The sequence below is a fragment of the Aquarana catesbeiana genome, linkage group LG01 (assembly GCF_042186555.1).
Source record: "Aquarana catesbeiana isolate 2022-GZ linkage group LG01, ASM4218655v1, whole genome shotgun sequence".
NCBI lineage: Eukaryota > Metazoa > Chordata > Amphibia > Anura > Ranidae > Aquarana > Aquarana catesbeiana.
Genome location: NC_133324.1, coordinates 168,444,606 through 168,588,784, shown reverse-complemented (window position 1 = coordinate 168,588,784; position 144,179 = coordinate 168,444,606). Strand labels below are relative to the sequence as shown.

At 43.6% G+C, this 144,179-nt stretch overlaps 2 protein-coding genes across 3 annotated transcripts; one reads left to right on the top strand and one right to left on the bottom strand.

Annotated features, from left to right (window-relative positions):
• The first annotated feature begins 32,931 nt into the window (after window positions 1-32,931).
• On the top strand, window positions 32,932-63,437 carry GLRX (glutaredoxin). Of its 2 annotated transcripts, none has more exons than XM_073624533.1 (3): window positions 32,932-33,282; window positions 54,330-54,449; window positions 62,238-62,256. In XM_073624533.1, exons 1-2 carry the CDS (start codon window positions 33,076-33,078, stop codon window positions 54,441-54,443), a joined length of 321 nt encoding a protein of 106 aa, XP_073480634.1. In that variant the 5' UTR covers window positions 32,932-33,075; the 3' UTR covers window positions 54,444-54,449; window positions 62,238-62,256. The 2 variants fall into 2 exon arrangements, with proteins under 2 accessions (XP_073480634.1, XP_073480633.1); XM_073624532.1 differs by lacking the exon at window positions 62,238-62,256 and adding an exon at window positions 63,319-63,437 and having other exon boundaries at window positions 32,936-33,282.
• Window positions 63,438-63,742: 305 nt separating this feature from the next.
• On the bottom strand, window positions 63,743-143,793 carry RHOBTB3 (Rho related BTB domain containing 3). The gene is made up of 12 exons (XM_073624531.1): window positions 143,410-143,793; window positions 136,196-136,373; window positions 133,452-133,644; window positions 128,652-128,806; window positions 112,168-112,264; window positions 110,267-110,614; window positions 97,089-97,201; window positions 89,989-90,106; window positions 84,409-84,582; window positions 80,391-80,557; window positions 75,215-75,311; window positions 63,743-69,281 (listed from the first exon to the last, which is right to left on the bottom strand). The coding sequence occupies exons 1-12, from the start codon at window positions 143,436-143,438 to the stop codon at window positions 69,166-69,168; spliced, it is 1,785 nt and encodes a 594-aa protein (XP_073480632.1). The 5' UTR covers window positions 143,439-143,793; the 3' UTR covers window positions 63,743-69,165.
• Between the last annotated feature and the right edge of the window lie 386 nt (window positions 143,794-144,179).

The following is a 144,179-nucleotide window of genomic DNA, read 5'->3' as shown; positions in this document are numbered from 1 at the left end:
GGAAAGAATGACGGAAGATCGCAAGAGCTGTGGAGAGCAAGGCCTTTGATGTATTACAAGCCTGGACTTGTTTCTAAAGAACTTTAGAATGGACTTTCTAATGAACTTTTTAGTTAAAGACTGAAACACCTTCTCAATGACAGAAATGGGAGGTGTTGCATTCAAGGAAAATTAATGTTTAATGAAGTGATTTTTTTGTATGTAGTCTGAAAGGGAAAAAAAAATCTAGGGCGGAATGTGTTGCGTTTGTTACAATATGATTTTTTGTTATTAATCAGATATAAGATACACGGGACATAACATTACAATAGTGGTTGGTCATAGAGATATTGTCAGTTTTTTGGCTTGAGTAGATTTCTCAAACAAATGCGGGTTCATACAATGGGGTTAGATACCATTGTTGTATTGTTGTATTGTTACAGTTTTCAACAGGCTATTGTCTCTATTGCTACAGTACACAAGAAAGAGATTTAGTTGTTTGAGGTTTTCAAACTGAAAGAATGACTGTTAGATTACTGTCAGGTGTTGACTTGATTAGACAATGGGTACGTAGATACAGTTTTCAACAGTCCATTGTTTCTACAGTTACAGTAAACAGGCATGTTTTCTGTTGTTTGGTAACTATGGCAAACAGCCTGACACATAAAAGGGGTGAGTAGGGAGACACACACACACACACACACACACCATCATGCTTTGAAGATCAGAAGCCGCCACTCATGATACAAGAACACTGCCTGGTGTCCAAGAAAAATCGTTGCCAATGGAGATCACGAACATACAGTAACAGAAGATAAGTAACCTTTAAGTGTATTTGTACTATTATAGACCATAGGCTGTTCAGTTTGCTAGGCATTTTGCTTGTTATAGATATCTGTCAGTCTTGTATTGTATTCCTAATATTGTAATAGTTTTTGTATGTACAGCATCTTAGTATAGTAAAGCACATTTACACACTGCAGAAATCTCAGCTTCCTTGTTTATACCACAGAGTATCCTTGCTAGATAGACGCAAGCAAAACAAAAGTTTAAAGAGTATCTCCTCTTTTGTGGGAAAAAAATAGCAAATAAAAAAAAATAATATAGCATAAACAATTGCGGCACAAACCATATTGAAATAAAAAAGTAAATCGGGGAAGGAGGGAAAGAATTAATATGGGCTATCTTGGTACCCTGAACAGATTACACATAGAGTAAAAATATAAAGTTTTATTGGTACAAATGGGATAAAAACGGGATATCCAAAATACATGTTAAGACATTAATTGCAAAAACATACAGGAAATAAAATATATCTTTCCTGACCGACTCCATGGCAGCATATGTATGGGTTAACCCCACCTCCACTCCTCCCCTATAGGAACCCACTCCTATAAACCTTTGCTCTGAGCCAGAGGCCGCGTTCCTTTTTTGTCCTACTCCTAAGGACCGGTTTTGTTATTCGACTACCTACATTTTTTCCTCTCTGTGATCAAGACCTTCCAACGGCGACCACTGGGAAGACAGGTTGTGATACACCAATAAGCCTTAGCTATTAGCAGGGTATGGAGTGTGCAAACGGAAGAGGCGCTGGAAGAGCTGAAGCCTGGCCATTGGCAGGCAAGCGACGCAATGGCTAGATAGCCCAGCTATTAGCAGGTGGCCCTATCTGCCCCAAGTACAGCGTGATCAGCCTACCTGGTCCGGTTTGATCGTGGAAGCGGGATTGAATTGCAGATCGGTGGTGTATACTTTTATATTACATATTCCATGGCAGCAGTTTGTGTTTGTCTGTTTCTTCTCTGGCTCTAGTGTCTTCCAGCCTATGGCAGCTGGAGCGCATTGGCGTTCCAAGTCGCTGCTTTCTCTTCCGAGTTACTTCGGCCCAGGGGCTCAGCTCATGCACGCTGTGGGCGGCGTGGGAGCATCATTTCAGTGGAGAAATTTAATCAGCGGTCAGTACTGTTGATATTGGGATTTCTCTGTGGGCAGCTTGCAGCAGTTTCTCTAAGGGCCATTTCACACCTGAGCGTTTTCAGCTCATAAAACGCTAATCTCAAAAGTTCCAAAACGCCCAACAAGCAAAATCCCATTCATTTAAATGGCAGCAAAAATTGCGGCAAAAATCGCATGACTTTCCGCCGGAAAACAATACACTCAGGTGTGAATGCAGCCCAAATGCTGTGTGCAGTCATCACAGGTATATGCTCTGCACTAACACCCTTGTATGCTGCCAGTGTGATTTTGCTGTGACTTAATCACCTGTGCAGGTTGTCTGTCTGTGCAGTTTTTCACTGTGGATGTTTCACTGCCCCCCCTCGTCGCTAATCCCTGTGTTGCAGGTATGAGAGGGTGGGTTTAACCTTCTCCTTTCCTTGCTGACCTGGGTACTCCTTTTGTTATTTTTTTTTAACCATTTCCTTTCTATCCTATTTTGGTTTTTAGCCCTTCTAGGTCAGATTGACAATACACGGCATGAGATTATAAAGACCTCGTTAGGTCACAACATTCCTCTTCCAGATGTATTTGGCATAGGTCACCGTCAAAGTCCAGCCTTCATAGTAGAAGCTATGAATCCTCCTTTACGCATCCACCACTATGTCAGCCTCTCCAGGGAGGGAGCCTCCTGGGGATGCGGGACCCAGAGGGCTAGTCTCTGTGTGAGCTATGCTAAGCCCAGGCGGTTGGGAAAATGGGTGGTGATTTCCAGCAAATGGAATCTGTGGTGAGGCATGTGGCGCAAGAATCCCGCAAGTGAGGAATACAAGCCACGCGCAAAGTTCAACAGCCATTGCGGCGTGTTCTCCCACTAGGATGACCAGAAAGAACTAGAACCAGGCCATCCATCTATGAAGACCTCAGACAATGAGGCAGAGGGAGATGAGTCTCTTTACCCTGGTAATCAGGGCCGTAGATATTTTTTTTTCCTGGGGGGGTTCAGGTCTTTCAAACTTAAAGGCATCATTTACACTTTTATGTTGGGGGACAGCAGAGTGGGGCCATGAGACATTGCAATGCAGCGCAGCAAAAGCTATTCCCATTTAACTGAATAGAACGCAATGCATGCAGTTGTGGTGCGGTAGTGTACTCATTAATACAGCAAGCTCCTCCTAAGCTCCCTACTTTTTTTTTTCCTTCAGCCCGCTGGGTTGAACTAAAAAAAACCTACTTTGTGAACCAGGCTTTAGATCTCATTCATATGTTCTAAATGGCCATGGAATGGCAAATATACCATGAATACCTACAACAAGGATCCCAGATGTTCCAATTTTTGTCAGCTGCTCAGCCTGTTCACCTGAGTGATGGGCTGAAAAGAGCCACTGCTGTTAACATGTATCTGCACATCCAGTGGTCCCCATGCTTAAGCTCCAGGGGACAAAGCAAAACACATTGGGGTGTGGCCTGGCGGGAACCCAGGCTGAGGTTCCATAGGACTCCGTGGATGTGTGGCACCAGAGATTTTTTTTCTATCTTTCCTTCAGGGACTACAGGAGCTGGGATGAGTTCCATCCCTCACTGGCACTCCTGCAGCACATCCGGTATCATCTACATTACTCCACACATTGATTAAGCCTGAGCGACACACTAACAACCCGTGGGTCACAGTGGTGACCTGCTGTTAGGGACAAATTTCTGACCCTGAATGCAGAGAGATTTTATCTAAGGGCAAAAATGTATCCCTACCTGCAGGTTACCACTGGATGTGCAGATACAGGTGGATACATGTTTACAGCAGCAGGCAGCCTTGGCTCTTTTCAGCCCATCACTCAGGTGTACAGGTTGAGCAGATATTGGAACATCTGAGATCCCGGGTGCAGGTATTTGCAGTATACTTGCTGCACCATGGTCATGTAGGATATATGAATAAAACCCAAGACTGGATTTTAGCTAACCTTACTCTGCAAGTTGAGCAGGTGCAAGGGGCAACATATTGTGGTGGCCAGTAAATTCAGTGATTTATTTAAACCTTAAAAAAATATGTCCTAAGAAATGTTATGAAATGTTTTAAGAGATGGAAAAAATAAAAAATATAGTGCACTGCCTACCACAGGATGGTGCCTTTTGCACCTGGTCAATATGGTTGGCTTTTGTTCAGTCTTAAATTGTAGCAAACACAGCTTTTGAACTTGTACCTACAAGTAAGCCTATAATTACGCTTATATGTAGGTATAGTGAATATCTCCTAAACTTGTGGTGTTTAGGAGATATTCACATGGAAAGCAGCCGGTGATGTCACTGGTGCATGCACTCTGAAGGGACGGCATACTGCTTGGTTGTACCTCTCCTGGGGAGGAGCGCAGTTAGTTCTGCACTTCTGTGACCCATTTTTAGCCGACAGCCAGCTATAGCCCGCTGTCAGCTGACATCACTCAGCAGGTCCAGGCTGTGGAAAGATCTTAACTGTAAAGTCAGGATTCACCCAGGTGCCTGGACCAGCAGCTCGCTCAGCCTCTCAGTGAGCCGCAGAGACCCTAAGCAAGCCGCTCCTGCCCCCTCCACAGCCTGGCATTACAGTGAGCTTGGGGGAGGGGGGGGCAGAGCCAGGGACTGACAGTCGCCACTCTTTGCTCACTGAAGGCTGAGAACTGAGTAATCAGCGGTCTTTGATCGCTCTGTTGTTGGGCTTAGAAGCAACTGGGGACAGATGCAACATTGCATCGATGCTCCATCAAACTAGGTAAGTATAATTTAAAAAAAAAAACATCTCTTTTAAAGGAAAACAAAATCCCCCTCTCCCTCCTAAGAACCCTCTCTCCCCAAGCAAAGACTCTCACTGTAAAATATCTCCCTCCTTCAAATATCCCCCCAAAAACCCCCCTGTCTCTAAACCGACCCACCAAAGCAAAAATATCTACTTCAGTCAATACCCTCTCCCCCAGCAAAGATTTCTAATTATAAAGAAAATCTCCCTTCATCCAATCAAACTCCCTCTCAGAAGCAAATCCCTGCCATTAATCACCCCCTGTAAACTTCTCTACAATAACCCCCCCCCTTCTCCAAAAGCAAACCCACCCCCCCTTTCCTTAACCCCCCACCAAAAGAAACTCCCCCAGACTGGAATTTTTACTTCCACCTTCCTAAAACAGAAAATTGATGCCTCCCCACTTACCAGACCTCAGATTTCAGCATGGCACAGAAGTAGGAAAACTTCTTCATCCCCAGTATCTCCCTTCGGCTGTGTCATATGATACCTCGAGGAGGAGTCTAGGAGTTCCCTCAACTGTGCACTGTCCATTGCCGGCATATGAGACCTTGCAGTAATTTCATACTTTTCAGGGGGACCCCTTATTAAACTGAGGGGATGGGGCACAATAGAAGGAGAGCTGGCTGCTGCACTCCGAAACTCTGATTGCTTCACTGTGCTGAGGCTAAATAGCAGGGACACTGTCTGGGCGTTTTGCCTGGATACTCTGGGGGGTTTTGAACACCCCTGACCCTCCATTATCTACGCCCCTGAAAACATTTCATCACTCTCTCTTCCCACCCATCGCTCTAAAAATCAACACACAAACATTGGGATTGTGAGCACAGATGGGCTCCTGTGCTGGCACCTGGAATGTCTGCAATGGAGGAGAGACTTTAATCTGGAGCAGTGCTAATCGCTTTGGATTATCTAACAGTCCAGTGGGAGCTTTAGGTTCCATTAAGCCCTGTGGGAAGAGTTGAGTTGGTCAATGAAGACTAAGAGCACCAACATCGTTGAACAATCTTTCTCCATAAAAGGCTATCTTAAAAATGGGGTTATAAATAGAAAAATGAGGAGAAAATGTCACTGTTTTGTTCAGCGGCATGAGCAAACTGCAGCAAACAGATTGGATTCCTGTGCTCCAGTTTTCTCTGTTTCTCCATGTGCCCAACCACTTGTCAGCAACCACCTTTTTTCAAAGTATTCTTGCTGCTTCTACTCCTACCATGGAATACTGTCCACAACCCCACATGGGATTTAACACCTCTAATGTCAACAAACCACAAATCAAGGGTTTTATCAGTTCACAGTACTGATTTTTCTTTGCTAAAACACAGCTTTTCTTAATGCACTGCATCCATGGATATTCTTGTTCTTCAGAGCCCCGTGCAATAGCATAAATAGCATAAATCCATTCTTGGCTGTGTTAACTCCTTGCAGATTATTAGGGAGATTATATTATACAGGTCAAACCATTTCTTGCCCTTGATGCCGTAGGCAGATGAGGAGGTTAAGAAATGCCATTAGGATTTAGATATTTAAAACTGTAACTGTGACCAGCATTTGCCCACACAATCCGTAATTCCATTCTTAATTCTTGGGTTTATTTGTTCCTGTTCCTATATGTTTCGGACATAATGTATAATCAGAAGAAACCCTCATTTAGACGAGGGCTTTACAAACCACATGCTTTTTCTCAGAAAGAAACACTATATACTAAATTAAAAGTCACATGTGAGTGTTTACAAAATGATTGCAGAAGTATAATTATAAAGCATTATATAATGCTATACTGTATTGTAATTACTGTTCACTGAGAGTTTAGTGCCTTATCTATCTCACTCACAACAGCACTATGTGATTTATGGAAGAACTTCCTGGTCATTGTCCTATAGAGGTCATTACAAATGCCACCATCCTTTGTTACACAAAGGCCTTTAATTACCAAATAATATAGTGTGGTGACATTGACTTTCAGGTTACTTCATACAGTCACATGTAAAAGTAGACCTGTCAAGGCCAGCAAGAATCTACCCTGACCAAGGCTGGATTCACCAAGGGGCGAGTCCAAGAAACGGGCAGTTTTCTTCAGAGCTCCTGATGGTGGTGATGTGTTGATTGTTTCCCGCTCCTAGGCAGCTACCCTAATTACCACTAGTCAAATCTACATTCTGGATGAGGAATTAAAGCAGGCACCTTTGGACAGCAGCATCGTCAGTCTAGGGGAAGAGGAGTGTTAGATGTACTAGCAGATTTAGATGGACTTGGCTAATAATTTGAACTCCAGCTAAAACATTACAGCAAACATTTTTTCACTTTTGGGATAAACTTTTTCCATAATTGAATAAAAGCTGACCATTGTAAGCACCCCTGTCAGTGTAGTCTCAACCCTCTAACTGCTACTTTGTCTGGACAGCTTGGTCTGCTAAGATAAGTTGAAAATAACATACTTACTTGCAAGATCATCAGGTGAACCCCCCACCCCCCACCCCGAAAAAAAAAATGCAGCTACCATGTTTAAGAATTGGTGAGCTGCCATTTAAAAAAAATAAATAAATGGATTTATTACCACTTGATAATAATCAGGGCACTGATCATCAGTATCATCAGAGCTCCAACAGTGCCCACAAGTGCTGCCAATCTGTGCCCATCAGTGCTTATCAGTGATGCCTGTCAGTGCCCATCAGTGATGCCTCTCAGTTGCCATCAGTGATGCCTGTCAATGCCCATCAGTAATGCCTATCAGTGCCCATCAGTGCAGCCTATCAGTGCTTATCAGTGTCCTCTCATTATTGCCCATCAGTCCCACCTCATCATTGCCCATCAGTCCCACCTCATCAGTGCCCATCAGTGCAGCCTCATCAGCGCACATCAGTGAAGGAAAAAAATTACTTATTTAGAAAATTTTATAACAGAAACTAAAAACTTTTTTTTTTTAATTTCTGTATTTTTTTGTTTGTTTAGCAAAAAATAAAAAACATATCTGTTGCAAAAAAATGATAACATTTTTGTTTTGGGTACAGCATTGCATGACCACACAATTGTCATTCAAGTGAAATCTAAAAATTGTCCTGGGCAGGAAGGGGTGAAAGTGCCCTGTAGGCAAGTGATAAAACTTTGAATGAAAAATGGAAGCTGCTTGATTGCCATGCACAGCTGCTCCAGATTCCGGCTGCTCCAGTCTAAAGCTGGCTATACATGGTTTGTTTTTATTTCATTGAGCCAACGGTATATGATTTCATATAGCACAGGTTCATTTCACCTCACTTTATACTTCATCACAAATGAATGAATAAACTTGCATAACATTGCCACGTATTGATGTTCCATGTCCTGTATGAAGAATTTTATTTAACTGATTTGCCAAAAATAAGTGAATGACCAAAAGCAGATAAGCACATCTAAAATGCAACATATAAGACTGTGTTATAACACACTATAACAGGGTTAGGCAACCCCCGGCACGAGTGCCGAAAGCGGCACTCGAAGCCTCTTTTGCCAGCACTCGACTCCCTCCCCATCAGCAGAGCAGTGCAGGGAAGTGTCAGTGAGACACTAATGCATTCCAGTTTCAGAGTTCCCCCACATCGCACCTGCACTGATGGGGAAGCACTGTCCCCTCACACATTGTAAAAGATGGGAAACATTGTTTGGTTCTCTAGATTTGCTGTAGCTGTGATCATCAGCTTTTGTGATGAGAAGAGATTGGGTGCAGTTCTGCTAGGGGGGACAGTTCCTGCTTCCAGGAGGACGAGGACTGTCATTGACCACTGCTAAACCCAAACGCAGTCCTGCTAGCCCCGTTCACCATCTGGAGGAAGTTGACTCGCTTGGTTGCCACTACCAATTTCAGAAAGAATCTGAGAAAAACACAATCAGGTGACAGTTTGTGGAATTACTGTTGAGCTTCTGGGAACTTTGTTGAAATTATTCCTGAACCTCTGCCTCACTTACTATTGAACCCCTGCACTCTGTGTCCCTTTAAGCCACAGCCAATATTCAGCGCAATGAAAATCACACCCAACTTTTGCTGTGGCGCAAAGCGCTGCACTTTTTCTCAGCTGCGGGGGCCCAACTTATGATCCACCACACAGGCCCACTGCTTTCAGAAAATACCCCTGACCTGAGCTCATCATTGTGCATCCATTCTAGATGCTTGTATGTGACATCACATACATCACATACATCACATACAAGTATGTGGGCTAGATGTGAGAGGTGGATCAGCAGAATGAGTGTGTCAGGACAGGTAGATATGTCTCCTCTCTGCTTCTTTCACCACTCTATATATCATAGATGAGAAGAGGGTACAATGGTGGAGCAGATGAGCAGAAGAGTACAGCGGTAGGGAAAATTAGTAGAAGGGGTTCAGAGGTGGGACAGATGTGCAGGGAGGTACAGTGGTGGAAGAGACGAGAAGGTGCTTCAGCAGTGGGACAGAAGAGCAGGGGGTCCAGCGGTGGGACAGAAGAGCAGGGGGGTGCAGCAGTGGGGCAGATGTGAAAGGAGATTAATTGGTGGGACAGATGTGCAGGGAGGTACAGTGGTGGAAGAGATGAGAAGGGGCTTCAGCAGTGTGACAGAAGAGCAGGGGGGGTACAGTGATGGGGCAGATGAGCAGGGGGGTTCAGTGTTGGACCAACTGAGAAGGGGGTTCAGTGGTGGAACAGAAAAGCAGGGAGGGTAGAGCAGTAGGGAAGGTGTGAAAGGAGGCGTATTGGTGGGACAGATGAGCAGGGGAAACAGAGGTGGGGCAGATGAGAAAGCGGGTTACAGTGGTGGGGCAGATGGGTTCAATGTTAGGACGGATAGATGAGAAGGTGATTCAGTAGTGAGACAGAAGAGCATGGGGATACGTAGGTGGAGCAGATGTGCAGGAAGGTACAGTGGTGGGGCAGATGAGAAAAGGGGGTACATTGATGGGGCAGATGAGCAGCAAGGTTACAGTGGTGGGACAGAAGAGCAAGGGGGTACAGTGGTGGGGCAGATGTTCAGGAGGTACAATAGTGGGAGGGATCAGAAGGGGGTTCAGCAAAGGGACAGAAAAGCAGGGGGGTACAGTGATGGGGAAGATGAGCAGGGGGTTACAGTGGTGGGACAGATGAGCTGGGGTGGGTTCAGTATTGGGTTAGATGAGAAGGGGGTTCAGTGGTGGGACAGATGAGCGGGGGGTTCAGTGTTGGGCCAGATGAGAAGGGGGTTCAGCGGTGGGACAGAAGAGCAGGGGGGTACAGCAGTGGGGCAGATGTGAAAGGAGATGCATTGGTGGGACAGATGAGCAGGGAGTTAGTGGTTGGGCAGAAGAGCAGGGGGTACAGAGGAGGGGCAGATGTATAGGGGGGGTACAGTGGCAGGGCAGAGGAGAAAGGAGGTACATTGGTGGTACAGATGTGCAGGAGGTACAGTGGTGGGGCAGATGTGCAGGAGGTACATTGGAGAGGCAGATGAGAAAGGGGGTTACAGTGTTGGGGCAGATGAGCAGATAAGTTCAGTGTTAGGACAGATGAGAAGATGGTTCAGTGGTGAGACAGAGCATGGGGGTATGGCGGTGGAGCAGATGTGCAGGGAAGTACAGTGGTGGGGCAGACATGAGAAAGGGGGAACATTGGTGGGGCAGACAAGCAGGGGGTTGCAGTGGTGGGAAAGAAGGACAGGGTGGTACAGAGGTGGGGAGGATGAGCAGGTGGGTTACAGTGGTGGCACCAGAGCTGTCTCTTGGCCTAGGCCAACAAGGCCCAGGCCTAGGGCGGCACACTGCGGGGGGGCGGCAAAAAGCCGCCCCCCCTGCAAAAAAAGTCCCCTCCCTGACCCATCCTCCAGAGTCCCGACTCCCGCATGGAATAAAAGTGACACTGGGAGCAGTCCTGAATGCATGGGACAGGGGCGGACTGAGCCGCGGTAGTGCTGGCTCAGCTCCGCCTCCACCTGACTCCTGGCCACTGGTGACATCACGGCAGCGACTCCCTCCCTGCCCAGCAATCAAAGCAGAGGAGGACTTAACTTTCCCCTTCTCCAGCGCGGAGGGGCTCAAAGCAGCTGCCTGGCCCCTTGAGCTGAGCCCTGCCCTTTTGCATGGTCCTGGAGAGTCTGCCGTTGGTCCGGTGGCGGTGGGGTGCAGGGCAACAGCATTTTCAAAAAGCAAGAGGGAGGCCCCAGCAGCTGGGAAGAGGCTGACAGCTTGCCACAACCAAGAGCCCGGGAGGGAGTGAGAGAAGACTACGCTTCACCGCCACCCTGACTTGATCAGCATCCCCGACTCCTTCTCCAACTCCTCTCCCAGCTGTGACTGTCCTGGAACAGGAAGACAGGCTGACCATGAGGTAGGTGCATCACACTGGACTACCAACACAGACAGGCTGCCTGGGATAGTCACAGGGAGGGGGCGGTAGTAGGGACTGCAGGCATGGCTAGGGGGTCGCTCTCTCTCCCACCACCCTCACCTTCTCCCCCCTCTCTTACACCCACCCCTCTCTCTTTCTCCCTCCCACCCCCACACACCTGCCCCTCTCTCTCCCACCCCCACACACCTGCCCCCCTCTCTCTCCCACCCCCACACACCCACCCCCACCCCCCTCTCTCACACCCCACACACCCGCCCCCTCTCTCTCCCACCCCACTCTCACACCCCCTCTCTTTCTCACACCCCACACACCCGCCTCCTCTCTCGCACCCCCCTCTCTCTCTCACACCCCCCTCTCTCTCCCGCCCCCACACCCCCCCTCTCTCCCACCCCCTCTCTCTCCCACCCCCTCTCACACCCTCCTCCTCTCTCTCTCCCACCCCCACCCCCCTCTCTCACACCCCCCTCTCTCACACCCCTCTCTCTCTCTCCCACCCCCTCTCTCTCTCTCTCTCTCTCTCACACACCCCCCCTCTCTCCTGCCCCCACACCCCCCCTCTCTCCTGCCCCCACACCCCCCCTCTCTCTCCTGACCCCACACCCCCCCTCTCTCCCACCCCCTCTCACACCCTCCTCCTCTCTCTCCCCCACACACTCATTCATTCATTCACCCGCCCCCACCCCCCTCTCTCACACCCCGTCTTTCACACCCCCTCTCTCTCCCCCTCCCCCTCCCTCTCTCTCCCCCCCTCTCTCCCCCCCTCTCTCTCCCCCCCCCACCCCCACCCCCCTCTCCCCTCTCTCTCTCCCACCCCCTCTCCCCCCACCCCCTTTCCCCCCACCCCCTATCACACCCTCCTCCTCTCTCTCCCACCCCCACCCCCCTCTCTCACACCCCTACACCCTCTCTCTCTCTCACCCCCTCTCACACCCTCCTCTCTTTCCCCCACCCCACACACCCACCCCCACACACCCCCTCTCTCTCTCTCACCTTCCTTAACCCTCTCTCTCCTCCCCTCTCTTGCATGCAGGCAGGGGGAATCAATTGGACACTGACTGACAGGTAACAGCAAGTGAGAGTTACTGAACCCACCCCCCCCCCCCAAGCACTGACATTTCACCCACCCCCCAAGCAAAGATACGGAACCCAACCCCCCCCAAGCACTGCCACTGATTCCATCCTCCTAATGAAGGACTACAGGTTCCAGCATGAACCGGTGAGATCTAAAGGGTTACATCTCTAGATCTTAGAGGTTCATGCCGGGACTTGTAGTCCTTCAATTTTGGAGGGAGACACATCCTTAGATCTAAGGAGCTCATGTTGGAACTTGTAGTTCTTCACTTTTGGGGGATGTGACCCCCCCAGCATGTGCCCCTCAGAGCTGAGGATGCGACACTCCCCCCCAAACTAGTGAAGGACTACAGGTTCCAGCATGAACCTGTAAGATCTAGGGATGTGGCCCCCAAAAGTGAAGGACTGCAGGTCCCAGCATGAACCCCTCAGAGTTGAGGATATCACCCCCCCTAAAAATTAGTGAAGGACTACAGGTCTGAACATGAACCCATGATAGCTCAGGGGTTCATACTGGAACTTGCAGTCCTTCAATTTTGGAAGGAGTCACATGCATTAAACAGGAAGGGGTGGGGTAAATTTACATGGGGGGGGGGCGTCTGATTTTAGTCTTGCCTAGGGCAGCACAAAACCAAAATACACCACTGGGTGGCACAGATGAGCGGGGGGTACAGAGGTGGCGCAGATGTGCAGAGGGTTACAGAGGTGGGACAGATAAGCAGGGGGTACAGTGGTGGGAGAGATTTGAGGGGGGGACAATGATTTAAGCTGTGAAGTTGCATGAATTGGGGCTGATTTGAAGTGTGGAGTTGCAGGAGTGCAGGAAATGGGTCTTAACTGATGATAGTATTCATTATGTGAATTCCCTTTTTAATGTGATGTGGCTTTATTTATAATTTTTCCACATTTACATGCAGACCAAGCTGTCTGTTGCAGGGACAGTTTGTTTTTTTATTGGGAATAAAGGGGCTTCAAATACTCAATACTAGATTTATAAGATCCCATATAATTATTAAAATACAGTATTTTATATAGTGGTCCCAGTGCATTTGAAAATGAATTAAATGCATATTGGGGTGGGGGCGTGGCCTGGAGCGGCATGAAGTAGGACGCAGATAGACAGAGCTCCGCCGGCCATTGATCCTTATACAAACTCCTGAGACCGCTAAGCAGTTTTCTTCAGCCCACAACATACCACCACCGAACCGGCAACCTACCAGGGTCATGTCGCCTACAAAGAAGGCATCCACAGCGACCGCGAAGCTGGAACAATACCGCTGGCAAGGCACGGACCCCTCCAGCCAAGATGGCGCCGCCGCGCTGGAAGAAGAGCCTCCCGCCGAAACAGACACAGCGAGGGTGCTGGATGCGATTTCATCATGCCAGGAAGCAGTCACAGCATTCCAGACATCCCTCACAGCGCGGATTGAAGAAGTTAAAGTAGACATTTCACTGGTAAGACAGGATTTCCAGAAACTAAAGGGCAGAGTCACTGAGGCTGAGACCAGGCTGAGCAATGTGGAGGATTCCCTCCCCCCCTGCAAAACACAACATCTGAGCTGCAGCACCAAGTGAACCAATTGATTCAGAAGCAAGATGACATTGAGAATCGCCTCAGAAGATGCAACCTTAGATTTATGGGTCTCCCTGAGGGGGCAGAGGGGAAAGACCCCCCTGACGTTCCTTGAAAACCTACTCTGCGATGCATATGGGAGGGAATAATTTTCCCCAACATTTGTGGTAGAGCGCGCACACCGCCTGTCGGGCAGACTGCCACCACCTGGAGCCCCCCCGCGCACGTTCATCGCAAAATTTCTGAACTACAGAGACAGAGATGCCATACTCCGTCTCAGCAGAGTGAAGGGTAACATCCCCTTAGGAAACAAAATGATAGCTGTTTATCCGGATTTCTCCGCAGAGGTACAGCGGAGGCGACGCACATTCATGGAGGTCAAAAGGCGCCTTCGTAGAAAGAACATCAAATACGCCATGCTCTTCCCGGCCCGCCTCCGTGTAGAGGGAGAAGACAGAGCACATTTCTTTGAGGATCCAGAAGCCGCTATCACCTAGTTGGAGCAGAGAGAAGCCCACAGATAAGTTTTTGTTTTTCTAATACTCTTTTCCGCCCCTAAGTCAATATGGGACCCCCCCCGGGTCTTCCACCTTACTACACTCTGACTCTCCACACGGAATGACTTCAAATCCGAAACCCCATATATACTTACAGGATGAACAGTTCGTCTTCCCCCTTTCCCCTTCTCCTGCTTAGTATCCTGTGGTGATGGAAGACTACACACCAGCTTCACTTAGATCGGACCTGTCCCTAAATATATGTATTGCACGGACGGGCTCCAACGAGCATTATAGTTACACATTTCTCCCGGAGTACCCGACAGGCTGCAAACTGTGAGACTTTCACCCTGTTACAACCGGCACAATCTCACCAACGGGTCTCCTATAGTCCCCTGTCACAGAGACACGTCTCAGTTATCTACTCTTAACCCGCAAAGTAGGGTCCACATATGCAACCGACGGAGCTAACCTATGTCTAAAGGTGCTCACCAAGGACGGTGAGTCGAGTCCAGAAACGTGCAACGGTACGCAGCGTATTCTCGCCCCACGTACCACAGTTCACCACCTGAAACGGAGTGCACAGCTTTTGGCCGCGCTGTACATGTTGCTTAGGATTCCTGAGTTTACTAATATCCCTAACACAGTGACTGCCACCCAAACACTGTCAAGATCTTACCTTTTCTCCGCAGGTTGGACAATGTTTATGCCCAGTTGGCAGTTCGGGATCGAAGCTCGCACCAGGTTTGGAAGGTGCAGAGGGGGGTGGGGGGATGGGGATATCAGAATCGTACAAGTTTTATTGTTTTACCCAATGTCTATAATAAGTAATTGCTACCATAACAACCCTATAGTGTCTTTGGTAATGGTCATGCTATATGATATATGTGCTGGGACGCTTGGAGGGAGGGGAGACCTGAATTCTGGAGCTCAATACCTCATATTCACACTTAAATGTCTAGTCTGAAATTTATCACGTGGAATATCCGCGGTCTTAGAGAACCCATAAAGAGGTCAGCGGTGTTTTCACTCCTCAAGAAACAAAGAACAGATGTGGTGGCTCTGGTAGAAACACACGCTGAAGGTCTTGCACATAGAGTACTTAAGAGACCATGGATTGGATGGGCGTTCCATTCGACGCACACCACACTCTCAAGGGGAGTCTCACTCCTAATTGCTAGAAACACCCATTTCGAGCTCCAGGACTCGACCAATCGGGTAGATTTGTTCTTTTAAAAGCTAAAATTTATGGAGACCCGATTCTCCTCATGGCATTCTTTGTTCCACCACCATTCAGCACGGCTGTTATAGCCGCTGGGTTTGATTTCATGACCCTTCACCCTAGCACCCCGGCTGTATGGCTGGGCGATTTCAACAATGTACTAGATCCAGCCCTAGACAGACTTAACATGTCAACCATTGAATCAGTGGCATCTCACCCCACAAGATTCGCCAGACTCCTATCAGACTTCAACCTAGTAGATACTGTACATGGAGAATTAGGAATCCTACAGACAGGCAGTTCTCCTGCTTCTCCACGTCACACCGTGCTATGTCCCGCATAGACCTTATATTGGTATCCACGGTGCTCCTCCCTAGGCTGTCAGATGCAGGCTTCTCCCCTAGGTCCCTATCAGACCACTGCCCCTACTGGGCCATACTTACAGTCCCCCACAACCGCCCTCCGGCGATGTGGAGGCTGAACCCTTTTTGGCTGACCATACTGCCGGAGGAGGATGACCTCTTAACAGAATGGGGAAACTATTTCCTAATCAATAAAGGCTCTGCTTCGGTCCAGTTGGTGTGGGAAGCCTTCAAGAAACACGCCCGCATGATCCTAACTAATAGAATCAACAAACTAAAAAGAGTGTCAGAGTCGGCAATAGTTAAGGCGGAGGTTAGCTTCCGAGACTCAGAAAAAATATTTCTTGAGGCCCCCACCGCAGATAGAGCTGACAACCTTAAACTTTGTTCAAGGGTGCTGACCCAGCTACACTACGAAAAATCCAAACGAAAACTGTTCTTCCATAGACAGCGGTCATTCGAGCACGGGGACCGGGCGGGGAAACTCCTAGCTTATCTAATACACAGCGAAGACAGGCCTCCTGTGGTAATCTCGCTGCGCTCACCTAACGGAGTCATAGAAACAGAACCGCACAGAGTAACAGACATCTTTAGAGAATTTTTTAGCAAGCTCTACACTGCAACAGCCCCGACAGATACTTCCCCAATGGAAACATTTCTGGGAGAGCTGACAATTCCCCAGCTCTCCATAGAACAGGTCGAGGAATTAGAGGCCCCACTAACAATAGACGAGATATCAGGGGCCCTGGCGGAACTTCCCGCTTCAAAGTCCCCGGGCTCGGACGGCCTACCAGTGGAATTTTATTCCACTTACTCAGAAATACTGATACCTAGACTACTACAGTTATACGAGGCCATATTTAAAGATTCCATACTGCCAGCGTCCATGAGAGAAGCCACCATAGTATTGATCCCCAAGCCAGGGAAGGATCCATTCATTCCAGAGTCATACCGCATATCTCTACTCCAAGTAGCCATCAAAATACTCGCAAAAATATTAGCCATCCGTCTCAACAAAGTAGTCCTTTCCTTAATACACTGCGAACAGGCAGGATTTATGCCAGGTAGAAACACATCCTTCAACCTTAGGAGACTGTTCATAAACCTAGGCCACACATGACAACGTAGGGTCAAGAATAATCGTCGCTTTGGACACAGCCAAAGCGTTCGATTCGGTGGAGTGGGGATACCTGTGGAGTTGTCTGGGCAGGTTTGGCTTCGGCCCAAAATTTATAAAATGGGTGCAACTTTTATACCAATTTCCATCGGCGAGGGTACTAGCGAACGGATGGCCATCCGACCAATTCTCGTTGTCCAGGGGTACGAGACAGGGGTGCCCTCTGTCGCCTTTACTATATGCATTGGCGGCAGAACCCCTGGCCATAGCCATCCGGGCACACCCGGAAATAAAGGGACTCCGCAGGGGGGACGTGACTGAAAAAATCAGTACATACGCAGACGACACCCTACTATACCTTGATGACTCAGAGAATTCCCTGCCTCTTACATTGGACCTAATAGAACGGTTCGGCATGTTTTCCGGCCTCAGGATAAACTGGGACAAATCCCAGATACTACCCCTTGACAGCTTCCCACAGTCCAAAGACAGAGCAATACTGCCCCTACAGAGAGTGAATACCATCAAATACTTGGGTATAAGAACCACAAGAGACCCAGCTGACTACGAGACACTCAACATAGCTCCATTGTTTGCAATGCTTAAGCACAAAACACAGGTGTGGGCTCGCCTCCCACTGGGAGTAATGGGACGAATAAATCTGGTCAAAATGGTCCTCCTACCTAAAATACTTTACATGATCTGGCATTCGCCAATATACTTAGTGCTTAGACATTTCAAATTAATAGAAGCCATCATGAAGCCATTCGTATGGGGTAACAACAGACATAAAATCGCCTGGCAAAAACTTAAGAACCCCCTCAGATTTAGCAGGAATGGCTTTACCTGACGTCAATTCTTATTATACTGCAGCGCAGTTATCCCAAATTTTCCATGTAGATAAGACAGATAGAGAAAGATTCTTGCACCTGCTGTGCCCTAAGTGGTCTCAGTCGTCACAAGACCCATTGATTGTGATAACGGGGAGAACCACTGGGGAAGACAGGAACGCTAACCATAAATCACTACTTTACCACTATACTAAGATCTGGAACCTAGCCATGAATAGACTTCAACTGCCAGTAATAAATGAATTCACTCCCCTGTGGCACAACACAAATCTTCCAGAATTTGATTTGATGCCTGACAGTGAGGTGTGGAGTTCTAGAGGGATCATTTATATACTACACATCATCCATAATGGCAGGTTAAAAACCTTTGATAGATTGAAAACGGAGTATACACTACCAAACCAAATGTTTTTCAGGTACCTGCAACTGCGCCACGCCTTTCACTCACAGTTCCCACCGGGCGAACTTAACCTGGTAAATAACCCACTAATGGAAGCACTGAAATGCCCTGACCCGAAAAAAAATAATTTCCCAATTCTATCTAATGTTAACCCTACCGCAGGCTACTACATCGGCCTATGCCCTGAAATCAAGGTGGGAGGGAGAAGTAGGCACACTGGCAGATGACGAATGGAGCGACGCTCTAGACGCATGCAAATTAGTGTCCCCTAAACTGTCTGACCGATTAACTCAATTATTTCTGATTCATAGAGCATATCTCACGCCACTCAGGTTGTCAAAATATAAGAGTAACCAATCAACAATGTGCCCAATGTGCAATCAGGCTACCGGCACCTTTTTCCACCTATTGTGGCAGTGCTCCCGGATCCAGGCGTTCTGGACACAAGTGGTGCGCTTCCTCCACGACACAATGGGCTCCCCTGTAACACTGCAGCCCAAGCTCTGCCTTCTAGGAATTTTACCAGACCCTGAGATAAATAAATTACAAAAGGTATTTGTACATGAAACACTTTTTTCTGCACGAAAAGTCATTGCTAGAGTATGGATGAGGCCTAATCCCCCACAGTTTTCGCACTGGATCGCGGAAGTCAACACATTACCCTATAAAAAACTAGTTTACCTACATAGAGGATGCCCTCTAAAATATGATCAAATATGGGATAAATGGACTCAGTCATCCGATACTGGCACTTGAGAATAAATCGGGTAGCGGGGTGCTTCAGGGATCAGCCCTCCTCTACACCACGCATGCTGAACTATTGCAGCGAGACCCAGCCAAGCTAGTAAGACATGACCAATTAACTTTACATATATACCATGGGAAAAAAAGAGATAAGACATGGGTTATAATACTGTACACGAATTTATTTGTACATCTTGGAAAATGTATTGTTATCCTTTTTGGTGTTTATTATGTACACTGAACTCCTTTTTACTCACTGTTCAATAAAATTACGTTTAATTAAAAAAAAAATGCATATTGGGGTTTCACTTACTTTGGGTGTGAATAAGTTAAAGGCCAAATCAAGCTTTTTGATAAAATTAAAAAAATCATTTCCCAGGTAGCTAGGTGCTTGGCTAAGAATGGAGAGTGAGAGAAAACATAGCTGCAGTTGCTGTCTTGCAGTGCTGAACTGGTTATCAGCCATAGCAACAAGATGAGGAAGCTGGAGCAGGAAGAGTTTAATAGAATGAGTCAGCCAGCGCTGCACTGTAGGAACTGTAGTCCAGAGGAGAGAAATTCTACTGTAAGCAAGAGCTTTTGAACTGCATTTCCCAGAAGGAGCTTGCCAGGAGAAGAGGAAAAAAGTGAATTTTCTCAGGCTGCACAGGGCACAGCTTTTTTTTTTGGTGTGGGGGAGCCCAGAGAGTGTACATTGCTATCCAGTGTGCACCATCACTGCAACATATCGGCGGCCTGAGTTCAGATGTGCTCACAGCCAGAGTCACATGGATGCAGAGCAGAGAGTGGACCAATTGCTGTGTGTGACTGGATGGTGAGCTGCAATATTGCTGGGACTGGTGAGCTGCTAATATGGGGATTTACTATCTGCTGCTAGAGAGACTGAGCCCTTTAGGAACTGACCATATAGCCATCTAGTAGCCTCTTTGCTTTGCCTGCAAGCTCGACTAGAACTGTTCTCATGTGCACCAATGGTACAGCTGGCCCCAACGCTAGCTGGCTGAAGAGATAGGACTAAAGACTGTCCCTTTACAGCTGCTAAACAGAAACCTTCACCTACTGCTTATGCAGGGCATTGCACCATATCCTAGCCATTTTCATAGCATGCACTCTAGACTAGCTATAGTATTATTATTCAGATTACAGTTAATGCTTATATGCACTGTTTATTGCTGACTCTGTCAATTCATGAGTTAATCCCAGTCTAGTTGTACAGAACTCTATTCTAAGTTACTTTGGCATAGTGAGTATACTGTCTAGCGGGCCGCTTCTGAACCTACCTTCTGTGTGTTAATTTACGCTAAAACCACCATTTATTCAAACCCATACAAGCACATTGAGTTAATTTACAACTAAACGGTCTTCTGTCGGACTTTCTGCGACTGAATGTCTCCCCCCTGCTAACTAAGGTTTAGAGACAAGGTTAAAACTTGGAAATCACTCTCTCTATCAGTTGCGGGTAGGGTAAATCTAATTAAGATGATACTTATGCCCCAACTATTATATTTTCTCCATAACACCCCCATGGTTATCCCACTGAAGACGTTTCATACTGTTAATCTTTCGTAGCCTCATATGGAAAGATAAAAACCCTAGGATTAAAATGGAACATTTGCAGAGACCTAAAGACAGCGGGGGCTTGGCATTACCAAACCCATGGTTGTATTACCTGGCAGCTCAGCTACAGCACCTCACTGGCATGTTTCCACTAACGGGGGCAGAGGCTTGGTCGCAGAGTTCTTCACAAAAATTACTACTACATACTGTGCATAGGGGACCAGTTCCTATGGCATTGGAGGCATTAGCATTTGCCAAACCTCATAAAAAATACCCAACCTTCAGCTTAATAAAGAAGATATGGAACAAGTCTAAATACATTCAGAATGCAGAGGGTTATACAGAGTACAGTCCCATATGGTAGAATGATACGTACACTGAACTGGCCAAGCTGCAGTCTGGAGCTAGGTGGAAGCAGTACAGAGTTACACATCTCAAACACATATTCCGCAATGGAGTGCTGCGCCCCTTTGAGGATCTGAAGGAAGCATATGGTCTTCCATCCTCAATGTATTTTCAATATATACAGTTTGGTCATGCAGTGGCAGCACAGAGCTGTTCTTCGGATTGGCACCTGTGCCAAACCCATGTGTTTAGCCTTCTGGAGGGTGCTGCCTCATCCAAAGGATTTATCTCCCAATGCTACGCTATCCTGTTACAATCCGTGATGAGGCGACATCCTCTGAAGGTAAGGGAGAAGTGGGAAATGGATGCCGGACAATTAGACGGGGAGCAGTGGGAGGAAATTTTTCAGGCAGTGGGTAAGTGCTCACTGAATGTATCCCAAAGACTGACCCAACTATATATCCTGTTGCGAATATATTATACACCCCACAGGCTCCACTTGATGAACCCACAGCTTGACCCCACATGCACTAGGTGCAAAAGAGAACACGGGAGTCTTATTCATATGCTGTGGCACTGCCCCAAACTATATATCTATTGGGCAAGTGTGGTGACCACGGTCAACTCAGGATTTAAAATCTCCCTTCCACAGGACCCGAGAGCTTGCCTCTTGGGTGCTCTGAAGGAATATGAGTGGGAAGAACATTGCAGAGAGGCCGTGCACAGAGTTTTGTTCCAGGCAAGAAAACTAATTATGCTACACTGGAGGTCTGAGGCTCCTCCCATTACAAAGGAATAGATTGAGAATAGAATATAGGTGTAGTATAAAGAATGGAAAAATTGGTATACCAACATAGAGGTAGTACACACAAGTTTGAGAAACTGTGGGCAATGTGGTTAGATGTACCGGGACTAGCCCCGGTGGACCTGGTAGCAGACAGATTACTGGGAATAAATGTTGGGTGAGGATTGAGATGTGCGAAAAATTAAAGGGGAATGTGTGACATTTGTCCTGTAGCTTTATAAGTAGTTGTTTTTCTGGTTGGACAAACTGCACTGATTCCATTACTGCATTAAAGAATATATTTGCAATGCAATTCACCACAAAAGGCAATGAGAAATATGCATGTAATGTACCTTTGCAAACTAAATAAAAATTTTGTTGGATATAAAAAATAAACGGTCTTCTGTCTATTTCCTGGTACTAATTCACAGGTAAGTTAAAGGTTTCTTAGATTGTATATTTAGGCAGGAGCCAATTAACCTACCAAAATGTCTCTGGCATCTGGGAGTAAACCGGTAGTATCCGGAGGAAATACACATATGCACATGGAAAACATGCAAACTCCAGGCAGGCAGTACTGTGGTTGGGATTCGAACCGACGACCCTAGTGCTGCCAGGAGGAAGTGTTAACCTCTATGCTGTATCTAGAAAAATTCTGCTTTGGCTTAGGGGCGTAACTACAAATCAAGGAGCCCATTTGCTATAGGTCCCCATAGAAAAATTTGAATAGAGTCCCCAACAACCTCTCTTTAAGGTGGCCTGTAGTATAAACTGTGACAATAGAGCTGTCAACATAGTACACTAATAAGGAGCAGTGATCTGGATAGAAGCTGTCAGAGAATGGGGAGGGGGCAATAATTTAGGAAATTGATTGAACTGTGGGCAAAAATATTTTCATTTAAATAAATTCCTCAACAGCCGCAAAGGATGTAAATCCACTCTAAGTGCACCAAAACCCAGTTTTTACTCTGTAAAAGTAGTAGTGCCATCATATTTGTTCTGCACATGGTGTGTGCAGTGAGCAAAGCTGTGAGAGGGACACAGCAGACTCCATCTACTATAGGCTGTCTGCAGAAAACTACAGGAGGGGCGGATACAAGACCAGTCACCTTGCAAAGGGTTAGAGAGCATTAGTGACTAGTCTTTACTACAGGAAGCACCTGCATAGAGGAAATGTTTCACATTGAATTACTGCATTAATCTGGAAGAAATACACTAAGATTTAAGTTAGAATACAACCACTCCTATATTTAGACAATATCTGCTTAGCTGAGAGTTCAGCTCTCAACTTCATTCTCCAGCTAACCATCTGACATTAGTAGTTCACCATGTGTTTCCTGCTATTCAGATCTCAGGGCCTTGGTTTTTAGGCCACAATTATTCTATATCCCCGATACAAAGTTCTTTCAAGTCTGGCATTTTTACAGAACTACAATCCTCAGTCTTATCAGGTTATAGCTGAAGAGACACTTTAGGATTTCTACTACATTAGACTTCAATTTTCCACCTGGTTGGCTTTAGCAGAAGTTTTCAGGTCTACACTGCTTAGACTGATTAACTGTTGCTCCTTACTGCTCAACAACGTTAGTTCTGATAATTAGAGATTTCACAGTTTGCCTCATCTGTGGTTTAGTGCTAGTCTTCTTCCAGGTTTATTAACACCCAACATCATTCAACCCACTAACCATGAGACCAGGCCACCACAGACACAGCACCTGGGAATACAATAGCCCAGCAGGAGGGAACTTGCCCATCCATGCTGTTTGGTGTGAATGTGGAGAAATGTGTTCGATTTTTTTTTTGCTCAGCCCACTGGCTGAGTGAAAAATCTATCAGTGTGTGGCCAGTGATACAAGAGTGAGGTGCCTAGTGATTGGCCCAGTGCTGCCACATGGGATAGGGAGCCGCTAGTCCTGTATAAGCCTCAACTTTAGCGACCCAAAGCCCAAACAGGTCTACCTTTCCTTACTACCTGTAACTTAATTTTGCAACAGGGGAGTGAAGGAAAGTATGCACTGCTGGGGTGGGGGACATTAAATAATCCTTCACATCTATGTGGTCCCATGCAGTGTGCATGTTAATGTGCACATGTTGCATGTTAATGTGCGTTGCATTAAGGCAACCCCTTCTTTATAACTCCTATTACACTTGCATTGATGGTCAGTGGGAAGAATGTACCTTGCATTGGTGGTCAGTAGGATAAAGGCAATTTAAATTGGTGGTCAGTGGGAAGAAAACTGTTTACATTGATGGTTAGTGGGAAGAAAGCATCCCTTATATTGGTGGCCAGTGGGAAGAATGCCTCTTATATTGGTGTTCAGTGAGAAGCCCACCTTACATTGGTGTTCAGTGGGAAGAAACCGCCCCCCCTCCCCCTTATATTGGTGGTCAGAGGGAAAAATACCCCTTCTAATGATGGCCAGTGGGAAGAATGCCCCTTGCTCCGCCTCTCCCTCCCTGCTAGATTCCAGTTGCTGTAGGGTGAGCAAAACGAGGATTGGTATAAAAAAATGATGCCACCCACCCCCCTTCCAGCACCGTGATCTCCCTGCTTCACTTTCCAACCACCCCTTGCAGCTCTGATCCCCCTGTGTGCCCCAACATCCCCCCCCCATCCCCCGCATCACTGGCAGATTTCCTGCTCCTCTCCTCTCCTGTCGGCTGCTGCTGGGCACAGGAGGATCCATCCAGTTCAGAATGGAGAGAGGGGGGTTGGGGGCCTTAAATATGACATTTCGCTCCCACTGAACTGAAAAAGGATTGGATGTCGGTGGATTGGATGTCGGGTGTTAGCAAACAGCAGTGTGGGCTTTATCCTTGTCTGCTCTGCATAAACTGAGCGGACACGGATCAACACGCTTTGCTCTGATCAGCAGGGGATCTGTCCGTGGATCCCTCTGAATTGCAGGGAGCAGCAACTAGAGTTGCTGTTCGCCTGTTCAGTGAACACAGGAATTGTCGGGCGTTTGTTCGGCCCACCGAGCACCCCACAATGCACTGCGTCGCATGGTGCATTGAAAGCCCTGATTGGCTGAAGCAATGAAGTATTTGCCCAATCAGGGCACAGAACACTGTCAGAACCATGATTGGAGAAAGTAATGATGACGGTGCCCAATCATGACTCATTGCTCATAGACCCACCCCACACTATAAAAGGTTCCTTCCCAGAGCAGCCATTTGCAGTGTGATATTGGAGTGAAGATAGATAGAACAGGGCTCAGGTCATTGCTACTAGTGAGTTAGTGTGCTATTGTGATTCTATTTCGAGTGCAAAGTATCAATGTAGTGTGAATATAGTAATAGTGCAGCATGAGTGTAGTGCGACTGTTCCTTTTTATTTTAGTGTCAGTTAAGTGCGAATATAGTGATAGTGCAGAGTGAGTGTAGTGCGACAGTTCATTTTTACTGTAGTGTCAGTTTAGTGTTTCAGGGCAGGTTACCTGCAGTATATTGAAGTGTCAGTGTAGAATGTCAGGGCAGTTTTGTTGCAATATAGTAGTGCGTCAGGGCACTTTTACTGTTGTATATTGAAGTGCGTTAACAAAAAAACATGGGGAGACGCCTCTAAGTGCAATATTTATAAGAACTTTAATGGAGCAGCCACTCACGTGTTCCATAAGAAGGTGCATATCTAGTAGTATAAACAGAGGGGTCCCCCAGGTTCCAGGTCGGTAGCTAGCCGCCACTGGTGGTGACTGACGATGAGCGCTCATCCAATGTGAAGGAGGACGGTTTGATAAAGGAGCTGATCGGTGCTCCTAAACGCGTTACCAGGGCAACAGGACCAGCCTCCAGGCGTGACGTCACTTCCCCGTTACACAGTGGTTACGGAAGTCCTCCTCCACATCCGATGACCCAGCTCGTACTGTCAGACGCCACCAGTGGCAGCTGGCACATTCTTATGGAACACATTTGAGTGTTTATTTGGCTGCTCCATTAAAGTTCTTATAAATATTGTTAAATGGTAATGACAACCGCACTAAAGCCCCATACACACGATAGGACTTTGTACAAACTTTCCCTTGGATTTTTGTACAAAGGGCGTTGGCCAGAAGTTTGTCTTGCATACAGACGGCAGGACTTTTCCAGCCAACTTTCACCAAATCACGTGGTTTTTCAGCTCTTTACCACCACCCTTTGGTCAACTTCTGTATTGTCTGATATTGTGTCAATCTCGACACTTTTATTGGCGAGATTGACACCTTGCGAGCCGGGTTCACACTGGTGCGGGGATCCGAGTTGGATCCCCGCCAATGCCAGGCACTGTGTTTGGAATGAATCTTGAGGGGGAACTTCACGCCAAATTTTAAATAAAAAACCGGCATGGGTTCCCCTCCAGGGGCATACCAGGCCCTTAGATCTGGTCTGGATTTTAAGGGGAACCCCCTACGCCGAAAAAGCAGCATGGGGGTCCCCCAAAATCCATACCAGACCCTTATCCGAGCACGCAGCCCGGCTGGTCAGGAAAGGGGGTGGGGACGAGCGAGCGCCCCCCCCTCCTGAGCCGTACCAGGCCACATGCCCTCAACATGGGGGGTGGGTGCTTTGGGGGAGGGGCGCCCTGCGGCACCCCCCACCCCAAAGCACCTTGTCCCCATGTTGATGAGGACAAGGGCCTCCTCCCGACAACCCTGGCCTTTGGTTGTCGGGGTCTGCGGGCAAGGGGCTTATCAGAATCTGGGAGCCCCCTTTAATAAGGTGGCCCCCAGATTCCGGCCCCCCACCCTTTGTGAATGAGTATGGGGTACATCGTACCCCTACCCATTCACCTAGGGAAAAAAGTGTCAAGAAAAAAACACAGTACACAGGTTTTTAAAGTAATTTATTAGGCCGCTCCGGAGGTCTTCTTCCGCCTCAGGGGGTCTTCTTCCAACTTCAGGGGTCTTCTTCCGACTCCGGGGGTCTCTCCGGCGTCTTGATCTTCTGCCGGCTCCTCCGCTATCTTCTGCCGCTCTTTTGCTAGCAGTGGCCCAGACATCTGGATCGTCTTCTTCCCTCTTCTCTTCCAGAGATGTTGACACAACGCTCTCTCCGGCTGTAATGCTGTCTGTGCGCTCTGCTATGATTTATATAGGCAGTGACCCCGCCCCCTATGATATCACAGTCCCGGGGCATGCTGGGACTGTGAGGTCATAAGGGGGCGTGGTCATAGGATGACATGACTACGCCCCCTTATGACCTCACAGTCCCAGCATGCCCCGGGACTGTGATGTCATGGGGCGGGGTCACCGCCTATATAAGTCATAGCAGAGCGCACAGACAGCATTACAGCCGGAGAGAGCTTTGTGTCAACATCTCTGGAAGAGAAGAGGGAAGAAGACGTCTGAAAAGACCGGGCTCCTCCGCTAGCAAAAGAGTGGCAAAAGAGCAGAAGATAGCGGAGGAGCCTGGCAGAAGGAAGAAAGCACCGGAGAAGAACCAGAGAGCGCAGAGACGACACCAGAGAGAGGGAGAAGAGGCCTGAGAGATCCCCGAAGTTGGCAGAAGACCCCCGAAGTCGGCAGAAGACCCCCGGAGCTGCCCAATAAATTACTTTTAAAACCTTTGTAGTGTGTTTTTTTATTGACACTTTTTTTCCCTAGGTGAATGGGTAGGGGTACCATGTACCCCATACTCATTCACATTCGGTGGGGGGCCGGGATCTGGGGGCCCCCTTATTAAAGGGGGCTCCCGGATTCCGATAAGCCCCCCCACCCGCAGACCCCCAGCAATCAACGGCCAGGGTTGTCGGGAAGAGGCCTTTGTCTTTATCAACATGGGGACAAGGTGCTTTGGGGCAGGGGGCCGCAGGGCGCACCCTCCCCCAAAACACCCACCCCCCCATGTTGAGGGCATGCAGCCTGGTACGGCTCAGGAGGGGGGCCACTCGCTCTTCCCCATCCCCTTTCCTGACCGGCCGGGCTGCGTGCTCGGATAAGGGTCTGGTATAGATTTTGGGGGACCCCCACGCCGTTTTTTCGGCGTAGGGGGTTCCCCTTAAAATCCATACCAGACCTAAGGGCCTAGTATGCCCCCAGAGGGGAATTCCCCCTCGCGCTCGCCGCAATAGGAAAATGTGTTTTTCCTATTGCAGCCAGCGAGAGATGTACAGTACCCTGTCGCCGAGAACCAGTGCGATGGGTTCGCGCTGGAAACATTCTCGCGGCCACGTACTGTAGTTTGTACAAAAGTTCCATGCTTTTGTGTACACACGATCAGACTTTGCTCCATCGGACTTTTGTTGCCTGAAAGTTTGTCCGTTCGCACAGCCAACAAAAGTCCGATGGAAACAGAAAAAGTTTGTCCGATGGAGCGTACACACGGTCGGATGTTGCTCCAAAACAGCTAATTTGCATGTTTGTTGTCAAAAAGTCCGATCGTGTGTAGGAGAAGACAAGAAAGTGATCACCTATCACCTGGATAGTGATAAGAAATAAAGTCCACAATAGTTCCAGTGATCAGATATCAATCTGTGATTGATGAAAAAAAATCAGAAGTGTAATAGCAGCTTCCAAAGGAAACTCATGTGTTGCGTCCAGACCCCCACCCAGTGATCAAAACAGAAGGCTTACTAGATAAAATTGACCATCCACTACAGATAGGTCAACTTGGGCATGTAGTGTAGTGATATCCTATGATCCTCAATGGTGATGGGCCATCATGGGCAATACCACATGCTCCGCAATATACTTGTTTAAAAATAGACAGAGAGACCTTGCATAGCTTAACTCCATATATAAAAGATTTATTGAATAGAGAAATAGTAATACTCACATATCCTCCAAGTAAAAAGCGCTTTTTGGTATAAAATCCACGGGTACACACAGGATAGCTTCCCAGTCGCTTCCAGCACCAACGTAGTGACATCACAACAGGCTCCACCCTATGTGTTTTGTCATACCTGATGTCATCTGGTGCCCCAGTGTTTGATCACTGGGTGGAGGTCTGGACACAATACATGTGTTTCCGTTGGAAGCTGCTATTACACTTCTGATTTTTTTTTTCCAACAATCACAGATTGATATTCAATCACTGAAACTATTGAGGACTTTATTTCTTATCACTTTCCAGGTGACAGATGATCACTTTCTTGTTCTTTCCTTTTCTTTTTTTAGTGCAACATTTTGAATTTAATTTCTTATAAATGTTGCACTTAGAGGTGCCCCACCTGTGTGTTTTTGTTGTCTTACAGAGATCCTTTCCTGTCTTTGGGAGGAGCTGCCCACTTAATGCTCTCTTGATACACCATTACTTCCTGTGGATTTTTGGATTTTGGACTATTTTATGAACTATAATATGACACATATTGCAATTGGTTTTATATAAACCTATATGGAAGTTTCACAAACTAATTTACCAGAGATTGCGCCATACACCTTGCTGTTGTTATTTAAGTGCGTTAGTGCACATTTACTGCAGTATATTATAGTTGTTAGTGCAGTTTTACTGCAATATATTGACTTGCATTAGTGCACTTTTACTGCAGTATATTGAAGTACTTTTAGGGCAGTATATTGAAGTGCGTTAATGCACTTTTACTTCTGTATACTGAAGTACGTTAGTGCACTTTTACTGCAGTATATTGAAATGTGTCAGGGTACTTTTACGGAAGTATATTGAAGTGCATTAGTGCACTTTTACAGCAGTATATTGACTTGTGTTAGTGCACTTTTACTGTAGTATATTGAAGTGCGTTAGTGCAGTTCTACTGCAGTATATTGAAGTGCGTCAGAGTACTTTTACGGCAGTATATTGAATTGCGTTAGTGCACTTTTACTGCAGCATACTGAAGTGTGTTAGTAAAGTTCTACTGCATTATATTGAATTGTGTTAGTGCACTTTTACTGCAGTATATTGAAGTGCGTCAGTGCAGTTTTACTGCAGTATATTGAAGTGCGTCAGAGTACTTTTACGGCAGTATATTGAATTGCGTTAGTGCACTTTTACTGCAGCATACTGAAGTGCGTTAGTAAAGTTCTACTGCATTATATTGAATTGTGTTACTGCACTTTTACTGCAGTATATTGAAGTGCATCAGTGCAGTTTTACTGCAGTATATTGTAGTGTGTCAGTGGAGTGTGTCTGTGTAGTGAGTACTCAAGTTAAAGTGCACCAAACACCACTTTACATTGATTGAAGTGCATACAAGTACACATTTCCCCGTCTCTATTACATTTCGGTAATAAGCCCCCCCATCATGTCCGGGAGGCCAGCAAGGAGCAGCAGACATTACCATGGCACTGTGAGGAGGCCAACAGCGTCTGTGTCCACAGGCAAAGGTGGACGTGGTCTGTCCTCAGGCAGGGCACCATTTCCTCGTTTAGTGATGTTGCCTGTGTTATCCAGCAGAGGAGGTGGTGGACTGGCTTACTAAACCATCCTCATCCTCCTCATCCTCTAGCACCCAAGCAGAGACTAGTGCGCAGCCCACTGCAGCTACCAGAGCGACTTATTCTGCTTCCTTGTCCACAGCTACTCCTGCAATAGCCCCAGCATCAGGCATTGAGGAGTCAGCTGAGTTAATAAGCTGTCAGAGCGGCTTATTCTGCTCCCTTGTCCACAGCTACTCCTGCCATAGCCCCAGCATCAGGCATTGAGGAGTCAGCTGAGTTAATAAGCTGCCAGAGCGGCTTATTCTGCTTCCTTGTCCACAGCTACTCCTGCCATAGCCCCAGCATCAGGCATTAAGAAGTCAGCTGAGTTATTTGAAGACAGTGTTAGCCACACTTGATGATGCATAGGCAGTACTTGATTCTGATGTTGGTTCTGAGATTGAGGAAGGTAGGAACAGGAGCCTACAGAGAGGGGAGAACACTGGTAAACAACAAATTGGCAGTCATGTTCCCCCAGCCGCAGCGTATTACCAAGTTGGCTCCAGTGATGATGAGGATGGAGGGGATGATGATGACATAGCTCCCAACTTTTTGAGATGGGAATGAGGGACACCTATCAGCAAAAGTATGCAAGCATAGAACACACCCGTTGCCATGCCCCCTTAAAGGAGAATTGTACAAAAAAACAAGATTGGTTAAACCCACAACTATTCCTTTATATTGGCTTTTGGAATTTACAAATGCAGCAATTTAGAAATCAGATGAAAGGTTTAGCACTGGAAAACACTTTTAAATAAATAAAAAGTGCATTTTATATACAACTATATAGATCAGATCAAAATCAGGGACAAATGAGGAGGAATAAGGGACAGAGGGACATTGTTCCAAATCAGGGACAGTCCCTCGAAATCCGGGACAGCTGGGAGCTATGTGATGATGAGGTCACTGGCGCGACTTGGGTGCCGAATACAGCAGAGAAGGAGAGTGGAAAAGAGGCAGCCATTATGGAAGAGTAGAGGGCAGCCATCCTATTCCACCACCCTGTGGAACTGTTACTTCCCGGCCCACTTCCCACAGCTCAGCTGTCTGGGTCTTTTTTAGCACATGTGCAGCCAATCGCACTGTTGCAGTTTGCAAACTTTTCCTCAAGCAGATCAAGTGTGGCATAACCACCAGTCTTTTGGGTACCACATGCTTTTAACCTCCCACCAACTCAACCTGTTGGCAAGAGCACCTGAAGACAAAAAAAGGGATGCAATTCTGCTCCTCCTCACTCTTCACCTTTCAGGTCTACCCCGCTATACCTCATGAACTCTCAGCAGCCTTCACTGACAGGGATGAGGGTATAGTGAAGGGTGTCACAGGCCCTTACAGTACGTCTGCCAGCAGCACACCATCAGCTGTAGACTATAACAGGCAAATTTCTCTGCCCCAGTTGCTGCAGCGAAAAAAAAAAAGTCACAGCCACCCACATGCCCAGTGTCTAAATTCAAGTTTGCAAAGCTGCTGGCTTTACAACTCCTGCCTTTCCGTCTGGTGGATACTGACCACTTCCGTGATTTTGCAAAATGTGCTGTACCACAATGGCAGGTTCCCAGTCGCTATTTCTTTGCATGCTGGGCCATTCCAGCTCTGTACCATCACGTGGAAGGCAATTTTGTGGCATTGTTGGGCAAGGTAGTCAGCTGCAAGGTTCACTTTACTGGTGACATGTGGTCCAGCAAGCATGGTCTGGGACAATATATTTAATTCATAGCACACTGGGTAACTCTGCTTGCAACTCATGAGAATGCAAGACAAGGCTCAGTGCTGCAGCTTGTTTTGCCGCCATGTCTCCATACAGCTGGTGGTGATAATGCGAGATTTGTCAGCTCCACCCCCTCCTGCTTCTCCTCCTCCTCCATGCCCTCTTCTGCTGAATTGTCCTATGAACCACCGGTACCCTCTAAGCTTTCAAAGGGCTATTCAATGAGTCAGGCTAAAAGATATGTTGATGTTATCTGGAAGAATTTTTTTGGTATAGGTTTCATGGGCACAATTAACACCTAAGGGCCAATCTTTCCGCACCTGTTTGACAGGTGCATATCATTTCAATTTTTGACAGCAAGGCCAATTCTTGCTTCCATCAAGAGTACCTCTATAGGGTTATGGTGTGAAGGCACCACAGACACCCAAAGCTCAATTTTTCTGCACCTGTTACTTCAATCCAAAGTCTGCGAAACAGACTCCAGAATTTATCCAAAAAATCTCTAATCTTATTCCGAGCACACTAAATTGTGGCCTCATCATACAGACTGGATCCCCAAGCTGTTGTTTATAAAATAAAGAGCTTGCAGGAAAAATGTCATTTTTTTGCCTTTATAAATGTAATTTTTCTGTAGCAGGTTCTATACACAGTACAGATATGCCACTTTAAAGGCAGACTGAGGGAACACCCCCCCCCCCCCCCCCCCCAGGCACTATATTTAAAGGAAGGTTTAATTTTGATTGCTTCACTTTAAGCCTCATTAAATTACTGTTCATTTAGAAATGTTGTTTACAAACTTTTTTTTTTTCCATTGATACATGTCCCCCAGGGCAGTAAGTCCCCTATACCCTTTGTATGCTCAATAACTTGCATCCAAGCTTTCAAAATGGGAACTTTTGTTTTTTGAAGTTTGGGTCCCATAGACTTCAATGGGTTTCGTTATTCGGCTTCGAACTTTCAAGACATTCGAGAGTTGTGGCGTGAACTGAACCAGGGGGATGTTTGGCCCATCTCTAGCAGCAACATGCAAGGAAAAAGGAAACAAGATTATATTGATTTGAATAATATAAAATATTCAAAACAAATTTTTTTTTACCCAGGATCCTTCTTACACAGAGAGCTGAGAAAAGATTGGTGCCATGCAGCTAGCTGGCTCTGCCGAGTTTTTTTTGGACCCAGAACTATGCAGACACCTTTAGATGGGAGGACAATTGGTCAAGAAACCCATAGCAGCCTGTACAGGAGCCTTGGTTGAGAATGACTGATGTAAATCTATAGTTATCACCTCCCACATCACAGCAAGTTATCTGAGAAGAGTTCCGAGCAGAGTGACTCAGCACTTCAATTTCAGCTCTTCTGCTCTGGGACTGTTGGAACACAAAGTGTTAAGGGAAGTGAGAACTCCTCCCCCAGCTAGTCACCCCGGGCACATCTCCTCTCCTCTCCTCATTCTTTTCTGTAGCCCCGGAGCCTCCCTACCGCAGTAATGGCGAAGAGCTTTGTGGACTCCAAACTGAGAGCCGGCAAAGTCACCGTGTTCGAGAAGGTGTCATGTCCGTTCTGTGTCCGGGCCAAGACCATCATCAACAAGTACAAAATTAGAGGAGAATGCCTGGAGTTCATCAACATCGCCGACATGGACAACATGAGCAGTATACAGGATTACCTGTGTCAGCTGAGCGGAGAGAGGACGGTGAGAAGCACACCTTCCTTGTGCCTACATCGCCAACCTTCTCACCTCTACACCTACCTTGTCCCTACATCGCCAACCTTCTCACCTCTACACCTACCTTGTCCCTACATCGCCAACCTTCTCACCTCTACACCTACCTTTTCCCTACATCGCCAACCTTCTCACCTCTACACCTACCTTGTCCCTACATCGCCAACCTTCTCACCTCTACACCTACCTTGTCACCTCTACACCTACCTTGTCCCTACATCGCCAACCTTCTCACCTCTACACCTACCTTGTCCCTACATCGCCAACCTTCTCACCTCTACACCTACCTTTTCCCTACATCGCCAACCTTCTCACCTCTACACCTACCTTGTCCCTACATCGCCAACCTTCTCACCTCTACACCTACCTTGTCCCTACATCGCCAACCTTCTCACCTCTACACCTACCTTTTCCCTACATCGCCAACCTTCTCACCTCTACACCTACCTTGTCCCTACATCGCCAACCTTCTCACCTCTACACCTACCTTGTCCCTACATCGCCAACCTTCTCACCTCTACACCTACCTTGTGCCTACATCGCCAACCTTCTCACCTCTACACCTACCTTGTGCCTACATCGCCAACCTTCTCACCTCTACACCTACCTTGTGCCTACATCGCCAACCTTCTCACCTCTACACCTACCTTGTCCCTACATCGCCAACCTTCTCACCTCTACACCTACCTTGTCCCTACATCGCCAACCTTCTCACCTCTACACCTACCTTGTCCCTACATCGCCAACCTTTTCACCTCTACACATACCTTGTCCCTACATCGCCAACCTTCTCACCTCTACACCTACCTTGTCCCTACATCGCCAACCTTCTCACCTCTACACCTACCTTGTCCCTACATCGCCAACCTTCTCACCTCTACATTGCCAACCTTCTCCCCCCTACATTGCCAACCTTCTCCCCCCTACATTGCCAACCTTCTCCCCCCTACATTGCCAACCTTCTCCCCCCTACATTGCCAACCTTCTCCCCCCTACATTGCCAACCTTCTCCCCCCTACATTGCCAACCTTCTCCCCCCTACATTGCCAACCTTCTCCCCCCTACATTGCCAACCTTCTCCCCCCTACATTGCCAACCTTCTCCCCCCTACATTGCCAACCTTCTCCCCCCTACATTGCCAACCTTCTCCCCCCTACATTGCCAACCTTCTCCCCCCTACATTGCCAACCTTCTCCCCCCTACATTGCCAACCTTCTCCCCCCTACATTGCCAACCTTCTCCCCCCTACATTGCCAACCTTCTCCCCCCTACATTGCCAACCTTCTCCCCCCTACATTGCCAACCTTCTCCCCCCTACATTGCCAACCTTCTCCCCCCTACATTGCCAACCTTCTCCCCCCTACATTGCCAACCTTCTCCCCCCTACATTGCCAACCTTCTCCCCCCTACATTGCCAACCTTCTCCCCCCTACATCGCCAACCTTCTCCCCCCTACATCGCCAACCTTCTCCCCCCTACATCGCCAACCTTCTCCCCTCTACGCCAACCTTCTCCCTACATCGCCAACCTTCTCCCCTCTACGCCAACCTTCTCCCCTCTACACCTACCTTCTCCCTACATCGCCAACCTTCTCCCCTCTACACCTACCTTCTCCCTACATCGCCAACCTTCTCCCCTCTACACCTACCTTCTCCCTACATCGCCAACCTTCTCCCCTCTACACCTACCTTCTCCCTACATCGCCAACCTTCTCCCCTCTACACCTACCTTCTCCCTACATCGCCAACCTTCTCCCCTCTACACCTACCTTCTCCCTACATCGCCAACCTTCTCCCCTCTACACCAACCTTCTCCCTTCTACACCTACCTTCTCCCTTCTACACCTACCTTCTCCCTTCTACACCTACCTTCTCCCTACATCACCAACCTTCTCCCCTCTACACCTACCTTCTCCCTACATCGCCAACCTTGTCACCCTGGGCTTGGTGATTGGGGGGATTTAAATTGTATGCATGTGTATTCTTAGTGTAATGTTGGGGTGCTCTTTGTATTCTTGGTTTGTGCAGTAATCCAGCATTGAACATCTCCTGGACTTCAATCCCTGTACTACAGACCGGTCACTGCTGCTCTCTTTGCTTGTGCAGGGTGACTGGTCTTTTATCTGCATCCCTGTAATACATATATACAAATAAATACCAATAAGGTGCTGGATTTTTTCAGCGTAGACATGGTGCCTATTACCAGAACTGATCAAATTTGACCTAATCTGCCCCACCTTGTTATTGTAAAGGTCATCTCACCATATATAAATCTGGTCACAAAGGCATCTGTGTTTTGTTTTCTTTATCAGCTGGTGATTGGCTGCATGCACTGATCGAGTGAAAATTTTCCAACATTGCCAACTGAGAGTAGCCAACCATTAGATCGACTTCTGTGGAGCAGGAGTGTCCATAGGTGGATTGAAAATCACCATATCTTAGCTTAAAGAGGAGTTCCACCCAGGGGGGCCGTCAAAAAAAAAAAAAAATTAAAAGTCAGCAGCTACAAATACTGCAGCTGCTGACTTTTAATTGGACACTTACCTGTCCCTGGGTCCAGCGATGCGGGGGATCGAAGCCCCGCTCGTCCCCCCCCCCCTCCGCTCATCGGCACCGGCATTTAAACTGTGGGCGTCGGGCTGTGGCTTCACAGCCTGGCACCCACTGCGCATGCGCAAGCGGCGCCGCGTGCCGTGATTGGCCGCTCAATCACCTGGGACCTGTAATGGGTCCCAGATGATTGACAGGAGGGAGGGAGCAGAGCGGAGCCCTTCCTGTGCCTGGGGGGAAGTGATGTCACCAGCCCAGGCAAAGGAACAGGCAGACTACGAGGGACCACCTAGCAACAGGCATTTAGAGGTAAGTGAAAAAAAAAAATATCCAAATGTTTTTTTTTTTTTTTTTTTTTTTTTTAGAATTTTTACAGGTATTTTTGTTTTTTGGGTGGAACCCCACTTTAACTGGCTGATATTCGATCCTTCTTTGACCAGCTTGAGGCAGAATGAGAAAAAAAAAGAAACATATTCCCCCATTCACACAAAGGAGGTGTGTGGAGGAATTTCACCAGGACATTCATTGTATTGTGATACCAGGAGTACTGATGTCAGAATAAACTGTAGCTGCAGCCAGTGATTGCTAAAAGTTTTCCAGCATGTCTCTTTAACAGAAGTCAGTCAAGCAATCCACTTCTGTTGAGCAGGGATAGACACACGCTGATTTGAGTTGGGCCGGTCCCTGCTGACCCCGCCAAATTTTGATCCCTTCCTTGCCAACTTTAAAATCTGAACATACTATCTTTGTACAATCAGCTTTAGATTTACCAAAACTATGTAATATCAGGAAAACCTAAACTGTCCAATCAATGAGCATCCAATTAGGCAGACACCTGCACTACATAGATTCTCTCACGATTCTCGCAACGTAAAATCTTTCACATTATACAAAAAAAATTGGGCTAACTTTACTGGTTGGATGGGTTTTTTTTTTCATTAAATTGCAAATACAATGTGACATAAAATATTGCATCAACCACCATTTTATTCTCTAGGGTCTCTACTACAAAAAATATATATAATGTTTGGGGGTTCTAAGTAATTTTCTAGCAAAATTAAAATGATTTTAACTTGAAACCAACAAATGTCAGAAAAAGGTTTAGTGTTTAAGTGGTTAAACTTTCCTCATTTACACACAAGTCTATTCCTTTGACAAATTGTTACAATGTTTATACTCCAGTTCCACTGCTAAAGAATGTTGTGATTCTTGGCAGACTGCCCGTTGTTTTTTTTTTTTTTTTTTCTTCCTTTCTTTTGATGGCTGTGGCTTCAGCAGAGCAGAGAGAATTCTCTCCATATTCTCTCCATAAAAAGAATTGGGAAACACTTTTCTCAAGATCGCAATGGGGAAAAAAATTGCGATATCGATTCTTGACGATTAATCGTGCAGCTCTACCAGACCCTTATCTGAGCATGTAGGTCAGGAAAGTGTGTGTGTGTGTGTGTGTGTGTGTGTGTGTGTGTGTGTGTGTGGGGGGGGGGGGGGGGCAAGCAAGCAAGTACACACCCCCCCCAGACCATACCAGGCCACAGGTCCTCAACATGGGGGGGGGGTGCTTTGGGACGGGGGGTCTGTGCCCCCCACCCTAAAGCACCTTGTCTCCATGTTGATGGCGGCAAGGGCCTCTCCTCGATAACCCTAGGTGGTGGTTGTGTGGGTCTGCAGGCAGAGGGCTTATCGGAATCTGGGGGTCTGTGCAGTGTGAATTGAGCCATACATTTGGTAGTGTTCAAATCGCACACGCACCAAAATGGTGCAGGACCCTTTTTTTTTTCTGTACCTGAATCGCATTGCATGAGTGCTTACACCCATACGATGCAATTCTGGCAAGTGCACTGCGTTTTGCGCTCTGTTTTTGGGGTGTCGTTAACCTAAAGCCTCGTACACACGATCGTATTTTACGCAGACAAAACCTCAGACTTTTGTCCGAAGGGCGTTGGCCCCAAACTTGTCTTGCATACAATCGGCCAACAAACATGAATGTAGTGGTGTACTACGAGGTTTTTCAGCTCTTCAGCGCCACCCTTTGGGCTCCTCCTGTGAATTTTGTGTTAGTAGAAGTTTGGTTAGTGTTGATTCTCGCTTTCCATTTCGCGCTTTTCAGTTTGTTTCTGAACGTCCGTTCGACAACCAGCCATGTTGCGGAATCGGAGGAGATAATGTGTTTTTTTTTTTTTGTTTTTTTTTTTATTATTGGCCTTGGAGTTATTGCTTTGACCCAAGTCCAGTCCAGGAACAGGAGGAGGAGTTCCTGGACCAAAAATTATTTGCTTTATTTATCGTGACCAATTATGTCATATACCTCCAGGAGAATAATCCAGATGATTTTCCGAATTCTCCGGATGACGGACCCCTGCTTTCACCAACTCTTGGCATTGTTGACCCCCTATATTAAGAAGCAGGACACATGCATGAGGCTTTTATTTTTTGGTTGCATTTTGATTTGATATATTTTTGGATGCATAGAATGCACTTTTTGGTTAAGTTCTATTGGCAGATAGCATGTCTAATTTTATTTGTTTTCTTTTTTTCTTTTTTTTTAATGCACAATAAAAACATTGTGTAGAATAATACTTAGCTATGTGTTTTACTTCAAATGACATTTTGGGAGTAGGCAGTTGCATTCTAAAAAATACAATGTAAAATTAACAAGGGACACCAATATAGTTGTATCTTTAATCTTAAAAACTACTGGATAATGGGGTTGTGGTAACTTGCACCAAAAAAAAATATAACAAGCATAATAATATTCTTGATATCACTAGAAAAAAAAAAAAGCCTTTGAAAATTTGTTTGCAATAACTCCATCAGTATCACCAGCAAAGCAGCTTCATTATTATCCCATTAAAGAAGAGAATTGTGCGCTGCATTTCGAGATTTTATAATTTGCTACGTCACGAATGTTAATTCTCCATTATGAATTCTAGTTTACAAGACCGACCGCTTCCAGCTCATCCTTGCTTCTGAGCATGCGTGTTTGTACTTTGGACTTTTGTCCGGACAGGTGTACACACGCTCGGAAAATCCGACAACAGACATTTATTTTTAAAATTTTAAAGCCTGCCATCCAACATTTGTCCGAGCAAAATCCAACAACAATTGTCTGATGGAGTGTACAAACGGTCGGATTTTCCACCAACACCCTGTCATCACACAATTCCCATCGGAAAATTTGATTGTGTGTACGAGGCTTAACATTAACACCTGCAGCAGATCGCATGGACGCCGTGTGATTGCTATGCAGTGCGTTTTGATGCAGGGAAACGCAGCGTATCTTGTGCTTTTCCCGCATCGCATCAGCATGAACCAGGGCTTAGAGTACTTTAGACATGCGTTATCTTCTTTTAGCAGCATGATTTGACATCTGCTCCTGGAAGTGAATTTTGTGTGCAGTGAAATCAGATGAAAGGTCAACCAGTTCGTTTGGAAATGTTTGACATTTCCTCAGACAATACTCTTGCTGCTTATTCACCCCCTGCAATGTGCCCAAAACCAGTTTTTCTCAACTTGATTTAGTTACATTTATTACCCAGAGAGAAGATATCATATAGAACAATCCATTGTGTTTATAAATAACTCGGATATTTAAAAAATAAGCCTGTTGTTTAAAAATAATCCAAAAGGTTTTCTTTTTTCTTCAATAGGTTTTTATTGAAAAAGAATAATAGACATGAGAGCTAAGCTAAAAAAAACACCGAGAGCTTTTTGTAGTAGCGTTAGTGGTTTAGTAGCATTTTTGCAGTAAAAGGGGGGGGGGGGCTAAAAAAAAAAAAAAAAAAAAAAAAAAATGCTATTAGTAGCTTTTAGGAACATTTCTGCTGGAAAAACGCTTCAAGAAACTCTACAAAAACAAGATGCTGAAGCTCAAAAAATGCTAATAGCCTAATGTAGTGTGCATGAAGCTAAATAACACTATTTAGCTTCTAGGAGCAGAAAAATAGCTAATAACAGCTTCTAGGAGCTTAACCACTTCAGCCTGGGAAGGATTTACCCCCTTCCTGACCAGGCCATTTTTTAAACCACTGCGTTGGTTTAACTGACAACTGCGCGGTCGTGCGACGTTGTACCCAAACAAATTTGTCTCCCCCCCCCCCCCCCCCACACACACACACACACACAAATAGAGCAAATAGATTTTGGTGGTATTTGATCACCTCCTGGTGCGTTGTGTGTGTGTGTGTGTGTGTGTGTGTGTGTGTGTGTGTGTGTGTGTGTTTTTTTTTTTTTTGTTTTTTTTTTTTTTGTATAGCGAAAAAAACAACACCCCCCTCAAAAAAAAAAAAAAAGAGACTGTCAATTTTGAAAAAATAAAACCAATATTTTTTACTTTCTGCTAGAATACATATCCTAAAAAAACATATGTATTCATCAGTTTAGGCCAATATGTATTCTGCTACATATTTTTGGGGGAAAAAAAATTGCAATAAGCGTATATTGATTGGTTTGCCCAAAAGTTATACGGCCTACAAAATAGGGTTAAAGATTTAGGGACTTTTTTAGGGCTGCACCGAATGATTATTTTCATAATTGATTAGTTGGCCGATTTGTGGTTTCGATTAATCGGATAAAATCATAAAAAGAAATTAAAAAAAAAAAAAGAGTGTTACACTCAAACTGCATCACAACATAACTACTAAAGTAAATTCCTCATCCATTACTGACAATGCAGTGGTAGGGCTGGCCCTGAATGAGAGAGGAGACCGTACTGGAGGGTGGGAGGGAGCTAGTTTGGAGACCAGGCGTTGGAGGGAGTAGGTTGGGAGGGAGAGAGGCATGTAGGACAGGAACACGAGGAGAGGGGGTTGTGATAGAAAGGGAGTTTGTTTGGACAGGGGACCAGACCCAAAAGGGGGAGAGCGGACTGGAGGAACTGGACCAGAGTGTGTGAAAGAGAGGTGACGGCTCTGGACCAGAGTGTGGGAGGAAGAAGTCTGTGTATTTCTCAAACTGACACGAATGATGGGGCACTATTTCCCCCCCCCAGGAACGCCAATGATGGGGCACTATTCCCCCCCCCCCAGGAACGCCAATGATGGGGCACTATTCCCCCCCCCAGGAACGCCAATGATGGGGCACTATTCCTCCCCCCCCCCCCAGGAACGCCAATGATGGGGCACTATTCCCCCCCAGGAACGCCAATGATGGGGCACTATTCCCCCCCAGGAACGCCAATGATGGGGCACTATTCATCCCCCCCCAGGAACGCCAATGATGGGGCACTATTTCCCCCCCCCCAGGAACACCAGTGATGGGGCACTATTCCTCCCCCCCCCCGGAACGCCAATGATGGGGCACTATCCCCCCCCCCAGGAACGCCAATGATGGGGCACTATTCCCCCCCCCAGGAACGCCAATGATGGGGCACTATTCCCCCCCCAGGAACGCCAATGATGGGGCACTATTCCCCCCCCCAGGAACGCCAATGATGGGGCTCTATTCCCCCCCAGGAATGCCAATGATGGGGCTCTATTCCCCCCCCCCTCAGGAACGCCAATGATGGGGCACTATTCTCCCCCCCCAGGAACGCCAATGATGGGGCACTATTCCCCCCCCCTCAGGAACGCCAATGATGGGGCACTATTCCCCCCCCTCAGGAACGCCAATGATGGGGCACTATTCTCCCCCCCCCAGGAACGCCAATGATGGGGCACTATTCTCCCCCCCCCAGGAACGCCAATGATGGGGCACTATTCCCCCCCCAGGAACGCCAATGATGGGGCACTATTCATCCCTCCCAGGAACACCAATGATGGGGCACTATTTTCGCCCCCCCCCAGGAACACCAGTGATGGGGCACTATTCCCCCCCCCCCCAGGAACGCCAATGATGGGGCACTATTCCCCCCCCCCAGGAACGCCAATGATGGGGCACTATTCTCCCCCCCCAGGAACACCAGTGATGGGGCACTATTCCCCCCCCAGGAACGCCAATGATGGGGCACTATTCCCCCCCCTCAGGAACGCCAATGATGGGGCACTATTCCCCCCCCCCTCAGGAACGCCAATGATGGGGCACTATTCTCCCCCCCCCCCAGGAATGCCAATGATGGGGCACTATTCTCCCCCCCCCCAGGAACGCCAATGATGGGGCACTATTCATCCCCCCCAGGAACACCAATGATGGGGCACTATTTTCGCCCCCCCCCAGGAACACCAGTGATGGGGCACTATTTTTGCCCCCCCCAGGAACGCCAATGATGGGGCACTATTCCCCCCCCTCAGGAACGCCAATGATGGGGCACTATTCTCCCCCCCCAGGAACGCCAATGATGGGGCACTATTCTCCCCCCCCCCCCCAGGAACGCCAATGATGGGGCACTATTCTCCCCCCCCAGGAACGCCAATGATGGGGCACTATTCTCCCCCCCCCAGGAACGCCAATGATGGGGCACTATTCTCCCCCCCCCCCCCAGGAACGCCAATGATGGGGCACTATTCTCCCCCCCAGGAACGCCAATGATGGGGCACTATTTCCCCCCCCCAGGAAAGCCAATGATGGGGCACTATTCATCCCCCCCAGGAACACCAATGATGGGGCACTATTTTCGCCCCCCCAGGAACACCAGTGATGGGGCACTATTCCCCCCCCCCAGGAACGCCAATGATGGGGCACTATTCCCCCCCCCCCCCAGGAACGCCAATGATGGGGCACTATTCCCCCCCCCCCAGGAACGCCAATGATGGGGCACTATTCCCCCCCCCCAGGAACGCCAATGATGGGGCACTATTCCCCCCCCCCCAGGAACGCCAATGATGGGGCACTATTCCCCCCCCCCAGGAACGCCAATGATGGGGCACTATTCCCCCCAGGAACGCCAATGATGGGGCACTATTCCCCCCCAGGAACGCCAATGATGGGGCACTATTCTCCCCCCCCAGGAACGCCAATGATGGGGCACTATTCCCCCCCCCCCAGGAGGAACGCCAATGATGGGGCACTATTCTGAGGAACGCCAATGATGGGGCACTATTTCCCCCCCAGGAACGCCAATGATGGGGCACTATTCATCCCCCCCCAGGAACACCAATGATGGGGCACTATTTTCGCCCCCCCCCAGGAACACCAGTGATGGGGCACTATTCTCCCGCCCCCCAGGAACACCAATGATGGGGCACTACCCCCCCCAGGAATACCAATGATGTGCAACCCACCCCCCAAGGAACACCAATGGTGGGGCACTTGTCTTTCCAGAAATATCATTCATGTCACTGCTTTACTTTGAAAGGTAAGCAGCTGTATGTATACCTTGATATCGCAGCTTGGCGCCCATGTGACCGGCTGCTTCTTTCTTTCTCCTCTCACGAGGCAGCAAATTGGGCGGGGCTGAGAATCCCCCTGCTGACGTCAGCTAAGAGTAGAGAGGGGGCCGATCACATGAGTGCTGTTATGCGAAAGGTATACAGCAGCGCCACCAGCTTGTACAGAGGGGATTATAGAAAGAACACTCTGATGGAGGTAGAGCTGACAGGCAGGGAGGAAGGTGCGTGCTGTGATCAACTAATCCATAATGAAAATCGTTGACAACAAATATCATTAACGCTTGTTATTGATTAGTTGTTTCAGCCCTAGATTTTTTAAATTCATTTTTACTAGTAATGGCGGGGATCAGTGATTTTATTGCGATTGCGGCGGACAAATTGGACACCAAGTGAAACTTTTTGGTGACCAGTGACACCAATACAGTGATCAGTGCTATAAACATGCACAGTATATCTGCGTGAGCAGGTCGGAAAGTGGTTAAGACACTAATAAAATACATGCAACACGATGATAGGACTTTCTACATACAAGAAAAAGCTCTAGATCCCAAAAATCGTGGGTAACCCTACGCGTTTCGACTCAAGTGTCTTCGTCTGGGGTTCTCAAGAGCAACAACTGTCTAAAAATATAAACGGTGATAATGTCATAAACACCTATAAATGCGCTTAAAAACATGTATATAGAAAAATGTTTATGTATAAGGAAGCCCTGGATTACTTCAATCTAGTGTAGGATCGAAGACTAGTACTGGCGTATTAGTGGGCAGTGCCACCATATATGAGCTTGCCTCTCCAGCATAAAGATGGAACATCTGGGAAGATATGGTGAAGGTGAGCAGGGGTATGATGCCAACGTGTCAGCATTTTATAATTAACCTCAGCAATCCTCGATGAGATGGAAGAAGTGTGAGTAAATTGAAGTACAGTTGAGCATTGAGATCTTGTTCCCAGGCCCTTATGAAGTTAGGAACGGAGGTGGAGTCCAGGTCCAGTAGGGCTGTAACCGTATGTTTTTAATGCAGTTAAAGTGCACTCTGGTGACTTTTCTAAGCCTGGGTTCACACTTGTGTGAAATGAATGGGCTGCTAACAAACACAACACAAAGGAAACTGCTGGATGTGCAGTGACCTAACAGCCTGGGCCATTGTGACCGGTGAAGCATGCTTAACTGTATTGTCCAGACTTCCCCAGTTACCTTGAGTATTTCAAGCCCTGAAAGGGGATTCTTATATACCCTCCTAAAAAGATTTTTCTTAAAGCTGAATTCCAGTAATGGATTTTATAGCCTAGCTACATTCTTCAGCTTGGGTCAGTGAAGGTATGCATGTCATACATGGTAGTGGGGAATCACATTCCTTGATTGGACGAGGTGGAGAGGCAGTACGGTGGCATGAAGGTAAAGTATGCTATGAATGGTGCCTGTGTTGATTGAGCAACCCCATGCAGTTACTATACAGCAGGGCAGCAGCTCAACACGGAGCTCGGAAGACAGCTGCGACTACTACACTGACTCCTTGCTTCTTCAGCAATCCCACAGGTTTGACATATACATATTACACTGGTCCAGGTTGCACCAGTGTAGCTATGCACCAGAGGAGTCATCCCCATCCTGACACTCAGACCAGAGGAGTCGTCTCCATCCTCATTCAGTGTAATTACACACAGAGGAGTCAACGCCATCCGGGATCCAGAGGAGTCCTCTCCATTCACACCTAGAAAAGGATTCAAAGGAGTCCTCTCCACCCCCTTCCAATGTAATTACACATAGAGGAGTCACCTCCATCCTTATATAAAGAGTTATACCCAGAAGTATTATCTCCATCTATATACTTGGATTAGAACCCAGAAGAGTCCTCTCCATCCCTGTCTAGTGTTTTTATACCCAGGGGTGTCATCTACATCATTACCTACAATGCTATTATACCTAGATTAGTGATGATATTAAAAAATCGACTATGATACAATTATGTTTAAAAATATTTGCTTAAAAAACTGTCTGTTTTGGTTTTCGGCCAAGTGCATCCTGCAGTCTTCAGGGTAGTCTGGTGACAGCATGGATCCTTCCTCTTATTCCTCTGCATCAGCAATAGACAATCTCCTGTACCCATGTAATGACATGGAAGTGCTACTCAGATCAGAATTACCATGAGCCAGAGTGTTTTATGCACCCACAGGGAGCTTGTTCATGACAGCCTGACTCCACAGAAGTGTGTAGGATGATCCTAGCCGTCATTCAAACTAAAAGGTAAGTTGTGCTTGGAGCCTTAACAATATTATTAAACCCTCCCTTGAGAAAATTCTACCTTATGTTGAAAAATTATACATTACCATACCCTATGTTGATGCTTGTTTCCAGTCCCACATTTGTGTGCCGCCTCTGTGTCTAGCATAATCCACTTTGAAGTAGAATGTAACTCACATCTGAAGATGGGGGTGGCTCCTTTGCCTTGCAGGTATCTCTGGAGCCACTCTATATGTACAGACAGCTGGATCTTTCTTATTCTGTGAGTGTGCTTGGGCTCCGTGCATTAGGCCTGCATATGCAGTGTGGCCAGGGTCCTTCTCATTGTGATTAGTTGGTGCATGCATAGGCTGTGCGTGCAGAGTGTGGCTATAGTATTATGCCTGCTCAGGTGCCGGGGTGCATATATGCAATGTGTCTGAGGTCCTGATTGTGGGCAGTGTCCATACAGGGGTGGGCTGAGGCTGTTACTTACCAGAACCCTATCTCGATCCAGCGATGTTGTACGAGAACCTCGGTTGTCCGGGACTCTTCCCTCCTGATTTGCTGAGACAGCAGCAGGCGCCTGATCTTTTTCTTCCTGACAGGTTGCCATAGTAATGGTGGTGTCGACGGAAGTTCCTGCCCCTTTGCTTTAGCAACCTTGGAAGTAGAGGACATCCCGGAAGGAAATAACGCAAGATTTCATCACTAGGCGATTCCTATGGAATCCTGGGATAGATAATATCCCAGGAGTCCATGCGAATCGCCTAGTGATGAAATTGCCTAGGTGGCCACAGCCGGAACTGCTGCAGAAAATATGTGAAAAAGTGATTACAAAGAAAATGTATTGTCGTTTATTATTCAGGATGGGCATGACAATAATTGTATTTTTAAAAACCGGGTAGCATACCACTTGAATATCACTTGAAGCCTAGGTTCACACTGAGTGCGGGATTGAAATCATGTCAGTCTGATTTCGGGGCGATTTCAGAGATATCTGTGCGGGTTCCTGCACAGATGTCTATTAAAATCACACCTGAAGTTGCCAAAAGTTGCGGCTCCGCACTGATTCGCACGGTGCCATTGCTGGCAATAGCCGCCGTTTTAAATTGCATCAATGTGAACCTAGGCTAAAGCAAACAGCGTTTAAGGCAGTAATCCATCTTAAAAGTGACCCATCTCACCGCCAACATAATTAACTCCTTATAATCTGTGGCCCAAATTCTGTAATACTTTGCACTGTACACTAAGGACAACAGTTCCTCCTCCTACTTCATAATGTATTCTCTCTTCTGTTGTGCAGCTTTTCTGAGCCGGTGCCACAGAGTTTGCATCAGACTCCACCAGCCCAGTTACCCATCGCTTTATCCCAGTGACATTGATTCGTATATATTACACTTGATTCTTAGGAAGCTCAATTTTGTACATGTCCTGTGATTATTCTCTCTGAAGGCCTCACTTCATCTTCTGTGACATACAAGCTGTGTCCTTAGGATATCCCGAGCTGTGAGTTGGACCCAGTATTGGGGTTCCAGCCCCTAGGGAAGGAGCCTAAGCACACAAACTCCTTCACTATTGGGGCCCTCTGTCACCTCTGCCAAGTTGCACACTTCCCGACCAGCTGGCTGCATATACGCTCAACACTAGTACTGTACTTATTGGCAATCTAGCCTCCTTTGAATAGCTTTGCTGCATGTTGGACATCTGTACTGCATCTTCTCTAACTTGTCTTTTCTCTGGGTGTAAACCGCCCACTATATCTAATGCCTGGCTCCCCTCACCTATCCAGCACTGTCCCCATCTGCAACGCTGCTGCTCCACGTCCTGGTCTCACAGGAGTCACAGGCTGCAGAACCATAGGCTCTTGCTGCTGTCCGTCACATCCTGTGAGAAGAGAGCAGGTGCTTGGCCCAGCCAGTCAATGGATGCAGATAGCCTGGCTTGGGAGCGCACCTGCAGGCTGTGGCTGTGGGGGCACCTGCAGGAAGGAGGAGCAGATAGCCAAAGATGCAGTAAAGGTCCACTTTGTGCAATATCATTGCAAAGAGCAGGTGAGTATAACCTCTTTTTAATTTAAAAAAAAAAATGCCTTTAGAATCACTTTATGTTCCTCTTTAATGTATATCAGTAAGCAGGTATAGCAGCTTGTCACACACCTAGGATTATAATTTTTTTTTTCCCTCCATAGACTATCCCTAGGATCCTTTTAGCCCCAAGCTGAACAATGCTGTTTAATTACTATACAGTGGAATCTTCATAGGTGAAATAAGATACCAGCATGCAAAGAATATTTAGTTTATAAGTCATTACTGTTGGAACAATGCAGATACTGTAACAAGGAGACCCTGGGAGTGGTGCCTGGGATCTTTACTGCAAGGAATTGTCTAGTGTCCAAGAAACTTCATTTATAAAAAAAATACACAATACATATATTTTAATAATACAGATAGACTGAAAAAAAAAGAAAAGAAAACGCAGTTTACCAGACTGAGGAATCCTGTTTCAGGGAGCCAGTGGCGGATTCTATTATTGGGATCTTAGCCTGTTACCTGGAACTCTAAGGCTCGGTTCACACTGGGGCGACTTGTCAGGCGACCTAGTCGCCTGACAAGTCGCCTCCCGTTCTGTGCTATGGAACCGTTCTAATTGGAGCGACGCAAGTCGCTCCGACTTAGAAAAAGGTTCCTGTATTACTTTGGGGGCGACTTGGGGCGACTTGCATAGACTTCTATGCAGAAGTCGTCTCGCAAGTCGCCCCGCAGTCGTTTGCAGGTCGCCTCGCTGAGGCGACCTGCAAGTCGTGCCGCCCATGTGTGAACCGAGCCTTAAGCTCTTCTCTAACTTTTTAAATTGAGCCCATTGATGACATTTAGAAACTTCTGAAAGCTGGCATGTGCTAGCTGTAAGCTGGATAACACACAGGCAAATCTCTTGCAGCTGTGGGACCATTCAGAAAGCTCAGTGCATCTCATGCATGCGCAGTGGGGAGCCAGCTGTAAAACCCCAGGAAGCCACAAGCCAGTGTTCTTACTGAGGACACCTAATGATATTCATTGTTAAACATGACATTTGCAGTGATACAAAGGAAAGTAGGGCACATCCCTAGGGGTTGATGTAAAAAAAACAGTCCAGCTGGGATAAATCAGGCTAAGTGCCCTACAGGGTGCTGGCTGGACACAGGGCTGGATCCTCTGGACTGGTAAGTATATTTTTGTTTAAAGGGGTTGTAAAGGTAAAATTTTTTTCACCTTAATGCATTATATGCATTAAGGTGAAAAAACTTTTGACAATACCGCCGCCCCCAGCCCCCCCGTTTTACTTACCTGACACCTCGAATCTCCGCTGCTCGTTCCCGTCATCTCTATTGCAGCTCAGCCTGGTCGCTGATTGGCTGCAGTGGATGAATTGAAAGCAGCGCAGCCATTGGCTCGCGCTGCTGTCAATCACATCCGATGACGCGGCACGCCGGGGGGCGGGGCCGAGTGATACAGTGAGCGGCTATAGCCGCCGGCTGTATCACGGGAGCGCGCCCGCAAGAACTAACCACCATGCGAGGGAGCTCGCATTAAGGTGGATAGTTCTTGCGGGGAGGAGCTGAAACAGCCGCCGAGGGACCCCAGAAGAGCAGGTTCGGGGCCACTCTGTGCAGAACGAGCTGCACAGTGAAGGTAAGTATAACATGTTTGTTATTTTTAAACAATAAAAAAATTACCTTTACAACCCCTTTAAGTACAGGCATACCCCACTTTTAAGTACACAATAGGACCAGAGCATGTATGTAAAACGAAAATGTACTTAACCACTAGCCGCCCGCCCACTGTCATATGACGGTGGGACGAGGCAGCTCTCATTCTGGGCGGATGTCATATGACATGATCGCCTTCCCGAGCCACTAGGGGGCACGCGCGTGCCGCCGGCGTCACTGGGGACCTGATGTGCCGGCCTGGCGGCCGCGATGTCCGCCGGGCACCCGCGATAGCTCAGTAACTGAGCAGGACCATGGATCTGTTTATACACACACAGATCCACATCCTGTCAGAGGAGAGGAGACCGATGGTGTGTCCCTTGTACATAGGGACACCGATCGGTCACCTCCCCCAGTCAGTCCCCACCCCCCACAGTTAGAATCACCTCCCTAGGACACACATTTAACTCCTCGATCACCCCCTTAACCCCTTCCCTGCCAGTCACATTTACACAGTAATCAATGCATTTTTATAGCACAGATCGCTGTATAAATGTGAATGGTCCCAAAAATGTGTCAAAAGTGTCCGATATGTCCGCCTCAATATCGCAGTCACAATAAAAATCGCAGATCGCTGCCATGACTAGTAAAAAAATAAATAAATAAATAATAAAAATCCTATAATTCTATCCCCTATTTTATAGAAGCTATAACTTTTGCGCAAATCAATCAATATACGCTTATTGCGTGGTGTGTGTGTGTGTGTGTGTGTGTGTTTGTTTTTTTTTTGTTTTTGTTTTTTTTATAAAATATGTAGAAGAATACATATCGGCCTAAACTGAGGAAAAAATTTGTTAAAAAAAAAAAAACTGGATATTTATTATAACAAAAAGTAAAAAATATTGTGTTTTTTCAAACTTGGCCCTCTTCTTTTTGTTTATAGCACAATAAATAAAAACCGCAGAGATGATCAAATACTACCAATTGTGGGGGAAAAATGATAAAAATTTCATTAGGGTGCAGTGTTGCATGACCGCGCAATTGTCATTTAAATTGCGACAGCGCTGAAAGCTGAAAAATTGCTTGGGCAGGAAGGGGGTGAAAGTGCCCTGTATTGAGGTGGTTAAAATAAAGCAATACTTTTTTTTTTTTTTTTTCCTTAATGCATGTAAATACACTAGCTCTATGGGAAATCTTGGTCAGCTTGACATGAAACTGCTCCTGAACCCATAAGTGACAGGGACACCAAACTTGGGAACCGAGGACTACGATTTGGTAGATTACCTGGGCAAGCTGGCTGACCTCAAAATCGGATATGTTGTAGTCCTGGTTTGGTGTTCCTGTCACTTGTGGTTTGGGAGCAGTGCCGTGTCAAGCTGACCAACATTTTCAATGTACGCCAATGTTAAAAACCCGGAAGCAGTGCCATGTCAAGCTGACCAAGATTTTCCATGTGTGCCAATGTGTCCGTACTTGCGAGTGTACGTAAAGTGGGGTATGCCTGTATTTGTAGCCGCTGACTTTTTTTTCAAGAAATGAGCAAAACTCCTCTTTTGGAAAATCATAATGATTTTCTATGGGATCTCTAACAGTGACCTTTTTTTAAAGTGATTTGTTACCTAGTTACCTATTTGTTACCTAGATTCGTCTGCTTCGGCAGCAAAATTGACCACAACAATCACTCGATGCTTCTCTATGAAATGTTGCAGCAGTCACTATGCTTAGCTGCAAATTGCTAAAAGATGAGCATTTTGTAGTGGAGCACAACCCAATGCTGTAGAAAATCACCAGCAACAGATCAGCATTTTTGCATCATATACCATAATTGCTATTTGTAGCAGCGATTAATCTCTCGTGTCATCCGTCTAAGAACTTTGCACTATATTCATGTGGCCAGGAGGCATTATTGTACTGGTTTCACTATCTCCTGAATTGACATTATTCAGTCTATTGAAGCTGAGAATATTAAAACACCCCAAACACTTCCTGGAGAAATTTTATTGAAATACAGTGGGATACAAAAGAACTAAACAGAGCTGGTTAAATACACCGATGACGGTAAAAGCACAGCTGCACTTTGAGATATTTTCTTTTTGTAATATAATAATGTGTCAAATGTGTTTTTTTTTTTTTTTTTTTTTTCTTTTACAAGAAAAGAAATGTATTTTTAGACCTAGCTAGTAATCTCCGCCATTATACACTGTGCTACACAGGGGAAGCTTATTCAGGAAATGGCCGTGTTTCGAAATTCATTCTTCTCTCTACATTTAAATTGCCATTTCTTTCAGGAAGAACAGCTGAGCTGAACATTAGTTCAGTAAGGAAAACGAATGTTTAACATTCCATATAATCTATATTCCAGAGCACACTTGGCCAAGAAAACAGAAATGGTTACATTTTCCAAGAAGTACAGTTTTTCTCAGGAAGTCATATCTGTTTTCTGTTTTAGATATTACTCATTGGCTGAGTATATTTTTAAAGCCTACAGCCAAAACTTTTTTTTTTTTTTTTTTTAGTTTTAGATTTTAGATGGGAAGAATTTGAACCTTTGTGTTCACTTTGTCTGTTTTTTTTTTTTTTTTTTTTTTTTTTTTTCCTGTAACAGCAAAATCCTTCCAGCTTCTGCCCTGTAGATACCCTGTGAAACCTACAACACATGGGGGCACAGACCACAATAAAAACCTGTCAGATTCTAATCTTCTCTATTGAACTAGGGACAGAAAGTAAAAGGAAATCTTTCCCAGCAGGGACATGGCAATACAAAAATATCTGATGGGGTCTATCCATTCCCCACTCTATCTCTATAACCAGTTTAACCTTGGGGATTTAAAGCGGAGTTCCACCCAAAAATGGAACTTCCGCTTTAAGTGATGGTGACCCCCTGACAAGCCACATTTGGCATGTCATTTTTTGAGGGGGGGTGGAAACACTCTTTTTTTAGAGGCATCCAGTTCCCACTTCCTCCTGGGGCTCCGCGGCACTGGAAGGAAGTTTACCTCTTCCCCCTCCCTCCCTACAATCTACTGGGACATGTCACAGGTCCCAGAAGATTGCCGGCCATTCACAACGCGGCTTGCGCATGCGCATTGCGTGCCCGGCTGTGAAGCCACAGCCGGGCGCCCACAGTTCAGTTTCATTGCCGGCGCCGCAGAGAGGAGGGGGATAGGAGCGAGGCTTCGTTCACCCGCATCACTGGACCATATGACAGGTAAGTGTCCGATTATTAAGTCAGCAGCTACACTTTTTGCAGCTGCTGACTTTTTTAAATGGGTGGAACTCCGCTTTAACAGGAATGTATGGGTTTTTCTTGAATATGAATATATATATATATATATATATATAATTATATTATATTATATATAATTTTTTTTTTTTTTTTTTTTAAGCTGAGAGATTCTGACCCTTTATTTAAAACAAAAAAAATGGACTTAGTAGAGTAATAGAAATAAAAATAGGTGTATGTCAAGGCAAAAAAAAAAAAATTACCAACTACAGGCATCCCTGCCCCTTTTGATTGCTACCCTACAAATTTCAGTGGAAATGGAGATATGGGTGTTCAGGTCATAAATAGCTTTCATATATACAGCACATGAGAGCCTAAAGAGGAGTAACCCTTACATAAAGCAAACTTGTGCCTATAACATGGGGATTATTACTTAGCATACAGTATATTGCTATACATGTTCAAGCTGGTCAACTGCATCAAAATGATCCCTCTCTACCTACTCTATCTTGCAGATTTGCTAACCACTTATTTGCTAAAATGGCATATTCTTGAGAGTGAGGACCAGTGTGTGACAATATGGAGCAAACAGACATAGCTGGAGATGAAATGAGCTCTAGACCAAGTCAAGCCCCTTCTCATATCCATAACCCTTCCTTGTGCACAGGTAGAGAGTACAGAAAGTTATTGGCTCGCAAGATTTCATCAGGTCTTTTTTTCTCTTATTGAACAGCTATAACAACCTTCAGTGGTATATTTAACATATGAAAGGAATAGACTTCTTACACTACAGATCCCTATATATCCTGGGCAGTAGGAGTGGAGAGGTGATTTTTTATTAAACTGCTTGGGAAATTTCTTCTTCTTGGCACTGAGGGAGTTGGGGAGAGAGCACCTCTGTCTGGATATTCCCCCAGCAGTGGGGGGCAATGCCAGCAGAGCTCTGAGCCTGAGACTGGGTGTGAGGACACTCTGTGGCAGTGCTCCACATCATAGCACCTGCACCTCTACCACAGGAAGACTGAAGCAGCCACTGCTGATCACCAGAGGCAGAAGAGACCAAGGCCCCCCTCTTCTACAGCGAGAGGTCATTGCAGCATCCTGGGGACTGATGAGAGGGGTTTCGTCCATTGCTGATCTTGCCAGCTGGTACTGACCGAGAGCAGAACACCAAATGTACCTAATCCACACCGCACTTATGCCAACCCTATACCAAATTATACTGAACTTTTACCGCATCTGAACCACATCTACTTTGCACCTGTGCCAAGACTATGCCATACCTATACTGTACCTATACTGAATGCAAGTTAACTGGGACTGTTAAGTGCAGCAATGCTCTTAAAGGGCCCCAACAATAGCTGGCAGAAGAATATCTCAAAAGACTGCCTCTCCCGTAATAATTATTCTGCAAGCCCCCTTTCACTACCATTCTCCTTTTCTTTTGGACAGTGCATACCCAGTTGTTCTAGGACTAGCATTGCTGCCATAAATGCGCTCTGACAGTATAGTTCCAGCACTCGGTAGATTAAATTTTACTACTGCTTGCTGCTGCACTTGAGGTGGCCTTGCTGCTGTTTATGCTGACCTGGACGCCAAATGTCATCTTATGCCTAGTCCCTACTGTTAATCACTTTGTATGCTAAATTGTGTTCGTACTATTGTTACTCAATTGTATGCTTGCTTACAGTGGTGGCTGGTGCTCAATTTTCTTGGGGGGGGGGCAGGGCTGGCCCGCGGCCCCAACTCTATCTTCTCCATCTCCCCCTAATGGACAGGCCACCACTGCTTGATTAGTTACCAACCATATTGGGTGACAATATATTAAGTTTGCCTTTACTACCTGGTTTAGTGACAGTTTTCTTTTGCTATAGCATTACTGTTGGGTACTAAGTATTACGTTCAGCAATTTCTTGTGATATTGTATATTTGTACACTCATACCTGGTGTGTTGGAGGGGCTGAGGTTCTTAGGTGGGTCAAGGTAAAGAACAGAGGACCCTTCATAATCAGCAGCTCCTAGTTGGGTAGCACTACACTACATAAAGAAAACTAAATACCTTATTTCTTTTTAGGTACCTCGAATATTTATTGAGAAGGAATGCATTGGTGGTTGTTCTGACCTTGTACCCCTGGACAGCAGTGGGGAGCTGGAGAAAAGGCTGAAAAGTATTGGAGCCCTGGAGTAGTGATCTGTAAGTATGACCGCCTGGAACATTTAACACATGGTAGCTATGGCCTAGTAACTCTGCTACAACTACAGTATCAGCACCAGTAGGCACTATAGCCCACAGTCATTTAATACCAGAGAAACACTTGGGAATTTATGCATTTGGTCATTCATTAACTGGAGCTGGTAATGTTAGCTTGAAGAGTGGGATTCAGCATGCATTCACAACATTTCTACAAAGTTTGAGTAGCTTTCTTGAAGCCAATATAGCGGCTAGAGCTTCTTGCAAAGAACCAGATAGAGATCTTAAAGGGAAGGGGTTTTGAGATATATATATATATATATATATATATATATATATATATTCCCTTTAAAGTCTTTCAGGACAGCACCTTGAGAGCGTGGCTCCACCCACTTGACAGGAAACGCACCTCCACCAAACTTCAAAAGGAGGCTCCTTCCCACTTATCAGTTTTTTTTGTTTCCTCCGGAGGGAACACATGTGGGAGTTTGGAGCTCTCATGGCGCTGTCCTGAGAGGACAGGCTCCCTACTCCACTATTTTAGTTTTTCCCTACCTCAAGAGAGTCGGTTCCTCCCATTTCCACAGGCTTGCGTGTCCTGGGTGGATGGGCTGCATCCGCCGGATGTGAGGTAACCTGGAAGTGGGGCGGCTTTCGACGAGCAGACGCTGAGCGTCATTTCCACCGGAAGCGCAGGGGGAGGAGGGAGGAATAGGTCTGGTGCCTACATATTTCCGGTTCCGCTCCAGTGCACAGGTGCTATTGGAGTCCGGAACTAGCGTTTTCGCCACAAGCATCACGCTGCTGCCTCAGCATGGACTCGGGAACCGCAGCAAGTGGCACAGGCACCAGCAAGGCCCAGGTAAGGAGCAGACTGTAGTTTCTGCTCAACTTTACTGTGGGGTTTCTCTCTAGCTCTCTTCTCCCTAAATGTTTAGTGGGGCTTAAGGGTATTTTTTCCCCCTGGTGGCGGGGGGGGCTGTCAGGGCACATGAGTCTGTTGTTTTTTCTCACTGTGCACCTGAGGTGAGCATCTTGAGTATTCAGGCTGACTCTAAAGGATGGTTTGTCTTTTTTTTTTTTTTCTCTTTTTGTTCCCTTATCATGGCAGACCAAGAGCTCTGACCCTGGGATTAAAAAGAAATGTCCTTCATGCAAAGTTAAGTTAACTGAAGGCTTTATGTCAAGCATGCATTGACTCCTTGGTGAGGGAAGAAACCGCTTCCCCATGCAGTGATCTAATCGCATCTGTCAAAAGGGAATTGGATGCTACCATTCAATCCTTCAGATCCTCACTCACAAATCCATCCGCAAGTCAGCCCACTACCTCACAGTCCTCTCAAGGCTTACTGTTAGTCCCGGCAGTGGAGGCAGAAATGGGTCCTCTGAACCAGGAGGGGCTTTCCCCCTCTCATTCTAATGAATCAGATGAGGATGGGGATGAACTGGAGAATATGTCTTCCAAATATAAATTGTCTTTGGATCAAGTGAACGGCCTTTTGAGGGCTATTTATGCTACTCTGGGCCTGGAGGAAGAGCATAAGGAAATGTCTTCACACAACAGAATGTATGCAGGGCTTAGCGAGCCTAAGTCTCGTACCTTTCCAGTCCACACAATGATTTCTGAAACGATCAAGAAAGAATGGGCTGATCCTGATAGGATACCGTTCTTCTCTAGAGCTCATAAGAGAAGGTTCCCTTTTGATGAAGACCCAGCGGCTCTCTGGAGTAAGGTTCCAAAACTTGATGCAGCCTTTTCTCAGGTGTCAAGATCTACTGATCTGGCATTTGAGGACATGGGGATCTTAATAGACCCCATAGATAAAAAATGGATCAACAACTCAAGAAGACTTGGCAATCCATTATGGGCAACCTTATGCCAGCAATGGCAACTACTTGCGTCTCCAGAAACTTGGAGTATTGGGTAAATCGGCTTAAAGCTCATATAATAGCGGATTCCCCTAAGCAAGAAATCCTTGATTCCTTTTCTACTCTCTCAGCGGCCGTAGCCTATCAGGATGACAGCTAAAGCTGCAGCCCTTACTAATTCAGTTAGATGGGTGTTATGGCTAAAGACCTGGCAGGGGGGCACAGCGTCTAAAAATAAATTATGTGGAGTCCCTTTCCTAGGGGATTTATTGTTTGGCCCTGATTTGGATTCAGTTCTGGACAGGACTGCAGATAATAAATCTTTTCCTGTCAAGAAGAAGAAACAGCCAGTCAAACGTTCTTTTTAGTCCTCAAAGGGCTCAGGAACAAAACAAGCCTCAAGAGAAAAAGATAAGTTGGTCAGGGTGGAGGGGAAAAGGCAAAGGGAATGTCCTTTTCCATCCTCCTGCGTCATCCAGCAAGACGCAATGACAGCCGGTTACAGGTGGGTGGAAGACTTCAGGGTTTTCTCCCCTATTGGGCAAGCATAACAGAAAACCAGTACATTCTGAATATGCTAGCCCAGGTTTACAGTATAGAATTTTCAGATCTCCGCCTAGAAAGGTACTTGGTGACAAATCTTCCAAGAGATGTAACAAAATGCCTAGCAATGAAGAACCTGTTAAAGGATCTGATAGATCAAGGGGTTGTGACTCATGTTCCACAGGGGGAGCTTTATCAGGGATTTTATTCCCATATATTCCTGATAAAAAAGCCATCTGGAGATTTCCGATTAATCCTAAACCTCAAACCGCTGAACAGATCAGTCCTATACAAAAGGTTTCGTATGGACTCCATCTTCATGGTCAGAAACCTGTTGACAAAGGAATGCTTTATGGCATCAATAGACCTTCGAGATGCCTATCTGCATATCCCCATAGCCCCGCAGTCTCAGAAATTCCTAAGGATGGCGATAAATTTGGGCAAAGAGGTTCTGCACCTACAATTCAAGGTCCTCCCCTTTTGGCCTTTCTTCTGCCCCACGAATATTTACAAAGATAATGGCAGAAGCGCTTGCACCTCTCCGCCTGCAGGGGTTTGCGGTAATTCCATACTTGGATGACCTACTCTTCTTTGCCCCTTCCAGGGAAAAATTGTTAGAGGACCTCGGAAAAGCCCGAGGTCATCTAGAAGCCTTGGGTTGGATTATAAATATGCAAAAGTCAAATTTCAATCCGGCCCAGGAAGTACTATTCCTGGGGTATCAGATCTGTTCAAGGGAACAGAGTTTTTCTCCCAGAAGAGAAAAAGGTAAAAGTCCAAAATGTGGTAGCCTCCTCACAGACAAATCAGGAATTATCAGTCAGGCAAGTCATGTCATGCCTAGGAACCCTAACCTCAACCATGCCAGCCATTCAATGGGCAAGGTTACATTTCAGACCTCTTCAGACTTTTCTCCTGAGAATATGGAATCACAGGACAGAATCTCTGGAAGCAAAGGTAAAAATCCCCACCAAAGTCAAAAGATCGCTTTGGTGGTGGAGAAGACAGGAAAATCTGTCAAAGGGCCTGCTCTGGTCTTTTCCAATAGAAAAGGTGGTACTGACAGATACCAGCGTGTGGGGTTGGGGAGCTCACTTAGGTCAAAACTTCACGCAAGGAGTGTGGTCTCAGACAGAGGGAAAGAGCTCCTCAAATTGGAGGGAACTAAGGGCAGTCGCCTTAGCATTAGAGGCCTTCTCTCCAATCCCTCAAGGTTCCCATGTCCAGGTCCTCTCAGATAACACCACTACCATAGCCTACCTAAACAAGCAAGAAGCAAAACACTGCAGTTGCTAGCTTCAAAGATCCTGGTTTGGACAGAAAATAATGTACTGTCCTTATCAGCAGTCCACCTCAAAGGCACTTTAAATGTAGTGGCAGATTATCTAAGCAGAAGGCGGATACAGGAGGCAGAATGGAGCTTGAATCCGGAAATTTTTGCAATGATTACCAGGGCCTGGGGTCGACCACAAATAGACCTATTTGCATCAGAAGAAAATATGCAACTCCCAGTATTCTTCTCGATTCACAGAAACGACAGTGCCCAGGGGACAGATGCGTTAATTCAGCCCTGGAACTTACATCTGGGTTACGCCTTTCCAAATGATCCCGTTGGTATTGAGGAAAATACAGAGGGAAAAAGTTTTGGCCAAAAAGGGCATGGTTTACCACTATTCTACAGATGGCTGTCAAACCATCTTGGCAGCTGCCTCACCGGCAAGACTTTCTCCTACAAGGTCCGATACAGCATCCGGAAGTGGCCAGTCTAAGCCTCACAGCCTGGTATCTGAGGAGCAGTTGTTAAGAAACAAAGGTCTGTCACAACCTTTGGTAACTACCTTACTTTCCAGTAGAAAACTAGCGACCAGAAAAATCTAAGCAAAATTTTGGAAAGTCTACAACTCCTTCTGTCATTCGACAAAAAGAAAGGTAAAAAATGTAGTGTCAATTCTAGAATTCCTTCAAAATGGGGCAGACAAAGGCTTGTCAGTCAGCACGCTTAAGGTGCAAATAGCCACTTTGGGAGTATTTCTAGAAAGACCAATCTCTTCTGAGCCCTTGGTTATAAGATTTTTCAAGGCGCTTACCAGATCCAGACCAACTCCGACTAAGCACTGTCCCAATTGGGATCTATCAGTGGTCCTGCAAGCCCTCACAAAGGAACCTTTTGAACCACTACAAGAAATCTCTCCGACGAATCTTACCCTTAAAACCTTATTTTTGGTTGCATTAAACTTCAGCAAGGAGAATTGGTGAGCTGCACGCCCTATCTGTTAAAAAACCCTTTTTAGCCATCTACACAGATAGGATTATACTTAAAATCGATCCGGGATTTTTGCCAAAGGTGGCGTCAGCCCACAATAGGTCGCAGGAGATCATCCTGCCAACCTTTTGCTCTAACCCTTCAGGGGAAAAAGAAAGCAAATTCCACAATTTGGATGTAAGAAGGACTTTATTACAGTATCTGGAAGTAACAAAAAACTTTCCGTCCTCGGACTCTCTGTTTATACTTTTTTTTCTGGAAAAAAAAAAGGGCCAACAAGCTTCTAAGGGGTCAATAGCTAGATGGCTTAAATCTGCTATTCTAGCAGCCTACTCTCAATCGGGGCTATCTCCCCCCGCTGGGAATTAAAGCACATTCTACCAGGGCTCAAGCCACTACATGGGCAGAAATAGCTGGTGCCACCCCAAATCAAATTTGTAAGGAGGCTACGTGGTCAAGTTACCTTACGTTTGTCCGTCATTACAGATTGGATCTTCTGTCAGCAAGTGAACAAGCTTTTGGCAGAAAGGTCTTGCACGCTGTTGTCCCGCCCTAAGTTTGTAAGTCTCTGTTATGCTCTCAAGGTGCTGTCCTGAAAGACATTAAGGGAAAAATCAAGTTGGACTTACCGGTAACTTGTTTTCCAAGATTCTTTCAGGACAGCAGCAACCCGCCCTTATTGTATTAAATTACTATGCTGTGACTAACCATATTCTGATTATGTGTTCCAGCTTGGGCCGGAGGTTCTCTATTACTACTGATAAGTGGGAAGGAGCCTCCTTTTTAAGTTTGGTGGAGGTGTGTTTCCTGTCAAGTGGGTGGAGCCACGCTCTCAAGGTGCTGTCCTGAAAGACTCTTGGAAAACAAGTTACCGGTAAGTCTAACTTGATTTTTTTTTTTTTTTTTTTTTTTAATTAATTATGGCCTAGATTGAAATATACATAAAAATATTTTTTTAGTTGCCTTTCTCTATCTGCTTTGCTGTAAAAATCCTGTTTGCAGACCCCAGTAGTTTTAAAGGGGGAAGGAAGACTGAAAAAAAACTCATAGAGCAAAGAACTAGTCACCAGTATTGCCTGTGGCCTTTCTGCTGCTGATCTGTTTCCCATTGCTGACTTATGCCCTGTTCTGCAACTCTGTATGGAGGCAACCATCTTGGTAGAGGAAGAGCTTTCCTTCCTCATGTCCGAGCCTCCAGCAAAGAACGTTGAGCGGTACAATAGTGAAGGTGACAATGGCAGTCCGAGACAGCTGTGCCTCAGATCTCACACTGCAGATATACAACTGTAGGCACAGAAGTGCCTACAGACACATACACCAGAAAGTTCACTGCTATTTTTCCCCAAACTCACCATTTCACATTTGGGGAAATATGGTGTACGTGCATGCGTGGGTAAACGCAGATGCAAAAGCAATCAACGTTTCCACATGTGTGCTACTAGCCAGAGCGGAATTTGTTTAATGTAACCGGCCAGCTTGAATACGTATTGCAATATATGCAAACCAAGAATCCTTGTTATCCTTTTATGCAAAAGTGTGCTAGAAATATGTAAGGGTCTATTGGAGCGTGCAAAGGGTTAATTAAGGTTTTTTTTTTTTGTTTTTTGTTTTTTTGTTAACCTGTAGGTTTTTTAATCTGTACCTATCTTGGTCTGAATGCAATATGAAACCCAGAATCTGTAGACAGATTCCATGGTACCAAGAGTAGCCATATGCAGTAAGTCATGGCAACACAAAACAATTTTCTTTTATTGTAGTTACACTGCTTTACATTGCTATGATATGGTGTATACCTTTTGCCATATACACAACAGAAGATGAAAACCCGGGTGTGAATAGACAGTTACAGTGAAATATGCATAATAATCGCTGTTTGCTCCAGCTTAAATCGTTTACTGACCTGTAGACTTTTAACGTGTACCTAGGCAGATATGAATATTTATTTGTATTAATGTGTTTGTGAATATTTGCTGTTCTTGTACTGAGCAAACCTGCTCACTAGGCTAACAGCTTTTCTGAGACATTGTAAATTTCCTAGCATACGTCACAGACACATTACAAAAAAGAACAATTGAAGGGTGGACATAGTGATTGCCTTGACACTGCGCACATAAGAAAATAAAGCTGGCAAAATGCCAACAAAATTTCATTTGAAAGTTTCTATTTTCTGTAGTGACGAGAAAATTCAAAGGAGCAGAATGGAAAATAAAATGTGGAATGGAAAGTGAATGTGGTTTTTGTTTGTAAAAAAAAAAACATACATTTTTGTAATGCACGTGTGATAGGCACAAATGAAACATGTTTAACATTTAGCAGATCTGGATGAAGTTTTTAAAGGGCTTTCGAATTTGACTCAATAATGACAGCATCAAAAATATGACTATTTTTTTCATAATTTCTGTATGAGCAAAACTCCACTGGTGTATGGCCAGATTAAGGCCACATGCACCCTAGGCATTTAGCCCATCCAGTCCAAGTGTTTCAGCCACCTGGGAAGCACAGATGCAGCCTATTGGTCTATGGCAGGCTGAAATACACTGCAGCTGGATGGGGTGTCGTACTTGCTTTTAAAGTGATTGTAAACATCACCTAAAGTGATTCTAAAACAACCCATTCAGTTTAAAAAATGAAAGGTGAAATATTTCTGTATAGATATAAAAAAAAAATTATGAATACCTTTTTTTTTTTTTTTTTTTTATATATTATAAGTGATCACATTCCATCTGTTCTCAGCTGCATAAGAGCTGGGGGGAGGAGAAGCAACAGTACATGGATCCTATAATGTCAGGATCCACTTAGATGCCTGACTGGCACAGCCTCTTGGTGCTCCGATGAGCGCTGGTAGGGCAGAGCAGAGTGCTGGTGACTGACAGTCACCGTCTCTCTGCTTATTGAAGTCTGAGAACTAAGCGATCAGCGAACTTTGATCGCTCAGTTCTCGGTCTTAGAGGCGACAGGGGACATATGCAGCATCAACCAATGCTGCTCCACCTATGTGGGTATGTGTGGTGTTTTTTTTGTTTTTTTTTTTTTGTTTTGTTTTTTTTAAATCCCAAACTTCTCCTTTAAGGAATGCTTCACTGTTGAGCTGATATTTCCATTTTTTTTTTTTTTAGACACGACTCTCAAAGAACCACAGGACACCACATATTCCTTTACTCTTTATGAAATTGGAACATAACTGCATTTTTATATAGCTCTGTTTTATTAAACATTGCATCAAAAAAGTTATAAAAACAATATTAACAGGTAAAAAATGAACATGGTGTGCTGTAGAAAGTCAATCATTGTTAAAAACCAGGCACATCTGCAGAACTAAATATTTTTTGACAAAGTGTTATCCCTGGATTCATAATGAACCACTATATTTAAAGACATTTGTAAAACGCACATGAATGGGGGTGAAAAATGGGAAGAGAGCCTGTCACAGTGACCGGTCTCTTGCAATCATGAAATATTCTTTGCAGCGAACTGCAGAGAACACTCTGTTGGACACTGCAGGCGTTGCACCATGGCCTACATTTTATGAATGGGGCGTACAATACAGGCGCATTGTGGAGTAAACACTGGTAGTCGCTATCTGTTATTAATGGGCATCACTTACCAACAGATAAGAATATTGGATTACAATAGTGAAGACAGATCTTTAATCTGTAAGCCCAGATTCACACTTTTCACTTTGTATCATTTTGAATGGCGCTCCATTGGCCCTGCATTTAACGCTCCACAAAATGAATGTGCTGCCCTGCCACAATGCATGGTAACATACCACAAAGGTCTGAATCCAGCAATAATCCAAAGAGGACTTGTGAGGTAGGAAACATAGCTGCAGTCTTGTTTGTGAAGCTGCACAATCCAGGGCTGTAAGCCTCATCCTTTCTTCACTAACTGGGGTGTCACTAACCTGCAACAAGCATATTGTACTTGTTTCCATGTTAAAAAAAAAAAAGATAGCCCTGGGGCTTGTATCTGCAAAAATAGATTGGCATCGCCTATGTTTGTTCTAAAAGGTCTCCTTTAAATATATATATTTTTTTCTTAACTGGTCTGACCTATCTAATATTTGTCATCTGTTATTTTGTGCCGCAGTTAAGCAGTTAATATAATTGTATTGCTTATTTCTATATTGTGTATATGATATGGAAAGAAGTCTTCAACAGGACAGTTTCAGTATATTCATTTGTTCCATTTTTGCAGACATTATTCCAACAAGAAAGAGAACCTCTCAGAACTAGACCACCTGCGGGTTTTACAGTACCATGAAGATGTGTTTGAAGCTTTGCAAAACTATTTAATAATAAACATGTTATCATCCATGATGCTTCTGTGGTCCATTCTTTTACATGAGCTGGCTATCAATAAAACCACAACCAAGGGATGCTGGAGACTACCAATTCTGATCTCCAGAAAATGCCAGTTTCCTGTAACTTATGCTCACTATTACAGAGTTTAAGTCAGCTCTTTTAAATGATTAATATATGTGCTTCAAACCACAGCAATGATTTTTTTGTTCGGTCCAAAAAAATTGCCCCCGAGTTGCACAGTACTAGATTTCCTGCAAGCAATGTCCTTCACACAGAATGGGTAGACCTTTCCATTGAACCTTCTACAAACTGTACACTATTTATTTATTTATTTAATTTATTTATTTATTTTTGAGAAAATTGCCCCTTTCCAACGCAGATAGACATCTCTGAATCTTCTTAAAGTTAAACAAGTGTTTTACCCATGCAGAGAAATTAATAGGGTCACTTCTAACTGCCTCAGGTTGGCTCTTAGAAAAGCAGGCCCTCTTGAGATATTATTTAATTTATTTATTACAGCTACTTATATAGCACCGACAATTTTATGCAGCGCTTTACATACATACACTATATTGTCAAAAGTATTGGGACGCCTGCCTTTACACACATGAACTTTAACCACTTCAGCCCCAGAAGGATTTGCCCCCTTAATGACCAGGCCATTTTTTGCGATACGCCACTGCGTCGCTTTTACTGGCAATTGCCGGTTGTGTAACGCTGTACCCAAACAAAATTGACATCCTTTTTTTTTTTCCCCACAAATAGAGCTTTCTTTTGATGGCATTTGATCACCTCTGCGGGTTTTTTAACAAAAAAAGTGACTATTTTTAAGATTTTTTTTTTTTTTTTCTTTCTGCTATAATACACATCCAAAAAATATATTCATCATCCAGTGTGTATATATATATGTGTGTGTGTGTGTGTGTGTGTGTGTGTGTGTGTGTGTGTATGTGTATGTATATATCTCATTTTGGTAAATAAAAAATTACAATGGGCATATTTTGATTGGTTTGCGAAAAAGTTATCACGTCTACAAACTATGGGTTTGATTTGGGGACTTTTATTTATTTTAATTGTTTTTACTGGTAATGGTGGGGATTTGTGATTTTTAGCAGGACTGCGACATTGTGGTGGACAAATCTGACCCAAATGACACTTTTTGGGGACCAGTGACATTATTACATTGATTAGTGCTATAATAATGCACTGATCAATGTAAAAATGATACTGGCAGGGAAGGAGTTAAAACTAGCAGGGTGATCAAGAGTTTAAGTGTGTTCCCTGGGTGTGTTCTAACTGTAGGGGGGATGGGCTACTAGGGACATGACAGAGATCGCCGTTCCAGATCACTGAGAACAGAAGATCTTTCTGGCAGAATGGGAAATCGCCTTGTTTACATAGTAGGTGAGGTCAAAAAAAGACTTAAGTCCATCAAGTCCGACCTTTGTGTGTGATTATATGTCAGTATTATATTGTATGTCCCTGTATGTTTACATAGGCGGGTCCCCGTTCTGCCTCTGTACACCGCGAATGTGGGTTGCCACACCTGCTATCTCCTGTGCAAAGACCGATGTACACCTACGGCTGTTTGCGCAGGAGAGCTAACTTGCCACAGTATAATGATGGTGGCTCGTCGGCAAGTGGTTAATGGCATCTCAGTCTTAGTCTGTAGGGTTCAATATTGAGTTGGCCCACCCTTTGCAGCTATAATGGCTTCAACTGTTCTAGTAAAGCTGTCCACAAGGTTTAGAAGTGTGTCTATGTTTGGCCATTCTTCCAGAAGCATTTGTGAGGTCAGGCACTGATGTTGGACAAGAAGGCCTCGCTCGCAGTCTCCGCTCTAATTCATCCAAATAGGTAAAATAATAAAATAACACTATAATCCCCTCCCACTTCCATTTACCATCCCAATAGGTGTTCTGTTGGGTTGAGGTCAGGACTCTGTGCAGGCTAGTCAAGTTCCTCCACCCCAAACTCGCTCATCAATCTCTTTATGGACCTTACTTTGTGAACCGGTCCAAATCATTTGGTGGAGGAGGAATTATGATGTGGGGTTGTTTTTCAGGGGTTGGGCTTGACCCCTCAGTTCCAGTGAAGGGAACTCTTAAGGCATCAGCATACCAAGACATTTTGGACAATTTCATGCTCCCAACTTTGTGGGAAGAGTTTAGGGTTGTCCTCTTCCTGTTCCAACATGACTGCTCACCAGTGCTCAATATTGAACCCTACAGAGTAAAACTGGGATACCATTTAAAGTTCATGTGCATTTAAAGGCAGGTGTCCCACTACTTTTGACAATATAGTGTATATACTGTACATTCACATGAGTTTCTGCCCTCAAGGAGCTTACAGTCTAAGGCCCCTAACTCACATTCATACATACACATACTACTGCCAATTTAGGCTTTGTCCTCTTGTCTAGTTTAGTGTGTAAAATAAAAATTAGTCAGTTCTCTTCATAGGCTCCTATCATTGTTTGAAATTGGCAGAGCGGTATACAGAGTCATGTCATTTCTTCACAGGAATCTGTAAATGAAGAATTACAAGTGCCACCACAGCAGAGCGACTCAAAGGTGTTGATCTACCAAAGGCAAATCCACTTTGCACTACAAGTGCACTTGAAAGTTTAGTAACTGTAGATCTGAGGGGAAGATCGAAATGAGGGGAAGCTCTGCCTATTTTTATCATCCAATCATGTGCAAGCAAATATGCTGTTTTTTTTTATTTTCCTTGCATGGCCCCCCTCAGATCTACAGCGACTACACTTCCAAGTGCACAGTGGATTAGCCTTTAGTAAATAACCCCCACAGTTCTTAATGCAGTGACATCATCACACTTCCTTGTAGTCCATGGATACTTCCTCCAGCGCTGTAACAGATGGTACAGACTAGAGCTGCACGATTCTGACTAAAATGAGAATCACAATTTTTTTTGCTTAGAAGATAGATGACAATTCTCTCACGATTCTCGTGGCGTAACATTATCTTTCACATTAAAACCAAAAAAATTGCGCTAACTTTACTGTTTCGTTTCTTTTTTTTTTTTTTTTTTTTTTATTCATTGAAGTTAAATATTTATTTTAACTTGAGAAACAAGTGTCAGAAAAAGATGTAGACTTTAAGTGGTTAAACTTCCTACATTTATTTACACATTGTTAAAAACTTGGCAGAATGACTGGATTTTTTCTTTACACTCAGAAGTTTATCCCTTTGATCTAAGAAGGAAGAGTTAGTCACAATGTTTCAGGTTAAAAACTTGGCAGACTGCCCGGATGTTTTCTTTTGACAACTGAGTGAGCAGATAAGTCTCTCCACTTGTTATTGGAAAGAATCGGCAAACTCTGCAATAGGGATTGTCAGGGGGGTGGAATTGAGATCATGATTTTTTTTTACCGATTAATTGTGCAACTCTAGTGCAGACCTTTAGCTGAAAGAATAGTCTGCAGTCTTGAGTATTGTGTCTGTGATCCACTAATCATGGCTGCAATGTTTTACAAGTACCAAAACAAAAACAAAAATTAATACACTTTTTTTTAAATAAATATGGTTGTATTTATTACTCTTTTTTGCAAAAGGTATAATAGCTTTTAAGTAAGTAGCTTGTATTAGCAGTATTTACTTAGTAATAATGTATGGCTGGCATTGAATCAAAAATGGCTGTCAGAAACACAGCAATCTTTCTTAAGTGCATGACAGTGCAAGTTGATTTTACCCAAGCATGCAAGTGCAGCGGTTAACTCCACAGGAGCTGCTGGATATGATAGGTTCTCTATTCTGCCAAAACTCTTTTAGTTGCATGGCCCCCAAAACCACACAACTCTAACTAAAATGATCGTATGCTACCACTCTATAAAAATGCATAGAAAATAGGTCACAAAAACTGGATGGTAGACTGAAAGGATGTATTATGGCAATAAATTAATCAATAAACAGGCAATTGAACAGGTTTGAAAATGCTGTACTAGATAACAAACACTGTCCCATAAGAGGGTAATCAACTGAACTGTATTGATGCTAAACCAAATTATAACTGATGCAAATGGAGTTAAAAGTAACAGCGATAACTAACCCCCCAAAAAATAAAGGTCCTTGTGTGCACACTGCGCATATGGTCCCAATAGTCAGTGGGCGTATGCATTCCTAATGAAGGGGTACCCCCAGAAGTAACTACAGGTATCTGGCCCCTAATTGTCAGTATTGGCAAGCTTTCGTAGGAGCCCTTCTGTAAGCTGGTGCACCTAAAGCTGTCCCATTAAGAATGTGTGGATGGCTGATGAGCTGCTAAGTAAAGAGCAGTCTCTATTGTGTTAACTGTGTGCCGCAAGGGATTAAGCTTTGTAGTTCTGCACACCACTCCTGGCATTTAACAGGCCTGGTCCCATATGCTTGGTTGTCAGCTGTCCCAAAAGTCTGTCTGCACAATCAGGTCCTCACCAATGTAGGCACACAGGACATGGGTTCCCCGGCTCTGGTCCCAAGATACTGTGGCTCAATCTCTCTACTCTCTGGGTGCTCTGGACACAGCAGCAGGTCTGCGCACTCTGGTTTCTGTGCTGCTCTCCTCTGTACTCTGTAGTAGCCTCGTTGGGGGGCACTAGCAAGTCTAAACGGCCTGTCTGTTTGCTCTGCTTTCACCTGGCAAAATTATCTCTCCAGAATTGCCCAAGAAATGACTACTCTCCTCTCTGTGCGCATGGAATCCTGAGTAGGGAAGCTCACAGCTCCATCAGCCTCATACAGCGCTCCTTGTGGACTACAAAAGAAAATTAGCACAGCCTCCACATCTAGGGGATGGTTAGCTGCAAATTATTAAGTGTTTGGGTATAAACTTTGTTGGTGAACTTTGAAAGTTTACCTTTTAAGAAGATCTTCAGAAAGACCCCTTATGCAATTCCATAGCCAATAAATAGTACATACTGTAGCTCCTCCTGTTGGAATTAGTCAATCTCCAGTTTTAGCTGTGCTTGCACATAATTTGAATGGCTGCTACTAAGCTAAGCTGGAGCTGGGAGTGGATGCACTACAGATTAAACAGGGAATGAGGGAAAGAGGACCCCCAACAGCTGCAACGGTAATGGGAGGACCTTCACCGTTTCCAAAAGGAAGAGTTATGGGAGGTTATTTGTTAAAGGTAAATCCACTTTGCACTACAAGTGCACTTGGAAGTAAAGTTGCTGTAGATCCGAGGGGGATATGCAAGGAAAATAAAAAACAGCATTTTAGCTTTCACGTGATTGGATGATAAAATCAGCAGAGCTTTCCCTCAGATTTACAGTGACTGCACTTCAAAGTGCAATTTCAAGTGCAGTTTGCACTTGTAGTATGTACTATGTTTTGGATACAGAACTGCATAGGGGGATTTTCTGAAAATCTTCAAAAAGCAGTTTAAGGTAAAAAAATCCAATGAGGGATTCAAGAAACATCCCCTTATATTAACGATAGGCTGAAAAAGTTGGGAAACATTTGCCATTTTGTTTAAATATCTTGCTATTTTCTAGGTAATTAAAAACAATTCTGCTTTCACAAAATGTAGGTAATTTTATTTTTTCTAAACAAACAGCATTAAGCACAAGATCAGCAGATACCATTTTATTATTTTTCATACAGCCTAGTATAAGTAATTGTACAACCCATAGTAACTAAAGGGAAGTGTTTAAACTCTATAGCAAAAATATATATAAAAAAATGATTTGACCTGAAGATCAGTAATAATTTAGTGCTGGATGCATGACATGCTCTGTTCACAAAACAACACATCTGTGTTTTGGGGAGTGGATATATCTTCGATATTCTGCAAGCTGATTCAAGTAAAAGTTTGAAGGCCATCTGTGTTTTTCTACAAACTCCAGTTCTTCAGCTGAATGACAAAAGAAGAAAATGCTGTCTCAGAATGTTTACAGGCAGAGGCAAGTCTAACATCAGGAAAGATGAACAAATGGAATTAGACATGGCTGCTTCTACCCAGGTAAATTAGGCATGACTGTTTTTAGCATGATAAAATGTAAGAACTTTTATTACTCGGGTTAACCAAGGAGTGACTTGTCTGACAGTACCTCGGCAGTTCCTTGTCTTTTTTAGACTTAGCCCGGGTTCACACCTATGCGAATTAGATGTGCGTTTCCCCACATCTTTTTCGCATAGTAGGAGAATGTGACTGGCTCCCTATGGAGCCTGTTCACATATCTCCAGGGCATCTGCGGAGCGCACTGCACAAAAACGCTGTGCGTCTTTGGCTCCATTTCAGGGCCGAATTCAGGCATAGAATCGGCCCTGATTCGTCCCTGAAACAGGGACGCACAGCGCTCCTGTGCGATCCGCAGCCCGTTATAGTGTGAACCAGGGCTAAAAAAAAATCTGCATCCCATCATTGTGGACAGTACAGAGATCACCAGAGGAAAGGATATATTGGCTTAGTATTTTAATGGAGAAAGAACAATTTGGACTGGAAACCCTGCAGATAACCTTACCATCTCTCACACTCTCCTTGGTAAAAGGAGGCATGTGAAGGGATCTGGAATGCACCTTGGCTCCTTTAGGACAGTGGTTCTTAACCTTAGTCCTCAGGTACCCCCAACAGGCCATGTTTTGGGAATTTCTCATAGATAAAAAAAGCTGTCCAAAATGCCAAGATAAAGGAAAACCTGCAAACGTGGCCTGTTGGGGGTACTTGAGGACTGAGGGTGAGAATCACTGCTTTAGGACATCATGATATTACTTCACTGTATCTGTGTCATTGCCTCTCTGCAACAGCCTGCACTCATCCAAACTTATGAGGCCCAGAGAACAGTAAATAGGTGCTTTTCCAAATTTTCACAACATGCTATCAGTGTAATCTAAAAGCAAAAATGGTTTAACAAACACTCACAGCACTACACCTCCAGCACTGGCATAAATTTAGATCATGAATCCTCTTAAGGGGTTCCCTGCACAGTCTATGCTATTTGTGATTGGTGGTTTTTCCTCTGAAAAAAGAACACCATTGTGCATGCTGTGGTGTGGCATAGTGTAGCAATGACCTGGGGAGAAAGAAGTTGTCTCTTTGGGTGGGTAGTTGCCATGAAGAGAGGAGTTTTCAGAGGTCACCTAAAAGGCAGCCAGAGTAGGAGATGGCTGACACTTTTGGATGACCACTTTGAATGGATGTAGGAGATAGACGGCTGTAGATAAACAGTATTACGCTATGGTGATCCTTTCTTGTTCTGGGAACATCTGAATACCACCATATTCCATCCTATTACGGTCTGTGACTGGCGGGGTTGGCGGTCCCTATGCTGATCATCTAGAAGGGTTTTTCCTGGAATCTTCCTGTGGCCCCTCATTTGGATAAAGGCCCTGGCCAGGTATAGGTCGTAAGCATTTATAGCTTGCCATCTGGTAAGCAAGCATTTTTTATGGTTTATCACTGGTGGTGCGGTGGAGGACGAAATTCACTATTTTGGACTGTATTTTTAACCTTTTGGCTGATCCTTGAAGCACTACCTACCCACATTTATGGACATTTCATATTGCTTTTTATACTGTTGATTGCAATATCACTGGTGTATGCTTTGTGATTTTACGTTTATTTAGCGCTGCTACCCATTGCTTATTTATGCAGAATAAATGGTTTAGAGAGATTGCTCCTGTTCATGCTATAACACCTAAAGTGTGACATTAAAGGTACCTGATGTCTGTGCCACAGTTTCTACTTTTTATAAACTAAAAAAAAAAAAAAAAAGATAATAATGTAGTGGATGGGCATCTTGATGGGACACAGTGTGCGGGGATGGGGACAATTGTGGGTACTCACTCAGGTTGAACTGGATGGACTGGTGTCTTTATTCAACCTTAGTAACTATATTTAACAAATGAATTGATTTAACTTTTTTGCACCATAAAGATGGTCTATCTAACAATAATAAGGGGAAGGTGTTGACAAAGGGATTGATGTACTAAAACTGGAGAGTGCAAAATCTGGTGCAGGGCTACATAGAAATCAGCTTCAAGGTTATTTTTTTTTGTCAAAGCTTAATTGAACAAGCTGAAGGTAGAAGCTGATTGGCTACCATGCACAGATGCACCAGAGTTTCCACTCACCAGTTTTAATAAATCAACCCCAAAGGCTAAGGAGAGATTGAAAATGCATAGCCTCTCTGTCAAAGTCTGGGAAGAAGTAGAATGGAGAGAACTTGGGAATAGTCAATCAAATCTTCTGACCTGCCAAAAAAATTGCCTATGCGGCTGCGATTTGCAGTATGGAGTCCAGCGTGTTTCTGTTCACTGATTCAGGTGCAGATTTTTACCCAAATTCGCACCTGAAAACTGGACCCAAAAAACACTTTTCAAAACCGCACTGCGCCCGCTTGGCACATGTGTGAACCAGCTTACATTCAAATGTTATATGTATTGAATGCGGTTAAAAATGCATACAATTTGCATATATGTGAATTCAGTGTCGGAGACAAAGAAAAAGCGTTTTTTTTTCTTCTTTTAATTGTTCTGACCTAAATGGGCACTAGTGAAGTGCTGATAAACCTGTAGACTAAAAAAGTTGTAATCATTGACAAAAGAAGTATTCTGGGTGGGGAGCAATGAGGAAAGCATGTGGCCCTAAAACATGGGGTATCTGCTGCTGTCGTGGGGTGCTAATGGAGATCAAAAAAGGGAAAGACAAAGGGGCGCCAATGGCCTCATAGCATAGTTATGTCTATATTGTAAATATAGATTAAAAAAAATATATAGGTAATGCCCTCACAAAGGTATGGGGGGGATGGGGGTACAGGCATTGAGCATGCAAGGAGTCTGTGTCCAGAGCCTGATCCACAGAGGAGAGCTAATCAGCTGCCACTGGTGTGTAGATATACACTGTAGCTGGATGCTGAAGAGAGCAGCTCCTGTCTGTACTGCTGCTAGTATCCTGTTCGGATCTCCTCTTTTCAGTGACGGGGCGCAATGGATTGTGGGATATGAGTTTGGAGAAGAACCTGCTCTTCATTAGTCTCTTTGACAGCTGCCTCTGGGATGGTTTTATACTGCTCACAATATGATTAACCCTTAAAAAAGAACTTTGTTAAAATAGTCAGGGACGGCTGGTCATAAGATGGCCCAGATCTGCACCACTTAGGATTGTGGATTTTGGGAGAATCCAGGAATAACACAGCAGGTGATAAAGGACCATTGGCAGCAAATTCTCTCTCTCCTGTAGACTGCGCTCTGGACACAAACTCATTGCATGCTCAATGCCTGCTAATACCCTCCCCTTCCTTTGTGAGTACATTATCTATATTTGTATATTCTATATTTACAATAAAAACATGAATACTCTATGAGGCCATTGGCGCCTCTCACTTTCCCTTTTTTGTCTTTCAGCATCCAGTCTCCCAGCCATTGTTTCAGGTGGCAGCACAACCCAATAGCTAGCTGGTCTTTATTTAGTACACAGCTATTACCTCTAAGATCTGGATTTAGTTCTTGTTTTTATTATTATTACCTTTATATACTTGTCTTTCATGATACCTATATTAACCCCTTGGCACCAGCCGTACACAAATATGCAGCCTCTCGGTGCCTGGGCCTTGGCACCGAGAGGCTGCATATTTGCATGGATTGCGGTCAATTCTGCTGTGCTGAGAGTGCGTGTCCTTTGCGCTCCCATGATAGTTACTGGCACCTAACCGACAACCAGTCATGATGATCACATGATCTTAAACCCTACCCCGTCTCCCGGAATCACAAACCTATAGAAGGGCCGGGAGGTGTCTGCGTGAGGAGGTTAAGACTTGGTCCACCTAGTAATAACCCTCTAATATACTGAAGCTGGCTACTTGGTAACATCCAATGCGACAATTCTTTATTGGTTACACAGCAAGATACAATAATAACACACTAATGCGTTTTGGCTGAAGCCTCAAGCCTCGTACACAAGGGCCAAATGTTTGGAGACATCAGCCAGTCCCAAAAAGAAAAGCCGACATTTGGCCGTATGCACGTCAGCTTGTCTGACAGAAGCCGACCATTTGGACAAGCATGCTGGAAAACCAACAACCAACGGACTCCCGATCAGTCAATGGTGGAGAGTGTTGATCGGAGCAGGGTCGGTGCTACCACTAGGCGGACTAGGCAGCCACCTAGGGCGCACTCCCGCCTAGGACGCTGCCATGACTGCTGGTTTCCCTACTCTCTGCCGGAAGGAGGGGGCACCGAGAGCTTGTCAGTGCCTCGTTTTCGGTAGTCCGGGGTGTGGGAGGAAGGTGTCGGTCTCCTCTCCTCCAGATATCACTCCAGCTGGCTTTCCCCTAACACCAGCACTTTCTTCTCCAGGGTCAGGGAGCTCCAGTACACCATCTTCCTCTGGGAGGGAGACAGGGTCCAGCAGATACATATCCTGGCGCGGGGGAAGGGGGCATGGCACAGGTCATGGTGCAGAAGGAAGGAGGCTTGCTGTGCCAGTTAGCTTCACCCCCTCTCTGTGCCTGTCAGCACCCAAGCTGTACCCCAAGAGCAGAGGCGGCTCTCTAATTAGGCAAATAAGTTGACCGCCTAAGGCCTTCCTCTCCCAGGGGGATCACGGCTACCTAATATGCCTAACGCGTGTGTGGGAGTTGCAGGGAATGTTCCCCGGTCGGTGTCCTCGTCTTGCATCCGGGGCTGCAACTCGTTTTCCCCACCCAGGGGTGGACTGTCACTGACCACTGCCCAAGGTCGGAGGGTCAGTGGGTGGAACTATGTAGACCTCTCCCCCGGCTCCTCCCTCCTGCCGTGCACCGCGGATCTCTGACTCCGGCTATGTGCAGAACTTGGATAATGCCTGCAGTGGCTGAGCAGCTCCCCTGGCTCCCCGATCTCCTCTGCAGGCTGGACGATCTGAAATGGAGGAGGACCTGTCAGAGCTGATGCCCGGCGATCATCCAGGAGCCAGTCTGCAACTAACAGCCTCAAAACGTACAGTCCTGCCCGTGCCCGACACTGACACATCCCAACTTGTGATGTCACCTCCTGACTGAGGGCGCCCCGAGAATTACCGCTGCCTTCCACCCCTGTGACCTCACACACACTGCCCTGAGTGATGATATGCATGCTATCCGGCATATGCCACCTACTGACCCCATGCTATCATAATTATCCTCCTCATCCCCCTGTACCTGGCATCCTACCTCCTGTAATACTTCCCACTGTCCACTTTTTTTTTGGGGGGGGGGGGGCAGCAAGTAGCTGGTCTTGCCTAGGGTGAAAATTAGTCAAACACCAGCCATGGATCTGAGTGTTCTGGCTGGGGGGGGGGGGTCCTCTAAGTGACATATCACAAAAATTATATAGATCAGCATCTCTAACCAAAATAAAAACATTTAAACGAAATATTGCTGCGCTCTCAACAATGGTGTTAATGGAAACATATCTGTTATATTTTATTTAAACGTCCACCTAGTGCATGCGTATCGCAAAAGGTTACCCACTATTGTGGTATTGAATGTTTGTTACCATTTATTTCCTACACTATCTCCGCTTGTAGAAGTTTTTTATACATGTTCCACATAAGCCACATAGGCCCTCTAGTGGTCACACTTACAATTGTTTGCCCATCAGAGCTCAGGAGTTTGCACCCTTAGCAATTTTCAGCTTGTGTTTTTTATCTGCTAATGAGCATCCTAGTGAAAAATCTCACTCTGTATTTCTCGCCATAATACAGAGAAAGCTCTCTCTTGTGTAGCCAGTCTCCACAACCAATATGCTGGTCCTCAACTATTTGAATAAAATTTCTTCCATAATATGTTATAAGTAAATTCTTATGTAAAGGATATATATTAAAAGTACCTGAAAGATCTTGGAAGTCCAACTTCTGACTGAAGATTAAATAGTGTGCAGCAATAAAATAGAGCAGCCAAGTGTACAGACATTCGGAGTTATAAAACTACAATAAAGGGTAAAACAATAATTATTACAATATAAGGTCATATGGTATAGTATATATGCATATTTTTCAGTTACACATTGTAAGATGCATTAGTCATGTGCCATGGTGACCCTCTTGCCACCTCATGTTTCTGGAGCTTATGACTGCTTGGATGCCAACCCACAGAAGCAGGAGGCTACTTGATCTGGTGTCAGAGTACCCAAAGATTAGTCATAATGCCTTCTCAAAAGCATGTGATGAACATAAACTAAGTCTTCCGACACTGTGAGATTTCAAAGGTTAGGTACAATACTGATTGCACTGATCAAAGCCAATTTGGTTACATGATCTCTAATGAAATGCACTGTCAGAGTGCAGGCAGAACCACAAGCAACTCAGATGAACAGCTAGGGTTTGCTCCAATAGCAATCGCAGATTGATTTTTGACTTGCTACGTAACAGTATGTATTTTAGAACTCTCCCTAACTATTCTAAGCAGTACTTTTTCTTGTTCAGTTTTTCATTGGTTTTCAGGTACAGGCAATGTCATATCACATACGAGTAGCATGTCAGGAGCCTTGCTCCCTGGTGGATCAGCATAGAGGTCCTACTCCTTCAGGGGGTGGACTAAAAGCACACCCTTAAGTGCACTTTTTAGTGTGTTTGCACATGCACATTTTTTGTTCACATACTGTTTTTTTCTGTTTAGGTTTTTGTACCAGCGCAGAAAAAAAAAAAAGAAAGAAAAAAAAGCATGGTTGCTAAGTTACAATAAAAAATTGTAGTCCCTTCCAGGAGTACCCTTTCATTAGAAATGCACACCCACCTACTATTGGGGCCATATGCGTAGTGTGCACACACTACGTGCAACAAACAGAACAGGTATTTCACATTAACTAAGAGGAAACTATTTGATGGTTAAAATTGACTTAAAATTGACTGAAATTGTACAGATCTGCTGTCACAAAGAGACAGGAGGTCTTAAAGCCCGCTGGAAGGTAATGAGAGGTCCATAGTCTCAGGATAGCTTGAGACCTTTTAACCTTTAACCTTTTAAGTCTATGAGGTGCGCTTGGATCTTCTCATGCAAGAGACATTGTTGATTGTAGACTTGGTGTCACCCAAGGATGGGGAACGTGATTGCCATGCTTTTGCAATTGTCTGTTTTGCTGCTCTGAAAATGTGCAGCAGCAGTTTAAAAGTATGTTTGTTTATTTCCAGTGGCTTAATATGTTTGTTACCCTAAAAAAAAAAAAAAATCCTGTTCCCTGAAAGCATGAATACAGCACAGTGCTTGTGCTGTGTAATTGGGCCCTTTTCTATCACCTAAAATACCTGGCCGATCCTGCCTGGCTATACTCTCCCCCCTGTAAACTGACCACGGTTTAGCATGGCTGCTGAGCCCTGACACCGTGGTCTGTTTACATGCCTCCGTCATCCACAGCCCTCCTCTGTCTTTCTCTGTCATCCTCTCCCCCCTCCCTCCCTGCCTGTCTGCTGTGTGTCAGTGCCTGCCCCCTCTTCTCCTGCTGCTATCATAACTACCATGAAAAGATCCCATCCCCTCCTTAACATAACATTATGTGCCCCTGTGTCTGTGTTAAAAAAGCTGCCAATCTGTACCTATATCAGATCGTCTCCTGGCTCTCACGTGACTCCTCAACTCTCTCTCCTCTGTCCTCCCTGGCTGCTGCAGCGGGAGTGCTTGGCTCCACCTGCTATAGCCGGGCAGAGGAGAGAGCCGAGTAGTCACATGAGCATCAGGATACTCTCTGATATAGGTACAAATCGGCAGCTGTTTTATATAACACAGACACAGGGGCACATAATGTTAATTTACAGAGAGGATGGGATGTTTTTATTGTAGTGGCTTAACAACCACTTTAAGGTTTAACAGTGCATATTGGTTTGGGAATGGGATAGAGTTGGAGAGTTCCGAGATCATCCGCTAAATAGGGAATCAGGGCATGACCACCAAATGTGAAAGAATGAGCCAATCTGTCCACAGTTTCGAAAAGCTTCCTGGATTGTAGTGAGCCACTTTATAAAAGAGACGAGATGCCATCTAAGACTTAATAGTTACACTCAACTGCCAGAGCATTGGTAGAGCATGATTTGGTGGTATCTCAAATTTGGGTCCAGTCTTAGGCATCCAATTCTATGTCAAGATCTGATGACCATTTTTCAATGTAGGTGGAAGGCCATTGATATAAGGATGCCATAAGTTGTGAGTAAAGAAAGTAGATCAATCCAAGTGCATGTGGGTCTGAGGAGCATTTGGATTCAAAGGGTGTAAGCATCCTGGGTCCCTTAGGTATCGCATTTTAAACCCCTTTCACACTGGCGTTTCATTTATCCAAGTATTTCTATGAGCAAGTGGATGACAGTTCTTAAATAACAAATGGCCTGGTATAGATTGGGGGGGGGGGGGGCACGCTTTTTTTTCCCCGCAATGTTTTTATTGCCAGGCAATAGTTTTTTACATTCAGCTGTCAGCGGGGTACCCGCTGACAGCTGATGACTCATCGGTTGTTAAGGATGCGGCGGCTGGCTTGGCAGACCACTCCTTAGCAACCAGCTATTCTTCAAATAGAATTTGAAAATTGATCGACCGATTCAAATTCTAATCGTTACAAAAATTCGATATTTGTTAGAAAATGGATGTAAAAACTTTAGTCCGGATCCGTTTTTCATCCGATTTTCTAACAAAAAAAGAAACCTGACTGAACAGATGAAGAAAAACGGAACACCCGTGTGAAAGGTGTGGTTTGTAAGAAGTGTTTTATCTGTAGATATGGGAAGAGTTCATTATATGGGAGGTCTTTTTCTTGTTGCTATGTAGTCATTTTTATTCATCTACACATTATTGGGTGTAAAAAGTGAACAGGTTCACTTCATTGCACACTTTAGCAAATCAGAGCTCCTAGGTTTCCTTTCAGACAAATATTCTATCAGCTCTTGGTTTATTAACTGCTTTGTGCTTGAAAGTATCAATGCACCAGGCTAAAACACGCCTTAGATCAGGCCAAAGTTCTATATGAAGTGGGAAAAAAGTTGCAAATTGTAATCATAAATGTGCCTGAATATATACTAAAATGTTGAAGAAATGTTTCCATGCATACAATTGCAGAATCAACAGTGAAATAATACAAATCTGTAAATAAGAACTAGTCAACTCTGTCTATAAAAAGGGACGTACTAAACTGCATATTGGGATGATGGGATGATTGGATTATTGGCTGCAATACTGAGAACTCTCACTAGATGTCAGTGTACTTTATACACATATATTCTGTATGGTAATGACTCTGTTGTTTCTCAAAATATGTTATTCTTTCCTGCAGTGCTTGATACAATGTTGCAAGAAGCAGTTGCTAATGTTTAACTGTTCACTTGCTGATATATATATGGAGATGTGCAACAGAATCATTGTAAATTATACAGAAGTAATGGAAAAATTACATTTGAACTGTTTTTGATGGGAATATGGGTAGAATTATTATTTCTCATGGGGTTTATGGGAGGAATATCATGTTAACACCTGACAATGAACACATTTAACCCATTTCTGATAAGAATATGCATATAATTATTTTTCTACATGGAGATTATGGGTGGAATATTATAGTTAAACATACATAGAACATATTAAACCCATTTCTGATAAGAATATGCATACAATTATTTTTCTACATGGAGATTATGGGTGGAATATTATAGTTAAACATACATAGGAACATATTAAACCCATTTCTGATAAGAATATGCATATAATTATTTTTCTACATGGGGATTATGGTTGGAATATTATAGTTTAACATACATAGGAACATATTCAACCCATTTCATAGGGTTAAACAAATATTTAGCTGTATAGAATGACAGAGATCACAGTAAACCTCTGTGCACCTCCACTACAGAAATAGTATTACAGCTGAAATTAAAAATTTTGAACAACGTAAAATTGGGAATGTTGCACCTAACAAAAATAGGAGGTAGAATTTTTTTTTTTTTTTTTTACTATAGTAATGTATTATGCAATTTAAAATTTAGTCCAAAAAGAAAAACTAGAACAAGGGATAGCTATGGAAAAAAAAACACTAATGAGATGCATACAGTCTGAAAATTGTACCCAAACATACCAAAATGTAACCTTTACTAAATATCAAATCTAGCAATGATTTAAACATACAAGACATACACATACCCTCAAAAAATAATGAGAACTACAGCAGGGACTTGCCATAAAAAAAGTAAAAAAAAATTAAAAAATCATAGCCATGGTGGCAGTGGAACATCAAGGAGCTATTGTAAATTCTAAATTCTAATCCTTTCTTTTCTTAGGTATACCCAGTTTCTTGGAAAATGTTGTCATACATCTTAATGGTTTCCTGTGTCAAATAACAGTGCAGCCAAAAGGTTTCAAAGTGCAAGATTGTAATTTTATTTCTCATTTATATAATTGATTTGGACAGATCTGGAATATCTGAATTTAGACTCTGTGTCCACACAAATTTCAGGGAGTTTTCACAATGAGGACACAGTATAAAAACTAGACTTTTACTGATGCTATAACACCAGAGATAGTCGGTTTCCTTCCATACGCCAAAGACATCTGAATTTGCTCCACTCAAAATTGGCCCTAGTATGTGTATGTATGATTGTGAGTTAAATGACCTTAGATTGTGAGCTACTGATGTGAATATGCAATGGGGTTGATTTATTAAAGGCAAATCTACTTTGCACTTGGAAGTGCACTTGGAAGTGCAGTTGCTGTAGATCACTGTAGATCTGAGGGGAAGCTCTGCTGATTTTATCCAATCATGTGCAAGCTAAAATGCTGTTTTTTTATTTCCCTTACATGTCCCCCTTGGATCTACAGCGACTTTACTTCCAAGTGCACTTGTAGTGAAAAATGGATTTGCCTTTAGTAAATAACCCCCAATTTGTATTAAAGCACTGCATTATTTTTGGCGCTATATAAATGCCTGTAATAAATAATAAAAATAAGTTGCATTGAGACCCTCTTAATGAAATAGATTTATTATACCTGGCTTGTCATATACAGAATTACGGGCAGGAAGTATCAGACAATACCTTGGCTTTTTTCAGCAGACTGACCACACTTAGGCTTGACGATGACAGTTCCCTGCTTGGCATGCTCTGAAGCTGAGTGATGATAAAATGTTCACATGCATGTTGTAATCGAGACACCTGGTACATCTCAGAGCAAATCATCAGGGACATGGCTTGTAGAATGCTGGCTGATAAAGGATGTAGAATGAGAGATCATCAGCACATTATACCAGAAATAGGACATAACTTGTACATCAAATGTGTGAGCCATTACTTGGTGAAACATGACCCCATCATAGAAACAATAATACCGTACACAGGGTCCGCATATATTGATGTTGGCTAACATGATGTTATTAACATATGCAGCTCTATTTTTTTCAGATTTAAACAAAATTATCTGAGCTAGTCTAGAAAAAATGGCAACTTTCAAAATAATAATATGAACTTTTGAAGAACTTTTTACATTTTTAACTCCTTGGACCATAACTGGGTTGTCCATATTAAATTTATAAATAGCAAACATTCACAAGAAATGCATGCCTTTTTGTTATAATGAAAGCTGTATAACCCATTATGCTTAAGTTTTCCTTTATAATTGGATGGTGGTTGTTTGCAACTATACAGCTGCAAGACAAACTAGACAGTAGTATGTTTTCAGTAAGTACTTTTTAAAAAATAATTTCAACATTTATTCAAGCATAATTTTTGACAAAACGTTCAGTGTTACTTGCTTGTTGTTCTATATACAGACTGACATACACACCCATACAGTGTATACATCTATTTATGTATATGCAGATTTGTAAATGCTCCCTCTAGTGGTTATATGTATAGCTGGACACAAACTAGTTTTTTTTCAAAAACAAAAATACAGTATACTGCAGCTTACCAGTCATTAGATATTGTGGCTGCACTAGGGCTTGTTTACACTTGCGGTCAGGGGGCAGTAAAAATAGGCTGTAGAGCCACGGTGTTACCTCCCCCTGACCACTGAAAATAACACTGAAGCCAGATAAAATTGTACATATGCTGCAACAAAGATCATATCCCCGATGAGCAGCACCACTGCCAATGGGGTCCATTCAAGTGAATGGGGCCACGCCACAACCTGAGCCAAATGATAGGTATGTGGTTGTGGCACACGATTTGCATTCAAAAACCCCATTCAGCTGTAAATAAATAAATAAAAGGTATTCAGGAGGCAACAGTATCAACCACTCCTGTATCACTCTCTGAAAAGTGATCCACTACACATCTCTCCCCCAACGCCCCCCCCTCACCCCCAGAACATTCCGATCAGCACTCTCAGCCAGTGGCTGGTCGGCTGCTGGTCTTCCAGCATGCATGTCCGACAGAAGCCGGCCAGCTGCTGTCAGACCGGCTGCCATACGCACAGGCTGAATGTCGGTTGGTTTTTATTGAATTGGCCGATGTCACCCAACATTCGGCCTGTGTGTTCTAGTTTTCTTTTTTAAGGTTTTTTTTCTATTTATTTTCACCTGCCACATACATCTTATCCATAAGCAGCTACCTCCAGTGTATCTATGAAGGGCAGTATGGTTGCCATCCAGGTTGGATTTTAACTCTAAATTTTTGTTCTTGATTTTAGATATGCTTTAAAGTGCAACCCCACACTGTGTACTCTATCTTGCCAACTCTTTTTAACATTCCTAATCTTTATTGCAGCTCTTGCAAACACCCAAATTGATTGGTACCTGCACTTGGCCATGCATGCCTCCTTCTTCCCTCTGAAAGTGCTCGGGCCTGCTGACCAGTCTTTCAAGCTCTGAGCTGCACAGTCTTGCACAATGCTGGGTGTGAGTTGTCACCATGCAATATGAACCTGACAAACAGAGGTCCCCACAGGGACCTCTGTTTATTAAAGGCTGATGGGCTAAACATTCAGCTATCCATGTCTCCTTCTCCCCTCTGAAAGCGCTCAGGCCTGCTGCCCAACACTGAGCACTGGCTTTGTGGGAGGGCAGGAGGAGCATGCACATGTGCTTCATACCTAGAGATGCACCAATGTTCACTGGCTCTGCAATGCAGACTGAAGTTGCTGACAGGTTTATTTTAATAACTGTTTGTTTAAACTCACAAGCCAGGCACATTAGGTCAAGTAAAACCTAATGTGCTTCCTGTAAATAGACATTTTCTGACCTTTGGGATTCTTATATTAAGGTAGTCAGGGGTGCTCAATATTGTACATTGAGACATCCCTGTGACTGTGCCACCAGTTCCTCACTATTCTATATAGAAGAACAAAGCACTACATTGTACCACTGTCACTGGGCTTGATTTGCAGGTATTTCCCCTAGGAGATATCCCCCTCTATTGCCAGCTCTAGACTTGTATAATGAGAGAGGAGCAGTTCAGTACAGTCACTGGGCAGTACTACTGAGCAACACGCAGAGCCTGCATATGTGATTTGCAAATAACTCTTCCTTTTGCATAATATACATAAAAAAAGTAAAAAAAATAGTAATCCTTGATAGGGTTGCCATATATAGATTACATCCACATACCTCCTAACTTTTTGAGATGGGAATGAGAGGCTCTAATCAGAAACAGTATGCAGACATAGGACACACCCCTTGCCACACCCCCTTAAAAGGAGAATTGTACAAAAAAACAAGATTGGTTAAAGCAGAGTTCCACCCATTTTATACACTTCCTCTCTATGGTATCCCCTGTGAGCATCCTTTTCGCAATAGAAATTCTTTTTTTTTTTTTAAAGAAAATACCTTTATCTTCTTTCTCCTGCACTTCCGGCAGTCCCCGCCTAGGCAACTGCATCACTAGGCGATTCGCAAGGGCTCCTGGGATAGCGGCGTCATGCATTCTAGGAGTCCTTGCGAATCGCCTAGTGACGAAATCTCGCGATGATTGACGGGAACGTCTGCCGGCACCGCTATGGCAACGTGTTAGGACTCAGGAGGAAGGAGCACTGCGCGGTGGCATTACTGCACAGACGCGAGATTGGGAGGTGCATGCTGGGTAGCTAGCTGCACCGATTCCCGGAAATAGATAGAAGAGGGCTTCAGATGCCCACAGTGGAGATGGACCCTGTCAGCTTCCGAGATCCAGATACTTTTATTAAATTCAAACATAACATGAATAGCACTATCTAAAGATTGCATATAGAGTGAATCAAGTTAGAGTGGAGTCTTAAAAAAAAATCGAATTGGGGGACTGGAACTCCGCTTTAAACCCACAAGTGCTTTTTTTTTTTTACCACTACTATTCCTTTATATTGGCTTTTGGAATTTACAAATACAGCAATTTAGAAATCAGATGAAAGGTTTAGTGCTGGAAAACACTTGATAGATAAAAAGTGCATTTTATATACAAATATATAGATCAGACCAAAATGAGGGACAAATGAGGAGGAATAAGGGACAGAGGGACATTGCTCCAAATCAGGGACAGTCCCTCAAAATCAGGGACGGTTGGGAGCTATGCATCTACATGTTTATGTAACAAGATTTTAAAAAAGACTTCAAAAGGCTTGGTAAACTATCATTTTTCCCCTATTTTTTTGGTCTGAGCAGGCACAAATCTGCACAATCGGACTGCTTCTCTCTGATAAGTGTCTATAAAGACACTCTCCAGAGGGAGACTGAGCCTGGAGAAGCTGCATAGCTGAGCAGAGGGAAGGAGGAAGCTTGTAGGTTCCCTGTGAAGAAGGATTGACGTTCACCATCTGGAACAGGCAGTAGGTGGCGCTGTGCTGTTGCGCTACCTGCTCTTCTCTCCTGCCCCAGCAATCACTTCCTGATTACAGGAAAGAGAGGAAAAAAGCAATACAGTGAGCTGCACCATCCTACACAATGTCAGGTGCAAGTTGTTGCTGTGCAATATGAACCTAATATCCCGGGACCTCTGTTTATTAAAGACTGATGGGCATGCTAAACATGGATTTTTTAACCTGAAATATGAAAAAGAAACAAATGGGAATTAGATCTTGCTATAGACAACACTTTCACTTTTTTGCAAATCTAACCCACTGGAGATAAAAGGATTAAATGTAGCTTACCAGGGCAATATGAATCTTTGTAAATATACTCCAGAAAAGCAAGGAACGTGTCTTTGGACATGTCGTGAATAGGAATAACAACTTGATTTGCTTCAGAGTAACTTCCACTGAACATGGCAGACATGACATCACAGCGAGCCACCAGCACTGCTCGATGTGCTGGGATCTTTGAGTCTAACATAAAAGATAAATACAGGTTATTGTTTAAATGTTCATATAAATCATACTATTATCCTAGAATACTATACACTCTACCTCATACACATGATGATGTTTACTGGTACCTGTGTCTTTATACCTGAAGCATGATCATGATGGCTCTTTTAATTTTACAGTTAGAATATCAAGAGCATGAACCACATAGCATAAGCCTGAAAAAATCCTTTATTTTAAACTGTAAAAGAAGCACTCCCATTTGGTGGTGCTATAACAGCTCTTCGGCTCTTGAATAACAACATGCAAAACTGCCATTATTCTCCACCAAGGGAGAATGTGCCTGAACTTCCTGGTTGTACCTAACATCACAAAGCCCACCCACTTTGCAACCTATTTCAATGGACTTCCTCAAATGCGTGGAGTGGGTGGGCTTTGCGAGTTTGCCAACATGTCCTTGAAGCCTAAATTTCGCTAAGATCAAAAACATAAAAAAATCAGCACAAGGGACATAACTTACAGTTAGTATGATGTGTCCCTTGTGCTGATTTTTCTACTTTTAGAAGAAATCTTCTTCCATCCCTTGAATGACATGGGATCTCTGGCTGGGGGTTGGTAAGATAATTAATAGAGAATAAAGCAAAAGCAGTAACTGCATTTTTTTAGGAGTTGAATCCTTCTCACAGAATAAACTTACAAACACATGGGTAGTTGCACCCCTTCTTGATACATGTGCGTGTACTCTATTATATTCCATTATTTTTGTCCTCCCTGCACAGTATATTAGTGCATTCACAAACAAAAGATTCCATTCTTTATTGGTATCTCCATATAGTGTCTAAATGTATCTATCTACAGTATATGGGGGGTGTATTTCTGGAGGGCTGTGAAGATGTGGCTGCTGTTTTTACCATTGTGTATGGCTTTTAAGGGGATTGTACCACAATTCGTTTTTAACATGATGATATAATAAAATGATTGCTTTTATTTATTCATGTGGTTGTATGTTTATTCTGTGAGAAGGATTCAACACCTAAAAAATCCTGTTTTTGCTTTTGCTTTATTCTCTACGCATTTTCCCAGACTGTGGTGTTGAATAATACAACTGAACCTATTATTGATCTTTTTTAAGATGACTGATATAGCTTCACTTTCTCCATTCATAGATCCTGTGTCATTCATTGAAGCTGTAATACAGCTTCTATAAAGTGCGGATCAGGCAGGGAAGGGCGGACATGATCAAGCTCTCTTCATGAGAGCTCCTGACAGCCCTTTAGTTGTAATAACCCCTGCAGCACCAGAAGATTACATAAATTGGGGGAAGGGGGCAAGGACGGAGGACAATTTCTCCTAGAAGAAGAATCATCACTAGGGATGCATATTATACAAATTGTAGTTGATGCCCTTTGTGCTGATATTAATGTTTTTGATTTTAGCTAAAGTTAGGCTTTACAATGGCTCAAAATTTTATATAACTTCAAAATATTGGTGAATGGCATGGTCTCCTCTATATTTCCAGTAACTAGATGAGATGGATAATGTTTATGGCATCCAAACTAGTTCAAAATCTGACACAATCAGGATGTGCTTACAGTATATGCGTACAAGAAAACGAATGAAGCCACCACATCCATCATAACAAACTGCAATATATTACATTTTTGTTTTTGGGTTTAGATGCACTTTAACAAGTGGACTTATTTATATTTTGTTCACCAGCTTAGCCAACTTGTCTAAAGAAAATGGGTCCATGACCATCCACTTAATTCCTCTGATGCCTTCAGCATCAGTGGTTACCCCATATTTATATATTTTTATATGTGAAGTCCTGTTTACAAAAGCCCTGTTCATAAAAATGCATTAGAATCAGTAGGATGCAAGTTGGGACGCATATCGTCAATCAAAATGTTTTTTTTTTTTTACCTAAATTACTTTACTTATTTAGAGTGCTTCCTATTAAAATTTCTTCCCATATTCTACAATCAATTCAAAACATGATATTTTCCTTTATACGGCAAAACCATAAACCTTGAATAAATAGAGAAACTCTTTTCCAGAAAAATAATGGAGGTCTGGCTGTTCCAAATAATTCTGCTTATTACTCAGCAGCTCAAGTTGCCCAACTTACAGGTTACCATAACTATTCAGATCCTCCTCTCTGGATTTCCATAGAGGCCTCCCAGCTGGACCCTATATCCGTTGATACTATTCTTTGGATTCCTAAAAAATTTCGGAAGTCTATTGATAACCCCCATTGTCAAACATTCCTTATCAATATGGGATGCATACAAATTTAGAGGAAACCTAATGTCCTCTTATGTTCCACTATTACCAGTTATATGTAAACCAATGTTTCTGCCAGGATTCTATGAACCCCTCCAATTCAAATGGTGGACTTCTAAAAATATTTATAAAGTATATGATCTGATATCTTCCACTGGAGTATTGAGTTTTTCCTCCATGAAACAAACACACAACTTACCTCAAGAAATTTCTAGGTACCTTCAAATTAAACATTTCCTAATCCAAACTATAGGATCATCTTCAAGTCTAAATATCCTCACTCTTTCTGTAAACATGAGCCTACTACTAAAGGGCTTCTCTCAATGATATATTCATCTATGCTTGAAAAACAGACACCTCTATCTCATTCATACATGACTAAATGGAAAGCGATCTTGGTGAACCTATAGCAGAAAAACATTGGGTTGAAATTTGGTACACTACGTCCCACTGTTCTACCAACACAGCAGCAGTATAGCTAAATTGCTCATGAGATCATATTTCGTTCCCCAACGCTTAGCAAAATTTAAACCAACAGCTTTAGGGGGTTGCTTGAGCACTGGTATCCTCTTACATATATGGTGGGATTGTCCTAGAATAAAGCAATTTTGTACTAACATATACTAAATAATTTTTACCATGTTTGGAAAACAGCTTTCCAAGAACCCACTAGAAGCCTTACTTATCAGAGGTCCGCCCACTGCTGCAAAAATTAAAAGCCAGCAGTTGCACATACTGCAGCTGCTGACTTTTAATAATCGAACACTTACCTGTCCTGGAGTCCAGCGATGTCAGCGATGTGTTTCCATCAGCTTTCGGGTGCATGCCGCTTCCATTGTGAGTAAGGGAACCCGGCAGTGTAGCCTTACGGCTTCATGCCAGGAACCCTACTGCGCATGTGCGAGGCTCCACTCCACTCCTCTCTCCTACTGGCCCAGGGGCTGGGGAAGGAGGAGGGAGCCTGAGCAATGACGCAAATACGTGCGGTATCCTGTCCCCCCTCCCCCCAAAAGGTGCCAAATGTGGCACCGGAGGGGGGGGGGAAGGAGCACAACGAGAGGAAGTTCCACTTTTGGGTGGAACTCTGCTTTAATCTCAAACCAAAAAATGTCACAAATATTCAATTCTGCCTCTTAACATTCTTATTCACTGCTACCAAACAAACTTTGTCAAAAGCTTGGTGGTCTTCTACACTGAATTCCTCATCAGTTAAAAATAAAATGAATTGGTATATTTCTATCAAAAAACTTACTGCTATTCTTTGTGATGATTTACACAAATTTGAGAAAATATGGTCTCCCTGGGTTACATCCTGCTTACCTCAAAATTTTACACCTGTGATGTACTCTTAAAAACGCTTGTACATATGCTGATCAATTTTTCTCATTCTGATATTTTCTTCCCATTCCACCCCCCCTCCTTTTTTTTTCTCTCTCCTTTTAACTGTTAACTGTTACTTTATTCCTATATACTGTTATTTATTGTGTACATTGTTATAATTTCTATTCTTAAAATGAATACAAAATATTTATGAAAAAAAAAAATTATCAGGATGCATGTAGTACTGAATTAGATCATCTTACTACTGTCTGTTTTACATTGATATAGAGTGCCCCTCCTTGTTTTACATTGTACTTTATCATCACTGGTGATACAAAGAACAGATTGTGAAACAGAAACAGAGAGATAGGGAGTAACTGTGAAGTAAATGTAGACCTTCCTATGCATCTACAGAATCACTCTACCTACTATCTGCTGAGGTGATTTAAGATGTGTAACTACCTGTAACTACCGTGTTTCCCGGAAAATAAGCCTGGGTCTTATATTCATTTTGGCAACCAAAAACACAGTAGAGCTTAATTTTGGTGTAGGGCTTGTCATTTAATGTGCTGTCTTCTTGCCCCCACTCCCTCCGTGCCTGGCAGGAATCCCCAGTGTGAAGTGAAGTAAAAGTGGTTGTAAACTGCAAGAATCCTCTCTAATACAGTAGAATATAATGAAAAAGGTGTGTGTTTCTGTAACCAATTGTGTCACATAGCTTCTTACAGCACCGCTCGGTGCTTCCACAGCCTGCTGGAGCTCTCTTCCATGATCAGAGCATTGCAGAGGGAGGGGGGCCGAGATCCCCCGCTGACAGGCAGTAGAAGAGAAGATCAGCTGAGCGCCCCTTGGCGCTTCCATAGCCCGCCGCGATCCAGCATTGCAGAGGGATGTGGGCCAAGATCCCCCACTGACAAGCAGGAGAAAAGGAGATTAGCTGAGCACCCCTTGGCGCTTCAATAGCCCGCCGCGATCTGAACATTGCAGGGGGGGGCAAGATCCCCCGCTGACAGCTGACAGGAAGGGGAAGAGGAGGAGTTAAAAAAGAAACACATACACTAGGGCTTATTTTTGGGGTAGGGCTTATATTGCAGCCCTCCTGGAAAAATCAGGGTAGGTCTTATTTTCAGGGTAGGTCTTACTTTCGGGGAAACATGGTAAGTGCAATAGGTAGATAATGAATCAAAGAGCTCCGGATGGCCACACTGCCGTGAGAAAAAGCACCTTTATTTCATTAAAATGTTGCAGATCACATCAAAGTGGATATATAGGACAAAAAGCAGCTAACGCGTTTCACATCAATGGATGCTTACTCATAGTGCAATAGGCTCCCTAGCAAAACCAAACTATCCCAAAAGCAATTCTTCAGGTGGTACTATACTATATACTTCTGAATATTATTTGTTTTTATAGTACTTATATAAAGGTTACCAAGTTGTTTAAGAATAATTTTATCCCGATGCAATTACTGTCTACTTAAATCATTGTATATCCATAGTAGCTGCATGGTCTACTTTGGCTGTAGTTACACTCTTCCTTATCAAAACCTCAGCACTGAGGCTTGCAATGTTCTGGGAAAGATTGCATGCCCTGGGTTGTGCCAGGAAAAGCTTATCTCCATTGCCCTTTAGGGGTGTTACCTAATGCATATGAATTTAATCAGACCAGTGTTCCTTTGCAAGAACATATATCTTTCTAATATTTAAATACCACAAGGAAACCGACAATTCCCACTGCAGAGAAGAATATTTATGGCCAACATGACTTCAATAGAATAAACATGGAATATACTGCACATGGTGCTACACAGAAGTTGCACAGTACCTTGTACTTGGAAGATCACATCCGCCAATAATGGATTGTTAAAAAACTGTCCAAGAGACTCACACATCTGAAGTGGATTCTTACAGTGTAGAAAAGATTCATCTGTTAAAGTTCTTACCTATAAAAAAGGAATATAGTACCCTTTTCATAACTCTGTAGAGTGGTGGCCACTCAGAGATAAATATAAATGTAGTTATAACTTAACAAAAAAAAAAAAAAAAGAAAAATATTACCCATAGGGAAACAATATATGGGTTGGGGTCAATTTATTTGTTTTCAGGTTTGTTTTTTTGGTTTGTAAGGTTTTAAAATTGAGGATTCATATCTTTCTTTACTATAGCTATACAATCTTTGTCTTACAAAACTTTTGCTTTTTTTTTGTGGATGTGATTTAACCAAAATCAATGCATAGTGCATTCTAACATGCATGACTGTTGTTCTGCTGGCCAATGCAGAATCTAGGTGATTTTAGTATATGGATGGCGTTAGCCAATGGGTTAAAGTTAATGTCCAGCTGTCCATCTATGCCATCACAAGTCATAAACACAGAAGGAGCCTAAATAGGAGAGTTACAACTGCATCAACTTAATGCCATCTTTAGGATCAAATGTAGAATTGCTGAGTGATAATGTAAAGTGAATGTCTAGTAAAGATCTGCAGGCATTTCTTCATTCACTAGATCAAGATCTACTGTTTCCAGATATCAATCAAGTTTCTCAGCAGTTATAAAAAAAATCTGTCTGTTAAGGCCTCATGCACACTGCCGTTTTGGGTGTCAGAATTTTTTTTTTTTTTAAACTGCCTCTAAACTCCCCTGCATGTTATCCTATGTGTTAATGCACACCTAGGCTTTTAGCAGCATTTTTTGCCAGGAGAGTTTAGTGGCAGAAAAAAACCCCTCTGCCAGCGCCTTCTGGAGCAGCAGCGTTTTGGCAGAAAAAGTGCTGACAGCTCCTAAACTCTCTTAAAGCTGGTTCCCAGCATTTAGCAGAGTTTTTTTTTGTCCCCCGGTGTAGATACATCCTCAATCACAACACCCACTGCCACCGCCCACCCGAAAAAAAAATAAAAATAAAACTCCGCTCCATAAGAAGGCTGTCTGACAGCTCCACCATCTGACAGCTCTTGAATAACTAAGGGTCAGGGAGGACTCGGTGACATGACGTCATGGGGGGGGCGCCCCTTAGTTGCTTAAGAACTGTCAGACCGTGGAGCTGTCAGATGCCAGGAGCTGAGGTTTTGTTTTGTTTTTTCGGGTCGGCAGTGGCGGCGGATGTCGTGATTGACAATAGTTCTACACCGAGGGGGGGGGGCATGTTTTTCATTTTTTTTTTAATAAAGAACTTGTCTAAAACAGTCTTTTTTTTAATGAATGAGTAGGGGTACTACTAGGGGTACCCCTACTCCTTCACATGGGGGTTGGGATCTGGGGGGCCCCCTTGTTAAAGGGGGCTTCCAGATTCTGATAAGCCCCCTGCCTGCAGAACCCCACAACCACCGGCCAGGGTTGTGGGGAAGAGGCCCTTGTCCTCATTAACATGGAAACAAGGTGCATTGGGGGGAGCCCCCCTGCCCCAAAGCAGCCTCCTAATGTTGAGGGAATGTGGCCTGGTATGGTTCAGGAGGGGGGAAGCGCTTGCTTTTCCCCCGTTCCCTGGCCTACTCGGCTTCATGCTCGGATAAGAGTCTAGTATGGATTTTGGGGGGGCCCACTCCATTTTTTTTAAATTTTGACATGGGGGTTCCCCTCAAACTCCATACCAGATCTAAGGGTCTGGCATGGATTGGGGGGACCCCACGGCGTTTAAAAAAAAAATGTTGGCATAGGGTTCCCCTTTAAAAAAAAAATTTTAATTGCCAGCAATGTTTTTTTACATTCAGCTGTCACAAGACTCATCTGTTGTTAAGGACGAGACGGCCAGCTTCCCAACCCACTCCTTAACAACCAGCTATTCACTGGCTCCTTAACGCTAATGCTAATAACGTAGCTTATACATGAGGCTAAACGCTGACAAAAAAATGCTAGAATATTAGTGTTTTTAGTCCAGCATTTCTAAAGCAGTTTTTAGCTTTAGTGTGCATGAAGCCTAAATGTTAAATAAACATAATTCAAGTTTCAAGAAATAAGGCAGGTAATAATAATAACAACAACAACAACAACAACAACAACATTAATTAAAAAAATATATATATTTTTAGAATTCAATTAGGGTATACTGTATCTAAAGCTAATATTAAAGAGAATCAAACGAAAACAATGTAATCATATTTACATTCAAAGCCATAAACAAAACAAATGTATGAAAATGCATTTTTTTTTTATCCTAAACCTCAAATTCTAAATGTGGTTATATGTATCTTGACAATTTTAAGTGCAGTGACAGATTAACAATTTTAATTGACAATATTTTAATAACTGATATTAACCACTTGCCCACTGGGCACTTAAACCCCCTTCCTGACCAAGCCAATTTTCAGCTTTCAGTGCTCTCACATTTTGAATGACAATTACTCGGTCATGGGATACTGTACCCTTTTTTTTCCACACAAAGCTTTCTTTTGGTGGTATTTAATCACCACTGAGTTTTTTTTATTTTTTGTGCTATAAATGAAAAAAAACTGAAAAGTTTGTAAAAAATGTATTTTTCTTTGTTTCGGTTATAAAGTGTTGCAAATTAGTAATTTTTCTTCATAAATTTTGGCCAAAATTTATACTGCTACATATCTTTGGTTAAAGTAACCCAAATCTGTGTATTTTATTTTAGTCCTTGTGAAAGTTATAGAGTCTACAAACTATGGTGCCAATCACTGAAAATTGATCTCACCTGATCACACCTGATGTACTGATGGCCTATCTCATTTCTTGAGGCCTCAAGTACAAATACCCCCCAAATTACCCCTTTTTGCAAAATAGACATTCCAAGGTATTTAGTAAGAGGCATTGTGAGTTTTTTGAAGTTGTCATTTGTTCCCACAATTCTTTGCAAAAATTAAGATTTTTTTTTCTTTTATTTTTATTTTTTCACAAAATTGTCATAATAACAAGTTATTTCTCACACACAGCATATGTGAACTTGCAACTACACCCCAAAATACATTCAGCTACTTCTCTTGAGTATGGTGATACCACATATGTGAGACTTTTACAGAGCCTGTCCACATACAGAGGCCCAACATGCAGGGAGCACAATCAGACGTTCTAGGAGCATAAATTACAGATATCATTTCTTGATTACCTCTTAAAATTTGAAGGCCCTGGAGCACCAGGACAGTGGAAACACCCAAAAAATGACCCCATTTTGAAAAGTAAACACCCCAACATATATTCTATGAGGCATTATGAGTCTTTTGAACATGTGATTTTTTTTCCACAAGTTTTTGGAAAATGTGGAAAGAAAATGAAAACTCATTTTTTTTTACACAAAGTTGTCAATTTATAAGCTATTTCTAACACATAGCATGTACATAGCAAAAATGACACCCCGAAATATATTCTGCTACTTGTCCCGAGTATGGCGATACTACATGTGTGGGACTTTTACAGAGCCTGGCCACATACAGAGGCCCAACATGCAGGGAGCACCATCAGGTGTTCTAGGGACATACATTTCAAATCTAATTTGACTACATATTACACTTTTGTGAGGCACTGTAGTGGCACTGATGGGCACTGTAGTGGAATGGATGTGGCACAGATGAGAACTGATGTGGCACGGATGAGTACTGCTGTGGCATGGATGTGGCATGGATGTGGCACGGATGAGAACTGATGTGGCATGGATGTGGCACAGATGAGAACTGATGTGGCATGGATATGGCACAGATGAGAACCTGAGGTGGCATGGATGTGGCACGGATGATCACTGATGTGGCATGGATGAGTACTGTAGTGGCACGCATAATCACTGATGTGCCACGGACAATCACTGATGTGGCACAGATGAGCCATGGATAAGCATGAATGAGCCATGGATGAACATGAATGAACCATGGATGAGCATTAATGAGCCATGGATGAGCATGAATGAGGATTGATGGATGAGCCATGGATGGCCATAGATCAGCGGTGTGGGCATTTCAGATCCAGCCCACATCGCTGCTGCACCGCCTCCCTCCTCTCCTCACACACTGTACCGATCGGTGTGAGGAGAGGGGAGGAGCTGAATCAGACATGCTCCAGTTTGTTGACATCTGATCACTCCGTCATTGGGCGAGGTGATCACGTGGTAAAGGGCTGCTGTCATTGGCCCTTTACCCCGATCCGTGACGTGCTGGGTCTGGAAGACCTGACAGTCAGGGACATTACCAGGTGCGGGCCCTGGGAGGCGCATGGGACCGCGAATCTGGGAGAACGTCATTGTACGCCCTCCCAGAGTTATCCGACTGCACTGTAGCTGTCATTCGGCTATGGACCAGTCGGCAAGCAGGTAAGTGAAGTGACAGCTGGACAACATGGGGTTTAATAGGACAGCTAAAAATTACCTGTTCCAAATGTCACAAGTTATTATTATTATATAGGATTTATATAGCGCCAACAGTTTACGCAGCGCTTTACAATATAAAAGGGAGACAATTCAGTTACAATACAATAAAGTACAAGAGGATTAAAAGGGCCCTGCTCAGAAGAGCTTACAATCGAATAGGGAGGGGCAGGTGGTACAAAAGGTTGTAACTGTGGGAAATGAGCTGATGGAAGTGGTAAAAGATTAGTTGGAGGTGTGATAGGCTTCCCTGAAGAGATGAGTTTCCAGGGATTGCCTGAAGGCAGCTATAGTAGGAGCTAGCTAGACAGGTTGAGGTAGAGAGCTCCAGAGGATGGGAGAAGCGTTGGAATAATCCTGGAGATGAGCATGGGAGGAGGAAATGAGGAAGCTTGAGACTACGTGGTCTGGAGAGGAGCAGAGAGGATGGTTTGGGTGATATTTGGAGACAAGATTGGTGATGTAGCTCGGGGCAGAGTTATGAATGGCTTTGTATTTTGTGGTTAGTATTTTGAATTTAATTCGCTGGGTGATAGGGAGCCAGTGTAGGGATTGGAGAGGCTTTCACAGACACCGAGTGGTTAGTAAGGTGTATGAGTCTGACAGCAGCATTCATGATAGACTGAACAGGGGATAGCCTATGGAGAAGTAGGCCAATGAGAAGGGAGTTGCAATAGTCAAGGTAGGGGATAACAAGGGAGTGAATGAGGAGCTTGGTGGTTTCATTTGTTAAAAAGTGAGAGCTTTTGCCAAATACTTGGATTTGCATAATGGTTTTGCACTGATCCTTCTCTTCTCAGGTACCCCGCCGGCACTTCTGCTCCTCCCCCCTGCACAGTGCCCCCACAGCAAGTCGTTGCTACAGGGGCACTAATGCGTGTTTACCCCCAGCACCCTTCTGTGTGTCCTTAAGACACACAGAGCATGGCTCAGCCCTGCCCCCTCCTCACTGACTGTGATTGAAAGTGGGGGGAGCCAATGGCTCTAGCTGCTGTGTCTGAGCCAATGAGGAAGGTAAAAGAACCAGGAGAGCCGCTGCTCTCCTGCACATCACTGGATCGAGATTGGGGCTCAGGTAAGTTAAAGGGGAGGCTGGGAGGGTGCTGCACACAGAAGGTTTTTTACCTTCATGCATAGAATGCAAAGGTAAAAAACCTGCAGTCTTTAGAACTACTTTAAGGTCATTACACACCCTTTATGTCTGGAGGGAAAAAAATGTAACCTCTAAAAACGAAAAGACTTCTTCACAGTAAAAACTGCCTCAAGAATTAGTCCTGGCAAGCTCAGTAGATTTTGTTTTAAAAAAGAGCTGAATGCATTCCTAAACAAATGAATGTATTCATTTAATTTCAGAATTATTACTGAAATCCTTTTGTTGTACAGAGCAGAGAGGAGTGTTACAAAAAAGATCTGTCCTTAGTGTCAAGTGCTCTAGATCAGGGGTGCCAAACTCAATTTGATCTTGGGATGCATCAGCATTATGTTTGCCCTCAAAGGGACGGTTGTATCTGTAAAACTAGGTGTCTAGAACACCCCACCCTCCCTTACATCAGATGTCAATAGTCCCTCCCCTATATCACAGTGCACCCCCTTTATGTTGTGCTGCTGCCGGGAAGAAGCTGGGGTCAGAGCTGGGAAGCAGATACTGTACCTGAGTTAGCAGCCCCAGCAGACTCAGGGTCTGACTCTATGATATTCTTTTCCCCTACTTTCCTTGCAGCTCCATAAAAGTTTATGTAGGGAGGTGAAGGGAGGGGTGGAGATCCTGGGTCAGTATAGACAGCAATTTGACACGCATAGAAAAGTATAGGGCTATGGCATGCAAGGGGGACAAAGAAGGAGCCAAAAGACCACAGTAAGAAACAAAATCACGAAGAGTAGATTACGGAGAAGACGGATTAGGGATAAGATTGATACAGTTTCATGTCACTTTAAGTTGGTGATGGGGTGTCTTTAAAGGTTGTAGCAAATGTAAATAATTACCAAAATGTGTGAAACCTACACAAAAAGAATATAATTTTTAGGATTTCTAAGTACAGCCAGGTGTGTGTGTGGAATAGTCCCATGCCTCTTTGGAGGACAAGAAGTGTCCTCTTACAATGCTTTTTCCACATCTTCCTTTTAGATTACAATGAGGGCAGAATGAGGACATATTGTATAGCCATTTTTTTCTACAAAAGTTAAATGCATGCACAGTTTTTCCTTCGCCTATGCAGGATTCTGCCAATTAAGGCTGAATGAGGACCTATACATGTCTTTTGTGAATTGCTGCAATTAGGAAATAAAAAATGATATACATTATATCACCAGTTATACCCATTGTATATACTTAAAGAGGGCTTACAATCTTTTTTAGCAGGAGCAATGTATTTATTTTCTACAAAGTTTTATGTGCATCCTTTCCTTCATGATACACTGTTGCTGTACAAGAGAGTACCCTAATGAAATAGTAAAAACTAGCGATTTCTTATCCAGACACTGAGCAAGATAAAAATCGGAATATAAAAGAGAAGCATTTCTAGAAGAACATTTTTTTTTTTAATTTCTTCCAGGTCTTTTTGGTGCCATCTCAATCTTAATGAAAAGAGGAAGCCATTGAAATGATCAGATAATACATACCAGGCTAGGTTTCTTAAGCACACATTGTACTAGGTGACAGACATGTTCGACTTTTTCTCCATTTTTCAGTTTTTCTTTAATCTGTTGTTCCAGCAGTTCCCACTTAGATGCACCTTTATTAAGAAAATAGAGTTGAAGATACTGCAAATCAGTTTGAAAAGTTGATTTGTTAATATTCAGACAGTGACAGTGAGGATCTTGGGATGGATTTCACTGTGTCAAGTGCCTTATCTATTAATGCTTCTTTGTAGCCTCGAGCTCTGAATCTGAGTGCCATAGCATTGGCCTCAGATTCAAAGACTTTTGGGGAGCTACATAGACGTTTCAATCTCAGGAACTGGCCATATGGTATCCCTCTAATTGTGTGGCTAGGATGTGCAGAATCCGCCCTGAGTAAAGTGTTACCACTAAGAGGTTTTCTGTACAGGCTGGATTGAATTATGCCTTCAGCCCCCACTAGTTTAACATCGAGAAAATCGATAGATGTGGCTTGCAGATTGCCTGTAAACTTTAAGTTAAGCGAATTATCGTTGAAATATGCATGCCAGATGCTTAGATCTGCCTCTCCATCTGATGTGATAAACAGCAGGTCGTCTATGAAACGACAGAAAAAAACTGTGTCTTTGCGGCGGGGACTATCCGGTCCAAAGATGCGGGACCTCTCCCACCAGCCCATATAAAGATTGGCCAGTGAGGGCGAAAATTTCGCTCCCATAGAGGCCCCGCACCTTTGGAGGTAATAGTCCCCGTCAAACATAAAAAAATTGTGTGTTAAAAGATACTCTAGAGCCTGTACAATGAATTCCTGAAGAACCAAAGAGAACCTGCCTGTTTTCTGAGAAAATAAGAAACCGCCTGGATCCCCAGATGGTGTGGGATGCTAGAATATAAGCTGGTGACATCACAGCTAATCCGTCTAAAATTGTCCTCCCATTTAATGTCTTGAAGTTTGTTCAACAGGTCATTAGTGTCTTTTATATAACCAGGGAGGCTGGTTGTTAGGGGTTGTAGATGGGAATCTATCCATTCCCCTAAATGCTCATTTAAAGAGCCTATACCCACCACTATAGGTTGTCCTGTAAGGGGATCCAGCCCCTTATGGATTTTTGGTAAATGATGGAACACTGGTGTTATAGGGCATTCTGGAATAAGGGACTCTTTCTTTTTAGGAGTGAATCTATCTATAAGGGTTGAGAGTGTTTTCTTAAAAGGGACTGTGGGGTTAGAAGACAGCCTCTGATATGTGTGTGTATCAGATAGTTGGTGCAAAGCCTCTCTTTTGTAAACTTCTGCATCTAAGACTGCTACCATACCCCCTTTATCTGCATTCCTGATGACAATCTGATCATCTGTGGAGAGATTTTTAAGAGCTTGTCTCTTCTTGGTGGTCAGATTGTCTTGTGTCAACCTCCTTTTGTTACAGCTGCGAGCCAGGTGCACTAGATCTCCTTCCACCATTTTTTGAAATAAATCTAGATCCTTCCCTCTGGCAGCCACCGGATAAAAATCTGATCTACCCTTAGAGACCTCGATATGTACATCGGTGGGATCCAGAGGGAACGGATCTGATTCATGCGCCAAATCGGTCAAGTCCTGCAAAGCACAGTTATCAATAAATGACATAGGTGAAGGCGAAAACTCACCTGTATTGCAGCTGTCTACAGACCCATTAGACTCGTTCGATGGACAATCAAAAAAATGTTTTCTGAGAGTTAAAGTCCTTGAAAATTTATTAATGTCCAAAATTGTTTCAAAAAGATTGAAATGTCTGCTGGGACAGAAGTTCAAACCCTTTGCCAAAAGGCTAACCTCTTCTGTGCTCAGTTGTTTTTTGGACAGATTGATCACACTATGCTTCACTTCTTTGTCTTCTCCCGCAGCGTATAGCGTGCGTTGTTTGTGGTATTTATGCTTCCTGCCCCCTCTTCTTGTCTTTATGTGAGCCATATGGACTAGTTCCGTGGGATCGCAAAAAAAAGTAAAAAGTAAAGTGAAAGACATTATGTGGAGGGATGTGTGTGAAAAACTATCGTGTCCAGAGTGTACATATATATGTATTTATATAAGTTATAGATAACTTCTACCCAAAGGAGAGAAATTGTAAAGAGAGGATTTTTCAGGGAAGGTGGACCCGAAATAAATTATCATGTGTACGGTGCATGTATATCTATCGTGAAGTGTTTAAATGTTAAATGCATGTCCATATGGTGTAAAAATACCGATACCGATTTAACTTCACTTACAATATTTGCAGAAAAAGATACACTTGTGAGGATATGGTAAACGAATTAAACATGCATATTTAAAAAGTATATAATGATAATGAATACCGGGTGGACTGAAAAATATGTGTAATAAGAGATCCTGGCTACACAAAAATGTGTGTGAAGAAGTTCCAAGCAAAGACAAAATGAGTACTATAATGGATACTCATATTTTATCGGAAAAACCCGATCGATTGTGTTAAGGCATATAACGGTCGGTGCATGTATAAATGTCCGACACTCAAATTCCACGTATATGGTCTTCAATTCTCAAGCACACGATCTAAAAACAAAGACATTAAACATATCATGTGTTAACGGTCCCACGGTGCCAATCCACATGTGCGTACATCTAGACCATTCCATATGACATAAAGTACGCTTGACCTTACTAAGGATCAGGGTCAAAAGTTGAAAAGTTGATTTGTTAATATTCAGGTGACATGGTTTCTTACTGCTATGGAAATTTGAAATTCAGCTAACCTGTGCTAGTTATAAAACGACTAAAGCTAAAGACAGTGGCCATTATGACAATAGACACTATAATGTGGCAGCTTATCCCAACACCAGAGCTTCCCAATATACAATGACATCCATGCAGAGAGTTGTAGACTCACGCAACGTGACCTACTCTATGTGACCTTCACCAGGCCTTAGCATTATCATGTCCTAGAATCGGCCTGTCTAAAAACTGTCTTTCAGAAACGGGTACAGTAAAGAGGATTTTCCTAAACACACCATGCATTAACACACATTGTGTTAATGCAGCCCATTAATTTGAGCTACCAACGCCCCACTACAGATCTGAAACCATGACAATGAGCATTGATACCCTGGTGTGTCCAGTATCCACTAGTTTAGTGCATTGTGGTGCCATTCAAAATGGATGGCACCCCAACCAGGCCACATAGGCACAGTTAAACTGAAAGCAGAAATATGTGTCAAATCAAAGCATATTTGTGAAACTGTTCATAAGGTAAGGTCAGACACCTTATGAAAGGAGATCATGGTTTAGTAATTTTATAGCTAGTACAGCTATAGTTCATTTTAGGTGAGACACTCCTTACTAAAGGGGCACATGATACAGCTTTCTCAGAATGCTAAAAGGACAACAGTTGATTATAATGAAGGCAGACCCTCCCATTCAGGAATTAATCATGAAGGACACGATGAAACAAACAGCAATTTCTTCAAAACAGAAACATGTAGGAATCTGCAACAATGTTCTTTACCCACCCAAAAAGTGTCCTTTTCTCAACAGAAGTGAAGTTTCACTTTAAAGAAGAACTTTTTTTTGATATACAAAACTTAATGCTGAATTATATTATCCCAGTGTAAATGTGACCCCAGGCTTATTTACTATAAATGCTATTTGCATGTGGCATGGCTGTTATTACCTCTCTCTGGTCTTGCTTGCTCGCAATACACAATAAAATAATAATGACATGTAAGCATGCAGAACTAGAGTTTCTTGATAAACTATGTCATGTGTTTTTTTTTTAAAGCTAACTATCGGAGCAGGTATAAAAAAATTAGATGCATCTTCAGTGTTTAAGGTTAGCTTCCAGGAAAAGCAAATATTGTCTAACTACAGTACAAGAGGCATGTGTATTTTTTTTTGAATCTCCAGATTTTTGCAGTAAAATGAAATGCAACTTTGCCTCTGTGCAGGAGGCAGTCATCGCTATAAAGACTAATCACTGCTGCTCCCTTTCCTTGTGCAGGGTGACTGGTCTTGTCTTCACTTTTCTGCATGTGGCCTGTAGATGGCAGGGCCTGCAGGGCCTCTCCCATAGCTCTGCTCTCTGCAAAGGCATTGGGCAGCACAGTGATGATGTCACTGCTATTTTAATATCTGGGTTTCCAAAAGTATTTGGTGCACACAACGTAGATTTATATCTTGTGTGTTTTTTGAGGAATATATTTTAATTGATATGTTTTATATATATTTAAAGTTTTTTGTTACAAGAGTTCAGCTCTAAGCCTACTCAGAGGGCACCAGTCTAAACTGACTCTACAATTTAAATAGTGTTCTCCTTCAAAAGTATAACACTAATGCCCTGTACACACGATCGGACATTGATCGGACATTCCGACAACAAATCCATACATTTTTTGGCTCAAACTTGTTTTGCACACACACGGTTGCACAAAGTTGTCGGAAAATCCGATCGTTCTGAATGCGGTGACGTAGAACACGTACGTTGGGACTATAAACGGGGCAGTAGCCAATAGCTTTCATCTCTTCTGAGCATGCGTGGCACTTTGTGCGTCGGATTTGTGTACACACGATCGGAATTTAACTGATCGGATTTTGTTGTCGGAAAATTTTTATAGCCTGCTCTCAAACTTTGTATGTCGGAAAGTCTGACGGAAAAAGTCCGATGGAACTCACACACGATCGGAATTTCCGACAACACAATCCGATCGCACTTTTTCCGTCAGAAAATCCGACCGTGTGTACAGGGCATAAGCCTCTCTTATTTTTTTTTAAATATAAATTCCCATAGTCAGATACAGGATTCATTGGAAAGAGAGGGCTGGCAAGGTGTGAAAGGAAACTATTGTATGTTCCAATAATGACTGCTACTATTGGCACACTAAAAGGTCCTCTTTAATCACATACAGTATAATCTAAATACAGGTGTCTGATAACAGAATCCATACCTGTATAGTGGTATACTTTAGACCACTGAACCATGTCAATAGATTTCAAGAAATGAAAAAATACCTGCAACAGCTATTATGTATTATTGTAGTGAAAATATGAATACATAAGGGGTTATTTACGAAAATGAAATCCACTTTGCACTACAAGTGCAAACTACAAGTGCAAAGTGCACTTGAAATTGCACTGAAAGTGCACTTGGAAGTGCAGTCGCTGTAGATCCAACGGGGACATGCAAGGAAAATAAAAAACAGCACTTTAGCTTGCACATGATTGGATAATAAAGTCAGCAGAGGTTCCCCTCATTTCAGATCTACCCCTCAGATTTTCAGCGACTGCACTTCCAAGTGCACTTTCAGTGCAATTTCAAGTGCACTTTGCACTTGTAGTTTGCACTTGCAGTGCAAAGTGGATTTGCCTTTCGTAAATAACCCCCATAGTATTTTATTATATTCATGTGACAACACTGAAGAAATTACACTTTGCTACAATTTAAAGTAGTGAGTGTATAACTTGTATAACAGTATCAATTTGCTGTCCCCTCAAAATAACTCAACACACAATCATTAATGTCTAAACCACTGGCAACAAAAGTGAGTACACCTCTAAGTAAAAATGTCCAAATTGGGCCCAATTAGCCATTTTCCCTCCCAGGTGTGATGTGACGTGTTAGTGTTACAAGGTCTCAGGTGTGAATGGGGAGCAGGTGTGTTAAATTTGGTGTTATTGCTCTCATTCTCTCATACTGTTCACTGAAAGTTCAACATGGCACCTGATGGCAAAGAACTCTCTGAGGATCTGAAAAAAAAAATGTTTGCTCTACATAAAGATGGCCTAGGCTATAAGAAGATTGCCAAGACCCTGAAACTGAGCTGCAGCATGGTGACCAAGACCATACAGCGGTTTAACAGGACAGGTTCCACTCAGAATGGGCCTCGCCATGGTCGACCAAAGAAGTTGAGTGCACATGCTCAGTGTCATATACAGAGATTGTCTTTGGGAAATAGACGTATGAGTGCTACCAGCATTGCTGCAGAGGTTGAAGGGGTGGGGGGGTCAGCCTGTCAGTGCTCAGACCATACACCGCACTCTACAGCTGTCATCCCAGAAGGAAGCCTCTTCTAAACCATTCTGCTGAAGACAAGCAGACTAAGGACATGGATTACTGGAACCATGTCCTGTGGTCTGATGAGACTAAGATGAACTTATTTGATTCAGAAGGTGTCAAGCGTGTGGTGACAACCAGGTGAGGAGTACAAAGACAAGTGTGTCTTGCCTGCAGTCAAGCATGGTGGTGGGAGTGTCATGGTCTGGGGCTGCATGAGTGCTGCCGGCACTGGGGAGCTACAGTTCATTGAGGGAACCATGAATGCCAACATGTACTGTGACATACTGAAGCAGAGCATGATCCCCTCCCTTCGGAGACTGGGCGGCAGGGCAGTATTCCAACATGATAACGACCCCAAACATCGTCTCTAACATCCACCAGCTCCGTGATGTCGTCATAGAGGAGTGGAAGAGGACTCCAGTTGCAACCTGTGAAGTTCTGGTGAACTCCATGCTCAAGAGGGTTTAGGCAGTTCCGGAAAAATAGGATTTTTTAAAACAGCTTACCTGTAAAATCCTTTTCTTTCGATGGACATCACGGGACACAGAGCCTCAGTAATTACTGATGGGTTATATCACTGGTGACTGGACACTGGCACACCCTAACCAGGAAGTTCAACCACCTATATAATCCCTCCCCCTTGCAGGGATACCTCAGTTTTGTAGCCAAGCAATATAGTGTATTAGAAGAGGGGCGGGACCTCTGTGTCCCGTGATGTCCATCGAAAGAAAAGGATTTTACAGGTAAGCGGTTTTTAAAAATCCTATTTTCTTTCTCGAACATCACGGGACACAGAGCCTCAGTAATTACTGATGGGATGCCCCAGAGCAATGCTATCTGAGGGGAGGGGAACCACAACCAAGTAGGGTGCAATCAGACCTGAGGAATGTGCCCTGATCTGAAACGGAGGAATCTTCTGTTTCAAACCGTAAGCTTGAATGATCAATTGTCGAATCCATGTAGAAATGGTAGCTTTTGATGCTGCTTGTCCTCTACTGGGACCATCTGGCAGCACAAACAAAACATCCATTTTGTGAATCTGAGCAGTCGCTTCCAGATAGGCCTTAACTGCTCTCACTACATCCAAAGAATGTAGTGATCTTTCTTCCGGAGAACAGGGATCTGGAAAAAAAGAAGGTAGAACAATGTCTTGGTTTAGATGAAAATCTGAAACCACCTTCGGTAAAAAACTAGGATGAGGGCGCAGTACCACTCTATCCTTGTGTACAATCAAATAAGGCTCTTTACAGGAAAGAGCTGCTAATTCTGATACTCTTCTAGCAGAAGAGATGGCCACCAGAAAGATTAACTTTCTTGTCAGCAAGACCAAAGGAATCTGACGTATTGGTTCAAAAGGCTGTTTCTGTAACACAGACAGAACCAAGTTCAAGTCCCAGGGGTTTAGGGGCCCCTTAACTGGAGGATTAAGACGCGTCACCCCCTGTATAAAGTTTCGGACCAAAGAATGTGAAGCAAGTGGCCGTTGAAATAATACTGATAAGGCCGAGACCTGGCCCTTTATGGTACTCAAGGCCAGCTTCATCTCTAATCCCAATTGTAGAAAATCAAGAATTCTATCAATCATATATTTGGGATGCCAACCCCTGGATTCACACTAGGATATATAAGCTTTCCAGACTCTATGATAAATCATTCTGGAAGCTGGCTTCCTTGCATTGATCAAGGTAGATATCACAGGACCTGAAAGCCCACAACTCTTCAGAACGTGGGTCTCAATAGCCAAACCGTCAAATTTAGTGTTTGTAAAGCAGGATGGAACACTGGACCCTGAGATAACAGGTCTGGGCATGCCGGTAGTGTCCACGGGGAACCCACCGTCATCCTTACTATTTCCGCATACCACGTCCTTCTGGGCCAAGCGGGGGCCACCAGAAGTACTGACTTCCTTTCCTTCCCGATCCTGCGAAGGAGTGGTGGCAGTAGCAGAATAGGCGGGTATGCATAAATCAGTGAGAACCGATGCCACGGAATCACCAACGCATCTGTCCCGTGTACAAGAGGATCTTTTGTCCTTGCTACAAATCTGTCTATCTTTTTGTTGAATCGGGATGCAAAGAGATCTACATCTGGAACCCCCCATCTTTGGCATATGGCCCAAAAGACATCGGGATGCAAAGACCATTCCCCTGGAAGTAACTGCTGGCGACTTAAATAGTCCGCCTGCCAGTTCTCTATCCCTAGAATAAAAACTGCCGATATGCATGGCACATGCTTCTCTGCCCAGACTAGGATCTGGTTCACCTCCTTTTGAGCAGCTCGGCTCCTGGTGCCTCCCTGATGATTGACATAAGCCACTGCTGTGGCATTGTTGGACTGGATCCTGACCGGGCAACCCTGTAGCCTGATAGTCCAGGTCTTTAGAGCAAGATATACCGCATCTCCAGAATGTTGATGGGTAAGGTCCTCTCGGTCTTGGACCATACCCCCTGAACCGCAGACTGTTCCAGAACTGCTCCCCAACCCGACAGACTGGCATCTGTTGTTACCACCGTCCAGGTAACAGGCAGAAAGTATTTTCCCTTCTTCAGATTTTTGGGTATGAGCCACCAATTGAGGCTCTGACGCACCGCCTGAGACAGGTGCATCGGAAGGTCTAATGCCTGAACCTTCTTGTTCCAGGCCGACAGAATACTGTGCTGCAGTAGTCTTGAATGGAACTGAGCATAGGGAACCGCTTCGAACAAAGACACCATCTTTCCCAGCAGCCTCATACAAAGGCGGACAGAGGGACCCTTCTTGGTCCTGACTGCCAGGATCAGCTCCCTTAAAGCAGTGATCTTTGCCTGAGGTAGAAATACTTTCTCCTGGCTTGTATCTATGATCAGACCCAAATACTCCAGTCTTCTTACTGGTTTTAGGAAAGATTTTTCTAGGTTGAGTATCCAACCTAGGTGTTCCAGATACTTGACTGTGGTCCTCAAGTTCCCGTTCAAGGAGGCTACCGACCGGTCTATCAGGAGCAGGTCGTCTAGGTATGCTATGACAGCTATACCCTGAGCCCTTAATCTGGCCAGAGGAGGAGCCAAGACCTTTGTGAACACTCGAGGTGCAGTGGCTATCCCAAAAGGCAGAGCCACAAACTGAAAATGGCGCCCTCCTATCTCGAAGCGCAGAAACTTCTGATGAGCAGGAAAAATGGGCACATGCAGATATACATCTCTGATGTCTATCGATGCCAGAAATTCTCCTCCCTGCAGGGTGGAGTCTACTGTCCGAATTGATTCCATGCAGAAGGATTAAATCCTTAGGAATCGGTTCAGATCCCTTAAATCCAAAATGGGTCTGACGTCCCCATTTGGTTTTTGGACCGTAAAAAGGTTGGAATAGAAGCTCAATCCTTGATCCTTCGGGGGAACTACCATAATGACCTCCTGCGACAAAAGTCGCTCTAACGCTAGAAGGAGCGACTGCTTTCTCTCTGGATCCCTGGGGACACTTGACCTGAGGAAACGAGGAGAAGGAAATTCCTGAAACTCCAGCTTGTACCCTAAGGTTACCGTGGAGATTACCCATCTGTCCTGGAAATCCTCCCGCCAGAGCCCTGAGAACTGTCGCAGTCTTCCCCCCACTCGAGTGAGCAGGGGCGCCCCCTCATGCAGAGGTCTTAGTGTTTTGCCTAGTAGGCTTCTTCCCCCAGGATTTCTTTTGTCCCTGGGGTTTACTCTTGTCTCTGGACCCAGACGGAGGAGGCCATCGAGACTGCCTGGAGGCTGAAGCCCCCGGCGCTGGGGAAAGAGTCCGTTTGAAAGAGGGACACTTACTCTTCTTAACAGGTAAGAGAGTGCTTTTCCCACAAGAGATTCTCTTGATATAATTATCCAAGTCTTCTCCAAACAACCTTTCACCACGAAATGGAAACCCAGCCAGGAGCTTCTTACATGGTGCTTCGGCTGACCACCATTTCAACCATAGGATTCTACGTATATGCACTAACCCCAGCGACAGACGAGAGGTTTGCATGATAGAATCTCTGATGGCGTCAACAACATAACATAAGGCCGCTGGAAGGTTAGCCAACCCCTGGGCCTGCTGTTCAGGTAAAACCTTGATGACCTGCTTAACATGGTCTCTTAGGTATTGACAGACACCAATCGCTGCTACTGCAGGTTGAGCCACTGAGCCTGCTAAGGAGAAAACATCCTTCAATAGGGATTCCATCTTTTTATCTACAGGATCCCTGAGCATCTAAGCATTGTCTACAGGACAAGTCAGACTATTATTTACGGAAGAAATGGCGGCATCAATGGCCGGTACTCCCCACATTTTCATAAACTTTTCTTCCATAGGATAAAGTGTTGAAAACTTTTTCGGCGGAAAAAAACGTTTATCTGGGTGATCCCACTCAGCATAAAGGAGCTTTTCAAGTAAATTATGAACAGGAAAAGCCTGTGCTGTTTGAGGAGGTTTCAGTGACCCTAAAGAAGAAGAGGGTTCTTGATTCAGATATGGGCAACTTAAATGTGGAGCGGACCAATCCAGTAAGGATCTGCACTAAGACTTTCTCCTCTTGGGAAGTCGCAGAGGGTCCCTCTCCACCTGATTCCTTCGAAGAGGAATCATCGGTTCCATCCTGATCCTCTGAAAGGGATTCCTCTCCTTTATCCCAGAGCTCCTCTTCCTGAGGGTCTTGGGGAACAGAGGAAGGCCTAATGCGTTTTCTTCCACCGAGTGAAGATGTAATCACGGCCATTAATCTTTCCTCTAAACCATTAATGGCTGAGGAAAAAACCTCATGTGTAATGTATACAGGGGCTGAAGTGCCAGAAGCAGGTATAGCCCCTGACCCTGACGGCTCTCCCTGGCTAGCCATCCCTGGCCCCTCGGGGGGGGAGGATGCTGCAGACAGGGAGCCCTCAGAACCTGACTGAGATCCCCTAGAGTGGCTCTTGGGGTGCTTGAACCTTTTCTACCCATAGTGCAAAGCAACAAGGTGGAGGTATCACAAGATGAACACTGACTGCTGAGCGATGTAGTCTGGCTAAAAGCCATGCTACCCAATGCCCAGTCTGGTGTTACTTTAGTAAATTCTGCCTAGGAGAATTCCTCTGTCCCACCTTACATGCGACCATCAGCTCTGTGTCCCTCCAGAAGGCTTAGTGCACCTGCAATGAGTGCCTTTAATAGCCTGCAGCCGATCCTGTGGGCGTCTGAGCACGCTGTGCTGACGCCCCGCCCCCCCTCTACCGCGGCCCCCCCTTGTTTTTTGAAAAAACGACCACCGAAGCCGACCCTTCTGAACCAACATGGAGGAGGCTGGGGGAGGGGGAGGAGGGAGAGAGGCCGGTAGTGATGGCGGTGACAGCGGTGAAAATGAGGTGTCTAACTGCCTTACAGATCACCTGCGCCCCCCCTAATCTGGGGGGAGATATCCCTGAGGAGAGCCCCCCCATCCATCCTACCTGGAGCCGGCCGGAGGAGCTTGTGCAGCGTCGAACACTTGAGACAGACATCAGCATGAGAAGGTTTGTACTCTTGGCAGCCCCCGGTGGTCACAATAGGCATAGCATGCATTTACCTTAAAGGAGAAACCTACTAGAATTAAAAAATTCTGTGGAATCCCCCCTACCTTATCCAGCCGCAGGGTTTGTTGTACAGACCCAATCTTCGCCTCTCACGGTGGGCTCCGTTTGAAAAAACCGTCAGAGACTGGGGCCCCCTACGAATAGGGGGATCCACAGTTCTGGCCCTGTAAAGCACCCGGCTAGAAATTATGCCCCGTACACACGGTCAGGCTTTGTTCGGACATTCCGACAACAAAATCCTAGGATTTTTTCCGACGGATCAAACTTGTCTTGCATACACACGGTCACACAAAGTTGTCGGAAAATCCGATTGTTCTAAACGCGGTGACGTAAAACACGTACGTCGGGACTATAAACGGGGCAGTGGCCAATAGCTTTCATCTCTTTATTTATTCTGAGCATGCGTGGCACTTTGTGCGTCGGATTTGTGTACACACGATCGGAATTTCCGACAACGGATTTTGTTGTCGGAAAATTTTATATCCTGCTCTCAAACTTTGTGTGTCGGAAAATCCGATGGAAAATGTGCGATGGAGCCTACACACGGTCGGAATTTCTGACAACTAGGTCCTATCACACATTTTCCGTCGGAAAATCTGACCGTGTGTACGGGGCATTAGGCTAGAAAAACCATTTTCTAATATGCGGGGTCCAGCTCTCTAAGAAGCGTTACAGGTAAAACCTCGTTTCTTCGGACACGAGGCTCGGGTACCATCCAATTCGGCCTAGAAAAGACACTTTGGAATGAATCCGGTTCGCCTGGCCTGCCCCAGTATAGGATATTCCCTTTGGAGCTCAGCACAGGACATCTTTACACGTCCATCACCTAAGACACTGGCGTAAAAACTGAGGTATCCCTGCAAGGGGGAGGGATTATATAGGGGGTTGAACTTCCTGGTTAGGGTGTGCCAGTGTCCAATCACCAGTGACACCTATTTAACCCATCAGTAATTACTGAGGCTCTGTGTCCCGTGATGTTCGAGAAAGAAATAATGGTGGCCACACAAAATATTGACACATTGGGCCCAATTTGGACATTTTTACTTAGGGGTGTACTCACTTTTGTTGCCAGCGGTTTAGACATTAATGGCTGCGTGTTGAGTTATTTTGAAGGGACAGCAAATTTACACTGTTATACAAGCTGCACACTCACTACTTTACATTGTAGCAAAATGTAATTTCTTCAGTGTTGTCACATGAAAAGATATAATAAAATATTTACAAAAATGTGAGGGGTGTACTCACTTTTTTGAGATAAACCATTCTAAGCTGGTTTAGCCTAAAACCATGGAATCTGTACAATGACACCTGTTTGTATAAATATATTTTTTAGTTTTAGCTCAACTGCTGCAGATTTCTAGAAATGTACTGAGCTATCGTGACCAAGCAGGGGTTGAACCAAAAAACAAAAGTGACTATTGCATAAATGGGCAAGCTTTGGTAAATCTGGGGTCACATGAAGCTGATGTAAAAAATACCTAATCTGCATCTAAATTTCTACTAGGTCAAAGAAACAAAACATGGTATGCAGGCTACATGCACAGGAAGTAAGGTTATGGTAATAAAAAAAGAAAATGGCAATATAGATGTATTACCTGAGTAAATGAAGTTAAGAATGTTGGGTAAGCACATAAGAAAGTCACAATCTTTAACAATGACTCTGACTGGAGAATTGTGGGCAGAGCCTGCAGATTCTTCATACATAGAGAATAGGAAATGTGCTGTCCTGTATATGCAGGGGTCAGAGATATTTCTGCGGGAGGTAGTGGCAAACAAGAGCGCAAAGACAGGACTGACACTACACAGCACTACTCTGTGGGCTCCACACACCGGCCTTAACTCCGCTGTACAGAAGATGACATCCACACATTGGCAGCGAACCAGAAGATCCTGTATGTCAGATATATATCGCGAAGGTTCATGTTTCAAGACTGGCATCTTTTCTACAATAAAAAAAAATAATCCCAAAACATTAGACCTCTAGTTGTCTAACTTTTGCCACCAATGTATTATATGCTGGTTACAGATAAGTAGCAAAAAATCTTACACTAATTTGACACAGCCTTTTGTGCCAAACAAAACTCTTCTATAGACATCAAAAGAGAGTAATATCCGCAGGGACAATCAAGCTGTCCTCAGACATTTATGCAAACTACCAGCATCCTAAACTCAAACAGCTGCATTGTTCAAGCAGTTGTGTTTAGCCTGCAGGGCTAAGGTGAGGGAAGTACATGCAATCGGACAACTTTTTCCAACTGGTATTGATTATGATTTTGGTAATGATTCATTTTCCCCAACAACTTGTGGGCAGCAGTGTCTGCTGGTTAACGATAAACTTTGGAATGGCCTTCAATCAAGCCATTCATTTTGAATGGGCTGTTCAATGCAGAACACTGCAACCTGTTTCTTTTTTCAGCAGATCTCCACCTGCAGGCACAAAAATACAAAAAATTGCCATATATCTCTTCTGGCACCTTTTTGTGTTTTCATCTATTGCTTTACAGCCTGTTGTAAAATAAATGTTTATCAACCACAATAACTGAAGATGCAATCATTAGTGACAGCAGCAGGTCACCTGGAGGTGTGCACTCCAAAGCTCAAACACACATGCATGCATATATATATATATATATATATATATATATATATACACACACACACACACACACACACATATACAGTATATACACATATACATACACACACTCTTATCTCTTATAAATAAAAGTAAACATGTACTAAAACATGGATGTGTCAGTAAAGCGGTGTACAGGTGTCAGTAGTTTCTTTTTATTATTTTTAATATATTTTTTTATCTGCACCACACAGGGTAATAAGGGTGTGCCAGGCACATCCGGCAGGCACACCCTGTGCGCTTGCCTATGCTGATATCACATTAACAAGATGGCTGGCAAACATTGTTTTCTGCAATACAGATAATAGCCCACCTCTCTGTCGTAGGTGAGTGATTCAAAAAGGAGAGGCCCTCATAAAAAGTGGAGCTCTCCCTCTCAAAGAAACAGCCTATTGTTTAAAGGTATCAAAATCCTCAAAATTTCAAATGGCCAATAGAAAGATATAGGAGCACGTAAGCTAGCTAACGGTCCTTTGGACACTAGATCCCCATCCCCAAATTTAGTTTTAAACATAATAACATAATAAATAAATATCTTGTCAGGTACCAGTAAAAAAAAAAAAAAATTATAATATATATATATATATATAATATATATATATATATATATATATATATATATATCCTTTTCAAGATTAAAGTTGGAAACACAAAGCTCTTCCACATGTTCCTTGCAATAGCAGTGTAGAGAAATGAATATCAGAAATTAGAGAAGCTTTTAGGGGTATCTCATACAGATTGATTTACTTATTCATCCACAGGAAATCATGTACAGTAAAAAGAAATTGTATGGGATCTGAACTGCTGAGTACTGGAAGATGAATGTTGGTATGCGAGTATGGAGTGCATTCCTTATATTACCTGGTAGTAGAAGAGATGGAGGTTTAATCCAATTCTTTTTTTTCTTTCCCATTACAGCTGACTTGCGGTGGATAGTCTTGTTTATGTAATATTCCAACTATTGAGAAAAAGAAAAAAAAAAAACATATTGGTAATATTATACCTTTTAGGATTTTCCATCCTCCTTCAAACCTACCCCATTTAACTAGCAAGAGATTGAGCCTATTCCAAAACAAGCAAAGTTGGAGATAATACAAACCATCATGGAGGAATGTTTTATATACAGGAGTCTCAATAAGAAGCAGAAACTATGTGTACAATTATATAGCAAAATTGGAATGCTCATCTCCCAGCCATGTCTGAGGGCAAGATACCTTCAGAAATGTGGAATGGACAGAAAAGATCAATTGTATTCAGTGGAGGAAAGAGACAGTGATTGAGGAGAAAGCCAACTTCTTATTAGTTGCTGTAAATTTAGAATTGTTGATAAACGGGGCATGTTTGGAGGCATGTTTCTTTAGATTTCAAGTGTTTAGTGAGTAGGCCTCGGAAATTAGTTTGTCTAGCACATAGGAGGTAGTTGTGAGATTTGCCAACATGTTAGACAACATCTCAAAGTAAGCACACTCACACTCAAGACCTTGTAACACTAAAGATTCACATGACACCTGGGAGGGAAAATGACTAATTGGGCCCAATTTGGACATTTTCACTTAGGGATGTACTCACTTTTGTTGCCAGCGGTTTAGACATTAATGGCTGTGTGTTGAGTTACTTTGAGGGGACAGCAAATTTACACTGTTATACAAGCTGTACACTCATTACTTTACATTGTAGCAAAATGTCATTTCTTCAGTATTGTCAGATGAAATGGTATAATATAATATTTACAAAAATGTGAGGGGTGTACTCACTTTTGTGAGTTTCTGTATGTGCACTGTTTGTATTTGTATATATTATCCAAGAGACAACTGGTTGCTGTTTCTTTTTCCGCCAGTCATTATGGGTTTACAAATGAAAGAATAAATTGGATGGTTTCTAGAAGCAAGTATTTTTCACCCATGTGTATCTCTACCTTAAATTGCCATCTGCAACGGTTGGCAGAAGTACAGAGGCAAGGAACGGGTACACCATGTGATTTTTCATCAAGTACCACTTAGACATAAAAATAAGATCTATCTTGTTATAAACAATGCTCAAAGGAGTCACATTGATGTATTTTGAAAAGTGGAATAACAGTGATCTTTTCCTATTTCCTTGTTATCTTCTCTTTAACACTTTTTTTTTTATATCAAACTAAATAATGAACTTCTTACACCCTGACTTTGTGCATATGGGTCACTAAATCACAAATTACCCCTGCTCCCTCTAATAAGAATGCCTTTAAGAGTAATGATTAATCCACAAGGCTTCTCTGAAAAACACGTACATTATTTGGACAGGGAGATGCATGAGGGAAACAAGCCCTTTCTTTTATTAAGCTCAGCATATAACAGCACTGCTGACAGGGAAAATACTGTATATGCATGACGAGGAAGGCCCAACAGAGAGCTCATTGTCTCTGAAAAGACTCCATGTTTTTAGTCTTGTACACTGTGTTTTACCAGATAAAGAAGTTAATTCAGAGCAGTCAACTTGATGTTAGGCTTTCCATATATTGTAGTATGGTAGTGCTCTGGTGGTGCCCTCAATTTTGACTATATAACATGGGTGCTCAGTTACAGATTTACTACCAGACACATCTGGAAGTAAAACAATTAAGGTCATTCCAATAAACATGATCTTTAGAAGTCATTTAGGTGTGTGCAGCATCTTTAGCCACCCATAAACATGAGATTTCCAGGGTACTTTGTTTTGTCGCAGGGGTCTCAGCACAGCACTGCATGATATTAGTGCAGACACTGGCGAAGTGTTGGTGAAAAGAGAATCCCGGAGGAGGTAAACATACACAGCTACGTTTTCAGTTAATGTTAAGAGATGGTTACTTTTAGGCTTATGATTAGTGTGAGGATAAGGTGTGAGGAGTTGCTATTGAATGTAAAATTTCACCAGCACACAAAGGAGCTTCCATTACGTCTAAACTTTTTTTTTTACTGAAGTGAGATCACATCACAAACAGCGTAGTGCAACGTTTCAGAGCCATGCAGGACCCCTTTGTCAGGCAGGGGGTTTCTATTGGTTGTGGAGTAGGGAATTGTTCTCTAGGCCCCTAGCACTTGTACCACAGAGGCCCTAAATGAGAAGAGTTTTACTGGAGTGCCTACTGGACACTTTTGGCTATAGCGTGGGCAGGAAGTGGTTAACACCCAATTATCTCATATCTACAAGCAACCTTTATGCCTTCTAAACCTTGCAATAACAACGAGACATGCAACCAGTTTATGATAATCATAGAAGCATGTTGGGGTGGTATTGCTTTGTTAGTATCCCATCCATGTTCTGACTGCTCTCTTGAACTAGGAGCTCACCAAGGGAGCCAAAAAAATAAGCAGCCATGGCCTGAAAATTGAAAATAACATTAAATTCCCTAATGCAACACTTTGTCCCAGCCTTTTGGCTCACTACACTGAAATGGCCCCATTGTCCATGAGGCACTTAGCAATGTTCAGAACTGCATTCCATGCACCTTTTCTTACAGCCTGTTTAAATCCAGTATAGTGTGTATATGACTTGACACAACTATTTCCGAAAACAGTGTGATGAAAGAGCTGTTCCTTATTTCTTCCCTTTTCCTTAAAAGCAATGAATGCCATTTGTTTGTGCAAAATGCTGGCACAACTGTGAAGTGATGCTCACATTGAGCAGCTTCAAAAATTATTTAGTTAGCTAGGAAGCTATGTAATAAGCTAGTCTATGGGTGATCTTAAAACTGTGAGAAACCAAGTGAAACTGATTAAAGAAAATAATTTCTGTTTCATCACAGAATATTTCTGCTATAGTCTGTTTTGGCTAAACTTGTTGAGGAGGTTAGAAGAACTGACTTAAATAGGTCATATGACACCAATACAGATGGCCAGGATCACAAGCACTCAGAGAAGGAAATAGAAGTATGCAATTCTCCTCTTCTGGATGACGAAACTAAATTATTCCCTTTGCCTACTCCACCTTCAGTCTACAAAAATGTGGTGGATTTCTTCAATTGTAATATAGCCAAACGTTTTGGCTCAGAAGATTATTCCAGAAACAGGATTGGGCCTCTCTCAATGGATGGACAAATGGGGTGGTGCCACCAATCCTTTATCTTAGCTTCATATTTGGTGTGATTTCCACATGACATAAACCTAGAAAAACACAGACAATAAATCAGATATTTCCATGATTCTTGGCTCTGAGACCTGTCTGTTTTATGTAGCATCTTCCTCTTTTAGCCATCACGTTGTGCAGTACTTCTCATGCAACAACTCTGCCAAAGGCTGTCTGGAATTCATATCAAACAATGGCATGGGTATTTATTATTAATTTTAGTTACACAATAATTCTCAACTTAAACAAAAAAGGTATGCTGTCTCTTTAAAATCTCTCATGTGCATTAAATACTCACTTCGTCCCCTGAAGACATGGGTTGCCACAAAATGTGTAGGGAGGAGACAATTTATGACGTCATTGTGCACGCCTCTGTCAGGCGATGATGCTGTTTACATGCTTTGCACCGTAAATGTTTGTGAGTACTGCTTTTTTTAATCAAACCCTGCTTTTCTGGATGATATTGGGCTATGGTCTGTGGTTTATTTTTTTTTGAGTGAGGCATATTCTAAAGCTGGGAGGCATGTCAAGTGCCATCTAATGGAGTTGCTGACTGCTGTTGTGGAGATCATGGGTATTACATGCTACTGTATATTAACCTCATAATTTGGAGGTTTAAGCTGGATACACATACAATTTTGTTCAATTTCCTTTAGGATTTACCATCAGCTATGTAGTGCAAGGTCCTGCCTGATTGCATACAATTTGAAAGTGTTTAGGTCTGACCTCATATTATATGGTTTTGGTAGATCTAAAGGAAAGTTGTACAAGAAAATTGTACAAAATTTGTATAGTGTGTAGCCAGCCTAACTAGCAACTTGCACTAGTGGTGGTTGAGGACAAACATGGAGCTGCTGAGATAATACTAATTTCACAACATCAGGTTGCTCCACACTTCATGAATTTGAATGGACTTTTTCTTTTTTCTTTATTTAAGTTTTTGGCACTAGTTTAATATACATATCATGCATTTGAATGGATTTATTCATTGTTTTATGTAATGATATGCACAAAGGACTTTAAGAATTATGCAAATCGTGTTTTATTACGTATGAATTTGATTATTGCACATGAGTACAGTACAACATTTATGAATCGAGTATGAACACTTTTTAGCAGGTTTCCAAGAGACAGCACACCTTTTCTGTTTATATTGTTGTACAACTTCTGTATTCAGATAGAGTTGGTTGAAGCAGTCTCATTACTGACTGTGACACGTAGTGCAAGAATTTTTAATATTTTGGTTTACAATGATTCTCAATTAAATCCATAACTGCATTAAACTGTTTTTGAAGATCTGCCGAGAATTCCTTTAACCACGTAAGCAAATATTATTCTGGTTTGCTCCTGAAAAATGAAAAACAGATTTTCATCGGCTCTTCATCTAAATCCAGGGCTCTTCATCTAAATGCCTGGGTTATAGATACATTTAAAAAAAATGCTATTTGGCATTTTTAATTTTCCTTTTTAAACCATTTGTGTAAATGTCTGATCTTTCACAATCTGTCCTGCTTATAATTTTATTAAAGCTCTGTGAGCCTTGTTGAATAAGTAGGGCATGTTACATTTTTATGCAGCACGACATAGCTAATTAGAGATATCTCCTAAGCAATTATACATAACCTATCAGCCACATACACATAGGAATATTTTACAAAGCAGAACAAACCTATATTAGCCAACAGCAACCAGTCAGATTTAATCCGTTATTAATACCAATGAAAGATAATTGCTAATAAGCTTGTATGCATGGGCATCCGCAGGTAGGGGCAAGGGGGGGTCAAGTGCCCCCCCCCCTGGAATCAGGGATCTGATCGGCACATTCAGCACAGTGGCGTCGCTATGGGGGTGCGGGCAGCCAGCGGGGAGACACCGTCAAGGTGCTGTCAAGCCCCCCCATCAGTGTAGTCTGACTGCAGGCTCTTTTCCCTGCTCAGTCCAGCAGAGAACTCAGCAGCACTGTGTCAGGAGAAAGGCGAACTGTGGGCTGTCAGAGGTTTCCCCTGCTCGCCCCCTCCTTCTCCTATCAGGGAGAAGAGACAGCGGCTCTCACCAGGTTCCCCACCCAGCTTCCTGCCTGATACGTTCCTTCCCTATTTGCCATAACTGAGGGCCATTCAAAGGAGACTAGGAGAGGAGAGCATCATGGGACATGTAGTCCAGAAAATTGTCGGCCCCATTTTCCACAGGAAGGAGGCTACAGCTCGATCAAGAGTGAGATTGAGAGACTGCAGCCTGGAAAAAAGCTGAGGGAGTGAGTGCTAGAGGACAAAGAAAGAGGCGTGTGCTAGGCGGAAGCCAGAGAGAGCCACGCTGCCCAGTGTCACCAGAGAGAGAGCCACACTACCCAGCGCCAGAGAGAGAGCCATGCTACCCAGCGCCAGCAGAGAGAGCCATGCTACCCAGCGCCATGTAGACAGCCATACTACCCAGCACCAGAGAGAGAGACATGCTACCCAGCGCCACCAGCAGAGAGAGCCACGCTACCCAGCACCAAAGAGAGCCATGCTACCCAGCGCCAGAGAGAGAGCCATGCTACCCAGCGCCACCAGATAGAGCCACGCTGCCAAGAACCACTAGAGACAGACAGACTGAGCCACTGCCATGGTACAGACATGCTACACTACTGACCAGAATCGCCCCTGGGGGAACCCAGAGTGAGTGATTGTCCAGCCGGAGGGATCACTGCTGCAGGGCCTGTCGGCTATTATCCATTACTTATTCTAGGGACTGTACTACGCCTGCTGTCTCTGACCATGACAATGTGATAATGACATTGTTGAAAAGGGACAGCGCATGAGTAACCCTAAAATGATGCCCCCCTCTGAAAAAAGTCCTGCGGATGCCCATGCTTGTATGGGTCCATCAGCAATCAACTTTCATTGTTCTAAAGTCTGACTGGTTGCTTTTGGCTAATACATGTTTGCTCTTTCTTTGCAACATATTTAATAAAAAAAATGTATCCAATATTCCGGAACACAGTATACACACACACACACACACACACAATGCATATAACTGGTCCTCTCTGAAATGTTGAAAGAGTTTTAGCAAGAGCTGCATGGGCTTAAAGTGGAACTTCATTCTCCCAATCAATATTGACTATTTTTATCCCTTGTGCTAGTAGCATTAGTAAATAGATAAGAAAAGTATATCATATTTGCTTGTTTTACTGTTTTTTTTAATATTTCTTCAGTTACTTCCTGGTGTCCAAGCCTGGGCAAATAATCAAATCGTCTTCATGAGGGGTGTGGGGTTCTCAGCTATGCACACCCTCCTGACTGCATGCCTGAGATAAGGGGAGATGGACTCTAGAAAGTAAATGTTACATGAATCATCTGCCCTTACTCAAGATGGCCACGCCTAGAAATGCTAGGGGGGTGTTTTCAAAGTGACTTCTCAGCAAAATAAAGCATGGAGACATGGATGGATGGGTGAGTTTGCTTGAATATTAAAAATGAATCTAATAGTGTTTTTGATTTCTGGTGCTCAGACGCAGTGTAGTTCTACTTTAAAACACATTGCCTATTTGCTATGGTATGTTAAGCCTGGCCACCAACCAAACAGTGGAGGAAAGCACTAGCCAATACAGTGTCACAGGATACTGCCATGAAGCGTTATAGTCATTAAATGGTGTTTGTCTCGGCAGATAGCACAGCTGAACAGGTTTTGATTTGAATTCACATCAATTTATGTGCCAGAGTCTTAGAAAGACCCTCTGTTTTCTCTGTTTACCATTAGGTTCTCTGACATTTTTGCGGAAGCAAACAGATGAGAGAATTCAGGAGTAATTACCCGATCAACAATAGCTGTTAGTTAATAATTTCTAATGAGCACAATGAACATGAAACTATGTTTTGGTAGGTAATGAAGTTGCCTAAAGACTTATTCAGAATCACATTCATTAGCATTTAATCAAAGTCACCTACAGCGGTACTGTAACACAAACACAGGAAAACAAAGACGATAACGTCACCTATCTTTTGTGGAGCAGAGACTTTTGACCCTAATGAGCTTGGGTATCACTAGAAGTGGTATTTAATAAGTTTTTCAGGTCAGTTATTGGCTCAAGTCTGGTGCAGGAAAATATAAGAGGGGTAGAAGGCACCTTATTATATTCTATATTAAACTAACCTGCTTAAAATTGCAAAGATGAAACACATAAGGAATTCTAAAATTAATTAAATGATGACATATAGAACAGTGTAATCACAACATTCTGTGGTTATGAATGTGGTCATGAATGTGGAACAGTAATAGATCCCTGTGTGAGTTCAAAGAAAACCTGTACTGAGGCATCATGTACATTGACATTGCTCACCTCTACTTCTAAATGTTCTGGTTGCCTGGCCTCCATTGCAATTTCAATATTTTTTGTGCTACTGATCTAGACATGCAAATCAGGAGATCTGACTTTGCTATGACTTCACCCAATCCTTGGCTGTTTAGGTTAGTGTTAAAGCCAATGATAGCCAGAAAACTAGCACTTTCAACAGGAGACCAGCCATGACAACCTACATGTTTCTCAAAGTATAGATGTAATTTAAATTAAAAAAAAAAAAAAAAAAGATTTTAGGCGTGTTGGCCTCTCTTAGGCCTATGTCAGTGTATACTGCTGTCAGTATAATTTTTATTATTTCTTAAAGTGGTTCTAACGCTTCATTTTTTTTACCTTAATGTATTTCTTGCATTAATGTAAAAAATGTTTAGGTAAAAGTATCAACCACTCCCCCCACACCTTATACCTACCTGAGTTCTCACTTGAATTCAGCATTGTGCCCATCTGTAGCAGCTCACTCCTACAGATGGGCTGTAGGAAGCCATTGGCTCCCACTGCTCTCAATCAAATCCTGTGAAGCAGGGGCAAGGCCAAGCCATGCTGTCTGTGTCTATGAACACAGGCAGCAAAGCTCCAGATCGAGCCCGCAGGTGTGCCATGATAGAAAGCAGCTTCCTATGGTGGCACACAAAAAAAAGGAGGTGCCTGGAGCACTGGCGGGGGACCCGAGAAGAGGAGAAGGTTTGGGGACGCTCTGTGCAATTCCATTACACATAGCAGGTAAGTATAAATTAGTTTGTTATTTAAACAGAGTCACAGACTGAAGGGATAATACCTCCTCAACTGCTTAAAGTGGTTTGTAAAGTTTCCCCTTTTTTTTTTAAATAAAAATAACAAACATGTTATACTTACCTGCTCTGTGCAAGGGTTTTGCACAGAGCGGCCCCAATTCTCTTCTTCTGAGGTGCCCCGTTGACGCTCCTGGCTCCTCCTCTTCATCAGGTGCCCTCACAGAGAGCCGCTTTCCATAGGGGCACCCGTGCGGGCGTGCTCCTGAGTGCTGCTGCGTCTATTGACACAAACAGCAGGACTCGGCCCTACCCCCCTGCTCTTGTGTCACTGGATTTGATTGACAGCAGCTATCATAGCTGCTATCAATCTATCCAATGAGGACAGAGACAACTGCTGGAGCCACTGGGCTTGTGCATGTCGCTTAAACGGATAGGTTCAGGTATAGAATAGAATGCATTAAGGTGAAAAATCATGAGACTTTACAACCCCTTTAAGAAACCTGTCCTGGCACTGACTACGATGTAATTTTGAGGAAAATAGTGTTGAACACTAATTTTCCTCCACTGGTTCTTTACACATGTTTTACATTACACTTTACTCTTCAGCCCGATGGAGTGAAACTGCTGTATACTTTGCGAGGCCTCCCACACCCGTGGTCCAGGTCCAGTCCATAGAAATGTTCTTCTGCACAGTGAGCCCTAACATAAGAATCCCTGCCTCTTAGAAGGGTAGATCACACAACCACCAATCCACCCCTCTGACAGAACCTCCCAGGTTACTGAACTGGCCACTTCTTCCTTTTACTTCTTACTCTACACCACCCAGTAATTTTTTTTTTTTTTAAATCAAAAAAGGTTTTTATTGAACATTTTAAGTAAATACATCTTCCAATGCACAATGTCCAACATTTCAGTGTCATACTTATACATTGTACAGAGCATAGGTTCTTATAGTATCACTACATAGCCCTCTAATCTGCATTATACAATTTAAATATAATTGACTCCCAACTTCCTTCCAATCCGCATATAATACACATCCTTTACATGTTTATTAATTTATTTATCCAAGGACCCTGTAGAAGCCTTGTCATAACTAGTTCTCTCGGACTAAGCCCTGGTGTGTCTAACCATCTTGACCAAATACGTTCAAACCTGTGTGGGCAACCTCTATGTTGATATATGTATTTTTCCATAGTGAGAGTTTTACCCATATGTGTTATCCACATTTTGACAGAGGGCGGTACTGCCGACTTCCATGCCATTAGTATAAGTTTTCTAGCTTGAAATAGAGCCCTGGAGAAGGCCACTCTAGTTTGTTCCTCTGGGATTACCTCATCCAGTACCCCTAGCAAACAACATATAGGATCCACAGGTACCGTTGTTTGGAACACTCCATTTAGTGTTTTGATCACTTTATGCCAGTACCGATGGAGCTTCGGGCATCGCCACAAGAGGTGTATAAGATCCGCACTGGGGGTCCGCCACTCTGCCCATCCTGTGTAGCTTAGTTGGAGTATAGTGCACCCTAAGTATTATATATAATTGGGACACTTTTTGCGCCACGTTAAGGGAACATGTAGGTATGGCCTGTAACGCTTCCTCCCATTGATCCTCAGTTATCTGGCCCAGGTCCCTTCTCCATGCATCAATTGCCTTGCATGGGTAAGCAGATAGGTACTTGGTAAGCAGCATTTGGTAACATGTGGAAATAATCCCTTTAGTTACACTGGAGGACTGCAGCACATGGAACACAGGCGTGGGACACAATTCCCACTCACCTGCGTCTCCCTGCGCCGCAATTGCATGCCGAAGCTGTAAATAGGAATAATACATATTGTCTGGGAGATTAAATGTGGTCTGTAACTCTGCAAAGGACATCAGTTTACCATGTTTAAATATGTGAAACAGCATAGTCACCCCGTGGGACCTCCATCTGGGCTCACGCTGTAACTTAGCTAACTCCACATAGGTGCGATTTCCCCATATTGGGCTGTATTCTGTAAATCCCTGCACCCCCTGTAGTTGTCTACTTTTGTTCCATACTTTCTGTGCCAGGGATAATGTCAGAGTTTTTTTATTAGACTTCGCGAACATTTGTGCCTCTAGACCCAGAGGAATGGTCTCAGCACCCGTTGCAAAAAGCATCAATCGCGCTGCTGAGCCCATTGGTTCATGTGTCATAGATCCTACAAGGTGTTGCAGCTGCGCCGCAATGTAGTACAGCCAAGGGTTGGGGACCGCCAACCTTCCGCTGTCCTTGGGGTACTGTAATTGTTCTAGCCGAACTCACCACCCAGTAATTTAATGTGAAGGTTTACACTTCGTTCCCCATCTCCATATGTTGCATGATTTCACTCTCACTTTGTGTTAACAGAAAACCAGATCAGATGAGTCACTTAACCTGCTAGTGTCGACAGCATCAAAATATGCGGTCTATCGGCGGGTGGGCCTTGGCACCGAGCAGCCGCATATTTGTGTGCTATTTTGCAAAAACAGCTATGCCGAGAGCGCGCGCCCCCCTGCACAGTTACCGATGGCTAACGAAAGCTCCCGATCGCTGCTTGCAATCGGGAGCTTTCTGATCATGTGACCACCGTTAGTGACAGCCAATGACAGAAGTCACATGACCATAAACCCCATCCTGCCCTCTCACATCCTAAACCCCTTAAAGGGCCGGGAGGCACCAGTGCCAAGAGTTTAACCAGGAACTTTGTTTACCGAGTAAATGTCATAATGTACACTTCTTCATATAGTTTGTTTCTAGTATTCACATGGCAATGCAACAAGTGAACAGCAGTCCTCTTTAAAGGTTTAGGCAGGATTTTGGGCTATGCTGTGGGGGCTCATACCTTTAGCTTGTAATAGTTCCCAATCGATGGTACATGGCTTGCTAGGAATCCCATTTCAGGGTCCCACCAAGGAGTAACCCTACTTAGGTGCAACACTACATTCCTCTATCCACAGTATGGTCCTTCTCACTCCTAAGACCAATATCCACCTCTGGCCCAACCCCTACCTGCTTAAATACCCCTGCTACAGGAAGCTGCACAGGCCAAATGGCAGACACACCACAGTGCAATAACCCTAAAATACCAAGACATTAACCCATAAATGACAATCACTACTAAAATTGTAGGCACCTTCATACAGATGGAATGACACATACAAACAGCTGGGTGTTTTTACTGCACATTTTACCTATCCTGTTGCTAGGTGAGTTTTCACCAATGATAACATTACTAGGGTGACATGGGCCTTACTATGCCCACACAAGAACTAACAACAGCAGACATGTAAAAGTGAAGGTGAAGAAGTACGATTGAAAAGACCCTCTCCAAGAAAGCAGACAGTATTTTTAGACAACTATAGGCCAAAAGCTGAACTCCGGGATATGCAAATTTTGATTAAATACAATAGGTGTTTGTATTTTTACAGGACTCCTGGTGTACATTTCTTCTATATCTGTGCAGTAATCCAGTGGGAAACTTTGCCTCTGTGTAGGAGCTTCCTGCAATGAAGACCGGTCACTGCTACTTGGTCTCCTTGTGCTCGGTGACTGGTCATGCCTCCACTCCTGTAGTGTTCTGCAGGCATCCTGTAGTGGGTGGGCTTGGTGGGTCTATCCCACAGCTCTGCTCTTTATACAGGCTACAAGCAGACCAGTGATGATATAACCGCTACTCTTACAAGGTAATAACTGGGTTTACGAAGGCATTTGGTCAGGGCCACTGATAAGGCAGTACAGCCAGCCCTCCTGTACTGGGCCCAGCCCTCATCAGTTCAAAAGGGGGCTCGGGCACCTGTCGAGCAGGAGGGTCAGCAATACTGCCTTATTGTAGACACTTGTGACTCTCGTGCAGTGCTGCTGGCTTCTACTTTTCTTTTCTTCCTCTGGCTGCACTGCAGGGGGATCAGTTCTAGTATCTGCGCCCCCTTCCTCCTGCTGTCTGGGACCCCTGTGTGCCCCTTTCCCCGCAGTGCTGCTATTTTCCCTCCTCTCCTGGCAGGTGCTGAGGGCACACAGGTAGGTTATTTCAGGATGGTGAGCTGGAGGAGGGGGGGCTCACCATCCTGAATGAACACACCACCCTGAATGAACACAGTGAGTGGTCTGTAAGGATCGCTCACTGTGGAGGTGCAGATATTGCCTCTGTGCCGCTGTACACTTGAATAGGTCTTGTTCGATGGGGGTATAATCCCTGCCATGGATGCAAAGCATAGCATTGCGGGCGTTTCATTTTAGCAAAAATATGATATTTTCATAGGAGGGGGGGCCCTGTCAGGTGGCCTGTATGGGGCCCCATGATTTCTATTAGCAGCCCTGCATTCTTTAGTCTTTATGGATATCGAGGAATATATTCTGAAAAAATCACTGTGCCTGGAGTTCAACTTAAAGCATTAGGGCAGTAAAAAGGCGACCAGAAGAACTGAAGTCATTTTTGTGACATAAGGTCTGCAATAATATTGATATCCTTCCACAGAAAAGATAAACCCCTCCTTCATAAAATGGGCCCTTTGATGCAGTGCCATAACACAAGGAATTCTATTACTACTCTTGTCCAACAAAAGAAGACATGCACAAATCTTTACACAAACCACACATACAGTAAATGGGGGACTTTATGAAGAAAGGTTACAAGCACTGAACTTATTGTCTCTGGGGAAGAGACGCTTGAGAGGGGATATGATTTCAATTCACAAATACCTTTTTTCAACCTCACCTACTATGTAACTATGTATGTAACATGATTGGAGGGTATGTACAGACTGCAGAAACCTGTTAAAGGCACATTTAGGGATTACATGTTAAGGTCTGGTTTTAGGTTTTTGTTAAGTGTAAGAAAGAGTTAAGTGTAAAAAAAATTCTTTAGTATAGCATTAAACTCTGGCCTCCTTTTTTCACATTAGTTTTCAGTGCAGAAGAGCTTTGCACCAAAGTCTACCAGTTCCAGGCTGCAGCACTGAAAACAAATGTATTTGTTTTATAGCATCATAGAGAGCACAGATTATGTACAAAATGTAGTAAATGGTAGCAACAATAGGACACCATCTGCCTAGGTCCACATTCAGTATATATGTGATTTTGAGGCTTTTCTTGTGTGCGTTTTTAAGTATGAAGTGCTGTTTAGCAGCTTTCTTGGGAAGAAGTGTGTTTTTCTTTATTATGGCAGCGTCTGAAAAATGACATCAACCCGCATTTTTTCATATTTTTTTTGTGTACTCCTATTAAACTACCTCTGCTTTAAAAGCAGTGGTGGCCCGTCCATACAGGGCGAAGGGGCACCGCCCCCCTGATCCATGCGCCCGGCCCCTAATCTACATGCAGGGCACCGGACGCATGGATTCCAATGAGGTTTTCTTTTTTTTTTTTTGAAGCACATGATTAGAGCCTGAGGCTCTATTCGCTATTGTCTTCCTGATTCTCCTCCCGGCCAATCAGGAAGCCGGTCTTCGATTGGCCGAGAGGAGAAGCGATCCTATTGGCTGCCTAGGAGGAGGAGGGAGGAGAAGCATCGCGGAAGCCACCATGATGCCGAGGAGGAGGAGACACAGGGGAAGCCGCCGCCCAGAGGAATCACTGCCCCTGACCTAGATGGGGTGAGTGCGGGGCTGGTGGCTGTGGGTGCATTGTTGGCCACCCCCAGGGCTGGCCTAAGACATTGTGCTGCCTGGGCCCAAGAATGTAATGCTGCCCTCCCCCCCAAAAAAATCACGCCCATCAAAAGGCCTTCACATTCATTATTTTATATCATGATAACTAAAAATAAATTTATCAGAAAATCTGATTAAAATTGCCATAAATCTATTCCCTATTTTGTGGATGCTATAACTTTTACGCAAACCAATCATTGTTATTTATTGTTATTTTGTAGCAGAATACATAATGGCCTAAACTGATGAAAACATTTTTTTATAGCCAATATCTATAGGAGGGGTTTCCACCATCCCTGCTAAGTTTCATTTTATACAGTATGTCTTATTTTCAGTTTGATGTGTATTACAATTGAAGTTGCGTATCAGAGACCGGTATTGTAATAATATTGAAGCCTGTTGAGATTTCCATACATTAGAGGATTCCACCATTATTAATCAGTAAGTTAGCGCTGCACTTTTTTTTTCTGTGGTGTGGGAACCCATAAAAGTGCTTAGTGGCAGGCCTTTTACTGACACTTTTTTATTTTACCTCCAGTAGTTTTTTGTAAATAGTAGTGTGGTGATTACCTATTATACTAAAGATCGGCATGTGGAATTAATAAACATCAACAGATTTCAGTTGTGCCCCACCAGGCTGGCCCCCCATTGACAATGTGCCTGGCTGCTGAGTTCATCGCCCCATCCCTGCACTCAGTGCATTGATTGGCACTGATTGGCAGCACTGACAGGCAGCAATGATTGGCACTGATAGGCTGCACTGATTGGCACTAATAGAAAGCACTGATTGGCACTGATTAGCAGCACTGGTTGGCACTGATAGGCAGCACTGATGGGCCCTGATTGGCACTTATTGACAGCACTAATGGCACTGATAGGCTACACTGATCGGCACTGATAGGCAGCACTGATTGGCAGCATTTAGTGGCACTGATTGGCACTAATTGGTAGCACTGTTGGGCACTGATAGTCAGCACTGATGGGCGCTGATAGGTGGCACTCATGGGCTTTGATTGGCAGCACTGATGGGCACTGATAGGTGGCACTGATGGGCACTGATTGGAAGCACTGGCACTGATTGACGGCACTGATTGGCATTGGTAGGTGGCACTGATTGGAAACACTGATTGGCACTGATATTAGGTGGCACTGATAGATGGCACTAATTGACACTGACAGGTGGCACTGATTTGCACTGGCAGGTGGCACTGGCAGGTGGCACTGATTGGCACTGGTAGGTGGTACTGATTGGAAACACTGATTGGCACTGATAGGTGGCATTGGTTGGCACTGGGCACTGATATTAGGCAGCATTGATAGGTGGCACTGATTGGCACTGACAGGTGGCACTAATTGACACATTCACAGGTGGCACTAATTGACACTGGCAGGTGGCACTAGCAGGTGGCACTGATTGGCACTGACAGGTGGCAATGACATGTGGCACTGACAGGTGGCACTGATTGGCACTGACAAGTGGCACTGACAGAAGAGAGGGAGTTTCACACTGAACTGATATTGACGCTTAGTGAAACTGTGTGTGACACTGTCATATAATGTAACTGCATGCAGAGAGAGACCATCTGTCAAAATTCAGCGGTGATGTTGGGGTGGGCGGGACCCAGCAGCTATCAAATACCAGCCAATGATTGGACTGCTTAAGAAAGGGGATGGGGCACATACACGTTGCGGCCCCCCCAGACCCCATCCCATTGGCTGGTGTTTGATAGCTGCTGGGTCCTGCCCACCCCCGACATCAACACTCAGTTTTTACACGGTCTCTCTCTGCATTCAGTTACATTACATGACAGTGTCACACACCTGAACGGCTCTGTCAAGCATTAATATCGGCTCAGTGTGATACTGTCTCATATACTGTCTGACTGCACACTCATTGGATGCAACATTTCCCATCAGTCCAGGCAGATCTCGGGAGACAGCCGGCACAGGTGACCATAAATAAAAATATTACTTAAAGGAGAAGTATGGGTTTGGTATTTTTCCCTATTCACACTTATCTAGGTGAATGCAGCATCGCTCCGATGCTGCATCTGTCCCCCGGCGTCTCTGCACTGAGAACCGAGCGATCAAACATAGCCGATGGCTCGGTTTTCTCAGCTCCCGAACTGAGAGCTGCTGACTGTCAATCAGCAGCTCTCCTGCTCTGCTCTACCACGCTCATTGGAGCGCTGAGCTGTGGAGGGGCGGAGAGCGGCTGTCTCAGTCTCTCAGTGGCTCGCTGAGAGGCTGAGACTGCCATCAGTCCAGACACCTGGCGGATCCAGACTTCCGAAGTCGGAATGACGCGGTGTCTGAACTGAACTTGGTGACGTCAGCGGAAAGCGGAATTCAGACCGCTCTCTGCTGAAATCGTGTCACAGGAGTGCAAAACCCATTACACTCCTGTAACCCTTTAGGAGAAGTCCTTTCCTTCTACAGACCTTGGATGATACAAGCGTGTATGACTAATGTTAAAGCAACAAATGCAAACTCTCAGCAAGATATAAATGACATAAATGTACTTTGTATGTACTTACCACTCCACCAAAGTATTTCACTACATAGAAGTAATTCAGAGCCAGCAGTTCTAGATAAGTTCCCCCTATGTCCTTGGCAAGCTGAAGCCCTTCATTAGTAGTGACAGAAATCTCTCTGTCCGAGTTGCACATAGGACAAGTACAGAATGGACCATCTAAAAAATAAATGGCATTTACTGACTCAATAACTATATACATACATTGGTCACCCTGCATGAGATCATTGCTACATAAGTACATTAGACTGCTCACTGATCCTTTTCATGTGTGGGGAACTGGGGATGTCTAAATTTAGCCATAATCAATACGATTTTGTCTGGGCAATTCACTAAAATTAAAAAAAAATGTATAATAATTGGGTCAGTTGTATTCTATATCATTCAGTAGTATGGGCACTATATTGCATGGCTTATTAGAAACAGGCCTACTTTGGTAATGCAGTGTTTTCTTGCATTTCAAGCATAAAACATACAAACATGCATTGTCAGAGTATGGTTTTGTGCCTCTTGGGAGAAGGGGTGTTTAGACTTCTCTTCATAGCTGTACTATTACATGCATTTATGATTTATGATGTAATTGGAATGTTTGATTTATGTTATCTCCAGACTCCCCATAACATAAAAGAGCACAACACTAACAATACAGTCTTTGCAAATCCAGGATTGCATATGAATATATTCTGCTTCCTCTCTATACACGTGAGAAAACCTGGAAATCTATAGAACAATATTATATTTCAGACCAACTGCTGATTTAGTTTACAGCTGAGAAAGATACAGAGCTAAATATTAACTTCCTTTACACTTTGGCCCAAAGAATCTCAGGTATTTATCTTGCCTTATACACTACACTAGATGAGAAATGATGTCAAAACAATAAAAGATGTATCTTCTGCCAACGTGCAGGTTTTACACAGGGTGCTTGCAGCTTAAAGGCCTACGTCCATGGGTGTTCTTTTATCAAACGTTGCGTTTGCTATTTGAAAATGCCATGTTTGACCTGCTTTGCTTGCCATTTAATACTCCTCAATAGAACATGCTATGTCCAAAGAAAGTCAGTGTAAGGTAGGTCAAACGCTGCCTCTGAACTTCCATGTGTAGTGTCTAAAGCAGAGTTCCACCCATTTAAAAGTCAGCAGCTACAAAAAGTCACACTCTCCTGTCCCATGGTCCAGTGATGCAGGCGCATGAAGCCCTGCTCCTCTCCCCCGCCTCTCCATGGTGCCGGCATTGTTACTGTGGGCTCCCGGCTGTGGCTTCAAGCGCGAGCCACGCTGCGCGTTGTAAATGGCCAGGCAATCTTCTGGGACCTGTGACGTGTCCCAAAAGATTGCAGGGAGGGGGGGAGGGGGGGTGAGGTGAACTTCCTTCTGGAGCCTCTATATACCCGGAAGAGAGGGACCCCTAAAAGGACTTTAAAGGTACTAATGCATTGTCGTACTGAAAAAATATGCAATATATTAAACATAGTATAACATTAAAATATACTGGACTGGTTACAGTAACTGTACACAATCACCACATAGATAACATCGAAACTCTCTAGGTTCAGCCGATGCGTTTCAGTCTATTGGATAACTCTTTCTTCAGGGGTCTATAAGATGATTGATCGTGTATCTACAATATAGTGGTTTGAGAAAAATACATTGTAAGTGTAATCATTAAACAATTTTTCAATTAATAAAGTATAATATCTTTACATTAAAAGGTAGTTTTCACACAACTCACATATATTGTAGTGGTGTTACAGATGAAAGCATTCCACAAAAACTTTAAAAAAATATATATATTAGATAGGACAGTGTCTGCGGAACCTTCCACACAAAGCAGCTACTGTTAGTAGTTTATATAGAATGATTACAAATCTGAATCAAGAAAAGTCCAAACGCCCCAAGGGTCACAGATCAGCCAGAACCGCTGAAGTCAGTCAGCATGCGTTGCTCTATGGGTGCAAATAATTAAAAAAAATAATAATGAAAAAAGAGTAGAGGTCTGACAAGGATGAGCAAGACTTAATTTGGTTACTTTAGAAAAATATCAAAAGCTATTGGTATATATCAGTGATGCCTGCTACCTGTACCAACATGGGAAAGAGTTTAGTATGCAGGGATGGTTTGTGGATATATATGGATGGTATATACTAGAGGGATATTAAGTATATAACCATGAATTAGCAGTCTGAATATAAAATTAATATATTTTATATCTAGATTTCCATTAAGAAATGATTTGATCTTTTTTACTTTTATTACTAAATCACCTAATTATGTTAAAACTGGTAATATAGAGAATAAAGATATATACAAAAATATAAGTGTAGGGTAGCCCAGAATACTTATGCCCATAGTAAACAAGTTACTATATATCTATCTATATAGAAATTTTAAATGAAATTATTTATACCAATGCGATTAAAGTTTTTTACTGCATTAATGTATTCAGAGTTTAGAAATTTGTAGAGATAAATGTCTCTACAGATTCAAATACTTATGTTGGATATAGATCTACATATTACAGCATTGATGCCTGGTATAACCCACAACGGATTTAGTCTATATATATATTACACCCAGAGGGACAAATCAGGGCCAGAGTTGTAAATAAAAATTGAACAACATGTGAAAGAGAAAACCCCAGATGAGGTGAAAAACACCCAAAAAAACAATAAGAGATCCTTGCTCCATCACACCTTGCGTAGGTGTAGTGTCCACATAGAGATACGTCCTAACATCCAAACCAAACGGTGGATGTTGTGCATATCTCCAAGGGCATCTTATACTTCCCACTCCAATCCCAGATCACGCCGAAATTACTTCAGCTGCGTCCGGGAGCAGGGGGAAGACCAAAAAGCCCAGGGCGCACACGCATTGGCTTCCTGAGCCATGCACGCACGCCCCCATACCGACCGCACATGCGCTGCCGTCAAGTAAGTAAGATGGAGGACAGACGCGGTGACACTGCGTCTATGGTCTCCATGGAAAGCCGCCTCAGTCGAATCCGGGCGGCTTAGTGTGCCGGGCGTCCTGGTGTCAAATACCGGAGGGGAGACAAACACAAATCTAAAAATATAGTAAATTTGGTCAATGGAAGTAAAATTGACCACAATATAATATGGAATTCAAAGAGGGAAAACAGGAGCTCTCAGGTGGTAAATAGCAGAACTACATATGAGCTACTTTGCAGAAGGCTAAGGAGACACATACACAAATTGATCATAATGGATATGGATAATCACATTTTCTCTGTTCTCTGTTGCATAAGAGCTGGGGGATGGAGAAGCAACAGCACACTGAGCTTACCAGTGAATAATTGTGTGGGAAGGGGGGGAGGGGGCATGTCAGGACAAATCTGATCATTGGAGGAGAGCACACTGAGTTCCCAGGATAGCTAGGGAACTGACCACGGTATACTCTCCTGTTTAGTGTGGTCAGTTTTAAATAGGAAAGCAGAGGGACTGGCAGGAACACCAGGGATTTCACACAAAGGAAGCAATACAAAGAGAATGGTATACTTTGTCATACAAGTACATGGTACAGCATCAGAATGATGTACATTTCAGGAATATGAAGTTTTGGGGTAACAAACACTTTAATTAAAGTCAATGGAACTTTGCTCCATTTTATCAAAAGTATGTCAAACACAGAAAAATGTCTGTCAACATAAGCCCTTCAAAAAGACAAAGCGTTTTCTTTAACATCTTTCTTTAGTTAGAAGTGAATAGTATTGATAACTAAATCCACCATAGGAACCTTAAAAAAGGAGCCTGATGTGAAAACGAAATTCCCCCAAAAGTATATACCTGCAAAAAAAAAAAAAAACAGAGTACTTACCCTGTCTGCACTGCCTCATGCAGAGTAATCCCCCAAAGTCTGCTATCAAACCAACACATTTGGGAATGCCGATCCCCTGTGTCCCTCACAAGGCTCATTGTTTCCTCCTGCTGACCTCCACATCACTACAGAACATAATATTGATGTAGGAGGTCAATGGGAGAAACCAGTGAAGGTATATGGGACACAGGAGATTGACTGTCCTGGAAATGTTGTTTTTCCAGCAAATTTCAGGGGACGGTCCCTCAGCAACTAAGTTGTGTCTATCAACACAGGCAGTAGGATAGGACATTATTAGAACAAAAAAAAGGATATATAGGGTATAAAGAAGTTAAAACACTGGGGTTGATTTACAAAAACTGGAGAGCACAAAATCTGGTGCAGCTGTACATGGTAGCCAAACAGCTTCTAACTTCAGCTTGTTCAATTAAGCTTTGACAAAAAAAAAACTGGAAGCTGATTGGTGTCTATGCAAAGCCGCACCAGATTTTGCACTCTTCAGTTTTAGTAAATCAACCCCACTATGCTTATGCTATGTTAAGCACCATACACACTCTCAGATTTTCTGCTGAGTTTTTCCTTCAGATTTACCAAAACCATATAATATGAGGTCAAACCTTAGGAGTTTCAATGTGTATGCAATCAAGCAGGCCCTTGCACTACATGGTTTTTGGTAAATCTGAAGGAAAAACTCAGCAGAAAATCTGATAGTGTGTATGGGGCTTTAGTGTTCAATGAAGAATGTTGGTATATAATCCCACCAACAAAAATCCCCACAACATCATTCCATGTAACCTGACAACATTGTCCTATACCATTTACGAGCAAGTAGCAGGTTCCTGCTGTTTCAGCCAAGTCACATATATCAATAGGCACACACTATAAAAGTGATCTAGCCTAAGATGTAGGTTACTAGTAACTCAAATATGTTCCAAGTAATTAAATACAATAAGAAACCCAGCTGCACTCACCATTTTGTCTAGTACCAATGGCCAGAACCATAACAGGAACAAAACTATGGCTGAAGATTTGCTTTACCACCGGCACAAAATGATTCTTTATATTCAGAAACGAAGCCTTGTCATTGACGGAGAACTTGATTACAACAATATCTGTTTCTTGAAGTCTGTTCTGAGATCCCTGTGAGTCATTGTCAAATGCATCCTATAAAAACATCAATACCAATAAGGTTCATGGTGAGTGACATTAATAAAATCATTGGAGTTCTGAAAGGAACAAAAGGAACACTTCTGTGGCTTTTTTAAGAGCTCATTCATCATGTGAGCCAATATAAGTCAGAGGGAGAGAGCTGTTGGAGAGAATCCGACAAGGTGCATGAATGTAACTATGTATAACCAATGCCTTGAATTATTCTTTTAGGATAAGTTTACATTAACTGGAAAAGCAGGTGTTTCATGAGCGTTTTGAAGCTCCACGAATGCCTGTCAAAAAAAACTCTTTTAAACAGGCAAAGAAATTTGAGCAACCATTAACACACCTAAAGCATTAAGATGCATTAATGGTGTGTTTTTGATACTTTTTTTATGGGTTTGTGTTTGGGTTTTTGTTGCGTAAAAAAAACGTGCAAGCTGCCCCTCCTTGTTGGTTTTTTTATACTATCTCATGTAGTACTGCTTTCTAAATGCATCTCAAACATACCATAGGGGTGTTTGTGGCAAAACCTGAGAAACAATACATGTTGGGTCAATTTTGACACAATGCAACACTAATACCCTGTACACGACAGGATTTTCCGACAACAAAATCCTGGATTTATTTCCTAAGGATTTTGGCTCAAACTTGTCTTGCATACAAACGTTCGCACAAATGTTGTCGGAAATTCCGAAAGTCAAGAACGTGGTGATGTACAACACGTACGACGAGCCGAGAAAAATGAAGTTCAAAAGCCAGTGCTGCTCTTCTGCTTGATTCTGAGCATGCATGGGATTTTGTGTGTCGGAATTGTGTACACATGATCGGAATTTTCGACAACAGATTTTGTTGTCGGAAAATTTGAGATATAGATCTCAAATTTTGTTTATCGGAAATTCCGATGGAAAATGTCCGATGGAGCCTACACATGGTTGGAATTTCCGACAACAAGCTCCCATCGAACATTTGTTGTTGGAAAATCCTATTGTGTGTACAGGGCATTAGGCAACCATGTGAACAACACTGAGCGCCACATTGCACAGAATTTTCACAGGCATTCATGAACCTTCAAAAATGCTCATGAAACTCCTGCTTTTGAAGCTAGTGTACACTTATGCCGCGTACACACGAACGGACTTTTCGACCGGACTGGTCCTACAGTCTATCCAACGGACTTTCGGCGGACTTCCAACGGGCTTTCCGAACAAACGGACTCGCCTACACATGACAATAAGGAAGTTGATAGCCAGTAGCCAATAGCTGCCCTAGCGTCGGTTTTCGTCCATCGGACTAGCATACAGACGAGCAAACTTTTCGACCAGACTCGAGTCCATCGGAAAGATTTGAAACATGTTCCAAATCTAAAGTCCGTCTGAAAAAGTCTGCTGCAGGTCCGATGAAGCCCACACATGGTCAAATTGTCTGCCGAACTCAGTCCGGTCGAAAAGTCTTTTTGTGTGTATGCGGCATAAGCCTAAGCGACGTAGAAAGTATAGAAGCCAGACACAAACAGACACCTAGCACTTTCAGAAGGGAATTAAGAAAGGTAGACCACAATTTCTTTACAACATAAAACTCCTCCAAAGTAAACAAGCAAGTCTATGACTTTAAGGACAACAAGGAGATTTTAAATAAGTTAAAGTGATATTAAACACACAATGTTTAATTTACATTGTCCCTTTCATTTCTGTATATGGATGATGGCACTGTAATTATTTTAATTTAAAAAAAAAAGTACCTTTTTCCTAATCAATATACAGTTGTCACATGACCTAGATCTTTCCCAGCCTGTCTGCAGGGAAACATAAGCAGGAGGAGCTTCTAGTCCTCTGCTGTTGGTAATATGTTAAAAATAAAAAAAACAGCCTTTGGAATACAGAGTAAAAATAAATTAATAATATCAATAAACTGTTTTAAATTGGCATACAAATATATATTTGAAATCAAATCTTTATTATTTTGTGGAAATAACATGGTGTGGGCGGATTTCTGCCAGTCACGCCCATCCCGCCTGTGTCTTAGAATAAGAGCGAGGTGAAGCCTCCATCAATCTACATGTAATATCCTGCCCCCATTGTGTTAACTGGTTAGTGGGAATGGAGGAGGAAGGAGGGAGTAGGCTGTCATTTACCACTGTGTATATGCCCACATGTGTGACTCTATAGTCACATGGGCTGCTCAGATGTGATAGGGAGGAAATGCTCAGCATAGAAACGCACTAAAAACTGAGCATGTGTAGAGTTGCCCACACAGCTGCAAAATCCCTAGCTGAATTGGGCACACGAACAGAAGGTGGAGATAGTGAGCAGCAGGATCAATCAGGTTTTTTTGCAGAATACAGAAAACAAATCTTCTAGTGACTGAATGAGTATGAACAGCATATAATACAGCATTTATTGATATTTTTTTATGGTGTGGGTATATTGACACTAAGTCATTATGACATTACTTTCAGTTTTGCTGTTAGAGGTGTTTGAAGGTTTTGAAAGTTCTGCATTTGTATCCTGGGGCATATCATTAATGAGTAATGAATGCAGGCTGACTTGTATTATGAAACACTTACCCAGTCGGAATATTCATACACCGCTACCTGGACGTGACCCAGAACAATGCCTTGGTAGACCTTGAGACCTGGGTTTTCCTGTGTGTGAGATTCATTGGCTCTATGACCAAGATAAAACGAGACCAGGCTTGAATGGTCTTCATTGTCCTCTTTCCCAAGTGATAAAATCCCAATTGACCTTAAACAAATATAATTGTTATTTACTCATTTTATTTGAGCAGTTTAAATAAATAGATAACTAAGCTGATAAAACAAATATTATCACAGTGTTGTGTGTTTGAAGTCTGGACAATTCAAACAAGCATATAATGAAAAAAGGATATTTTAAAATGATCAGTAGAGCCAGAGGTAAGGGCAGTTGAACTTAAGATGCAAATTTAGAGCTTTCCTTTAAACATCAAGCTTGGCAATACCCCCGACTCTGTAAAAACAAAAAGAAACAAAGGCGCCGCCATCTAAGTGTACGTATTTATTAAATGAACAATAAAAACAATTACGATTGCAGTCACAGGATGGAAGAGAAATTGGGCATATCATCAGGCACACAGCCACCCTCCATCGCAGGAGACACAGCGGCTGTACTCATCCTCTTTGCAGTGGGATATACAGAGTCTACCAAGCCATCCCTGGACTATTGGCCCTCTGGAACAGATGTACAGACTGATTGATGATATGCCCAATTTACATCCTGTGAGTGCAATCTTAATTGTTTTTAATGTTCATTTAATAAATAGATACACTTAGATGGCGGCGCCTTTGTTTCCTCTTGTTTTTACAATGTATAGAGGAGATACAATATCCTGAGAAGAAGTGCAGCAGCCATCACTATTGTGGACTTAATTTGTACCTCATTTACCATATAGACTTAATGGCTTTTGTGGGGGTTTCTCCCGCCCTCTGTTTGTGCTATTTAGCTTTTTTTCTCTTGTTCTTTTTCCCTGACTCCAATGCCTTACTATTTGTCGCTTTGTGAATATTGCCTGGCATGCACGTCTATACAATGAGCAGACACCCCTTGCTCTAGTCTTTTTCATGCTTATCTTTGTGGAAGAATGGACAAATGAAAAGCCAATGTTCCCAATGAATGATTGTCAGGGTTATCTATTATAGGAAAGCGTTTGTGTGCACCAGGTACTCTTTGTTACCAAATCTATTCACTTGTTGCAGACAGCTGTCTTACATTTAATGTATTTCACATTGAAGTACACCTGTCAGAAAAAAAGAAATCCTCAATCCATTGTCCTTGCCTTCTAGGCACCTTCCAGTGTCTATAATCCAAATCATGGATGAAGGAGCAAGTGACATGCCACCTGTTTCTCTACAATACAGTGCCTAGTGCCGAAGCAGCCAACAGCTAGACCTCAGTTCTGTCGTATGAGGGTGCAATATCCAGATGTAGCACTCCCCCCTGAAGGAGGCGCTGGTGATTGGGTTCCCCCCTCTTGCACAGCCAGGCAACAAATATTCTCCACACTTTCTCCAGACACAAGGAACAGTTGAGCTTGGTTTTTATGTTTTATTAGGGCTAATAACTTGGATGGGAATCATGGGATGCCCCAACTTGATAGCAACAAAACCAGGGACAACATCTTCCCTATGTACAACTCTGGTTTGTCTCCTCTTTTTCTCTATGTACAACTCTGATTGATCTCACCCCCGACTGCTGACAGTCTGTGATAGAAAAGCAAAAGCCCCTTAAGTACTAGGAACTCTCAGTCCCTTCAGAAAGTATCAAACAATGATGTAGGTTACATACAGGAGCAACTCCAACTCCACTGTAGACACCGATCCCAGTTCTACTGACTGCTGGAACTACCAGCCCACCTGGCTGCTTCTTCATTAGCCCACCTGGCTGCTACTGAAGATCTCTCAGGGCAAAGTAAAGGAAAGATTTAAGCCCAACACTGTCTTCCAAAAAGGCTTGCTACATGCAACATTCTTTCCCTTTGCAAGTTCCTGACTGTGCTGATGTACTCACACTGTCCTCCTTGCTCTTGCTGCTTCTTAGGATAAGAATTCCCTTTCAAACTGTGATGCTGTCAGAATCCTCCCAAGCCAGCCCGAGGCAGAGCATCCCCCCCCAGCTGTGGTTCTACTCGAGGGCCACTGAGAGTCTCCTCAGCACTTCATCTTCCACCCAACTCCCCTGCCATCATGACTCATCCATATTTAAGGGCTGACTTAGCCACCATACCAGGCCCACTGCCTGGGGATTGGCCAAATTTCCCTAAGTATGCAGATCAACCCTCCTGGCCTCCGCCCTCTAGTTTCCAGAAGGTTCTCCAACCTTCCAGAACCAGGGGGAGACACCAGAGACCTGCCTGTATGAGTCATCCAGCCCTGAACTGTGGTAAAATTTTGACCCAGATTCAGACTCATTTTACCATGAGCCAAAATATAAATTTGCCTGCATTACCACTAGTAGCACACTAGAGGGTACTACACAGAATTGCATGACAGCACTTGGGTCTGGCTACTGATCGCTCAGGTGATTAAAAAGGTTATGGGATATGCAGGGTGTGGTGGGTTGGTGATTTTGCTATCAATTATATCTTGTGCAGAGTCCCATTTTAAGGTGAGAATTACATCTGTGTCTTTGCTTGATGCATTTTCCACCAAAATCAAGTACTTTCCAACGCATGCTTTAAAATGCGCATCATGATGCATGATGACACATCATAACAAAAATAATGTACAATGACGCATGCCAATGTGTGTCATTATGTACTTTAATATCCAACACAAAGTGCATCACAACACACTTTGAAAATGTTCAGCAATGCATGTTAACATGTGCTGACAAGCATTAACATGCATTCTAATGCTATTTCATTAATTTTAATAGAAAATTAATTGGAGGGGGGGGGGGGGGGGACACATAGATGTGATTCTAGCCTAAGGATTACCCTGCCCAAGCCTTTAAGTAAATAAAAGCAAAACTTTTTTTAGTTTTGGCCAGTGGAGTGGAGAGGGATTAGAACACCTATTAGGTTTATATTGCCCTCTCTGACCCCGTTAGGGAGATTCACCCTCTCTATTTGTCCTGTTTGCAATCATGATTAAAAGCAAAAGTTAAAGAAAATTCAAAATTTTGGATAGTCTCCAGAAAGGAAATAGAGGCAGGGCTTTTTTTCAGCGTGAACGTGGGGGAACGCAGTCCGGCACCTCCAGCACTGAATGTATGTATTAGCATGGGGTGTGGGGTGTGCTGGAGGGTCTATTGATGTTGGCTGCTGGGGGTTCTATTGTCACTGGTGGGGATCTGATTTTGTGTGAGGGTCTATTGTTGCTGATGGGGGATATATTGTTGCTGGGGGGTCTTATGTTGCTGGAAAGGATCTACTGTTGAGGTAGAGGTCTATTTTTTATTGGCTGCTGGAGGATCTATTGATGCTGGCTGCTGTAAGATCTGTTGCTGCTGGGGGGGGGGGGTCTAATGTTGCTTGGGTGGATATTTTGTTGTAGGTGGTTCACTGTTGCTGCAGGGAATCTATTGTTGTTGGGGTGGAGTCCATTGTTGCTGGGGGAGTCCATTGTTGTGTGGGGATCTATTGCTAGGATTCTATTGTTGCTGGATGCAGGGGATCTATTTTACTGCTTTTCTTTTTACCATTAACATGTTCCATACAAATGATTTAGCACCACAAAATGATACTTGGTTCTGTATTCTCTAAAAGGGGCAGTACTGGTAGGTGGGTAGGGGGTGGAATCAAGGGACGGTGGTCAGAGGTGGGTAGGGGGCAGAGAGAAGGGGTGACTCAGATGGGGGGGGGGGGGGAGTTCCTGCACCTATTCTCAGAGAAAAAAAGCCCTGAATAGAGGGAAATTATTCCAATGGGGACACTAGTTCTGGTGACCTGGGGGGCCACAAGGGATTCCCCATATTTGCAGGGATTTTCTCTCACTTCCTGTTTTGGCTATGGGACAGGAAGTGAATGCAAATCTCCCCAATGGGACACAGATGACAAAAAAAAAACTGATAGGGGTTATAACCCTTCTTACTCTATCCAAAATGGGAAAAAAAGTGACAATAGTTCTACTTTAAGACCTTCACACCAGCATCTATGAAAATGAGTGTCTTTGACTGTCTGTGGATTGCGCTTCATTTTAGTAATGAATGTGTATTCCTGCTAGGTACAGCTTGTTTCAATGCAAAGTCTTCCAGTGTCCCTGATCTTCTCCAACCATCCCCTTTCCACTTGGAACATTTGACCATCCAGCATTCCAATTAATGGAAAGATCTGACAGCAGAGTTGCAAGATATCATATCACACCTGCTGGACTGACCGCCCTCCTAGATCTATGAGTTTCCTCACAATAGCAGTAAATGGAGATTTCACAAGCTGCATTTTTTTGGGACGGTAGATGAGATGCCTTATTCATGCTGAGCCACATCACTAGTCAGTTTACATGGTGGTCTCCTTATGCTACATATGCATTGTGAAGGGTGATGTACTCCAAAACAAAGTATAGGTGCCTGTAAATGACACCAGCAATAAATTAAATCTGGGGATTATCGCTGCTGTCCTCGGATTCTGAAAATGCTAGTTGCCTGGCTCTCATGCTGATTGATAAGCTTTTTACATTTTAAGTCACCAACCTAGAACATGCATATAGATCATGAGTTATGACCTTACTGTGACATTTGCTGCATGCCTATTACATGTGAGCGATAATTTCCAGAAGTCGGTCAGCAATGGAAAATCACATATTTCTAAGTACAGACTTTCTTTAAATGCACTCTTCCTCCCCCTCTACGTGCTACTATGATAGGCAAAGAGCAATTCCTATTTAAAACTAAAGCTGATGTATCTCAGCATAGGTGTAGAACATGTCAATAAAAGAGGGACGTGCGGTGAGGTCAGTGGTGGTGAGGCACTGGCTAGTATCAGAGCCAGTTACACACAGGTTACATACACTGCGATCATTAGAGTGTGAGCAATAATTCTAACACTAGACCTCCTCTGTAAATCTAAACATGTAACCTGTAAAAGATTTTAAAGCGTCACCTATGGAGATTTTTAAGTACTGAAGTTTGGCACCATTCCACAAGTGTGCGCAATTTTAAAGCATGACATGTTAGGTATCTATTTACTTGATGTAACATCATCTTTCATAGTATACCAAAAAACCGAGCTAACTTTGGTGGTTTTTTTTGTTTTGTTTTGTTTTTTATTCATGAAACAGTTTCTTTCCAAAAAAAAAGTGTTTGAAAAATTGCTGCGCAAATACTGTGTAACATAAAAAGTTGCAACGACCACCATTTTATTCCCTAGGGTGTCTGCTAAAACAATATATATAAAGTGTGGTGTTTCTGAGTATTTTTCTAGCAAAAAAAATAAGATTTTTACATGTAGAAGAGAAGTGTCAGAATTGGCCTGGGTGGCAAGGGGTTAATTACCATACGCTCTGCCTCCCCTGCCTCCCCTGCCTCCCCTGACTGCACGTCCCTGCAATAAAAGAGAACCAATTACAAGAAAATATGCTAAAGGAAGGGAGTTTAATGAAATGCACTATAACAGTTTTTTAAGCTTGGATGGAGGAATTTGCTAGATTTCTTTCATTCGGCTCACAGGCTAGACAAAAGAAATCTTTGTGTGTATGGCCTGCTTAAAGCCTCGTACACACGCTTAAATTTTCAGACGACCATTTTTGTTGCATGCTAGTCTAGGCTATGTCGAAAGTGAAGAGGTTACTCACAATATGAACATTTTCGGATGACAGAATACATCAGAAGTAACAACATATGTTGAATAGTTTTGTATGTATTTTTTCATTTCTGAGCATGCATAGTCTTGCTCTTACGATTTTTTCAGTACGAAAACCGTACTAATGACGTTGAATTCACATCCGACAAAAATGTTATATTCTGCACATCCAGCTTTTGTCTGACAAAAAAGCGAAATCGGCTGTCCAATGCACCATACTAACAATCCTAAAATCGGCAGACAGCTTGTCGTACAAATTTTTCCAAATCCGATTTTCGTATCGTGTGTACAGGCCTTAAGGTTCCTCTTGTTTACTGGCAATTGACAGAATTTGCTTGCTAAAAGCATGCATGGACAAATCTGCAGTGCTGACTATTGTATTCCGACAGCCAACACCCATGGCTGTCAGAATACCTGATCACTGCCTTAATCTGATTGGATACCGGCGCTGTTCGGATGAGAATTTTTTGCCTGGCTCCCTTTGTTTAAAGTCTGAAAAACTTTTGTCAAGCCAGGCGGTGCTGACAGGGCCTCCATGGAATTAATTTCGGCCGATTCAACAGAAATTGGGTGAAATTTGATTGATGCATGGCCAGCTTATTACCATGCCATGTGTTACTGCACATGGCAGGTGACTATAGAAGCCAATATACTTTTCTTTGGATGTTACCTTTAGGAATGTTGTAGCATGTAGAATCACCAGTGGCACCCCTTGTTTTCTTGTTGTCAGCTCTAACTACAGACTAGTATACAGCACACGTCATCATCCTAGTCAAACTTTTACCTCTTTTATAAAGTGGAATGTGCCAAGTGAAGGCTTTATAAAATGACACATTATAAAGAATGACACTTTTATTACTGCTCTCCTATTCTAATCTTCATGGAGAATAGTGTGCAATCACTGCTATAAAAATACAGCTAATCTGTCCACGATTCCAGCTGGTCGCACCAGTGCATGGTACTATATAGTAAACCCCTTTCATATACATTGTACTCTAAACCAAATGATTGAAACATACATTTTCTACTTAATTAAAGTAGTCGTTGAGCCTTGTATTGTGTTGGTTATTGAATAATGCAGGAAGTTTGTAGTTTAAGTGATACAGCTTTCAGGATAACTTAGGCCCCTTCATCAGGCTTTTTAAATTTGTAATGTATAAATCCTGATACAGGGATCGAAGTTATTTTGAACGCTTGCATCTTTAATAAGGTAAGGGTATCACTTAAACTCCAAATGTTCTATTTCATTAAATTAAATATCTATTTTAGCTTTAACATGCTTGATTGATACAGTTAAATCCTTAACTGTTCTAACCTTTCTAAAACTGGGGTACCCTTAGAATGATCCCATGATGATGAACCCCTCATTATCATCATGCACACAAAGATTCTTGCCATGCAGGGGAGAGGTCCACCCTGCCATTTGCTAAGCAGTATTGTCTGTGTGCCTCTTAGCTAGAACACATATACTAATTTACCCCTAGATGCCCCCTTAGATTGACTTACATGTCTGAGTGGCGGAGCTCCCAGCTCATCACATTGCTCAATGTACAGTCCTGGTTGCAGTAAAGTGAATAGGAGAGGCAATCACAAGTCCTGTGTGGGTTAATGTTCAGCCTGTTTTGCTCAGCCCTGATTGTAGCTGCTTCCCTCCCCAACCAGAGGATCCCAATACTAGCAGATCCCAATGCAGCACACACTGCCTGCTCAGTCAGCAAGAGCTATGGACAGCTGTGTGTGGGCAGATGACATGAATGCTGCTAAACAGTCCCCGTACAATCGCCTTGTTGTATCATAGATGTGAAAAGCAGTACTGATTAGTATGCCAAGAGCTGTGCTGACAAAATCTTTAGATGCTTCAGAGGGGAGTGACTATCAGAGTGTGCCTCTACTTTCATTTGGAAGACTATTCAGAGCTGATTTTTGATTGCATAATCTTCTTTACTCTGGCCATACACTTCAATTTTATTATCTGAACAATGTGCAATTCAACCAGCAATTGAAAATGCATAATTTCCTCTCCAATCGATTTAGATCAGATGCAAGCAAATGTAGCGCTACCCCCATAGGAGCTGCTGATTAGGATGTGTCCTCTGTTCTTTGCCTTCACCTATTACAAAAACCTCAGCCTCTCTAACGCACCAGGTTATACAAATATGGGTACACGGGCGGTGGCCTCCCTCGGTACAGAAAAGACCTTTGATACTATTGAATGGCCCTTTCTGTGGGAGGTTCTCTACAGGATGGGATTGCCTTTAGTCTTATTTATTTGCTGA

Bases quoted from the DNA above. Each gene is read 5' to 3' on its own strand.
- GLRX (XM_073624532.1), top strand. From the start codon at position 33,076: ATGGCGAAGAGCTTTGTGGACTCCAAACTGAGAGCCGGCAAAGTCACC. The intron at 33,283-54,329 runs GTGAGAAGCACA...ATTTCTTTTTAG, and splicing joins AGCTGAGCGGAGAGAGGACG to GTACCTCGAATATTTATTGA.
- RHOBTB3 (XM_073624531.1), bottom strand. From the start codon at position 143,438: ATGAGCTGGGAGCTCCGCCACTCAGACAT. The intron at 110,615-112,167 runs GTAATATAAGGA...TTTTTATTGTAG, and splicing joins TCCATCTCTTCTACTACCAG to AAAAGATGCCAGTCTTGAAA. The intron at 84,583-89,988 runs GTACTGTGCAAC...CTTTTATGTTAG, and splicing joins TGTGATCTTCCAAGTACAAG to ACTCAAAGATCCCAGCACAT.